Below are 144,179 nucleotides of genomic sequence, written 5' to 3'. Positions count from 1 at the left end.
GTCCTTCACCATCTCCCAGAGTTTGCTCAAATTCATGTCCACTGAGTTGGTGATGCTATCTAACCATCTCATCCTCTGCCTCCCCCTTCTCCTTCGTTTGCAAAAGTTCTCCACATCAGAGTTCCTGCTCCCTGCTTTATTTGATTCTTAAGCCCTGATTCTGGCATCCAAGGCCATCAATACCTCAACCCCACTCTCTACCCAATCACAGAATTTGTCCTCTCCACAGCATACCTGAAACTGTCTCCCATCCAAGGCTTTTGCACACACTGTTTACCTGGAGACCCTCACCTGTGAACCTGTCTTCAGGATCCTCCTGAGTCTCCTCCTGACTCCTCCTGCTGCCCACAGCAACATGAGCCTTCACTAGCCAGCCTTCCCTAACTCAAGGGAGCAGAACCAGCAGCCACAGAAAGCCTGGGGTTGGGGATTAGAAGCTCAGATTCCTGACTCCACACTCAAAGGGTTAAGCTCAAAGTGTGCCTGCTCCTTGCATCAAAGGGTAGAAAACTGAATCGTGTTACTCTGCAAATCAACAATAAATGGGGTTGTATGTGTGTGTTTGGGAAAGATGAGAAAGGATATAATACAAGCTGTCAACATCTTTGACACAGAAGTATGCACAAAGAAAACCAAAAAACAGTAGCGGAAGGAGAGAAAGAGAAATAAATGTCAAAAGAAAGGAAGAAGAATCTGTAACTATATAAGGTAATAGATGTTAACTAAACTTACTGCGGTAGTCATTTCACAATATATGCGGACATAAACCGAGCCGTCACGTTGCACCTTGAACTAATACGATGTTATAAGTCTACTAAATCTCAATTTTAAAAATTGGGGAAATTAGATGATGATGATGGTTGCAGAACTCTGGTTATATACTAAAATCATTAAACTGACTTTGTTTGGCTGTAGGACATGGGGGATTTCAGTTCCCCGACCAGGGATCGAACCCATGCCCCTTGCATTGGAAGCATGGAGTCTTAACCACTGGATGGCCAGGGAAGTCCCTGAGCTGACATTTTAAGTGGATGAGTTATATATATGAATTATATATCAATAAAGATCTTAAGAAAACAAGAAAGGAAGCCTGAATAAAATGCTGCATGTATAATAAAGTGACTGGGTGTACATACGTGCGTCAGTATAAAACACAGTGTGTGTGTGTGTGTGTGTGTGTGTGTGTGTGCAGACAAGAATACTGGAGTGGATTGCCATTCCCTTCTCCAGAGGAACTTCCCCACCCAGGGATCAAACCCTGGTCTCCTGCATCACAGGCAGATTCTTTACCGTTTGAGCTACAGGGAAGTCCCTAAAACACAGTGCGTCATGTGGAAAGATGGACTTCAAAGGTACATTTGCAAACATTGCTAGGTGGTTAGACTTCAGGGCTTCCCTGATAGCTCAGACAGTAAAGCATCTGCTTACAATGCGGGAGACCCAGGTTCGATCCCTGGGTCGGGAAGATCCCCTGGAGAAGGAAATGGCAACCCACTCCAGTACTCTTGCTTGGAAAATCCCATGGACTGAGGAGCCTGGTAGGCTACAGTCCATGGGGTCGCAAAGAGTCGGACACGACTGAGCGACTTCACTTCACTTCTTCACTTAGACTTCAGGTGATTTTTACTTTCTTGTTTATCCTTTTCTGTATTATTCAAATAGTTTAGCATGAATATTTATTTTCATAGATATAAAATAGAAAAACAATAAAGGCACTTTTATTTGGGTGGTACCTCCTCTCCAAACCCCACCCCAGGTTCACGAGATGCTCAGAGTTTGGTCCCGCATCTTATGTGTCTGTCCCTGGACCCCCACCAAGCTATAAGCTACAGATGTAAGAACTATGGTATGTCTATTCCTGGGCGCCAAGGGCTCCCAAGTACTGATACCTACATTCGTGAAGCTCCAAACACAGCGCATGCTCAAGAGATACTTGCCGGATGGAGCCCCGTCCACTGCTTCTGAATGAGCTTCTCATGATTTCCTGAAGATGTCTTATGAATTCAATTCGATTGTAAATTCTGCGAGAACAAGGAGAACCTTGACCTTCCTTTTACTCGCCTTTGCCCCTGCCCAGCTCTGATCTGAGCACACAGTGACCCTGAAGGGTAGAAGAAAAATCGAGGCAGGACAAACACCTGCTAAAGGAAGGGGCCCGACAACTCCGCAATGGCTGCGTCCGTTTTACTGTCATCCTCTTTACCGATAGCAGAGGGCGCTCTTATTCCACACAGCAGAAATTTCCAACCCTGTCTTTTCTTTAGAACTCCGGGTCAGGGGAGCAGGGGAAAAAAAAAAAAAGACCCAGAAATCCAAGGTCCCGCCCGCATTGTTCCTGAATCAGACTTGCTAGCAAGCCTGCCAGGGAATCCCTCCTTTGAACAAACACCTCAGGAAATTTTCCCTGGATCATGCAAGTGCAAAAACACAGCCCTCCTGGACCTCCCTGCTAGCTCAGCCGGTAAAGAATCTCCTGCAATGCAGGAGACCCGGGTTTGATTCCTGGATCCGGAAGATCTGCTGGAGAAGGGATAGGCTACCCACTACTGTATTCTTGGGCTTCCCTGATGGCTCAGATGGTAACGTATCTGCCTGCAATGAGGGAGACCTGGGTTCAATCCCTGGGTTGGGAAGATCCCCTGGAGAAAGGAATGGCTCAGATCAGATCAGTCGCTCAGTCGTGTCCGACTCTTTGCAACCCCATGAATCGCAGCACACCAGGCCTCCCTGTCCATCACCAACTCCAGGAGTTCACTCAGACTCACGTCCATCGAGTCAGTGATGCCATCCAGCCATCTCATCCTCTGTCGTCCCCTTCTCTTGCCCCCAATCCCTCCCAGCATCAGAGTCTTTTCCAATGAGTCAACTCTTCATATGAGGTGGCCAAAGTACTGGAGTTTCAGCTTTAGCATCATTCCTTCCAAAGAAATCCCAGGGCTGATCTCCTTTAGGATGGACTGGTTGGATCTCCTTGCAGTCCAAGGGACTCTCAAGAGTCTTCTCCAACACCACAGTTCAAAAGCATCAATTCTTCGGCGCTCAGCCTTCTTCACAGTCCAACTCTCACATCCATACATGACCGCAGGAAAAACCATAGCCTTGACTAGGGAAAAGGAGTACGTCAAGGCTGTATATTGTCACCCTGCTTATTTAACTTATATGCAGAGTACATTATGAGAAACACTGGACTGGAAGAAACACAAGCTGGAATCAAGATTGCAAGGAGAAATATCAATAACCGCAGATATGCAGATGACACCACCCTTATGGCAGAAAGCAAAGAGGAATTAAAAAGCCTCTTGATGAAAGTGAAAGTGGAGAGTGAAAAAGTTGGCTTAAAGCTCAACATTCAGAAAACAAAGATCATGGCATCCGGTCCCATCACTTCATGGGAAATAGATGGGGAAACAGTGGAAACAGTGTCAGACTTTATTTTTCTGGGCTCCAAAATCACTGCAGATGGTGAGTGCAGCCATGAAATTAAAAGACGCTTACTCCTTGGAAGGAAAGTTATGACCAACCTAGATAGCATATTGAAAAGCAGAGACATTACTTTGCCAACAAAGGAATGGCTACCCACTCCAATATTCTGGCCTGGAGAATTCTGCAAAGAGTGGGACAGGACTGAGCCACTTTCATTTTCTTCATATAGCCCTCCAGGTGTTTACAAGGTAACTAACCATGATTCCTACAAGCAAACAGCCCAGAAAGACCTTCAGTGGTGTGAATTAAAATGAGGAAACAAATTCTTTAGCCAGGTTGTCACACTTCAGCCCCAGGGCTATGTGGTGGCGTTGCCCAGAGGGCAGGCTATTACAAGCTTTCAGTTCAGTTCAGTTGCTCAGTTGTGTCCAACTCATTGTAACACTGTGGACTGAAGCACGCCAGGCTTCCTTGTTCATCGCCAGCTCCCAGAGCTTGCTCAAACTCATGTCCATCAGTCAGTGATGCCATCCAACCACCTCACCCTCTGTTGTCCCCTTCTCCTTCCACCTTCAATCTTTCCCAGCATCAGGGTCTTTTCCAATGAGTCATTTCTTAGCATTAGGTGGCCAAAGTATTGGAGCTTCAGTTTCAGCATCAGTCCTTCTAATGAATATTCAAGATTGATTTCCTTTAGGATTGACTGGTTTGATCTCCTTGCAGTCTGAGGGACTCTCAAAGTCTTCTTCAACACCACAGTTCAAAAGCATCAATTCTTCTGCAGCTCAGCTTTCTTTATGATCCAACTCTCACATCCATACATGGGAAAACCATAGCTTTGACTATAGGGACCTTTGTCGGTAAAATAATGTCTCTTCCTTTTAATACGCTGTCTAGGTTGGTCATAGCTTTTCTTCCAAGGAGCAAGCATCTTTTAATTTCATGGTTGCACTCGCCATTTGCAGTGATTTTGGAGCCCAAGAAAAGAAAGTCTGTCACTGTTTCTATTGTTTCCCCATCTATTTGCCATGAACTGATGGGACTGGATGCCATGATCTTTGTTTTTTGAATGTTGAGCTTTAAGCCAGCCTTTTCATACTCCCCTTTCACTTTCATCAAGGGTTCTGTAGTTCCTCTTCGCTTTCTGCCATTAGGGTGGTGTCATCTGCATATTTGAGGTTATTGATATTTCTCCTGGCAATCTTGATTCCAGCTTGTGCTTCATCCAGCCCGGCATTTTGCATGACGTACTCTGCATATAAGTTAAATAAGGAGGGTGACAATATACAGCTTTGACGTACTCCTTTCCCAATTTGGAACTAGTCCATTGTTCCATGTCCAGTTTTAACTGATGCTTCTTAACCTGCATACAGATTTCTCAGGAGGCAGGTCAGGTGGTCTGGCATTCCCATCTCTTTAAGAATTTTCCACAGTTTGTTGTGATCCACACAGTCAAAGGCTTTAGAGTACTCAGTGAAGCAGACGTAAATGTCCTTCTGTAACTCTCTTGTTTTTCTATGATCCAACTGATGTTGGCAATTTGATCTCTGGTTCCTCTACCTTTTCTAAATCCAGCTTGAATATCTGGAAGTTCTTGGTTCACGTACTGTTGAAGCCTAGCTTGGAGAATTTTGAGCATTACTTTGCCAGCCTGTGGGATAAGTGCAATTGTGCAGTAGATTGAACATTTTTTGGCATTGTCCTTTTGGGGATTGGAATGAAAACTGACCTTTTCCAGTCCTGTGGTCACTGCTGAATTTTCCAATTTGCTGGCATATTGAGTGCAGCACTTTCACAGCATCATCTTTTAGGATTTGAAATAGCTCAGCTGGAATTCCATCACCTCCACTAGCTTTGTTCCTAAGGATGCTTCCTAAGGCCCACTGGACTTCGCACTCCAGGATGTCTGGCTCTTGGTGAGTGATCACACAATCATGGTTATCCGGGTCATTAAGATCTTTTTTGTACAGTTTTTCTGTGTATTCTTGCCACCTCTTAATATCTTCTGCTTCTGTCAGGTCCATATCATTTCTGTCCATCATTGTGCCCATTTTGCATGATATGTTCCCTTGGTATCTCTAATTTTCTTGAAGAGATTTCTAGTCTTTCCCATTTTGTTTTCCTCTATTTCTTTGCACTGATCACTGAGGAAGGCTTTCTTATCTCTCCTTGCTATTTTTTGGAACTCTGAATTCAGATGGATATCTCTCCTTTTCTCCTTTGCCTTTAGCTTCTCTTCTTTTCTCAGCTATTTGTAAGGCCTCCTCAGACAACCGTTTCGCATTTCTTATACTTGGGATGGTTTTAATCCCTGCCTCCTGTACAATGTCGTGAACCTCCATCCATAGTTCTTCAGGCACTCGTCTATCAGATCGAATCCCTTGAATCTATTTGTCACTTTCACTACACAATTGTAAGGGATTTGATTCAGGTCATATGCGAATGGTCTAGTGGTTTTCCCTACTTTCTTTAAGTCTGAATTCTGCAATAAGGAGTTCATGATTTGAGCCACAGTCAGCTCCTGGTCTTGTTTTTGCTGACAGTATACAGCTTCTCCATCCTTGGCTGCAAAGAATATAATCAGTCTGATTTCAGTATTGACCATCTGGTGATATCCATGTGTAGAGTCGTCTCTTGTGTTTTTAGAAGAGGGTGTTTGTTATGACCAGTGCATTCTGTTGGCAAAACTCTGTTAGCCTTTGCCCTGCTTCATTTTGTGCCTAAGGCCAAACTTGCCTGTTATTCCAGGTATCTCTTGACTTCCTACTTTTACATTCCAGTCCCCTATGATGAAAAGGACATCTTGTTGGGGTGTTACTTCTAGAAGGTCTTGTAGGTCTTCATAGAACTGTTCAACTTCAGCTTCTTCGGCATTAGTGGTTGGGGCATAGACTTGGATTACTGTGATATTGAATGGTTTGCCTTGGAAACAAACAGAGATCATTCTGTTCTTTTTGAGATTCTACTCAAGTACTGCATTTTGTATTCTTTTGTTGACTATGAGGGCTATTACAAGCTTTGCCTTGTACTAACTGTTGATCTGAACATTCCCATAATCTTTAAACTTGTTTCCTCATTTGTAAAGTAGGGACGAGGTGGACCTGAGAGACTGCCATGAGAATTCAGTGAGATAAACGGCAATTGTATTTATACAGCAAGTAGGCATTTGGTTAAACGTCAGTTGTCATCCTTCTAAAATTGGCTGATTTTTGAGCACCTACTACCAGCCAAGCCCTGCTTCACATTTTACATTCAAACGATGTCCATTTATCTTCTCCTTTTTGTTTTGCCGTGCAGTATGTGGCATCTGGAGAGTCCCTTAAACAGCCAAGAAATCAAACCAGTCAATCAACCCTGGTTGATTCAGGGGAAATCAAGCCTGAATATTCATTGGAAGGACTGATGCTGAAGCTGAAGCTCCAATATTTGGCCACCTGATGCAAAGAGCCAACTCATTGGAAAAGACCCTGATGCTGGGCAAGATTGAGGGCAAGAGGAGAAGAGGGTGACAGAGGATGAGATAGTTGAATGGCATAATCGACTCAACAGACATAAGTCTGAGCCAACTCCAGGAGATGGTGAAGGACAGGGAAGCCTGGCGTGCTGCAGTCTATGGGGTCACAAAGAGTTGGACACAACTCAGCAGCAATGTGGGATCTAGTTCTACCACCAGAGATAGAACCTGTGCCCCCTGCCTTGGACTCACAGAGTCTTAACCACTGGACGGCTAGGGAAGCCCCTTATTTGCTCCTTTAAGCCTCGAAACAGCCCTATGAGGTAAGTTCTGTTTTTCTCCCTATTTCACAGATAAGAAAACTGAGGCAAGGAGGTTAAGCAACTGGCCCACTGTTTCCCAGGTAGGAAGTGGCAGAACTGGAATTTGAATTCAAGAAATGTGGCTCCAAGCCCCAGGAGGAACTGACCCCATGGGAACAAAACTAAAACATCATTTAGGAATCCTAATAATTGGGACTTCTCTGATGGTGTAGTGGTTGATTCTGGGCTTCCAGTGCAGGGGCCCAGGTTCGGTCCCTGGTCTGGGAGTTAAATCCCACATACCCCTGTCACAACTGAAATCCTGCATGACCCGGGGTAGCCAAAAAAAAAAAAGTTGCCCTTGGTTTCTTTGGGGAAAAGTATACCACTCAGGTGAGGGAGTCCAAAAATGAGTTGAGGGGCCAAATGCAGGCTGCCAGCCAGGATTCCTCGTCCTAACTAGTTTTCCCAAATTGACTCTTACACACCTGAATTACCAGGAAGGGCTTAGGGTATTGCTAAAGCTGGTTCCTGTTGGCCCACCTGCCTTGGACTAATGTCCGTTAGTTGCAATCTCAACATCACTTCAGTTCAGTTCAGTCGCTTAGTCGTGTCCAACTCTTTGCGACCCCATGAATCGCAGCACGCTAGGCCTCCCTGTCCATCACCAACTACCGGAGTTCACCCAAACTCATGTCCATTGAGTCGGTGATGCCATCCAGCCATCTCATCCTCTGTCATCCCCTTCTCCTCCTGCCCTCAATCCCTCCCAGCATCAGAGTCTTTTCCAGTGAATCAACTCTTCGCATGAGGTGGCCAAAGTACTGGAGTTTCAGCTTTAGTTCTTTGTTCCTTCCAAAGAACACCCAGGGCTGATCTCCTTTAGGATGGACTGGTTGGATCTCCTTGCAGTCCAAGGGACTCTCAAGAGTCTTCTCCAACACCACAGTTCAAAAGCATCAATTCTTCAGCGCTCAGCTTTCTTCACAGTCCAACTTTCACATCCATACATGACCACTGGAAAAACCATAGCCTTGACTGGACGAACCTTTGTTGGCAAAGTAATGTCTCTGCTTTTGAATATGCTATCTAGGTTGGTCATAACTTTCCTTCCAAGGAGTAAGCGTCTTTTAATTTCATGGCTGCAGTCACCATCTGCAGTGATTTTGGAGCCCAGAAAAATAAAGTCTGATACTGTTTCCACTGTTTCTCCATCTATTTGCCATGAAGTGATGGGACCGGATGCCATGATCTTTGTTTTCTGAATGTTGAGCTTTAAGCCAACTTTTTCAGTCTCCTCTTTCACTTTCATCAATAGGCTTTTTAGTTCCTCTTCACTTTCTGCCGTAAGGGTGGTGTCATCTGCATACCTGAGGTTATTGATATTTCTCCTGGCAATCTTGATTCCAGCTTGTGCTTCTTCCAGCCCAGCGTTTCTCATGATGTACTCTGCATAGAAGTTAAATAAGCAGGGTGACAATATACAGCCTTGATGTACTCCTTTTCCTATTTGGAACCAGTCTGTTGTTCCATGTCCAGTTCTAACTGTTGCTTCCTGACCTGCATACAGGTTTCTCAAGAGGCAGGTCAGATGTTCTGGTATTCCCATCTCTTTCAGAATCTCAACATAGGACCTGGTTAATTCCAGAAAGCCCTGGTCTGGACTCCGCCCACTGGAAGCAAGGCCTTTGTGTGGACACAAAGGGGCAAGAGGGAAATCGCACTGAACCAGTGTCCTCCCCACATAGCGCTGGGGTCATGTCCACTCACGGGCCTGGCTTGACTCACAAGTTATTGATAATCCCAAACAAGCCAACAGAAACCTCGCAGTCACATTTCTGGATGGAGAGATGCAATGGAGCCTGGGAACACTGTTTCCTGGGGGAGGGGAACCCAGAGTCCGGAGGACAGGGTGGGACAAAGATTTTGCTTTTGTGCAGCTTTCAGTTTTACACCCAGAGCGAGGTGGTCAGGGTCCTGGCAGGACACAGCTGGCACTTTCTCAAGTGTGTGCATGCGTGCTCAGTCACTTCAGTTATGTCCCACTCTTTACAACCCCAATGGACTGTAGCCTGCCAGGCTCCTCTCTCCAGGGGATTCTCCAGGCAAGAATACTGGAGTGCCATGCCCTCCTCCAGGGGATCTTCCCGATCCAGTGAGATGATGCAAACAGGCTTTCCTGCCCAGGATCTTTACCAAAGTGGGAGCAGATGTAGGCAGGCCTAGGGATGGCGTGTCCAGGGGTGGGGCTGGGGCAGGTAACAGTGGGGAGCTGTTGGCAGGTCTGGGCCTGGCTGGGTGGAGGGGCTGGGAATGGCTACCAGTGCCATGGGAAGGGCTGTGCTGGGAGGACTGGTGACTCAAAGCCCAGAGGTGGGGAGAAGCAATAAATACCTCCACCTCGCTTCAGTGCTGCCCTCCAGCCTTTTTTTTTTTTTTCCCAAATATTTATTTATTTGGGTGTGCCAGTTCTTAGTTGTGGCATGCAGGTTATTTAGCTGTCGCACGAGGGATCTCTGACCAGGGCTTGACCCCGAGCCCCTGGCATTAGGCGCTGGGAGCCTCAGCCAGTGCACCACCAGGGAAGTCCCTGCCCTCCGGTCTGCTGCTGGCCGCTCCACTTGCTGAAATCAACCACCAGACAGAGATGGGGAGACTCCGAGGGGCGCAGAGCAGGGTGGAGGCATTCAGAGACCACCTGTGCGGAGCAGACGAGACCCCCGCACTGCAGGCATGGTTATGGAGATCTGGTGGTGTCAGAAGATGTGTGTGTTTGGTCTCCATCCCAGGTTCCTGGCACAGAGCTTGTAAACCCTTGTAAAACTGAGCGATGGGGTGATCAGAACGTCTTTTGTTACACTGTTTGATGTTAGTCCCCATTCCTGACGTAGAGCTTCTGAGACCTTTGTACCTCCAAAGTAACCGAGTGTCTTTCTGTATGTAAAGGAGATGATTGATGACTGGGAACTACACGGTGAAGGGGTGGGTGGCCTTCATCTGGACTGGAAAGACCTGGGCATGGTTAGAGGGTTAAACTTTTCAGCCCCATCCCCACCCGTGACCTCTGGGGGTGGGATTAGAGATGGAGGTAATCACCTGAATGGGTGATTCATTCATGCTTATCTAAGGAAGGAAATCTCCATGAAAATCCTAAATGAAAGGGTTGGCTTTGTTTGTGCTTGGGGATATTTTCATGAGCCTGGAGGGTGGGACACTTGTGTCCTTTGTAACATCCTTTATGCGTGCTGGGCATGCTTAGTCCAGTCCGATTTTTTGCAACCCTATGGGCTGTCACCCACCGGGCTCTTTTATCCATGCAATTTTCCAGGCAAGAATCCTGGAGTGGCTTGCCATTTGCTACTCCAGGGGATCTTCCTGAGTCAGGGATCAAACCCGAGTCTCTTGTGTCTCCTACATTGTCAGGTCCATTCTTTACCACTAGCACCTCTTGGGAAACCCAAATATCCTTTATAATAAGTCAGTAATTGGGACTTGCTTGGCGGTCCAGTGGCTAAGACTCCATTTGCTTCCACTGCAGAGGGAGCAGGTTTGATCCGTGATCGGGGAACTAAGATCCCCCATGTCCCATGGTGCAGCCAGAACAGTAACAATAAAGCGGTAAGGTGGTGCTGGTGGTAAAAGATCCGCCTGCCAATGCAGGAGATGCAAGAGATGTGGGTTTGATCCCTGGGTCGAGAAGATCCCCTGGAGGAGGAAATGCCAACCCACTCCAGGATTCTTGCCTGGGAAATCCCATAGACAGAGGAGCCTGGAGGGCTACATTCCATGGGGTCACAAAGAGTCGGACACGGCTGAGCATGTACAAACACTTGCAATAGTATGTAAAGTGTTTCTCTGAGCTCTGTGAGCTGTTATAGCAGGTCATCCAATCTGAGGAGGAGGTCACGGAAGCCCCTGATTTTGTAGCCAAGTCGAGTAGAACCATGGATGCCCCAATACTTATGAATCCAATATTTGTGACTGGTGTCTGGGGTGGGGCTATCTTGTGATATAAAACCCTTAACATGTTGGATCTGCATGGACCCCGGGTGGTTAGTTTTAGAATTGAATTAAAGAATTAATTAATTAATTAAATTAGTTAATTGAGGTTAAAAATAACCTTTAATTAAATCGAATTAAAAGTTGAGTCCTCTAAAAGTCTCATGCAGGGTTTGGTGGTCCAGTGTTTAACAGCTTTCACTTCTGTGGCCCAGGTTCAATCCCTGGTCGGGGAACGAAGATTCCACAAGCTGAGTGAGTGGTGTGGTCAAAAAAAAAAAAGTCTCCTGCAGTATTTCTGCCTGTGATTCACTGAACAAAACGCAAAATCACACGACCACACCTTGGTGTGAGAGAGGCTGAAAAGTATCTTTATTGTAGTCAATGAGACCAGGATTCTATTACTAAAGAAAAAAGTGAGGAGAATGTATATTAGGTATGTAACTAGCTACAAAGGATAACCATAGCATCTCCATTTATTGAGCACTTACTGTGCAGGAAACACAGTGCAGAGCACTTAATCAGTGTGGTCTGGTCAAACAAGATCGCCCTCTGGTAGCCAGGAAAACACACACAAACACACAGAGAGAAGCCTTTTAGACTCGGCCTGTTCACTGGGAGCCATTGATGTGGAAAGTCTCTGTAACGTGATCCAGCGGGAGGGAGGGGGTGAGGTCCCCTTAGCATAATAAGGTCAGGATTACTGAAATCAAATCAAAATCTGTAACCAGGAGGAAATATGAGTATCCCGTGCAGAAGGTAAGGGGGAGGGATGTTTTCAAAAGGAAATTAATCTTTGTGGTTTGTGACATGTTTGATTTTAAGTACCTTGAGAGAAAAGCAGCCACTACCTGACCGTGGAAACCCCCGCTGTTCCAGCCAACCCCATCCTCCCCACTCCTGCCCCCAGAGGAGTCAACAAACGATGGGGACCAAAGTCCCTCTGTCCCCCCTCTGCGAGTCAGCAGAAACTCGGAGAAGAAAGACTTTTAACAGTCAGCAGACTCTGCGAACTGTGTACTTAGCAATTTACAAAGAGGGGCTTCACCAGGGACTTTGACATTTTTACAGAGAAGGGTGATGTTTCATGAGTTGTGAAAAGGTTGGAGACAGAAGTAGGCGGTTCAGAGAGAAAGGGAGCATCTCAAGGCTGCCGTTTCACACAACCCCAGGGTCATGCCCACCCACAGAGAAGAGAGGATGACTCCGGCTCTAAAGACTCAGGACACAGGGGATTGGAATGGGAGGAGAGGGAAGGGGGTGGAAGAACTGTTGGAGGGCTAAAGGCTGAAGCAGTGGGAGATGCCCTGGGAATGGAGACCGGCTTGGGGGTTCCCAAGTATCTGGGGAGGCTGCATCTGAAATACAAGCAGCCAGTCTGAACAAAGACCCCTGAGCCAACACTTGGCACAGAGACAGAGATGTTGCCAGTGTTCAGGGGCTCCGTAGGACTAATCAAAGGGCACGTGAGGGTCACCGGTGTAGACCAAAGAACAGCTGACCCAACTTTGTCACATAATTCCATCTGGCTTTGCTAGCTAGTCTGGCCTGAACAGGTGGACCAATGAGATGCAAGGAGGGCCGTGGTCTGAGCTAAGGCCAGAAGGCTTCCCCCAAACTGTTTTGCCTGGATAGGAATCCCACCACTCCCGTACAAGACAAGAGATAGGAAGCCCTGAGTTACGATTAAGCGTGCATGTGTGCATGCTAGGTCGCTTCAGTCGTGTCCGACTCTGCAGTCCCATGGACTGTAGCCCGCCAGGCTCCTCTGTCCATGGGTTTCCCCAGACAAGAATACAGAAGTGGGTTGCCACGCCCTCCTCCAAAGGATCTTCCCAACCCAAGGATGGAACCCGCGTCTCCTGAGGCTCCTGCATTGTCAGGCAGACTCTTTACAGCTGAGCCACAGCCTAAGCCTACATACTGACTTCCCTAACACGTGGTAGTCTTGGGTCAGGAGTAAGTTGATTTCAGAACGCTTAAGTGATGTTCCCAGATTCCAGTCACCATCACCATCATCCCAAAGCTGAGAGGGTTTGATATCATTCAGTTCAGTTCAGTTCAGTCGCTCAGTCCTGTCCGACTCTTGGCGACCCCATGAATCGCAGCACACCAGGCCTCCCTGTCCATCACCAACTCCCGGAGTTCACTCAGACTCACATCCATCGAGTCAGTGATGCCATCCAGCCATCTCATCCTCTGTCATCCCCTTCTCCTCTTGCCCCCAATCCCTCCCAGTATCAGAGTCTTTTCCAATGAGTCAACTCTTCGCATGAGGTGGCCAAAGTACTGGAGTTTCAGCTTCAGCATCATTCTTTCCAAAGAAATCCCAGGGCTGATCTCTTTCAGAATGGACTGGTTGGATCTCCTTGCAGTCCAAGGGACTCTCAAGAGTCTTCTCCAACAACACAGTTCAAAAGCATCAATTCTTTGGCGCTCAGCCTTCTTCACAGTCCCCAACTCTCATATCCATACATGACCACAGGAAAAACGATAGCCTTGACTAGACGGACCTTTGTTGGCAAAATAATGTCTCTGCTTTTGAATATGCTATCTAGGTTGGTCATAACCTTCCTTCCAAGGACTAAGCATCTTTTAATTTCATGGCTGCAGTCACCATCTGCAGTGATTTGGGAGCCCAAAAAAATAAAGTCTGACACTGTTTCCACTGTTTCCCCAACTATTTGCCATGAAGAGATGGGACCAGATGCCATGATCTTCGTTTTCTGATTCTCTTCATCTTCCCTCTCAGCAGTCCACAGCATCAGCTTCCCAGAAGGTCAACTGCCCAGATGGTCGCAAAGTGGCTGCCGCTACTCACTGAGGCACCTTGGTTTCGCAGAGGGTTGGGGAAGGAAAGGGAGGGGCTGCTCACACCCCTTAGCTCAGACCGCGCCCCTCCTTGCATCTCATTGGTCCACCTGCTCAGGCCAGACTCTGAATCCATCACTACCAAAGCCAGACGGAATTATGTGACAAAGTTGGGTCAGCTGTTCTCAGTATGGTCCCAAGACCAGCAACATGCACATCGCCTGAGAACTTGTTAGAGATGCAGATCCTTCAGCCTCATCTCACACCTGCCCAATCACAAACCCTAGGGGTGGGACCCAGCGGGCTGGATTTTCATGAGCTCTCCAGGGATTCTGATCCAGGAACCCCTGCTTTAGGTAAAGGTCTTCTGGAACTGCTCTCAAGGTCTAGTCGTGGGGATGACTTTGGAGGAAGATAGCAGGGCCGTTTGAGGGTGGGGGAGGGGAAGAATACCCTCTTCAGTGGGCATTGCAGAGCCTGCTGTGGACAGCAAGATGCCAGGGACAGTGCGGACTCAGGAGTCTGCATCTGCAGTAAGGAGACAGCAAGACTAAAGTCTCCTCTTAGGACCAACCCGCCGACCCCCACCCCAGAGGAAAAGGATAAGCCAAACGGACAGGAGGGAAAAAAAACAATACACACATACTATGTCATTTGACCTCACAGCTTTCCTCTAGAAGGGATGTTATTAAATTCTCAGTTCTTAGTGATGAGGAAATCGAGGTTCAGAGAAGTCGCTGCTGCAAGGCTACACACAGCCGCCTGTTGCCTGTGCATCTCTTCCAGCTTCGTGTCCACGTGATGTACCAGTGGCAGGGGCAGTGGGAGTCGTGGGCATCAAAGGGGTGCATTCGGTGTAGACAACTTTACAACTGTAATAAAGCAGGCTAAAAGTCCTTCATTGTGAAAGTGTAACAGCAATTTTTAATGATCAAAATGCAATAGCAATTCTAATTATTTCTCAAAAAAACTGGGGAAAAATAATAAAAGAAAAAAATGTAATAGCAATTCTAAATAAGGTCAGAGGCAAGATTCTCTCCCCTGAGTTGATTTTGGGTTCTAAACAATCTCTGTGGTTAACTGTTGAATTTTAATAATAGAAATGATGATATAGGGAATTCTCTGGCCGCCCAGTGGATAGGACTCTGTGCTGTCACTGCCGAGGGCCTGGGTTCAATCTCTGGTCAGGGAACTAAGATTTCACAAGCCCTGTGGCATGGCAAAAAAAATAAAAAAAGACAAAATTAAAGTTAAAATATGACACAAATAATATAAATTAAAAACAAGCACTTTTAAATAACTCCTCCTTTAACAAACCGGAGAAGGCAATGGCACCCCACTCCAGTACTCTTGCCTGGAAAATCCCATGGACGGAGGAGCCTGGTAGGCTGCAGTCCATGGGGTCGCTAAGAGTCGGACACAACTGAGCGACTTCACTTTCACTTTTCACTTTCATGCATTGGAGAAGGAAATGGCAACCCACTCCAGTGTTCTTGCCTGGAGAATCCCAGGGATGGGGGAGCCTGGTGGGCTGCCGTCTGTGGGGCTGCACAGAGTTGGACACGACTGAAGAGACTTAGCAGCAGCAGCAGCTTTTAACAAACATTGTAGTCTCTGCTAAGTCACTTCAGTTGTATACAACTCTCTGTGACTCCATGAACTGTAGCCTGCCAGGCTCCTCTGTCCATGGGATTCTCCAGGCAAGAACACTGGAGTAGGTTTCCATATGCCCCTCCAGGGGATCTTCCCAACTCAGGGACTGAACCCACATCTCTTTTGTCTCCTGCATTGGCAGGTGGGTTCTTTACCACTAAGCTACCAGGGAAGCCCTCCATGTAGGGAGCTAATTCAGAGAATTCTCAGTTATACAGCTGATCCCTGACACAGTTGGTCTCAGCCATCTTGGTTTCAAAAGAAAGTTTATAATAATACAAAATTACAGGGCATGGTTTATCACTTCCAGCCCCTTTGGTACTATATCGCCCTCATTTAAGCAGTAGATTAAAAAAAAAAAATAGTACAGTGATTTCCAAGATGAAGAAACAGAACCTAGCCTGCTTCATTTCTGTCAATCTATATGGCCACTTGGAGTTTTTATTTGTGTTTAAAATTTAAAATAGTGAAATAGCAGGTAAATGACAAGGTGGAATGCTTTCATTCAGTCAGTGTTAATTGTAGTTCATGCATGAAATAGTTTCAGTTCAGTTCAGTTCAGTCGCTCAGTCGTGTCCAACTCTTTGCAACCCCATGAATCGCAGCACGCCAGGCCTCCCTGTCCATCACCAACTCCCAGAGTTCACTCAAACTCACGTCCATCGAGTCGGTGATGCCATCCAGCCATCTCATCCTCTGTCGTCCCCTTCTCCTCCTGCCCCCAATCCCTCCCAGCATCAGAGTCTTTTCCAATGAGTCAACTCTTCGCATGAGAGTTTCAGCTTTAGCATCATTCCTTCCAAGGAACACCCAGGGCCGATCTCCTTTAGAATGGACTGGTTGGATCTCCTTGCAGTCCAAGGGACTCTCAAGAGTCTTCTCCAACACCACAGTTCAAAAGCATCAATTCTTAGGTGCTCAGCTTTCTTCACAGTCCAACTTTCACATCCATACATGACCACTGGAAAAACCATAGCCTTGACTAGACAGACCTTTGTTGGCAAAGTAATGTCTCTGCTTTTCAATATGCTATCTAGCTTGGTCATAACTTTTATTCCAAGGAGTAAGTGTCTTTTAATTTCCTGGCTGCACTCACCATCTGCAGTGATTTTGGAGCCCCCAAAAATAAAGTACTGTTTCCCCATCTATTTGCCATGAAGTGATGGGACCAGATGCCATGATCTTCGTTTTCTGAATGTTGAGCTTTAAGCCAATTTTTTCAGTCTCCTCTTTCACTTTCATCAAGAGGCTTTTTAGTTCCTCTTCACTTTCTGCCATAAGGGTGGTGTCATCTGCATATCTGAGGTTATTATCCATATTTCTCCTGGCAATCTTGATTCCAGCTTGTGCTTCTTCCAGCCCAGCGTTTCTCATGATGTACTCTGCATAGAAGTTAAATAAGCAGGGTGATAATATACAGCCTTGATGTACTCCTTTTCCTATTTGGAACCAGTCTGTTGTTCCATGTCCAGTTCTAACTGTTGCTTCCTGACCTGCACTGAATGTCAATAATACCTTTAAAATTGAAATGCGTTCCTACTTCCTAGTTGTTGACAGTTTTAAAATGAAAGAATGAATCAAGAAAATGATGATGATGATGATTAATAGTGAAAATATTTTTATCATCTAGATGTTACCTAAAGGTGAGGGGTCCAGCTGTTCATCTCTCAAAAGCCAATAAACAGGACAGTTTGGTGGAAAGGAAAGTTTGCTTTATTTCAGATGCCAGCAACTGGGGGCAAAGTCCGACTCCACCCCCACTGGCAACCAGTGGAGCAAGAGCCTTTATAGACAGAAGGAGGAGGCTACATGCAGAAACAGCACAGTCAGCTCTGACAGTCATCTTCAGATTGGTCATCAGTGGTCTGACCAGTGTCATCTTGGTTAAGTACAGTTCATCTTCGGTTCTGGGGTCCACTTGTTCACACTTCTTTGAGGCCAGTTCTTGGAATTGTGGCGGTGTATGTCCTGGGTACAGTCTGGTCATCGTGTAGTTAATTTCTTCACCCTGGTGTTTTAGTATCTATAAGACAGCTCACAGGATGTGGCTCAGAATATTATTGGTGGCCCTTGAGAAAGAGCTAAAGGTCTTGACTGTCCTTAATCACTACATTATTTGGTCTCGTTTGACTGACCCTTTTTTTCTGTATTTCTCATTTCTCTAATTAAACTTATTCATAGACTAAAGTTTTCCACAGGCAAAAGGCAGACAGACTCTTTGTGACCCCATGGCTTGTAGCCTGCCAGGCTCCTCTGTCCATGGGATTTTCGGGAATGTTAAAGATGATATATGCTGGGTCAAGTACAATTCTTCGAATGTCTGAAGACAATTTTATGTCATTGCTGAGAGTTCTCTCTTCCTGGCTAAATGGCTCTAATTCCTTTGTCTGCTCCTCAGCTGACACATTTCAGATGTCTGCTTGCCCAGTGTCACCTCTAGAGCCTAGTGGAGGCCTTCTAGGACTGTGGCATCCAGAGAGGAGAATTCTGCAGGAGAGGAGAGCCAACACAAGCTTTAGAATCGGGTGTGCCTGGCTGCAAATCCAGGATGTGGCTATGTGAGCTTGGGCAGGTCATTTTCTCACTGAACATGTTCCATCATCTCTACAATTTGGTTAAGGATGTTTATCATCTCTTAGGGTTAATATGAGGATTGGATGAGCTAATTTATTGTTTACTGAGGTGTGGTTATTCACATCCTTTTTCCGTCCCCACCTTCTAAGCGGAGAGGATTCTTGCCAACTCAGCTCCATGATACCTTGCCTTTATTATGCAGGACCCTAGTCCTGGGTTATATCTTGGGAGAGAAGGGGTCGGGCAGTTTTGAGATCTGAGAGTGTGTCTAGGGACTGCCTTCTCTAGGGAGAGCTCTCTGTAAGGGAAGAAGAAATGTTTTGAAGAAGTCATACTCTGCATTGAAAATAAGCTCCTTCCAAATCTAAATCCATACCTATTAGAATGGCTACAAGGAAAAAGACCGACCTAATCAAGTGCTGGTGAGCATGTGGAGCAAATGCAACTCTCATGCCCTGCTGTTAGAAGCGTCAAGTGGGAGGATTTCCTGGTGGTTCAGTGGTTAGAACTTCATGCTTCCACTGCCGGGGCACAGGTTCAGTCCTGCAACACACACACACACACACACACACACACACACACAAGAAATGTAAAGCGATGCCAATACTTTGTAGTTCGTAGTTCTGGTTTTTTGTGGGGGCTTTTTGCTTTTGTTTTTTGGCCACAGGGCAGGCAGGATCTTTTTCCCAGCCAGGGATCAAATCTGTGTTCCCTACACTTCAGAGAACACTAGAGTACTAGAGTACTAACCGCTGGATTGCCAGGGAATTCCCAGTTTGCAGTTTCTTAAAAAGCTGAATGTATAACTACCATCTGATCTAACTGTTTCACTTTTAGGTATCCACCCTTAAGACACGAAAACATGTGCAGAAGCAAACTTGTACCACTAATGTGCCTAGCAGCTTTATTTGTGAAAGTGAGAAGGGGTTTAGTCCCTCAGTCCTGTCTGATTCTTTGCGACCTCATGGACTGGAGCCTGCCAGGCCCTTCGAGCCATGGAATTCTCCAGGCAAGAATACCGGAGTAGGTAGCCATTCCTTTCTCCAGGGGATCTTCCCAACCCAGAGATTGAACCTGGGTCTCCCCACATTGCGGGCAGACTCTTTATCGTCTGAGCCACCAGGGAAGCCCAGTTGGAAGCAACCCAGTGACCATCAACCAGTGAATGGATAAACACAGGGTATTCCATCCATACCATTGACTGGGACTCGGCAACAAAGTGAAAGGAGTTAATTATACATAAAACTACGTGAGCAAATCTCAAGATAATTACACGGAGCGAAAGAAGACAGGCGAAAATGAGAATTACTGTGTGATTTCACTTAGATAAAAGTCCAGAAAATACAGAGTCATCTGCAGTGACAGAAGGCAGTCCAGTGGTTACTGGGTACGGTGGGAGGGCAGGAGAGGCAGGAGGAAACCCTTGGAGGTTACAGGTGTATTCATTATCTTGATTGTGGTGATAGTTTCACAGGTGGACTTCTGTCAAAACTTGTCAAATTATACACTTTAAACATGTGCAGCTTATTGTATGTCAATTACACTGCAACAGAGCCTTTGTTAAAAATGTACTCACCCATTTGCATTCTTTTGAGAGACTGGGAAAGGGTCTTAAGTACTTTCATTTTTCCTGACAAATAAGTCACCATGCAGCGACAAGGCCACCAGAAGCCCTGGGTATATTCAGTTTACATATATTACGCAGACAGCTTGGTGGCTGGCTCAATGAAAAGCAGTGATTGGGATTATTAATGCAGCATTCCAGGTACCATCTGAATGAATTCTCTATTTAGACCAGAGGCTGAAAATTCAGAGAACTTTAGGGGCCAGGCAGGTGAAATAAAGCAACAGTGAGACAGGAATGTATAATAGGTAATGGTAGAGACTGGGCTTCTCTGGCAGTTCAGACGGTAAAGAATCTGCCTGCAGTGCAGGAGACCCGGGTTCGATCCCTGGGTCGGGAAGATCCCCTGGAGAAGGGAACAACTACCCAATCCAGTATTCTTGCCTGGGAAATGCCTGGTGGGCCATAGTCCATGGGATTGCAAAGAGTTGGGCAGGACTGAGCTACTAACACACACACAGTGGCAGAGACTATGGCAAAAATAATTTATGTCCGGTCCAAATGCATTCAGGTTCTAAGTGTTAAACAGCACACATGGGTGGCCTGAATTGGACAAATTTTGGGGTGGGGGATGGCATGGCAGTCCCTGCACTATCCCTATGACAGAATACATCAGGTCAAGCAGGTCCTTGAAACTTAGTGATTTGATAGCAACAGCTGACATTTTTGTTGTTTTTATATATAAAAAAATCTTGACCACACCCCCATGACATGTGGGATCTTAGTTCCCCGACCAGGGATCGAACCCTCACTCCGTGCATTGGAAGGCAGAGTCTTAACCACTGGACTGCTGGGGAATTGCAGCATCAACTGACATTTCACAACATGCTTTTAGTCGGTCCTCCTGACAACACCGTATGCTTGATAGGATTATCCCCATTTTCTAGATGAGAAAATGGATGTTCACCAGGACTCCCAGGGCCAGTGAAACTAAGACTCTGCCTTTCTGCTTCTCATCCTGGCTTGAGTTTTTCCCCATCCAGCTGCACCTGTGATTGTATTAGCTTTGTTTACTCTGGTGGAGAAAACTCAGCTATCTCTCCATTCTCACAGTGGTCACCTCTGAGACCGAGGGTGTTCTGGAAGGAGAAAGAGCTCAAGAAGCCCCCTGGTGGACATTCCAGGGAAAAAAAGGAGTTGGAAACGCTGCCTGTTACGACTCTGATTTTTTTTTAAATAAATTCCCTTTGTAAGGAGTTCATCTGTGTCTGAACATCCTAGGATATAATGCAGGTAAGGTCACTTTAAGGAAGCTATTATATATGGTCAGTAATTATGTAATATCTTTATACGGTGTCAGATGGTAACCAGACTTATCATCGTGATTGTTTTGAAATGTATAGACATACTGAATCACTGTGTTGTGTAACAGGGACTAACGTAGTACTGTGGATCAATTACACTTCAAAAAACAAACTGGGGGACTTCCCTGGTGTCCAGTGACTGAGAATCTGCGCTCCCAATGCAGGGGGCCCGGGTTCAGTCCCTGGTCGGGGACTTAGGTCCCACTTGCCACAAATAAGAGTTGGCATGCCACAACTAAAGATTCTGAATGCCAAAACTAAGACCCCTAACAGACAAATAAATCAATATTAAAAAAAAGAAAAAAACAAACTCATAGAAAAAGAGAACATATTTGTGGTTATCAGAGGTGGGGGCAGGGGGAGGAGGAATTGGACGAAGGTAGTCAAAAGGCACAGCCCTCAGGGAATTCCCTGGAGATCCAGTGATTAGGACTGCACACTTCCACTGCTGAGGATCCCTGGTATGGGGACGAGGATCCTGAAAGTTGTGGGGCGTGGACAAAAACAGAAGTTATAAAATCTCAGTTACTAGGGGTGTAATGTACAACATGATAAATATGATTAACACTGATGTATGTTACTTATGAAAGTTAAGAGGGTACGTCCCAAGGGTTATTCTCATCAGAAATAAAAATTTTTTTTTCTATTTCTTTAATGTTGTATCTATGGCTTCCCATGTGATTCAGTGGTAAAGAATGTGCCTGCCAAGGCAGGAGATGTGGGTTTGATTCCTGGGTCAGGAAGATCCCCTGGAGGAGGAAATGGCAACCCACTCCAGTATTCTTGCCTGGGACATCCCATGGACAGGGGAGCCTACGGGGCTACAGGCCATGGGGTCGCAAAGAGTCACGACAGCGACTGAACAGCAACAACAACGTTGACAGATGATGAATGTTCACTAAACTTATTGTGGTCACCGTCTCGTGATGTTTGTAAGTCGAATCATTGTGCTAATCAAATAAAAAGCAGTCAAATAAATAAATAACTTTAAAAATTCTATCATCTCCATAGAGGAAAAGCGGGGTGGGCAGGAGTTATTCAGGCCTAGAGAAGTGGAACCCGTTCTGGTTTGGGAAGTCAGAGAAAGGGACTTTCCTGAGGAAGTGCTGGTGAACAAAGCGGGGAGGTGGAGTGACAGGCAGACTGGAAAACCTTGAGACAGATGGGAGAAGAAATGTGGACGTGATGCAGAAAGCCAGTGGAGAACCCAACAGAGGACAGTGGTCGAATTGGGGGTGTATTGTGAAGATCGCTGACTAAGAGGGACAGAGGGGAGCAGGGGGTGTCCCTGCCAAGTCCCGGCTTCCCCTCGCATGATTATTAGGAGAAAGGCAGAAGCGAGGGCAACTGTGAAGCCTGTAGCAGAGTCGCTGGCTCCCAATGTGAGCGTCTCAGGGCAGTGGAGAGACCACGCAGCCCTGGGACTCAGACTTTGAGACCTCCCCTCGATGGCTTATTGGGCTTCCCAGGGGGCGCAATGGTAAAGAACGCACCTGCCAAGGCAGGAGATGCAAGAGACGTGGTGGATTCGATTCCTGGGTAGGGAAGATCTCCTTCAGTAGGAAATGGCACCCCACTCCAGTACTCTTGTCTGGAGAATCCCATGGACAGAGGAGCCTGGTGGGCTACAGTCCCTGGGGTTGCAAAGAGTTGGACACAACTGAGCACACGTGCACACACACACACACACACACTCAATGGCTTATCGGCTGGGTATCCTTCTGCAAATAGTTTGCCCTCTCTGGGCCTCTGGGGGCTCTGGATGGACTGGGGGAGGTGAGGCTGTGAGGCTCTGAGCTGCCTTCTCAGCGTTTCTCAGCACGTTGTACTCTGACCAGCCTCGGGCTGTGCTGACAACTGCTGGAGTCCCCACGCCACCGCCTCCTACGCATGGCTTCAGAGTCTCTAGGTAAATTCCAGGCCCCGCCCGGCCAAGCCTCAGCTCTTAAATGACAGAGCGTTGCGTTAGGAGAGCGTGTCCCCACTCCAGGACCGCACCTCTCTTCCATGGTTTCTTGAGCCCAGGCTTGTCCCCAGCCGGCCTCCAGGGGCGGGGAACAGGCTCTCTGAACCCCAGTTTCACCATCTGCATCACGAGGATTTGTGAGGATTCAAGGAGATTTCTCGGCACACAAAGTGTTCAACCCACAATGTGGTACGCAGTGACTTCCAATAACACTTTTCATTTTTAAAAAATATTTATTTATTTGGCTGTGCTGGGTCTTCGTTGTGGCACGCAGGATCCTCAATCTTCACTGGGGCATGTGGGATCTCTAGTCGCAACGTGAGCAATCTAGTTCCCTGATCAGGGATCAAACCAGGGCCCCTTGTATTGGGAGCTTGGCATCTTAGCCACTGGACCACCAGGGAAGTCCCTAACTTTTTTATTTTTTAAAAGACATTTTATTACATAATAGTCAACACATACCCTGTGACATATTTATTCTAAAAACATTGATGAAGGACCTGCTGGGTACCAGAACCCACGGTAGATACTGGGGATACAGCAGGGACTAAGATCTCATTGCTGTCTCTGTAGAACTTACCCTGTAGAAAGAGTGATGGGTGCGTGAGTGCATGTGAAGTCATGTCCGACTCTTTGTGAGTCTATGGACTGTAGCCCACCAGGCTCCTCTGTCCATGGGATTCTCCAGGCAAGAATTCTGGAGTGTATTGCCATGCCCGCCTCCAGGGGATCTTCCCAACCCAGGGATCAAACCCACATCTCTTACATTTCCTGCGGGTTCTTTACCACTACCACCACCTGGGAAGCCCCCAACAAAGCAATGGCTGTCATATTATTATTTACATTTCTCTATTACAGCCTACCCCAGTTTTAGCCATCTTAAGAGATCCCCCCTGGACTTCCTTGGCGATCCAGTGGTTAAGACTGAGGACTTCCACTGTAGGGGGTGTGGGTTCAATCCCTGGTCAGGGAACTAAGATCCCACACACCACAGGGGGCATGGCCAAAAATAAAGAAGCGGTCCTTCAGTCTTTCTCCATCCTCCTCCATCAAGAGGGCTTCCTGTTTGCCACACCTCACATTTGTCTCCTTACTGATGAGTCCTGAAGCGCTTTACAGCTCAGTTAGAAAACCTGAGTCAGGAGTCCTGGGTTCAACGTGTTGCTTAAACACAGGCTCTCTCTGTGACCTTGAGCGAGTCATTGGTCTGCTCTGTACCTCAGTTTCTCCATCCTGAAACCGAAAGATAAGAGCCTCTTCAAGACCCCTTCCAGCTTAGACCATGGATTGGACTGTCTATGTTTGTATGTGTGTGTGTGTGTGTCTTTCCAGTCCCAACTCTCATTCCTGTAGTTTGGAGGATCCACCTTGTAGATCAGATATCAGATTTTGTATGGAACAAAAATATCAAATACTTGTTCTCACCAGGCTGGATCATTTGGATGGAATCCCTTGAAGCACAGACAGAAGGCTCCATGGGAGGAGAGGTGGCCTGGACTTCGGGTGGCCACCAGTGTCCCTTGGAGGCAGCAGGCTCTTTGTGGCAAAATCCTTAGCTGTGGTTTCAGTCATCTAGTTCCGCTCCCCAGGGTTTCTGCCAATTTTCAGACCTGTCTCACTCGCCAATTCTCTAAGCTTACAGGTATCCTTCCAACAACCTCCTTTCTGCTAAAGTTACCTAGATTCTATTGGCAACCCTTGGGCTCAGACCTTCAAGTGGTCCCCTGTGACATAACCACAGGTCTTGCCTTTTTTTTTTTATTCTTAACTTTTTTTGTTATGTCTTGTCTTTTCTGAAAACAATATTTATTTTATTTATGGCCTTGCTGGCTCCCTGTGGCTGCACGTGGTTTTCTCTAGTAGCATCTAGTGGGGGCCAGCTTCTATTTGCGGTGCTTGGCTTCTCATTGCGGTGGTTTCTCTTGTTGCTGAGCACAGGCTCCAGGCACGAGGGCTTCAGTGGTTGCAGCACGTGGGCTCTAGAGCACAGGCTCAATAGTTGCAGCACACAGGCCCAGCTGCTCTGTGGCATGTGGGATCTCCCTGCATTGGGGATGGAACCTGTGTCTCTTGCATTGGCGGATGAATTCTTTACCACTGAGTCACCAGGGAAGCCCTAGTTGTTTTGTTTTGTTTTTTTAACATGTGTGGGATCTTAGTTCCCTGACCAGGGATCAAACCCTCAGCCCCTGCGCTGGAAGCATGGAATCTTGCCCACTGGACAGCCATGGCATTCCCCCTATGTGTCTTTCCTTAAGTGTGTCTTGCCTTTCGGATGCGTGTGACTTATGTCTCCTCACCCTTAACCTCCCCTCCCTAGAGAGAGGGGTATCTTGAGGGCTCCAAAGCAGTGCAAAAAATCAAAACCAGGTGTTTCATAGAAATGGAATCCTTCCAAAGTTCATGGAGCATCTTCTAGAGGGTCAAATTGTCAGCCTGATATAGCCAGGCTATATCAGAATTCCATGGAATGTATAGTCCATAGGGTCGCAAAGAATCAGACATGACTGAACAACTTTGACTTTCAAGAGGCACTTGAATTTGCATCTCTTGTTTCGGTGGGTAGAATGCTGCAGTTTCTGCCTTATTGTCCTTGTGAGCGTGCACACTCAGTCATGTCCGACTCTTTGCGACCCCATGGACTGTAGCCTACGAGGCTCCTCTGTCCATGGCATTTTCTAGGCAAGGAAAATTGGATTTTCCAATTTTTCAGTATTGGAGTGGTTGCCACTTCCTACTCCAGGGGCTCTTGCCGACCCAGGAATTGAACCTGTGTCTCCGGCATCAGTCGGTGGGTTTTTTACCTCTGTCGCCACCTGGGAAGCCCCTGTTGTCCTTGAATGTCCTTGAATGTCTTTTAAGGCCATGACTGGGATAGGGGTGGCAGAGGGAGATGAGCACGGACTTTGGAGTCATTCACTAGCTGTATAACCCATGGAAAGTCCCTTAACCTCTCTGACCCTCAGTCTCTTCACCTCTCAAATGGAAATAATAGTTTGCAAGAATGTTGTGAAAAAGATCAGCCGGACACTGAGGAGGTATTCATTAAATGTTTATGAAAGACGGGATTCTGAGATCTTAAATTTGGAAGGGCACAGCAGGAGTCTTGGCTCAGAGTGGGTGCTTTGAAAATGGGCTTTCTCTTCCCTCAGCTTTTTTTTTTTTTTGAAGTAATCTCTCTCTCTCTCTCTTTTTTTTACTTTTAATTTCATATTGGTATATAGCCAATTAACAATGTAGTGATAGTTTCAGGTGGACAGCAGACGGGACTCAGTCACATGTATCCATTCTCCCCCAAACTCACCTCCCATCCAGGCTGCCACAACTTTAAGCAGAGTTCCCTGTGCTATACAGAAGGATGAAATAATCTTTTTTGATTGAAATACAGTTGCTTTAAATATTGTATTAGGTTTAGATGTACAGCAAAGTGAAAAAAAAAATATATACACACACACACACACTTTTAATCTCTTTTTCCCATTATAGGTTACTATGAGATATTGAATATAGCTCCTTGTGCTATACAGTAAATCCTTGTTCCCCCAGCTTTTTGATGGCTGGGCGGAGTTCCTGGGTAAGGATGTTTTGGCTGAGCTAGATTTGGGCACTCAGGCCACAATGCCCTCCAGTGAGGCCCTGTGGGTTAGAAACAGACGAGTCCCCAAATGGCTTGGGGAGCATAGGTATAAGGTACAGCCTGTGGGCTTCTTGGAAACGAATTGATATCCTGTCCAGGCAGGTGAACCTGGAATTCAGACAGGCTCAAACCAGCCCAGCAGGCTTGGAGGGGCAGAAAGAAGCCGGATAGAGGGAGGAATAGGGCCCTGAGGCAAAAATCATAGGAGGAAGGCAACTGGCAGAGAGGGCAGGCTTGACAGAGGACGGGGCTGAGATGGGAGAGAACGGGTGTGCTGGGAACAATCGGAGACTGTGTGTGCCCACGTGGTCCTTGCTGGCTGTGGGTGGAGAAGCCTGTGGTGAGAAGGCTAAAAGGGACTCGCGTGGAGCTCTGGCAAGGGCCCCCCTCCTCCCTGCAGAAGGCCCACGGGAAACACGGCAGGGGTCAGCAAATAGCCTCCCTGGTCAACAGGCAGGGGGACAGGGCCTGAGACGCACCCCTTCCACCCCACCCTCCAGACAGCAGACAGCAGCCCAAGCTCTCCTGAAGTAACTGCTCTCTTCTGGGACCTCACAAAGTGCCACAGCACTTGTCAGAACCCACAGCATCACGAGGATATTCAGTGAAGGGGACGGTGTCCAGGACAGGACCTGCGTGCCCACCATGCGGTGAGGACGGGGCACGAGCGGTTATGGAGGCCTTGGAGCACCAAGACCGTCAGCGTAGACCTGGCTGTGGCCGTGGTCCCTGCTGTACTCGAGGCCCAACTGCAACTGTTTGTTTGCCAGCTCTATGCCAAGCTCCACCCCAGATGTACAGTGGGAGCAACAGGGAGGAGCTTCAAGGCAGCAGGGGAGATAAGAAGCAAGTGATCAGGCGATCAGGTGAGTCACTGGTCTTTTGGGGTAGATTAGCTGGGTGGGGCTGAGCGCCCAGGGCAGACTCGGTCCTTTGTGTCACTGTGGGAAGAGTGAGAGAGGGGCAGAGGGGCCACTGCTCTTTCCCCACCAGGATTTGCCTTGTGGGGGTGCCTGGCCCACCTGAGAAGTCAGGTTGGCGGAATGGCCTGCCCAGGAGGGCAGGTCAGCCCGGTAGCCCCTCAGCAAGGCCACCTGGGCCTTCTCATCTTAGGAATGAGGCCAAGTGGGTGAGCATGCTCAGAACCACTGGTGGGGTTGGCACTGTGCTTCTGCCTGTCCAGGCTCCAGGGCTGGGGCGTCACCTGTGACTCATCCCAGGTGGTGCTGGGGAGCAGCCTGCCATGCCCCACCCCCACCAAACACGCCACACACACACACACACACACACGCACACACACCCCGGCTCTGGACTTCTAGGAGAGGACCTGATCAGTGGTGTTTATGGCAGTGGGGGCTTATGATCACTGGGGCAGCAGCCCAAACCCTCCCCTTTGCAGGCCCCACGGTGGCCGTGACGAAATTCAAGGCTCCTTTCCACCCCTTCCTGTGGGCAGGGGGTGTGGTTTTGGGGGACATTATATCAGCGTTTCTTAGGGCAGGGGCCTGGGCTGTCTTGTCACATCCAGAACACTTGCTCTAGGAGGCGACCAGCTGGCTGTCCCCCCCATCCCCACCCCCTTTGCTTCCTCTCCCTCAAAAGTGCTTGCTTCAAAGTCCACTCTGTTTCTGCCTTTGCACCCCCATCGCATTTGTTTAAACTGGGACACCCCGCCCTTTTGCTTCCCAGGTCGTCACCTTTCTCTGGATTCAAAGCCTGGTCCCCATCCATTTATTACCTCTGTATTTTCAGTTTCGCTATTCGTAAACTAGGAACAGTCTAGCCTCATAGGGCAGTTATCAGATTTTTCATCCAGCAAGTACTGTGTGAGTTAAGAGACCCAAAGCCCTTTGAAAAGTGCCTGGCATATAATAAGCACTCAATAAATGGTAGCTATTTCACTATTACTGTAATTAAATATTTACCGAGTGTCTATTCTGCTAGGCCCTGTGGATTCAGTGGTGAGGAAAACAGACAATATTACAATGGATGAGGTCAGATAAAGGATGTGCGGCATCTGACACCCAATAAGTAAGGGGGTCCTCCTGCCTTTCTCCCTAGGAGTATTCCCAGCTCAGAGACCCCTCTGGTTCTATGTTCATCAAACCTATAGGCCTGACCTGAGATGGAGGTTGTGAGATGCTTTTGGCTGGCGGTAGAGCCCCCAGAGTGTCTAGTCACCTTGGGGTGGGCCATGTGCCACCTAGGAAAATTTCCCTGGGGAGGAGTCCTGGGGAGAAGTCTAGCAGATGGGGGGGAGCAACTTCGAGGGTGGTGGTGAGTCCTTTCTCGTATCCCAGCCAGCTTCTAGAAATGGGGTGTCAGGAGTTTGCCTTCCATGAGTCCTCTTGGTTGGGCCCAGGTTCCCCTTAGGACACTGACTCAGGCCTGACTCTCAGCAACAAAGTTGGTTTGTCTCAAAGGTTTAAGTCTGGTTTTGCAACTTTCACATCTCATTCTGGAATGCAGACTTGCCACTCAGGGCTTCACGTGAGGGTGTGGCCTGGTGGTCGTGGTGGTTTAGTTGCTCGGTTGTGTCTGACTCTTAGCGACCCCACGGACTGTAGCCCATCAGGCTCCTCTGTCCATGGCATTTTCCAGGTAAGAATACTGGAGTGGGTGGCCATTTCCTTCTCCAGGGGATCTTCCTGACCCAGGGATCAAACCCAAGTCTCCTGCATTGGCAGATGGATTCTTTACCACCATGCACGCAGAGGGCATGGCCTAGGAGGTCCCAATCATAGGCAAGAAAGAGCACAGGCTGAGGCGGAGGGTATCTGAGTCCGTTCTAAGAAGCACTTCCAGGCTCTGGGCTCAATTTAAAATGCTTTTTGGGCCTTCCCTGGTGGCCCAATGGTTAAGAATCCGTCTTCCAATGCAGGGGAAGTGGGTTCAATCCCTGGTTGGGGAGCCAAGATCACACATGCCTCGGGGCAACTTCATTTTGCTCACCAAAATGAAGACCTGGAAGAATTTTTTTAAAAAAAACCTTCTTGCTCCAGAGCAGAGGGACATCAGTGGGGATGGATCAGTTGCAAAGATAGAGGCTGGGTTAACTTTATGGAGAGAGGGATTTTGAAATACCTTAGAAGTTATAGATATGGTTTAACTCTGGAAGTTGGATTTAGGTAGGAGACAGGACAGAGCTCCAGGCAGCAGAAAAGCTGAGGATGTTTATCATAATAGCTACTCTCCATGGAGTGTTTACAGGTGTCAGGTGCTGTGCAAAATACATCATATGCATTATCTCATGGAATCTTTACAACAGCCTCATGAGGTTGCTGCTGTTATCATCTGCACTGAAGAGGAAAGAAGGCAAAAGGCTCAGAGAGGTCAGGTCAGCCGCCCAAGGCCACTTAGCTAACAGGTGACGGAGCCAGGACGTGGGCCCAGTGCCACTGTCACTACCTGGGCAAAGCATGATGCCAAAGTCAGAGTCTTGAGCTACAGAAGAAAAGGAATACTGGTGGGAGGTGCTTTGCCTTTATTAGAGGGATTTTTTATTTGACTGCGTGGCCTGAGGGCTCTCAGTTCCCCCACCAGCAACTGAAGCCAGGCCACAGCCATGAAAGCGCCAAGTCCTAAGCATTGGACCACCAAGGAATTCCCATACCACAGGGATTTTTAACACTGGCTAGGCACTAGACTCATAAGGAAACAGGGACTTCCCTGGCATTTCAGAGGTTAGCACTCTCACTTCCACTGCAGGAGGCTCAGGTTCAATCTCCGATCTCCCGATCTCTCCAGTTGGGGAACAAGATCCCACAAGCCTCGCGGCACCGCTGGAAAAACAACAACAACAACCAGGAAACAGTATAAAATGTAGATTCTTAGTCCCTGCTGCCGGAGATACTAATCCAGTAAATGGAGCCTAGCGTCCTTATTTTTCAGTTTTGTAAATGATTCTGTTGATTTGGGTTGAAAACTATTGCCCTACCCTGAATGGGGGTTTTCAGGGAGCTGACCTCTTCCCAATTCCAGTGGGCTTTAGGCTGGAATCCAAATCATCCTGAAGATGTTTGGGAATGGGTGTGAAGTGGATCGAGGATATGGTTATGTCATTTGGTTGGTTTCAAATTGTGACTCTGCCGTGAACTAGGTATGTCACCTTGAACAAATGGGTTCACTTTTTTCAAAGCCTCAATTTAATAAAGGGGGCTAATTATACTGACTGTAAGGGGACATCCTGATTAATAAAAGGGTTAAGGAATGTAAGGGGTGGCAATGGCCAAGTAGTTTCATCAGAATATTTTTGTGTGTGTGGCCTCAGTCGTGTCTGACTCTTAGTGACCTCATGGATTGTAGCCTGCCAGGCTCTTCTGTTCATGCAATTTTCCAGGCACGAATAACTGGAATGTGTTGCCATTTCCTCCTCCAGGGGAACTTCTAGACAGTGGGATCAAACTCGCATCTCTTGCATTTCCTGAATTGGCAGGTGAATTCTTTTACTGCTGCACCACCTGAATGACTGTCTCTTAACCAGAGAATAAAATTAGCAGTCTTGAGAGAAACAACAGAATCCAGGGTCTGTACAATAACCAGCACACAAAAATCAAGTGCTAGACATAGGAAGAAATAGAAAACGGACTCAATCTCAAAGAGAAAAAGTGATGACCCAGATGTCAGAATTAGCATCAAGAACTTTAAAGCAACTCATAAATATTTTCAAACTCCGCCCCCCCCCCAAATATAGTCATAATGAAGGAACAGATGAGGAACTTCAGCAGAGAACTGGAACTATTAAAACAAAATCAAATGGAAATTCCAGAAGTAAAAAGTACAGTAACTGAAATGAAGAATTAACTTGATAGGTTCAGTAGCAGAATGAACATGACAAAGGAAAGAGTGAATCTGCAGATAGATCAACACAAATTATTCACCCTTAAGACCAGGGAGAAAAAGATGTCATTGGAAAAAATTATACAGAGTTTCATGGACCTGTGGGACAACATTCAAAGATCTACATACCACATGTCATTCAAATTTTAGAAAAAGAAAAAAGAATGGGGCATAAAAATATTCAGAGAGAGGGAGTCCCCTGGTGACCTAGTGGTTAGGACTCCAAGCTTTCACTTCTGTGGCCTGGGTTCAATCCTGGTCAGAGAATTGAGATCCTGAAAGCCATGGGGTGCGACCAAAAGAAAAATATTTGAAGATATAGTTCCTGATGATTTCTCAAATTTAATAGATACATTTATAGATTCATGGGGAAATAAATGGCAACCCTCTCCAGTATTCTTGCCTGGAAAATCCCATAGACAGAGGAGCCTGGCGAGCTATATAGTCCATGGAGTCGCAAAGAGGTGGACACAGCTTAGCAACTGAGCATGCACATGAATGATAATAGTGACATTAAGGATCTCTGCATGGATGTGTTTAACATCTTTATGTCTTCTTTGGAAAAATATCATTTGAGTCTTTAGTCCATTTTTAATTGGATTGGGTTTTTCTGATATTATTGTATAAGCTGTTTATACATTTTGGATATTAATCCCTCACTGGTCATATCATTTGCAGATATTTTCTCCCATCCAGTTGGTTGTCTTTTTGTATTGTCAATGGTTTCCTTTGCTGTCCAAAAGCTTTTAAGTTTAATTAGATCCCATTTGACTTATTTTTGCCTAGGTCTCCTTTATCTTAGGAGATATATATATATATATATATATATATATATAACTACAATTTATGTCAAAGAATGTCCTGCCTATATTTTCCTCTAGGAGTTTTATGGTTTCCAGTCTTGTATTTAAGCATTAACCACTTTGACTTTATTTTTGTATGTTATGTGACAAAATGTTCTAATATCATGTAACTGTGCAGTTTTTCCAGAACCACTGATTGAAGAAACTGTTTTTTTCATCATGTATATTCTTGCCTCTTTTGCCATAAATTAATTGAACATAAAAAATGTATAGATTCCAAAATCTCTGTGAATATTCACCAAAATAAGTCAAAGGCTGAGCCATAAACAAGCTTTAACAAATCCCAGAAGGTTGAAGCCTTACAGAGGATGTGCTTTGACCACAGCAGAATTAAATCAGCAATTAATAACCATAGGATAGCTAGGAAAGCCCCACATATTTAGAAATTAAACAGCAGACATCTAAAAATCCCATGGTATTCCAAAAACCTGCACAAGGATATTTATTCTATTTTATTCATACTTGCCAAAACCTGAAAGCATCCTAGATGTCCTTCAGTAGGTGAATGGATAAGCAAACTCTGGTACATTCATACAACGGAATATAATTCAGTGATTAAAAAAAGAAAAGTTATCAAACCATGAAAAGACAGAGAAGACTTAGCATATTGCTAGGTGGAAAGAAAAAAAAAAGGCCCAACTGAAAAGTTTACATACTGTATGATTCCAACTATATGACATTCTAGAAAAGGCAAGTCTATGGAGACAATGAAAAGATTGGTGGTTGCCAAGGATTTAGTGAGTGGGGGGCGGGGGGAGTGGGAGGGTGGGAGAGAGGGAGAGAAGGATGAACACAAGGGAATTTTAGGGCAATGAAAGTATTCTCTATAATGGTGAATACATATTATACATTTGTCAAAACAGAATCTACAACACTGAGAGTGAACCCTAATGTAAACTATGGACTTTAGTTAATAAGGATGTACCGTTAGTGGTTCATCAACTGTACTGAATGTACCACGCTAATGCAAGATATAAATCATAAGGGAAAACTTGTTGGGGAAGAAGGGGTGTGTGGGAACTCTGAACTTTCCCATCAATTTTTCTGTAAACCTAAAATTGGTCTTAAAAAGTTAAAAAAAATTTTTTTAAAGGAACTCATGATCAAAGACTGAAAGTGACCTGACACCTAATAAGATCAGCATGATGTCCCTTCCCTCCAATCCTCTGTCTTACCCATGTCCCTAAGAGAGATTTCTCTTCCCTTAAGGCTTCTCTTTCTCAAAGAGGAGGTCGTGGGGAACAGGGAGGGATGCTGAATTCGAGATCATGGGAGTCATGGGACTATCAGGTAGGACCAGTTGTTTTGAAACCTGGTTTGCCTTTTCGCTCACTCAAGCATTCATTCCATGAACTTTGAGCTTCTTTGCGCTGAGTTCTGCACCGGGATCTGAAGGTGTAACTGGCCACAGTCCCTTCCCATAAGGCGTGCACAGCCCAAGGGAGAGGATGACAAGTCAACAGGCAGTGACAGTTCACTGTGCTAAGTTAAAGGACACGGGGGCAACTCAGGGGTCTGTGGGAAGGCGGGAGAGGAGTGTTTAACTCAGCCTGGATTTGCTCAAGTGAGACTTTCTGAAGGAGGGGACATAGAACTTAGTCATTTCTGACTCTTACAACCCCACGACTGCAGCTTCCAGGCTCCTTTGTCTGTAGGATTCTCCAGGCAAAAATACTGGAGTGGATTGCCATTTCCTCCTCCATGGGATCCAGGGATTGAACCTGTGTCTCCTGCATGCGCAGGCGGATTCGTTACCACTGAGCCACCAGGGAATCCCAGGGAGATAGAAACCAAACCTCAAGTTTACGAGCAGCTGTTAAGAAGCAGAAAGCACAGCCCATTGGAAGCTGCAAGCGGTTCACTCTGTGTGTGTGTGTGTGTGTGTGTGTGCGCGCGCGCGCGCGCGCGCGCGTCTGTGTGTGTGTGTATGTGTGTATTGGAAGGGAGTGTTGGAAAGAGGTGATAAGGTGATAAGTGGGCTGGAGAGGCAGGCAGGGACTGGTCAGACCTGAGCCCTTAACCCTCTCAGAAGCAGCGCCTACGCAGCCCAGTCAAACCTGGCAACGCCTGCTCCCTGGAGTCTGCACCTGAGGCGGGTGACGCGTCATGGGGAGACTCACCAAGTCTCTTTTGAACACACTGGGTAGGAGGAGCAACCCTATAATTACTGTGGTGATAATTAGAGGAACTTCCCTTGCCTCTTTCAACATAAATTTCACAAGCTGTGGCCCTCTCACCTGTGCAGCGGTGGAGGGTGGGGTGTGGGGAGCCGGGCACCCCTCCTGTGGGGAGCCAGTGCCTGCGTCTCCTGCCAGGCACACCTGACTCCCCGGCTGAGGCCCAGAGGTGCCACGGATACCACCTGGGACCGCTCCAGCTTGGAGCTGAGTGCTGCTGGCAGAAGGACTGAAAGTGACTCCCCAGGTGCCCCAGGCTGGGCAGCCTCCAGCTGATGCACAGACTTGAGATTTACTCTGGCCTGGCCTTCTCCGGGAGGCTTCAAGCCTGCAGCAGTCCTGACCGGCACCTGGAGGTGCCTTCTCCATCTGGGCAACCTTAGCCTGACATACTCCAGCTACCAGTTTTTGGGCGCACACTCTATCTGCCGGGACCACATACACAGGCTTCCATGGCCTGGGTGTCCTCTGGCCCTGCCCAGTGCTATTTGGCTTCCTATAATGGTTCGCGTTCACGTGTTTTCCCAAGAGACACTTGGAGGGGCCTCTAGTTTACATGGAAGAGAAGGAAACCTTTCTTCTCATTTCTCACCCCATACTTTCTCCCAGAACCCTTCTCGCCCCTTTCTTTCAGTGGAATCCAGGGCCCAAGATTCTCAGGGTCCAGAAGGGTCCCTTTGCTTCTGGGAAGGCCTTGACCTTCTTTCATCAGCACCTCCTGTTCCATTCCTCCAAAACTTGAGTTTTCTCTTGGCTTTGCGTCCTGTGACTCACCGGGAATGAAAGCCCAGGTGAACTGCCCAGGGGTGCAGTGTGTCTTTTTGTTTTGTTAGTGACATGTCTGATCTGTTTTGTTCTCAGTTCTCCAGGGAAGGAGCTTCCTCACCTCCCAAAGCCATTTGTGCCAGTAGCTTCTAGCCTTTTCCAGGGCCCCGATGTTTCACGTTTTGGAGACTCAGAATGACTACGTGTCACATTCAAGGGTACACTTGGCATTCTGTAAGAGCATCTGGAAAAGTAGTAAGGGCTAAATGAACATCAAAAATTTAGGCTCTTTGCTTTTCCATCTCCCCATTATATCCCCACATCCAGCGCCATTTAGAGCTGGGTAGGTATTTGCAGGGAGAAGGCAATGGCAACCCACTCCAGTACTCTTGCCTGGAAAATCCCATGGGCGGAGGAGCCTGGTGGGCCGCAGTCCATGGGGTCGCAAAGAGTCGGAGACAACTGAGCGACTTCACTTTCACTTTTCACTTTCATGCATTGGAGAAGGAAATGGCAACCCACTCCAGTGTTCTTGGCTGGAGAATCCCAGGGACGGGGGAGCCTGGTGGGCTGCCATCTATGGCGTTTCGCAGAGTCGGACATGACTGAAGCGACTTAGCAGCAGCAGCAGCAGGTATTTGCAGGTTGGTATCTTTCTGTGAAAGGTCAGAGGAAGGGCCCTTGGTGGTCTGGTATATTCTTGGGGTCCTGCCTCCAAATGTCTGGGGTGAACCTGATCTTATCATCTGGCCCTCTCCCAAGACTCACTAGTGGAGCTTCAGGAAACACATTGAACCCAACTGGTCCTGGTCGCCAGCAGTGGGGGAAGGAGGAAGGAGAGATTGCTTCTGAAGGAAAAGTACATTTGGCTTTCTCATGAAAGGGTTCCCCTTGGGGAACAGGCAAGCAGCAGATGTATGGGCAATGGCCAACTGATCCATTTGAAGATAGATTCAGGGCGTGGTGTTCCCCCGTAAGGCTGGGCAGGCCCTGGGAAACTGGAGCAGCGCTTGATCCCGGCCTGAAATTGGGCCAGCTACAGAGGATCTTGAGAATACTGGTTTTGGGTGTGCCAGCTCCGCTCCCTGTGGAGACTACGGGTCTGAGAAGTCTACTGTGTCTGTTGCCCAGGCATGCTTCTAAAGCCTGGAGCTGCACTGATCATTTTCATTCATGAACATAGTAAGTGGCCAGGAGGCTTAGCTAGGCCCTTCACAGTTTAGCCTCAGAGCAGTTTTTCAGTCTTTTCTCTGAACGCTCTGAAGCAGGAATCATCCATCTCATTCCTGGATCCAAGCTCACTCCAAGCCTTCACATCGTTGGGACTTGCCTCATGTCATTCTCTTTCTAAAGAGTGTCTTTTCTCCTAGTAACAGGCTCACTCTTTCAGACTGTTTCATCAACTCCTGGCAAAGCATTCCCCAGTGCCCCGGGGTTCAGTTCATCTCTCCCTTCTCTCTCCTCCTAAGCCCCAGATTCACTCTGTGAATCTGGTCTGCTGCTGCTGCTAAGTCGCTTCAGTCGTGTCCGACTCTGTGAGACCCCATAGACAGCAACCCACCAGGATCCCCCGTTCCTGGGATTCTCCAGGCAAGAACACTGGAGTGGGTTGCCATTTCCTTCTCCGATGTGCCAAAGTGAAAAGTGAAAGTGAAGTTGCTCAATCGTGTCCGACTGTTAAGCGACCTATGGACTGCAGCCTTCCAGGCTCCTCCGTCCATGGGATTTTCCAGGCACGAATACTGGAGTGGGTTGCCATTGCCTTCTCCGTGAATCTGGTCTAGCCCCATTAAATTTACTTCTATGTCTGCCTCCAGATGGACTGTTCCCTGAGCTTTGCTCTTGCGTGGTCAGCTCCTTCTCATCCTTCAGGTGTCGGCTGTCATCTTCTCTGCCAGGCCTTTCTTCACCATGGAAACTAGGCTGCACCTACTCACGCTGTGTCCCATTACTTTGTGTTATCATCTTCATAAAACTTAGCAGCATCTGCAAGCACCTTCACTTATTTGTCGGCTTGGGCTACCTGTAAGTCTTTTCCTCTAGAATGTAAGCGCTCAGAGGGCAGACCCAGCAGAATGAATTGATACATGGTTGGCACCCAATAAATATCTGTTGATGGATCACATGAAGGCCAGTACGGGGTATTCGACTTGGCCCCTCGAGGACTTGGCACAGAGCCTGGGCGCAATAAAAGCTGGCTGCGTGGAGTTATTTGCTAAACGAATGAACGAAACAACGAGCAGACCAACTAAGCGAAGCAGCGTCCCGCCTGCTGACTGACGGGTTGACTGACACTTGGGAGCCCGTGGCCAGAAGACTCTTAATGGATGGGTGACAGCTGAGCGGCAGTCAACAGACGCGCACGGGGTTCCTGACTGGCTGGCCGCAGCAGCCCCTCGGAAAGGGTAAGGGAAGAGGGACCCCCCGAGGCGACCGCCCCGCGTGGGGAGGGGGCGGCACCAAGCGGCGGGAGGCGGTGCAACCGCCAGAAGCCGAGCAAGCAACAGACGCCTCGAACCGAGGAACCGACGTCTCCGCGCATGGGCCCGGCGCGAGGGGCGGGGCGCGCGCGTCACGTGAGCGTGTTTTGGGCACGTGACCCGCGCAGGGCCAAGGCTCGCCCCCCCGCCCCCTCCTCGCCTCCCCTTGGCGGCTGTGAGCCGAGCGGCCTCGCCTCACCGCCTAGCGCCCCCCTCAGTCGCCGCCGCCTCCGCCTCCGCCCGCCGGCCATGTCCCCGGGCCGCCGCCGCCGCCGCACGAGCGCGGCGCCCCTGCGGCCCAGCGCGCAGTGAGCGCGGGGCCCTCTTGCCGTTCGCCCGCCCCGGGGCCCCCTTGTTCTCAGTGCCGCCGCCGCCGCCGCCATGTTGGGTTTAGAGCCGCAGCGGAGCCGCCGCCGCCGCCGCCGGTGAGGGAGGCCGAGAGCGGAGCCCGCCCCGCCCCGGGGCCCAGGGAGCGGGTCCGCCTCGGAGCCGGCCTCTCCCCGCCAGTCACTTTCCCGGCCCGCCCGCCCGCGGTGTGAGCGAGCGAGCGAGCGAGCGAGCGCCGGGCCGCGGCCGCGCCTTCCGCTCCCGGCCCGAGCGAGCCCGCCGCGCGTTTGTTCCCCTGCCGCCGGGCCCGGCCCGGCCCGAGCCTGCAGCAGAGCCCTCGAGAGTCAGCGCCATGGCGGAGCAGACCTACTCCTGGTGAGTGCGGGGCTCGGGGAGGCCGGGGCGCGGCGAGGGTGGGGGTCGGGACGCCGGCGGGGCCGGCCGGGGAGGAAGAGGAGGAACAGGTGCGCTTCGGGGGTGGAGGGGGGCTGGGGACCGCGGCATAGGGGTGCACGCCCCCCTCGCCCCCTGCCGGAGGGGGCGGCTGGCGCTCGCGGAAGGCGGTGAGCGGCCGGGGGCCCGGCGTCCGAGGAGTGGCTTGGAGGAGGCGGCGGCCGCGGCGGATGTCATCTGGTCATGGGCGGAGCAGGTGATGGAGAAAGGGGAGCTTGACCCCGAGGTGGGAAGCCCACGCGAGGGAAATGGATTCCCACGAGCACTCCGGAACCGACCCGAGGCGGGAGGCTGCTGGAAAAGAGGAATGGACACGGTGGAGAGGGGCGGGTCGGGGCAAAGGCGGGGTCCACCGGGCCGAGAGGCATCTTCTGGGAACAGGTGATACGTGGTCGAACTTGGAAGTTGTCAGGGAGGAGGAGCCACCTCCACTGGGGCTGCCCCTTACCCCTGGGATGGGGAGTGAAGGGAAGAGTTGGTGCGGTGGGCAGAGGCCCAGACGTGAGCAGAGGAAAGCCGCGGAAGGGGAGAGTCCAAGGAACCCTGGAGGCTACCCCCTGCTGAAGAGGTTGGAAAGGGAGCCTGTTTGGGTAACTAGATTTTGGAGAGGAAGTCGCTGATGACAGTGGGGCCTGGCAGAAATCTTTGTGAGGGTTGGTACCCTGTTCTGTAGAATAGGACGTAGCCTGGTGCCCGGGGGCAAGTATAGGGATGAAGGAGCTACAAGTCGTGTCCATTGTAAAGAGACTTTTTAAAAGTTGTAAAATAGCTTGCTAAGGGCTGAGAAGCGTACTGTGTAGTTCATGGAGTGAGAACTATACCTGTCCTGAGAAGGGAGGGCTGAGCTTTGGGGCGAGGGGGATGCACCTCCCTTTAGCAGGCTGAGGTGGAATATATGCTGGAGGGGGTTGAAGGAGTGACGATAATATCCATGAGGAGTGGAGTGAAGAGGAAGCGAGAAATGGGATGATGGTAGGTGCAGAGATGGGAAATCTGGTTGCAATCTAGAGTGATTGTTCGAAGATCGTTTTCTCTTGGAAGCAAATGTGGTTTTTGATAGAACTGTAGGCTTTCCCTTCTTAGAAAAGAGCATAATAGAGTGGGAAGAGCTTGGCGTTTAGAGTTGGTTTGGACGTCGGGTTCACCTCTTAACTTGCTTTATAACTCGACAAGATAGTTCTCCATTCTTTTCCTCTTACCTACAAAATAGAATTATCTTTCTCATAAGCTGTAAGGAGTAAATGAATTAAGTTTACAAACTACAGGGTAAACTGTAAGGTGCTATACCTCACTACATTATAATTATCTTAGGGGAACAGCAAAGAAATGAGTAATACCTGAAAAGAATGGCTTTGGATGAAGGCTTTAACCCAGGGGATGATTTGTGGTGGATGGGGTTATGATAAGTGAGGAACGCATTATGTCTTCTCATAGGGAAAGAGGATTGGTGATTGAAGAAGATAATTCAAAAGAGAACTTCAGTTACGTACATACAAAAAAGAAAAAAAAGAAGATAACTTAGAGAAAGCAATGCTAAAGGAAGAATGAAAATCCTAATGAACAGTTGTGACAACATATGTATTTTTTAAAAGCTGTTTAAACTTCCTTGATGATTTTGAGCAACGGTGAATTATTTTGAGCAACGGTCAACTGCCTCTCCATAGCACGTGATTCGGAACACCGGGATTAGAATTCGCACTTTCTCGTGGACAGAGTAAGAAAGCAAGTGCAGATGCCCTTGCATGCCTCATCTTGAGCTTCTTAACACGCTGGCCCCGCTCAGTGTCCTGATGGCCGCCCTGCTGTCTGTAGCGCGCTGTAGAGGGGCTGTGGATGGCTCAGAGAGTAAGCGCAGCGGCTGAGAAGTGGGGATAGTGGGAGTGTTTTACTAGGTAGGCCACACTCTTGTGTGATGTTGGACGGCTCTGCTGGGGGGAGGCGGGGAGTGTTGTAAGGCGGAGGTGTTTTGTGAAGTTTGATACTCTGTAAGATTTATCCTCCTGAATACTTGCTTCAAGCTCAGGTCCCTGAATTTGCTTTAAGGTGAAGAAAGAAGCTCCTTGAAATCAGAACGCTTAGCTCCTCATCTTTAGCACGTTTTGAGATGGAGAAAGTTTTTACATTATCTTGAGAGAGAGAGTTCGGAAACCAGGCATCATCCTGAGAAAGGGGAGAGAGGATTGGGAAACGAGGCAGCTTTCTTCCTGACTAGTTCTTCCCAAGTCAGTCGGGGGGTGATATAAAGAGCCAACCATGTGGCATTTAACATATACACTCAGTTGATTCTCACAAGTACCTGAGGCAGGTGATCTTTCTCTGTTTTATAGAGGAGGAAACTTAGGCTCAGGAGCCCGAATGATTTGTCCAAGATACTTCACCTGTGATGCTTTTTTTTTAGGACATGAATTCTCCATCATTTTATTCATGTTCATTGAACTATTAAGTTCAATGAGAACTTAATAGTCAATGAGAACTTAACTGTTGAACATATTAAGTATGGAAAAGGTAATCTCAAAGTACATGCAAACCTCTTTGGATTGTCTTGTCATATTGGAATAACTTTGTCACTGTTCCGTTGGTTTGTGTAGACAATCAAGAGTTGATTTTTTTGAAAATAGTCTTGCGGTTTATTTGTATGTGGCCTTTAGGAAAGTCAGCCTTGTGGAGACTACTGTGGTATGGATTTGTCTGAAGATGGAGTCAGTGAAAAATGTAGGAACATTCGAAAATAGGTTCCTTTAGGGTTTTTGTGAGGCAGACATGTAAATTATAAGAAAAAATTGACCTTGAGTTGATGATTGTTGAAGCTCAGTGGTGAGTGCATTTATCCTGTGTACATTTTACATGTTGAAATTTTTCATGATAGGTTTTTTTTTTTTTTTTTCATAAAGCCCCTACACATATGTTCATGCTGTTCTCTGGTTTCTTGTGCCTGCTTTTTTTCTAACAGATTTGGTCAGTTCTGTTACCCAGCTGTGATACTTTTCTGACCACCCCTACTGAAAGTGAGCTCTTTGTTTTTGACACTTGTTCTGTCTGCCTTACTTCTTCTTTTCACGTGTGAATACCTAGTCTCCTCACTGGATGGTAAGCTTTTTGATCAGCAAGGTGTTTTCACCTGCTCCATTTCCGACCTGGGCAGGTTCACCCCTCCTTAGGTAGCTTGGTGGTCCCCCACTCCTGAGAGGTCACCATATTGATGCCAAACTTAGTGCAGACACCTGATCAGCATAGTACATAACAGCCCAGAATTCCCGGGCTCAAGCCATTCTCCAGCCTCAGCCTCCGAGTAGCTGGGACTACAGGTGCACGCCACCGAGCCCAGCTAAGCTTTTTGAAGGTCTGTTGTTTAGTTGCTAAGTCTTGTCTGATTGTCTGCGACCCCTTGGACTGTAGTCCGCCAGGCTCCTCTGGCTGTGGGATTTCCCAGGCAAGGATACTGGAGTGCATTGCTATGCCCTCTTCCAGGGGATCTTCCAGATCCAGGGATCTCCATTGGCAGGCGGATTCTCTACCACTGAGCCACCAGGGAAACCCAAGCTTTTTGAGGGTTAGGATGCAATTGCACTAACTTTTGTCCTCCTCTAGCGCCCAGCACTTTGTCTTGCCTATAGCTCGTGCTTAGTAATTACTGAATGATTGAATATATAGGTTTTCAAAGGGTAGTTCATCCTTTGTTGAAAGGATAAGTGTCGGGGCAGATCCAGAACCTTTATACCAGGGTGTTTATAGGTGTTGTCCCTGAGAGAGCTTGAATTTGGATCTCAGTACTGCCACTTCCTTCCTGGGCTGAATGTCATAAAGTATCTACCTCGCTGCTCAGTTTTCCACCTTCCCTTTATCATGCAGCCAAGCCTCAGATCGTTTTTAAAATCAAAACCCAGAAAATAATCCTCTCCTGTGCACAGGTTTCCCGACTACATTCTAGAGAGAGTAGAATACATTTTCTTAATATCAGTTCAAGCCTAAACTTACATTAATCTAGCTTCCTCAACCAAAATACCAAACAGGTTATTTTGTTAATGTCACCAGTATCCTATTAACTGCCAACTTCAATAAAAATTTTTTCACACTGAAAAAAGAAAAAAATGTAAGGGGAAGCTGCAGACAGCTGAATGTTTGTGAACTTATAGTTGCAGAAGAAAGCTTCTGGTAACTTAGTTCCCTGGTGTTTCAGTGCTGTCAGAGTGAGGGTACCGTCCCTTAATAGTTTTAAATAAAAACGATTGACAGAAGTTAAAATAATTGGTAGTAACACCACAGTCTTTATCACGATCAACCGCAAGTTTCTCCTTGTCTCGTTTTTATTCATAAACACTGAGGAAATAAAATAATGCATGTGAAAACACACATTGAAGGTGCAAACTAGAGTTTCGTTAATTTGAGAAAAACACCTTGCTAATCTATATATATGAGCAGTTGTTTTAGCGTAAGGTGGGTGAGAAACATCCTTCTCTCTTGATGGAGTCACTGCAGTGCTTGTGTATAATTGCTCTTGGTAAAAATTACTTACGTTAGGGTTCATTTTGATGTAAGCAAGGGTTGGGGGGAGGAAGTGAGCCCATGTGAACCTCATTCAGATGAATTTGTTATTGAAGAATTGATAGTATATCATAATTTGTTGTGTTTTCTGTGTGCTGCGGCTTTAGAAGCATTGATCGATAAGGAAACCAAGGCTCAAGGGTATAAGTAACTTGCCCAAGTATATAAATGGAAAAATGGTTCTAAGTCTAGACTATTGGACACCAAAATTCTAACATTGACTGTGTGCTGCTTTGTCCGTAGTCACTACCCTCAGCCAACCCTCTTCTGCTTGAATCTCTTTTTAGTCTCCGCACTGGTTCCCTCCGTTCTCTGCACAATCACCATCCATTCTCCTGAGTGGTCTTCTGACAGCCTGATTCAGATCACCTCAGTCCTCTGTTCAAAACTCTTCAATGGCTTTTGGCCACATTAGAATAGAATCCAAATTCCTTAATGGGGCTCCTCACATTTTGTGTGTTTTTGAAGGATGTCAGTAAACCACAAGTTACACAGATGAAAGTCTTTCTCTTTTGGTGCTCTGTCCAGTGCCTGGCATACAATAGGTGGTTTGGCAAATATTAATATTTACCGAACCAATGAATGTGCATACCTCCCCCTGGGCTGCCTGTCTGAAGATCTGCTCTGAGGACTGCATTATATTGGGGTGATATGTTGTTGTGATAAAGGACATCGTTATGTCAGATGCTTATGAATAATGCTAAAACTGGAGAGTGAAAAACAAGGTGGATCTCTGGAGCAAATGGGAGTTACATCTGTTTTTGGATTTCTGTTATGTATCACTGTATCTGTTGTGATCATATCTGATTGTGCATTGTGATCATTGCATCTGCTGAAAGTTTTTCAGAGAGAAACTATTTACTTGAAGATGTGTGAGCAGCATTGTAGACTTTAGATTTGCTTTTATTTTTAAAACATATTTTGCCTATAGTTACAGTGCTGTAGTAGTAATGTTTTGGTGATACATGATTCAAGCTAAAATTAGCCGAAGCTAAGACTATGAATTTGTATTGAAATAATTTTCCTCAGTGTTTCTTATAAAGCCTTGGGGAGGGGGAGAGCTGAAGAGTTGGTAACCATGTCAGCCTGTAATTTATCAAGTAGTACTATGAATTAAAATGCCTATTGTTCAAGCATTTCTCAAAATACATTTCAGTAATCATTTATTTTAGAGATATAAATGCCACTGCATCGAGGTATTACGTAGTTCTCTATAATTGTATTTTACTTTAACATTAGTAACTTAGTTTTCATCATTCTTACCTGTTTCATTAAGCCATCCTGTGCAAAATCAAGGATGTCCTGAGAGCGTCTCATGAGGTACTGTTTTAGTTGGCTATGTTTAGCACCTGAAACTTTTATGTGATTGCTGTCCCTGACAGTAGAGCCATAAGTATAATTTGATTTTTCAGAATTCTGTATTTTCTGGAGTTTAACGATTCCTTCTTAGGATTTAAAGGAAAGTAGTGATTTTATTTGTTGTATGTATAAATCAAGAAACGTTAGCAACTTTGAGTTTCTATGGGTTATTTCCTAATCCTCACTTAAAGAATTAGAGGCAGAGTGCGCATCTTCTGGAATTTTTAACCCCTTGGGTATCTAGAGGAGCTCCAGGTGATCAAATTCAATTTTACAGGGAAAATCTACAGTTAGTTCCCATGATGCTCACAATGAATTACCTCTCAGATTTTGTTAATAGGTCTCATTAGAGCCGAAGCTTAAAATAAAGCAGATGCACTCATTTGCCATGATAAGACTAGATTGAGCTCCTCTGAAAAAGGTAGGTTTTTAAATACTTTTAAGGCATTAGTCTGATGAATATGCATTAGTCTAATAGAGACCTAATAGAAAATCCTATTTCTTGGTTTGTTCAGTTTACTCTATCTTGGAAAGAAAACTTGATAATCTCTGTTTTGGAGTTCCAGGTTTGGTATGATGAAGAACTGCTAAAGGATTTTTTTGAAAGGCACTAAAGTAGAGGTGTGTCTTGATTGTTTTTTACATGTTTGTAAATTATACTGAATATAAGTGATTACTCATTAAATTTTATTTGAAACCCTAAGATAGGGTCTAATTCTGTTCTGTTTTTTTTAAATTGATAAATCTTTAGTTGGAGGGTGATTTTCATCTCTGATTCAGTTCAGTTCAGTTGCTCAGTTATGTCTGACTCTTTGTGACCCCATGAACTGCAGCACACCAGGCCTCCCTGTCCATCACCAATTCCCAGAGTTAACTCAAACATGTCCATTGAGTCGGTGATGCCATCCAACCATCTCATCCTCTGTCATCCCTTTCTCCACCTGCCTTCAATCTTTCCTAGCATCAGGGTCTTTTCAAATGAGTCAGTTCTTAGCATCAGGTGGCCAAAGTATTGGGAGTTTCAGCTTCAACATCAGTCCTTCCAATGAACATTCAGGACTGATTTCCTTTAGGATGAACTGGTTGGATCTCCTTGCAGTCCGCGGGACTCTCAAGAGTCTTCCAACACCACAGTTCAAAAGCATCAATTCTTCTGTGCTCAGCTTTCTTTATAGTCCAACTCTCACATCCATACATGACTACTGGAGAAACCATAGCCTTGACTAGACGGACCTTTGTTGGCAAAGTAATGTCTCTGCTTCTTAATAAGCTGTCTAGGTTGGTCATTGGAGAAGGCAATGGCACCCCACTTCAGTACTCTTGCCTGGAAAATCCCATGGACGTGGGAGCCTGGTGGGCTGCCGTCTATCGCGTCACACGGAGTCGGACTCGACTGAGCACCTTCACTTTCATGCGTTGGAGAAGGAAATGGCAACCCACTCCAGTGTTCTTGCCTGGAGAATCCCAGGGACGGGGGAGCCTGGTGGGCTGTCGTCTATGGGGTCGCACAGAGTCGGACACGACTGAAGCGACTTAGCAGCAGCAGCAGGTTGGTCATAACTTCCCTTCCAAGAAGTCTTTTAATTTCATGGCTGCAGTCACCATCTGCAGTGATTTTGGAGCCCCCCAAAATAAAGTCTGCCACTGTTCCCATCTAGTTGCCGTGAAGTGATGGGACTGGATGCCGTGATCTTAGTTTTTTGAATGTTGAGCTTTAAGCCAACTTTTTCACTCTTCTCTTTCACTTTCATCTCTGATTAACTGGTTCAGTCCCTGGGTCAGGAAGATTCCTTGGAGGGAGGGCATGGCAACCCATTCTAGTATTCTTGCCTGGAGAATGTATGGACTGAGGAGCCAGGCAGGCTACAAATACAGTCCATAGGGTCGCATAGAGTCAGAGATGACTGAAGTGACTTGGATCAGCACACATGCACAGTCTTGTGTTAGTCCCAGGGTTGAATTTTGTACAGTGGTTATTAATGCCTGTCCTACTCCACAGGGTTATTGCCAGTATTCAGTGAGATAATACATGTGAAAAGGCTTTGAGAATTGCTGCATGCAATATAAAAGCAAGTTATTTGTTCTCTACGTTTATAGACCCAAATTGGCTCTAGGTAGAGTTCCTCACTGCAGAAAAGATTTTTTTTTTCTAAAAACCTTAAAAAAAACCAAAAAACCATGTTTTAAAATTGAAGTATAGTTGATTTACAACGTTATTGGTTTCAGCTGTACAACATAGTGATTTAATGATTTAATATTTGTATAGATTATACTCCATGTAAAGTTGTTATAAAATATTGGCTGTATTCCTTGTGCTGTACTATATATCCTTGTAGGTTATTTGTTTTATGCATTGGGCTTGTCCTTCTTCATCCCCTATCCCTTTCTTGTCCCTCCCCACAGGAAAAGATTTTTCTTGTTTCACAATTTAACCAACATTGAAACTTTGAGATGTTTATTCTGGTGAGAATTCTGTGGAGATGTTTGAATAATGCTGCATAAAAAGAACTAGAAATGTTAGTTTGTAAGTTGTCATTGATTTCAGTTGTTGCCTTTGAAATGTGTTATAAGTGAAACGCTAGCTCGTTAGTTTCTGACTCTTTGAGACACCATGGACCGTAACCCTGCCAGGCTCCTCTGTCCATGGAATTCTTCAGGCAAGAATACTGGAGTGGGTTGCCGTTTCCTTCTCCAAGGGATCTTCCCAACCCAGGGATTGAACCCAGATCTGCATTGCAGGCGGACTCTTTACCATCTAAGCCACAAGGGAGGTCTTGGTGTTACAAGGTCATCTTTTAGTAACAAGTTTCACAGTCCACTGCTACTTAACCAGAAAACAAGAAAAACTGTGACTTGAGTTTAAAGTTAAATTTTTTTGTAAGTTTAGTTTATTTTGATCTTTTTTTTTTTTTTTTCAGTGTTACAGCTCTATTTTATTTAGAAGATAGCAGGAGAGAGAGAGAGACAGACAGACAGAGACAGACAGACAGACAGAGAGAGAGAGAGCCCACGCACGCGGGAGAGAGAGTCAGTCTATTTTGATCTTTTGAAGGTAGTTTTCTTCATAATCGTGGATAATCCTCTTCTTTGCCTATTTTTTTGTTTTTGTTTGAAGTGCACAGGAAATTTTTCTACCTTAAAGTGCCTGAGGAGGGTCTGTGAGTGGTGGGTTATCTGTTTTCCTCACTCTTCAAGTCTGCCAGGCACACCCACTTCCCTCTGAAGGCCTCAGGCTTCGGCTTCACTCTTGACCTAAATAGGACATGTGTAGCCAAGTTTTGTTAATTGTTTCTTCAACCTGGTTATACACATTTGACCTAAGTATAGTGCATGACTTTTTGTTTCCTTATCTTAATTTTTGCCCAGAATAGTCTGGCTTGGCTTTCCAAACTTGACTAAATCTTCAGGCCTTGCCTGACAGTCTTAACTTTTAAACCTTTGACTGTATGCTCTGGTTTTGTAAATGCCCAGAAATTTACATTCATTTCTCAGAAGTGCTTGCAAAAATACTCCTGTTAGAAGTAAAAGCTAGTTTTAGAGAATGAATTCTCTTACCTATGCCATTGAGTAGAACAAGCACTAATATCTTAAAAATATTAAGGTTTAATACCTTAAAAACATTTTCAAGTCTGACTTCATAGGGCTCAGTTGAGTCTTACTACAGGAATACTTCCTGGGACCACAGGTGGGAGAGCTGAAGGGAGAGTACAGAGAGGAAGAATGAAAGACTCGAGTTGAGCCCTGGGATACTCAGTTGAGAAATGGAGGAAAGAGGAGTAGCCAAGGGATGCTTCATCAGAGTTAGAATAATTAGCAAAGTGTGATGGTGACAAAAGAAAAGGCTCAGAGAACCTTTAGGGGCAGTAGTGTAAAAAGCTTCCAGGTGAGCAGTTTCAAATCCTGAAAGATGATGCTGTGAAAGTGCTGCACTCAATATGCCAGCAAATTTGGAAAACTCAGCAGTGGCCACAGGACTGGAAAAGGTCAGTTTTCATTCCAATCCCAAACAAAAGCAATGCCAAAGAATGCTCAAACTACCGCACAATTGCACTCATTTCACATGCTAGTAAAGTAATGCTTAAAATTCTCCAAGCCAGGCTTCAGCAATATGTGAACCGTGAACTTCCTGATGTTCAAGCTGGTTTTAGAAAAGGCAGAGGAACCAGAGATCAAATTGCCAACATCTGCTGAATCATGGAAAAAGCAAGAGAGTTCCAGAAAAACATCTATTTCTGCTTTATTGACTATGCCAAAGCCTTTGACTGTGTGGATCACAATAAACCGTGGAAAATTCTGAAAGAGATGGGAATACCAGACCACCTGATCTGCCTCTTGAGAAATTTGTATGCAGGTCAGGAAGCAACAGTTAGAACTGAACATGGAACAACAGACTGTTTCCAAATAGGAAAAGGAGTACATCAAGGCTGTATATTGTCACCCTGCTTATTTAACTTCTATGCAGAGTAAATCATGAGAAACGCTGGACTAGAAGAAACACAAACTGGAATCAAGGTTGCCGGGAGAAATATCAATAACCTCAGATATGCAGATGACACCACCCTTATGGCAGAAAGTGAAGAGGAACTATAAAAAGCCTCTTGATGAAGGTGAAAGTCAAGAGTGAAAAAGTTGGCTTAAAGCTCAACATTCAGAAAACGAAGATCATGGCATCCGGTCCCATCACTTCATGGGAAATAGATGGAGAAACGGTGGAAACAGTATCAGACTTTATTTTTCTGGGCTCCAAAATCACTGCAGATGGTGACTGCAGCCATGAAATTAAAAGACGCTCACTCCTTGGAAGGAAAGTTATGACCAACCTAGATAGCATATTCAAAAGCAGAGACATTACTTTGCCAACAAAGGTCTGTCTAGTCAAGGCTATGGTTTTTCCAGTGGTCACGTATGGATGTGAGAGTTGGACTGTGAAGAAGGCTGAGTGCCGAAGAATTGATGCCTTTGAACTGTGGTGTTGGAGAAGACTCTTGAGAGTCCCTTGGACTGCAAGGAGATCCAACCAGTCCATTCTGAAGGAGATCAGCCCTGGGATTTCTTTGGAAGGAATGATGCTGAAGCTGAAACTCCAGTACTTTGGCCACCTCATGTGAAGAGTTGACTCATTGGAAAAGACTGATGCTGGGAGGGATTGGGGGCAGGAGGAGAAGGGGACGACAGAGGATGAGATGGCTGGATGGCATCACTGACTCGATGGACATGGGTCTGAGTGAACTCCGGGAGTTGGTGATGGACAGGGAAGCCTGGCATGCTGCAGTTCATGGGGTTGCAAAGAGTCGGACACGACTGAGCGACTGATCTGATCTGAGTGTAAAAAGCTTCAGGATTCAAAGAGAATGAAGAAAAAACGGGCTATGGAATTTGCAAAGGACGTCATTCCTGAAAGTGCACTAATAAAGATCAGAGTAGAGGGAGTGAAAACCAAATTAGGGGTGGATAATGAAGAAATAAAGGCATCCTTTGGGTACTGGCCATTTGTTTGAGAGATGAGATGTGAAAGACACAAGGAAGGATGGTTGATAGAGACAGCAGAGTCATTAGGGTCTTTTGTTTTTATTTTATGTAAGGGAGAGAATTGTGTATTTGAAGCCAAGGAGGAGAAATTGATCTTGAAAAGAATTTTTTTTTTTTTTTTTTACTGTAGTTTAGAGTTTTTTTTTTAACTCATGGATTTCAGTTAGGAGTTGTGCAGAGGACTCAGTGGAGAATGAATGCTGTGTAATGTACATACAGTCTTTGTTTCTTTTGATCTTTACTTGTCAGTTGTTTGGACTGTATTGCATTTGAATTCTTAGGGTTTTTTTTAATTGCCTACAGAGTAAAATCCAGTCTTCGGTCTGATTGTCAAAATAACCTGGCTTTTTAACCCTACTGTCCTATATCTTCTTTAAAAATTTGTTGTTTCTGCCAGGCTGGATTACTCACTGTTCCCTTTTTCTTTAAGCTGGCTGGTATACCTGGTTAGCCTTTCTCTGTCTTTCAAGGTCCAGCTGAAATGCTGTCCTCTTTACAGCCTTCTGATTGGCCCAGGAGAAATATTTTTCTGATGCCTGTACTTCTTTATCTGATCTTGTCAGATGGCTTTTACGATTTTCTGACCTTGTATTGAATGTATTTATGTGGCTCTCTTCCCACCTTGGCAGTGAACTCTGGAAAGGTAGGATCAGAGTCATTAATTTCGCGGTTTAAGGATCTGTAATACATAATAGATGATCAGGTTTTTTTTATTTTCCTCCAAAGAATGATTCCTTTAGCGGTGAAGTTTGTCAGGTGCAGGATTTTAGAATAGAATGTGTCCTTAAAAATAAAATGACAGAGCACACAGAAGAGAGAAAGTGATACTTGCCTGATGTCTCATTACTCTGAAGAAAATACAAGAGTAGAATTGTTACTGTGAAGTTGGGTCACCTGTTGTGGCCAGATGTACCTGACTTCCTAATATCCATTCAGCACGTAGAGAATGAAAGTGGCTCAGCCTGGGAACTGAACTCCTAAGGGAGACATTTACAAAGGACCACAGGCCCTTTAGAGTAGTCATCTTCGTTTATCTCCAGTCCTCAACGCCTGCACACTGACTGCTAACTATTTGTTTATAATTCTCCCAAATCAGCACTTGTTAAATATGTGACATATAGGACATGTATGACACTTATACAAGTAGAGGAGCTCTGGTATTTTGTTTTTGCAGTTAGCGAAACAGTTTTGGGGAAATTTTTTTCAAATGAAGATAGTTTGCAGGAAACTTCCTTTGAGAGCTCAAAGCTATATGGAAACTACTTTCTGAACAATTTAACATTTTCTCTCTCGTTACTATTTCAGAAATTAATATTTTTTGTGTTTAAGCTTCTGTTTTAAAAGTTAATGTTTTTAAAAATAGAAACTTACATTTCATCTTTTTCCTATTTCTAAAAGACTATTAACTTTTTTTGTTGTTTAATAATTCTTCAGAATGGCAATTAGAGTTGTAATTTTAATTTTTAAAATTTATTGGAGTATTGTTGATTTAAAATTTTGTGTTTCTGCTGTACAGCAGAGTGAATCAGTTATACATATATCCACTCTTTTGGGGGATTCTTTTCCCATATAGGTCATTACAGAGTTTTGAGAAGTTCCCTGTGCTATACAGTAGATCCTTATTGGTTATCTATTTTATATAAAATAGTGTGTCAATCCCAGTCTCCTAATTTATCCCCTCCGCCCTGATAGCCGTAAGTTTTCTATTTCTGTGACTAATTTTGTTTTGTAAATAAGTTCATTTGTACCATTTTTTTAGATTCCTTATATAATCGATATCATATGATATTTGTCAGAAAGGGCAATTTTAAAAAATCTCCTGAATTGGTGTGTGCATGTTTTAAATTTCATAGATAACAGTAGTGAGTCAATCTTAGGTCAGAATTAATTAACCTAGTCGTATGGAATAGGCATAAACCTGAAGCTGGGGAACTAGGAGCTTGTTTTTGAACCTTTGCCTTCTGTGCAATGGTGAAAAATAACCTGCGGGCCTAAGGATGATGTATTAGCTTGGCTAGCAAGTTCTGGCTTTCGTGAATAGCAGAAGTTCTAAAAGCTGAACTACAGGTTATCACGAACTTAGAAAGGAATTACAGGTAGAGAAGTTCATAGCAGTGGACAGCAGTGAATAACAGACATGATTGGACAGTGGAAGCAAAGGCAAAGGCTAGAGACTCAGGAAGCTTCCAGTAGTGAGACCAGATGGTCCAGTGCCTGCTACTAGAGGATAGGAAACTAAACCAGAGTCATTGTATACAAAGGTACACAAGGCTTCATGGAGCTCTGGAAATTCAGCTCTGTGCCTCAGTTTAGCCTTAAGTTTATAATGAGTCCGCATCTTTCATCCTGTCCCATAGCTGTTGAAAGCATCTGGTTTGAGCGTCACAGCCAGAAACCTTGAAGACATTCTTGATTTTCATCAAGCATGTCAGTAAGTCCTGATGATGGAGACATCTTTGTGCATGCGTGCCAAGTTGCTTCAGTCATGTCTGACTCTTTGCGACTCCATGGACTGTATCCCACCAGACTCCTCTGTCCATGGGATTTTCCAGGCAAGAATACTGGAGTGAGTTGCGATGCCCTCCTCCAGGGGATCTTCCCAACCCAGGAATCAAACCCTCGTCTCTCAGGTCTCCTGCATTGGCAAGTGGGTTCTTTACCGATAGTGCCACCTGGGAAGCCCTTTATAATTATATATTACATGTATATAATTTTAAACATTTGCCTCCTCTTCATTATCTTTGCTCCTGGATGACCCTTCGTGCTCTCTTAGAACACTTCATTGCCTCTTTCAGCTGTTGTTTGTTTCCTTGTTTATATCCCTGTAAAGTTTTGAGGATGTGGGTTATACTTTGTTCATATGTTTATCCCTAGTGGTTTAGTACATAGTTTATTTAAATTAGTATTATTCCATCTTTCATTTTTTTAAAATAAAAATCCTAAAATAATAAAATTAGTAAGATGAAAGAGTGTATAATATCTTAAGTTCTCAACCTTTAGTTTAAGAGGTTAAAGGGACAAGCATTAAAATTTGAGATGCATAGATCCTTCTCTTAAGCTGAGTAAATTAAACTATTTTTATTCACGGTGTTAAGCTGGACCTACCTTGATAATCACTTTCTTTCATGGAACTTCTTCAAAATACAGTGGGAGAATTGGTTACTGTGTTAGTTTAATATCACCACCATAATACCGCATACCAAAGTGCCCCAGAACTCAGTGCTTAAAATAGCCATCGATCTGCACGTTGACTTGGGCAACTTTGCCCTTGGCTTCAGATCTGTCAGTCAGCCGGGTGACTCTGCTCCGTGTGTGTTCAGTTCGGAGCTCAGGCTGCATGGGCAGCAGCTGCCCAAGGGAAGTTCTCATGACGGTGGCAGAAGCTCAGCAGGGCACATGGAAACGTGCAAGACTTCTTGACGTTCAGGAGTGGCACACTGCCATCTGTCCTTCATTCTTTCAGCCAGAACAAGTCATGTGGTGGAACCCAGAGACAAGGAGCCACAAAACTCAATCTTGACTGTTTGGTGGGAGGAGCTGCAAAATCACAGGGCTGAGGAGTAGATTTGGGAAGGAGTGAGGCATTTGGGCCGGTAATGGCAGTCGGTCATAATTGAAATTTTCTCTTTCTTTTCGTATGGCTAGCTATCATTTGTTCTCTCTATTCTAAAATGAAGCATTTCATATAGGTCCCTTTCTGGAGCATTATGGTTTTCATTCTAATGTTTTATATTTTATAATGGGTTTATTGAGATAAAATTCACGTACTATTGTTGTTCAGTCAGTAAATCGTGCCTGCAGCACACCAGGCTTCCCTGTTCTTCACCATCTCCCGGAGCTTGCTCAAACTCATGTCCATTGAGTCGCTGATGCCATCCAACCATCTCATCCTCTGTCACCATCTTCTCCTCCTGCCCCCAATCTTTCCCAGCATCAGGGTCTTTTCCAAAGAGTCAGTTCTTCACATCAGGTGGCCAAAATATTGGAGCTTCAGTATCAGTTCTTCCAACGAATACTCAGGGTTGATTTCCTTTAGGATTGACTGGTTTACTCGTCTTGCTATCCAAGGGATTCTGAAGAGTCTTCTCCAGTGCCACAATCAAGAAGGCATCAGTTCTTCGGTGCTCAGCCTTCTTTATGGTCCAACTCTCTCATCCATAACATGACTACTGGAAAAACCATAGCTTTGACTATACAGACTTTTGCTTTCAAAGTGATGTCTCTACTTTTTAATACAGTGTCTAGGTTTGTCATAGCTTTTCTTCCAAGGAGCAGGTGTCTTTTAATTTCATGGCTGCAGTCACATACTATGCTATACAATTCATTAGTTTAACGTGTACAACCCAGTGGTTTTTCGTACATTCACAGAGTTGTGCAACCATGATTACAATCAATTTTAGAGCGTTTTTTTCACCCCCAAAGAGACTCTGTACCTGTTAGCAACTCCTTCCTTCCCTTTTCCCCAGCCCTGGCAGCCTCTGACATGCTTTTGGTTTCTGTGGACTTGTCTATTTCATATAATTATGGAATAATAAAATAATGTCTTCTGACTAATTTTGCTTAGCGTAATGTCTTCAGAGTCCATTATGTTGTAGCGTGTGTTAGTGCTTCATTCTTTTTTATTGCCAAATAGCATTCAGTTGTATGTATATGCCACATTCTGTTTATACACATTATAATTGTTTGGGTTGTTTTCACCTTTTGGCTATTATGTACAATAATGTTGTTGTGAAGACACATGTTTCCGTTTCTCTTGGGTAGAATCCTAGGAGTGGAATTGCTGGCTCTTAGGGTTTGGGGGTTTTAACGTTTTGAGGAACTGCTAAACAGTTTTCCAAAATGGCTGCACCATTTTTTATTCCCTTTGCAGTGTATGTGGGTTCTGATCTCCACAATCCTCACCAGTTCTTGTCATTGTCCGTCTTTTTTTTTTTTTTTTTTCAGTATTTATTTATTTGGCTGCATCAGGTCTCAGCTGTGGCATGTGGAATGTTTGTTGCATCATGCAGGAACTTTTGTTGTGGCTCTTGGGCTTAGTTAGCCTGTGTCCTGTGGGATCTTAGTTCCCTGGCCAGAGGTGAACCTGAGTCTTCTGCATAACAAGGTGGATTCTTGAGCACTGGACCACCAGGGAGGTCCCTCACTGTCCATCTTTAATTACAGACATCCTAGTGGGTGTGAAGTGGTTTTGTGTAATTTATGTTTAAGGATTTATAGAAGAGGAAGGAAATGGTGGTTTTAGAATGTTACATCTGTTTGTTCTTAACAGTTTAGTACCAAAATTGAACCTTAGTTTTAGTCACCTAAAAATCTAGCATTGAGGGGAAAAAAAAACCATCTTTTGACTCACAGGTTTTTCTTCCCACTCCTTGTTTCTTTTACATGCTAGAATCATTTAGGAAGAAAGTAGCCTCAGGTGATTGTTAAACTAGTGACCTACCTCTGGGTTTGTGAGGGACCAGATTACTCTGGCAACCGGCTGCATTGTCAGTAGTCCTGGGACTGGTTTAATGACTGAAGTTGTTGTTGTTTGTATGGGTGGGGGTGAGGCTCCAGATCTCTTTTTGCCAGGAAAGTAATCATTGGAGGAGTTAGTTGTAAAATTCTAGGGCAGCACTGTCCAGTAGAAATATGAGGAACATATATGATTTAAACTTCAGTTGTAGCCACATTAAAAAGTAACAATCAATAGATGAAATTAACTTTAATAATATCATTTATTTATTTAATATTGTATATATCAATATATAGGACTTCCCAGGTGGCTTCAGTGTTAAAGAACCTGCCTGCCAATGAAGGAGAAGTAAGAGATGCAGGTTTGATCCCGGGGTCGAAAATTTGCTGTGGAGAAGGAAATGGCACTCCACTGCAGTATTTTTGCCTGAAAAATCCCATGGACTGAGGAGCCTGGTGGGCTACAGTCCATACATGGTTGCAGAGTCAGACATGACTAAAGCAATTTAGCACGCATAACAATATATGGTTCCTCCCTGTAGCTCAGATAATAAAGAATCTGCCTGCAATGTGGGAGACCTGAGTTCAGTCCCTGGGTTGGGAAGATCCCCTGGAGAAGGGAATGGCAACCCACTCCAGTATTCTTGCCTGGAGAATTCTATGGACAGAGGAGCCTGCTGGGCTACAGTCCATGGGATCATAGAGAGTCAGACAGGACTGAGCGACCAACACTTACTTACTTATAAATATATCAAAAGTATTTATCGAATCATTTATTGTATGTAACCAGTACAAAATTATTAGCAAGATACTTTATATTTTTAGTACAAGGTCTTTTCAATTCAGACTAGCCCCATTTCAAGAGCTCAGTAGCTACACGTGGTTAGCAGCTACCATACTGTACAACACAGTCCTGAAGGTCTAAGAGCTTTGATCTAGATTTTCTGCTCACGTGTATGATGATTGTGTATCTCTGGAGAAACAGATGAGTGCTGATCAGCCTGTATTTCTGGTTCTTAAATTTTAGTTGTTACATAAAATTTCTAACAACACATTTCAGTTTAAATTTATGTTATTTTATGCCTGACTTTTTTTGTTGTTCTATTTTAATGGGGAAGACAGTCTTTAAAGGGGTACAGAGAAGCAAACTCCTTACAGGTCAATTTTTTTATTGTGAGTAAAGATTAGCAAGAGGAAAAAACAGTTTGTCTCCTTCATTAAGGGTGTTTGAGTTTCCATTGTTCTTAGCAAATGAAAGAAATCTGTTAGATCTGCTATTGTTTGGTCCTGATTATAATTGTTCTGTATGTTTAGGGTCTGCTTTGGCCTGTTCTTTATCACTTACGCACTACTTGTACTGTTTGACCGAATAACTCACTTGGTTAGACATTAAAAGTTGTAGGTTTGATCTCTATAATTAATTAATGACTTTATGCCTGCTGGGACTCTCTCTCCTATGAGTTTGCAGTGTTGTTAGAGACTGTTTGGCATTTGCTGGGTCAAATGCCAGCAAATGTGATTAAGACAGCTTTGAGAGAAAGGAGGTGTCAAGAGTAGGTTGTGTGTCCCAATCACTTGATTACTAGGACTAAATTTGGTCAAGTGTCTTAATATTTGAGTGTCTTTACTCATAGTGTACATTTTCTGATTTGCCTCAGTCCCTAGCACTTTCTGTTCCTGTACACTGAGTCTCTACATCACTGGTTTGTGTTATTTATTTAGCCCTGAAGGCAGGTTGTGGCCTCCTGGTGTCTGATCAATTCATTGCCTCAAGGATGGGTTAAGGGGACTTCCCTGGTGGTCCGGTGGCTAAGACCCTATGCTCCCCTTGTAGGGGACCTAAGTTCAATCCCTGGTCAGAGAACTAGATCCCACATGTTGAAACGAAGATTGAAGATCTTGCATGTCACAGCTAAGACCCGGAGCAGCCAAATAAACAAAGATAAATAAAATAAATATTTTTTAAAAAAAGGATGGGGAGATAACAGATCAGTGCCCCAGTGACACTGGATATAGACACTTGCATATTGAAGGCACAAATCCTGTCACCAAATGTGACCACTGCATTCAGCATCACTCACTGACTCTTGGGTACCTTAATGTTCTAACAAATGTTCTATCAGCCGTTGTGATTTTCTGAGTGCTAAAATGCCGTTACTCTCAATGAGATTCACATGCCTTTGGACTGGGGTCCGTGAGTGGTGTCCTGACCGAGAAAACAAAGATCACGAGTTAATGCACACATGTACGTGGCACAGCCTACTGCACTCATCTTTGTGCTCTTGGCATTTTTGATAATGTGGCCCCAGGACCCGTTTTTGAGTTCATGGATTTGAAGGCCATGTGAAACCCTGTGTACTGCAGGTGCTTAGTGCACAGTTGTGGGATCAAGGAATACTATGAGTGGTACTGTGGGGTTTTTTTGGGGGGGGGTCAACAGTTTCTTTGGCTATGTTGTGTTTTTGGCACACGTTATGATTTTGATAATTTCCAAATAAAGTCTGACTCTTCGTTAACGTTTTGAAATGGGCTTGCAAGCATTCGCCTAACAGAAAAATAATGATGCTTTTTAGTGTTGAGTTTTAAATGCTTTGGTTTGTTGGTATGATGAAATATTAATTTAAGGGCTGTTTTATTAATGCCTGTTCTCAGCTGAGTGCACAGTCTGCAAGTGGCTAAGCTTAGAGTTGGTTGGGCCAGTGGAGCAGAATTGGAAGCCTTACTTCTTCTCTTGTCTTGTAAGCTAAATAATTCCATTCCTCTGGTAGTAAAATATAATTTAGAGCTCTTCTGTAGTAAAAACACAAGACTTGAACTGATGTGAAGTTAGTTATGTGACCTGTTTATTCCACTTAGTGTAACTCTTCACTTTGCTTGCAGGAATGTTTGTGGGGCTTTTTGTTTTGGTTTTTCTGCTGCAAAACTTGCAGGGTCTTAGCTCCCCAACCAGGGATTGAACCCAGGTCCCGGCAGTGAAAGTGCCAAGTCCTAACCACTGGACTGCCAGAGAATTCCCTAGAAGTTTGTTTTTAATTGCTCTGTGGATATATCTCAATATGTTTACCATTCACCAGTCAGTTGATGGACACTTTCTCCTATTTTTTTTGGTTATTATAAATAAAACTGCTATGAATATCTAAATACAAGTCTTTTTGTGGACACATGATTTTATTTCTCTTGCGTAAAACCCAAGAGCAGGAATGGGTCATGTTGTAAGTATATGTTGAATCTTAAAGAAACTGTCAAACTGTCAACTGACTGTCAGTTGAGTTAGTTGTTCTGTCTCAGTTGGTGAACTGTGAGACTGTTCTCACATAGTCTCCAAAAAGACTGTAGCATTTTGCATTCCCACCTGCAGAGTGTAAGGTCCAGTTTCTCCAGTCTCCTAGCAGACAGTTTTAGTTGCTTCATTCTGTAGCATTCTAGGTGTATAATGGCATCTCACTATTGGCTTAAATTTGTGTTTCCGTGGTGACTGATGATGTTGAGCATCTTTACACGTGTTTAGTCGAAACTAGTCTGTCTTCTTTGTTAATGTCTACTGAAATCTTTTACCCATTTTTTCCATTGGTTTTTTGTTTTATTGAGTCATAAGAATTCTAAGTATATTCTGGATACAAGTTCTTTGTCAGATATATTCTTTGCATGTTCTTAACTTGCCTTTTCATTTTCTGAACGGCATTTTTGAAGAACAGAGTTTTTTTAAATTTTGATGGTCTAATTTATCCCCCCCACTTCATTATGCATACTTTTCATGCACTAGGTGAGAAATCTTTGCCTAACCTAAGGTCATACTAGTTTTTCCCTGGGGTTTCTTCCAAAAAGTTCATGTCCTTTGTTCAGGTCTTTGATCCATTTTGTGTTAAATTTTGTGTATGGTGTGAGAGGTAAGATACTGCTTGTTTTTTATTCCCATTTCCATGTGAATATACAATTGATCCAGCACCATTTTTTAAAAACACTGTCCTTTTCACATTGAATTAGTTGCACCTTTGTCAAACAATTGACTATAAACACATGTATTTATTCGTGGTTTCTCTGTTCTGTGGATCTGTGCTTTTATCTTCACATCACTGTTACATTGTCTTAATGACTGTATCACTATAGCGGTATAGCAAGTCTTAAAATCAGAGAGCGAGGATCTTTCAGTTTTCTTCTGTTTTAAAATTGTTTGACCTATTCTGGGTCCTTCCTATTTTAGAGTCAACTTGTGGATTTCTAGTTTAAAAGTCAGATGGGATTTTGACTAGGATCCTGTTGAGTCTCAAGCTCAATTTGGGAGATTAACATCTTAAGGATATTGAGTCTTAACAGTATCTCTGCTTAGACTTTAAATTTGTCTTTAAATTTGTTACAGCAGTGCTTTGTAGTTTGCAGTACATAGTTCTTCCTCATACTTTGTTAAATGTATCTCTTTTCATATTTTTGATGCAATTGCAAATAGTGTTTGTGTTGAAATTTTAATTTTCAATTTTTCATTGATAGTATATAAAAATATAACTGTTCTAACTGCTCTTGTAGTTTGCAACCTTGCTAAATACACATTTTATAGTAATTTTTGGTGGGTTCCTTAGGATTTTGTACTTGCACAGTTATATCATTGCAAATAGAGGTACTTCTGTGTAATCCTTTTTAATTCAGATGCCTCTTCTTTTTCTTGCCTCATTGCACTGACTAGGACTTCCATCAGAATGTTGAGTTGAAATAACAAGAGTGGACATCTTGATCTTGTTGTTGATCTTAGGTAGAAAAGATTGAGCCTGTTACATTCTCTGTGATCTAGGTTTTTCTTAGATACCATTTATGTATTTGGCTGCACTGCTTGGCTTGTGGGCTTTTAGTTCCTAGACCAGGGATTGAAGCTGGACCCTTGCCACTTGAGAGCATGAAGTCCTAACCTCTGGACCATCAAGCAGTTCTTCTAGATGCCTTTTATAAGGATGAAGTTTCCTTTTATTCCAAGCTTGTCATGAGGTTTTATCAGAATGGATGTTGGATTTTGTCAGATGTTTTGTATGTGTCTGTTGAGATGATCTTATATATATATTTTTTTCTTGATATGGCAAATTACACTGATTTTAGAATGTTAAACCAATCATGCATTCCTGGGATTATGATGTATTTGTGGCAAGGTTTGGTTTGCTGAAGTTTTGTTATAGACTTTTGCATCTATATTCTTAAGATGTATTGATCTACTATTTTCTTGTAACATCTTTGGTTTTGGTAGTGCTGGCCTCATAAAATGAGTGAGAAAATGTTTCCTCCTCTTCTGCAAGAGGTTTGTGTAGACTTGGTATTATTATTGCTTCCTTTAAATGGTTGGTAGATCACCAGTGAAGCCAGCTGGGCCTGAAGTTTTCTTTATAGAAAGATTTTTTAACTATAAATTCAATTTTGTTACCAGAAACTAGGCTATTTAGGTTTTCTTACTTCTGGAGGTTGATTTAGGGTTTATGGTATATATCTTTATCGCTGTTAGTATTGCAATTGATAGTTTGTCTTCTCAGTTATTCCAGGTTATTCCAGGTTGTCTTAATTTGTTGGCATAAATTTATAATATTTTCTTAATTCTCATAATATTAGTTCTTATTTTCTCATTACCTTTTATTTTTGTGCTGTGTGTTACGATACCCCTTCTTTCATTTCTGGTATTGGTAATTTGTGTCTTCTTTTTCCTGATCAGTCTAGCTAGTTTACTAATTTTATCTTTTCAGAGTCGCTTTTGTTTTTTATTGCGGACTCTTCAGTGGGCTTTTTTAAATTTTACTTTAAATGTCTGGCCTTATGTTTATTATTTCCTTTCTTCTTATGTGGTATATTATTTGCTTTTCTTTTTCTGGTTTCTCAAGGTGAGAGCTTAGGTCATTGATTTGAAATCTTTCTTCTTTTTCAAAATAAGCATTTAAAGTGATAAATTTACCCCTCAGCACTTCTTTACCTCTAGTGCATAAACTTTAATCTGTTTTCTTTTCATTCAAATCAAAATATTTTCTATTTCTCTGACAGTCTCCTTGGACCCATGGCTTATATATTTAGAAGTATGTCTTTCTATTAATTTATAGTTTCTCTTCTAGTTAGAGAATGTGCTTTTTATTAGTTCAGTTGCTCAGTCGTGTCCGACTCTTTTCGACCCCATGGGCTGCAGCATGCCAGGCCTCCCTGTCCCTCACCAATTTTTGTTTTTCTGATTGCAAAATTTTAACTTTAAAATTCATTTATTTATTTTAAAATTTATTTTTAATTGCAGGAAGATTGCTTTACAGCGTTGTGTTGGTTTCTGAATCAGCCATAGGCATACACACGTCCCCTCCTTGACACCCTCCCGTCTCCCACGCCACCCATCTTGGCTGTCACAGGGCAGCAGGCTGAGCTCCCTGCCAGTACAGCAGCTTCCCGGTAGCTATCTGTTTGACACACGTAATGTACATATTTCACTGTTGCTCTCAGTTCCTCCCACCCTCTCCTTCCCCTGCTGTCCACAGGTCTGGTCTCTGTGTCTGAGTCTCTGTTCCTGCCCTGCAAATCGCTTCATCAGTACCATTTTTCCAGATTCCATATATATGGATTCAGTCAGTTCAGTCGCTCAGTCGTGTCCGACTCTTTGCGACCCCATGGATTGCAGCATGCTAGGCCTCCCCATCCATCACCAGCTCCTGGAGTTTACCCAAACTCATGTCCATTGAGTCAGTGATGCATCCAACCGTCTCATCCTCTGTCGTCCCCATATATGGATTAATATACAATATTTGTTTTTCTCGTTCTGACTTACTTCACTCTGTTTAACAGGCTTTAGGTCCATCTACCTCACTAGAACCTACTCAAATTCGTTCCTTTTTATGGCTGAATAATATTTCATTGTATATGTGTACTTTTTTTTTTTTTAGTGGTCCAAAATATGTTCATGTTTTAGGTAAGAACGTGATTTTGCTGTTTTTGGGTAAAACATATAAATATCTATTAGGTCAGGTTAATTGATAGTGTTCAAATCCTTGCTGATTTTTTAAAATTTTGTCAATTACTGAGAAAGATGTGTTGAAGTGTCCAATGTTAATTGCTTTGCCTGCTTCTTCTTTCAGTTCACTGAATGTTGAATTTCTGTTCAGGATGCGTGTTTAGGATTGGTATGTCCTTTTGATGATTAACCCTTCCTTTGTTATGTAATATCCCCTATTATTTCTTGTTCCACAGTCTATTTTGCTGATGTTTGTGCCACTCCAGATTAGTGCCTGCATAGTGTATATATATATTTCCATCCTTTTACGTTTAATCTAGTTGTGTCTTTGTTTTTACACTGGGTTAGTTAGCATAGGTTGGGTCTTGCTTTTCCAATCCAGTCCAATCTTTGGCTTTTAATTAGTTAATTTCATTCACATTTACTGTAAGTTGATATTCTTGTATTAAGATATTTTCTTTCTTGCTTTTTGCTTTCTATTTGTTCCATCTTTTCTTCCTCCTTTCTCATTTTTGCTGCCCCTTCTTAACATTAGCCGAGTATTTTTATGATTCCATTTTGGCTTTCTTGGCTTACTAACTTAACTTAATGTCTTTTGTTTTATAATTTTAGTGGTTGATACAAGATTTACAGTGTACATCTTTAATTTATCACCATTGCTCTTGAAATAATGTTATGCAGTTTCACCCAAAATTTAAGGAGTTTACAATGGTATACTTTACTTTTTCCTGTTTCAGTTACGTTCATGGAATAAGAAGCCACCAGTAACTTAGTACCTTAAAACTATGCTATTAGTTTTGCAAACCTTGAATGGGGCACAGTGTGGATGATTTGTGTCCGTTCTGTGATGTCTGTGGCCTCTCCTGAGGCAGCTCAGAGCTGGGGACTGAAGGTAAAATCTTATTTTTATACTCTTAGTAATACATACCACCAGCAGAGCTTTGTACTTCCTAGGCACAAAAACTATTTTATTTTATTTATTTATTTATTTTTTTACAAAAACTATTTTAAAACACGAATACTGAGGGACAGGACTAATCTGTTAGGAGATTGGATTGTTTTTTATATGTTATTTGAAGAATGTGATGTTTTAAAAATCTACCAGAGATTTGATTGTAAGTGTAATGTCAGACAGTGTTGTCCCCTGCCAGTTACACTACGATTCAGTCCTTTGCTAAAAAGTATATAAACAAGGATATTTTATCTGTGTAGTGTCATCTTAGGGCACTGAAGTTTGTTTATTATAACGAAGCAGAAGTCCACCACAGTCTGGTTCACGAATGACGAGAAACATGGCTGATGGATAGCTAAAGGAAATCTAGATCATGTGGGTAGCAGTCTCTTCAGGATTGGTTTCCAGAAATCATACTCTTTTCCAAAACCCTTCCCAAGGTTCTTTCCTTTCAGAATATTTTGTGCTTTGTCTCCTTCCTTAGCCTATTTTTCTTTAATGTTACGCTACGGGAGTCAGCAAACTATGACCTGCAAGCCGAATCTGACCCACCGCCTGTTTCTGTAGCTCAAGTCTTGTTGCAACACGACCAGACCTGTTTTGTTTGCCTGTCATCTGTGGCTTCTTTGATGCTGTAAGAGCAGAATTGAGTAGTTGCAGTAGAGACTGTATGGCTTGTAAAGCCTGAAATATTTACCATCTGGCCCTTTACTGAAGAAGTTTGCTGGCTTCTGCTTCTTAAACTATTTCTGATAAAATACCAGTTCCTCCTTCCTTCCTCCCCCCAGTTTGTCACAAACAGATTTTTGGATAAAATACACTAAACATAAATTACCAGATTAAAAAAAACCTTCCAAAATGCATGTCCCCAATTTTCATTCTCAGGGTCAACAGACATAAAATTACCAAATTGTGTAAATGCTTTTGCAACATTTATTCTTTGTTTTTAACCGTACTTTTAAATGGATCAGTAACGAATGGTTTGTGGACCAGTACCAGTGCCGAACCACACTTTGAATAGTCCTGCTCTAGTAGTCAGTGTTTGATGAGAAAACTTTGACGTTTATACAGTTTACTCATCCCTTTCTAGCCAGTATTTTGTAGACCAGGTATACTATACACTTGTGGTTAAGTGTGCCAGAAGAGGATGGAGCGCCATCCTGAAAGTGATGTGACTCTTCCGGTGGTGAGCCGCGCCCTTCCTGGATCACATGATCAGCAACTGAGGGGACTTCTGGACTCTATATATTTTCTATTGAAATTTAACAGAGCTTTCTTATTAATGGGGACAGTATGACTGTAGGCAGAAGTGTTCAAAAAATTCTTTTAAATCAGTAATTCTTTAAAAATTTCTGTTTCACGTACTGCAGTTGTTTTGGTAGGAGGGTGAAGTAACACACCACACTACTGTGTGTAGTCTGGGCACTGTACTGCCACAATTCTAACCTCAGTTACTGCTCGATAAAAGCATGCAGATTTGGCATTCTTTGTTTTATTTAGGAGGACATGTTAGCACTTAGCCTTATATTTTGTGTATAGCACACTATAAATTTACTGCATATATAAAATCTTCCTATTGGAAAATTGTTGTACTCTGCCTCCAAGAGACATAATGAGACAAAATTTAAAAAATGAAAATAAAACACTGTTCAGTTAGTAAGTAAAGGAAACACTAATAGTTTCTAAAAAGGAACTGGCTCTTAAAAAGTTAAGCAAATTTGCCATATGACTCTGCAGTTTCACTCCTCCTAGTTTGACTGCTTGTAAATTCTTGACTTATATTTGGTTTCCTCAGTGCCATGTAACATTGCTGTCAAAGACTAACAATATTCTGATAGTCTTAACATTGCAAGTGACTTTGACTTTTTGCCAGCATGCCAGGACTTCCACTTTATAAAAGATCCAGTAATTATACTATACTGTTTCTAGAGTTGGTCATTAGGGATTGGGTGATTCAATGTAGACTTTTTTGTGTGTGAAGTTTTTCTTACTTTTTTTTTTTTTAAGTATTATGCTGCTTTGCTTTGATCTTTTCTCCCCCTTTGGGGCATTAGGACATTGTTACATCATTTTGTTAAATTTTTAAAGCTTGCTTTGAAATAGCGTTTTCATGTGCTTTTAAAGGATTGTTTTTCTAGTATGCTTTCATTGTTTTAGGTATGCTATCTGTACCTCCCCCCCATTTTTTTCTTTTCCATATAATATCTTTTAGGTATAACTACACTACTATTTCTTGCTCATTTTAAAGTGAGATTAATTTTTCTAAACTATCAGAAAAAGGTGAGTCTTGAAAACTTTTCTAGCTTCATGGTTCTAGAGCTCCCTCTTAATTTTCTCATTTTCTGGCCCTTTCTCCTCCCAGTTCCGTGTCTGGGCTGCAGTCTTCCTTTACTGTTCTTGTCTCTGTTCTGCTTAATATGGATTCTGTTCCATACTAGTTTCTCCTCAGTATAAGACTCTATTCTGAAAAGAACTTCAAATGGCTAACTTTTTTTAAAGATTATTTTTTGGCTGTGCTGAGGTGTGTGTGTCTAGGGCTTGAGGGGCTCAGTAGCATGGGGGGTGGTCAGTAGACCATTCCCGGACTCTAGAGCACAGGCTCAATCGATGTGGCTCATGGGCTTAGCTGCTCCACAGCATGTGGGATCTTTCTGGACCAGGGATCAAACCTTTCCCCCCTGCATTGGCAGGCAGACACTCAACCACTGGACCACCAGGGAAGTCCCAGATGGTTAACTTTGAGTTTATAGGGCCCAGAGTACTCCTCACCCATTCTACTTATGGGTGAGACGGACTGCCAGTCTCACCCATAAGTAGAAATGTACACAACTTTCCAACTACTCTCATTTTGGCCCGCTGCACTTTCCAGTGACTATCTCTTGTCTCTTTGGGGTTTTCTTAAATTCAGGTTCATCAAATACCCTGTTGCTTTTCTCACACAGATGGTAGTTCCACATTAGCCTTTAGCGGTCAGTAGTGCCTCCCCACCTATTTGTATTTGGGGCTTTGTGAGGATACCTTCTCACTTAGTACTGTTGTGAGTGCAGTCAGTTTTGCTCTGCAGATGCTCAGTGTTTTTTATGGGAGAATTTAGGAGGATTCAGAAAAAAACTGTGCCCTGGCTGCTGGCATCATTCTAGATGTCCTGTCCCATAATTAAGTGTCTTTAAAAAAATTTTTTAGCACAGAAGTGCCAAAAATTGTGAGCAATAGTGTTTTAGCTTTGTTTTTTAACTTCAAATGTGCATATGGCCTGTTTAACACAATAAAGTAGAAAAGTTCCAGTATGATCCACTTACTTGATCCAGACAGATTTGAATTATTTCACTTAGTCTGTGTTTATATGATTAGTAAAATTCATAATGTGTTATTGGACCATTATTTGGTTTCAGATCACTTAGACAATTAAATAATATGTATTTTGTAATTGTTTAATGTAAAACTGTACAGAGGGAGGTGAATGGAGGAGAAATTAAGTTAGAAAATTTTTCTGTTTGTACTTATACCTTACTAGTTATAACTTTAAATGAGTCCTTGCATGGTAGTATATAGGTGGTTAGTTTACTATTAATGATATGTATTTACTTATGTTCCTTTAGTAGTCTGGCCTTAATATTTGCTGATGTGATTTTTTTTAGCAAAGTACTTACGACCCATTATTTAGGATAAATTCTAGAGTTTCTTTCTTTCTTTGGAATTGACATCAATATCGATATTTAAATACCCCGGTTTACTTCACTACTGTTCCAAGGAAGAGAGTTTACTTCATCCACTTTTGGTTTGTTGCTTTTGTGAATTAGTATCTCTTCAGCTGCAGTTAACCAAAAAAATCCTAATTTTGCTGACTTAAACAGTAAGAATTTGTTTAATTCTTATGGACAGGGATTTTTATCCCTTATGATCAGTACTGTATCTGTAATCAGTGCTTAGGAAATATCTGAATACATGAAAATACGTAAATCTCTTACTAGATGAAAATGTTATCTTCTCAGGAGTGGTCAGGCAGCTCACTGATGTTAGCTTCACGGGGTCGTGTTCTCTCATTCTTCTGTTCTGCTCTCTCCACCATATTTGTGTCACTGTAGGTTTGCTGCCCCACTACTGGGAAGATCGCTGCAGCATTTCCTAGACTCCACATCCTCAAGACCATATCCAAAGGCAGAGAAAAAGAGAAAAGAATTTTCTCTGCCTTGTGTGTGTGTCTCCCCACCCCCCACCCCCGCCCCATCTCCCTGGTACAAGAGGAACTTTTTCCTCCTTTCTCATTGGTCAGAATTGTGTCATAAGCCCAAGCCAGATCACTGCCAGGGGGACTGGAATCTCCAGGATTGTCCTAAATCTCTCTTGTTCAGTAAGGTAGTCACTAGCCACATGTAGTTATTTAAATTTAAAATAAAATGACAGAATCAGGTCCTCAGTCACACTCGCCACTTTTCTAGTGCTGACTTTCTGGACAGTGCAGATATAGAATGTTTTCATCATCGCAGGAAGTTCTGTTGGACAGTGCTGGCTTAGGATTATCAGGAGTCACCCTTTGGGCCTTTTAGAATCCCACTGTTGAGACTGGAGTTCTCTCGGCTGCCCTCCAGAGGTGTCTGGGTGGGGAATGTGCGCAGAGTCTGGCAGTGACACCATCCTGGTGCGGCTCTCGAGCTTCAGGCGCACCTCTGCTCCTTACAGGAGTGGCTTAGTCCATCCACATGTGGACAAGAGCAAGGCTGTCGCACTGCCAGAAAGAAGACAGCACATTTCTGAAGCAACTTATTTTCCTTGAGACCAGTAACTTTTTTTGAAATTTAAGCTTTTAAGTCATAATGCTAATTAACAGGGACCTATGATTTATTTGACAAAAATTGGTTTATTTATGTTTGCCAGTTTCTAATTGGGTAGTTGAAAAATACCATTAATCTATGTTATTTCTGTTCATTTATTGAGCTCTCTGGAAGCTCTTCCGCTGGGAAAGTCTACTTCGTAAGTTATTAGAATCAGAAGTTGAAAAGTTGTGGAGTACCCAAAAGATGCTAAGTTGTTAGGTCATAAATGCTTATTAAGTTTGGGCTTCCCTGGTGGCTCAGCAGTAAAGAATCTGCCTGCTAAGGCAGGAGACATGGATTCAATCCCCGGGTTGGGAAGATCCCCTGAAGAAAATGGCACCCCACTCCAAAATTCTTACCTGGGAAATCCCATGAACAGAAGAGCCTGGTGGGCTACAGTCCATAGGGTTGCACAGAGTCAGACACAGCTTAGCAACTAAGCAGCAGCAGCTTGTGAAGTTTGGACCAAACAAACTGTTAGGCATTTCTTTTGCCCTTGGGCGTGCCAGGAGTAAACGACATTCTGAGGGAGCAGTGACCTGGGACAGCTTAGGAACCTCTGGTGTGGTCTGGATTTTTTTTGATACTTTGCAGTTTGGGCTTTCATTATGTTAAAAAAATTGTTGAAAACAAGAGGAGAAAGGCCAGGGAATTATAAATAGCATCGTAGAGGAGAAGGCAATATGTAGCTCTGGTTTTGAGTCCTGATTCTTTGGCTGATTTTATGATGCCAGAGAAATTAGCTTTCTAGACCCACTTGATCCTTAATTTAAAAAAAGTAATGAGGGACTTCCCTGGTGGTCCAGTGGTGAAGACTGCGCTTCCTTTGCAGGGGGTGTGGTTTCCATTCCTGGTTGGGGACGTTCTGCATGCCTTGAGACGCAGTCCCCCCACCCCGAAAAAATTAATGACACCTCATAAGGTTTGAGTGAGATATTGTTGATAAGTATACTTTATAGAATTTAAAATCTCTGTACAGGTGTGTGGCAGGCTGAATAATGGCCAGCAGAGATGTCCACATCCCAATTCCTTTTGTGTGTGAAATGGTGAAAGAGACTTTGCAGATGTCATTATTTTAAGGATCGTGGATGAGAAAATTAGCCTGGGTTATACTGGTGAGCCCAATATAATCACAGGGGTCCTTAGAAAGGGGAGGTTGGAGTGGTGTGTTCAAGGGCAGGCCTCTGGAAGCTGCAAGAGGCAAGGAAACTGATTCTCCCCTCAGAACCCCCAGAAGGAACCAGTGCTCCCAGCATCTTGATCGTTAGCCCCATAAGACTCCTTGCAGGTCTGTGACCTCCAGAAGTTCTATTGTTTTAAGTCAGTCTGTGATATTTGTTGCAGGAGTAATAGAAAACTAACAGGGTATTACTCAAGTTGAAAAGGGGAAATTTTAAGAAGTCATTAGTCCATTATTCAACATTCTTTTTCCTAGTGTGAAGTCTGGGATGGCAGCAGTCGGCTTTTCAGACTTCCACCCTGTGGTATAAGCTTCCGTGGTGTGGAGGATTGCCTTTGGCTCTAGAGACTGAGTTAAGTGATTAGATTGGAAAGGGGCAATGGGGAGGACTCCTAAACCTCTGGTGCGTCTGTGATAAGAGTGTCTCCAGAAGGCTTAATTTAGTGAAGAGGGTTCTAGAACTTTCTCCTGGAAGCTTCTGGAGCTGGGTTTTGTTTGTTTGTTTGTTTTTTACTGATCATCCATCCCATTTCCAGGTTTAGTTTGGTCCAGGAACTTTCTTTAGAACTGTTTCTCCAAGCTTAGTATATTTTACGTGTGTACACCAGAGGGTAGTATTTCAGAACCTCTGAAGTGCAAACTTGGGGTTTTCCACGGCCTGGCGATTCCACCAAGGGGAGCATCTGACCAGTGCCTGCCTGAATATGTCTGTTACACCGTTAGGAATGATTGTTTTTACTGACTCCTTGTCCACATTTTTTTCAGTCTTAAATTTTCCAATAAAAATTTTCGCTAAATAGCATTTGCCCAGTCCTCGAATGCCTCGGACAAAGCCAGATCGTTTCTTGGAGATTTTCTCAGATGCCATATGCAAAAATCATACACAGAATGTTGGTCTCTCTTTTTACAGCAGTTTTGATTTTCTAGGTAAAAGTCATGATTTTTTAAACAGTTGCTGTTGTAAACAGATCACCATTTCATCTGCTTTCGTGGTGACCCATTAATCTGTCAGTAGCTAGGTAAACAGTACCTTAGGAGATGTCCTGCAGGTTGGCCACAGCTTTGTAGAAGTTGGTATAAACTACATGAGTTTTCTACCTTTAGAAAACTGACTTAGGTGGTTTATATGTGTGGTGTGTGCTCAGTCCTTTTCAGTTTTGTCTGACTTTGTGACCCTATGGACCAAATGGTCTTTTCGACCCTATGGAATCCTTGCCACCCTGTGGAAGCCTGCCAGGCTCTTCTGTCCATGGGATTCTCCAGGCAAGAATACTGGAGTGAGTTGCCATGCCCTCCTCCAGGGGATCTTCCTGGCCCAGGGATCAAACCTGCATCTCCTGTATTGCAGGTGAATTCTTTACCCACTGAGCCACCTGGGAAGCCCAAGTGGTTTGATATATTGTGCCATAAAGCTACAAACTGTGGAAAATTCCTAAAGAGATGGGAATACCAGATCACCTGTCTCCTGAGAAACCTGTATGCAGGTCAAGAAGCAACAGTTAGAACAGGACATGGAACAACTGACTGGTTCAAAATTGGGAAAGGAGAACATCGAGTCACCCATAGTGACTTGGGTCGTCACACAGGGTATATTGTCATCCTGCTTCTGCTTATTTAAATTATATCCAGAGTACATCATGCAAAATGCTGAGTGGGATGAATCATAAGCTGAAATCAAGATTGCCGGGAGAAATGTCAACAACCTCAGATATGCAGATGATATCACTCTAATAGTAGAAAGTGAGGAGGAACTAAAGGGCCTCTTGATGAGGGTGAAAGAGGAGAGTGAAAAAGCTGGCTTAAAACTTGGCATTTAAAAAATGAAGATTGTGGCATCTAATCTCATCACTTCATGGCAAAGAGATGGGGGAAAAGTGGAAACAGTGACAGATTTTATATCCTTGGTCTCCAAAATCACTGTGGATGGTGACTGTAGCGATAAAATTAAAGGACACTTGCTCCTTGGAAGGAAAGCTATGACAAACCTAGAGAGCATATTAAAAAGCAGAGACATCACTTTGCCAACAAAGGTTTGTATGGTCAAAGCTATGGTTTTTCCAGTAGTCAGCTGAACATCAAAGAATTGATGCCTTCGAATTGTGGTGCTGGAGAAGACTCTAGAGAGTCCCTTGGACTGCAAGGGGATCAAACTAGTCCATCCTAGAGGAAGTCTACCCTGAATATTCATTGAAAAGACTGATGCTGAAGCTCCAATACTTTGGGTACCTGATGCAAAGAGCGGACTTGTTGGAAAAGACTCTGATACTGGGAAAGGTGGAAGGCAGAAGGAGAAGGGGGTGACAGAGAATGAGACGGTTGGATAGCATCACTGACTGAATGGATGTGTGTTTGCGCAAACCCTGGAAGATAGTGAAGGATGGAGAAGCCTAGGATGCTGCAGTCCATGGGGTCACAAATAATTGGACTCGACTTAGCCACTGAACAGCAATGATAAAGCTGTTTAGAGTTGATGATCCCATCTGTGGTAACTTTGTTAGGGGAAGAGTACTTGTGTGGGGGATGGGGGGGGGGGTATGTGTAAGTTTAAAGTTAGTTTTACTTTCATTAATGTAAAAACATTTATATACCCTAATCAAGTTTGCATTACACCTTGGGTCCCAAAAGATGGTTAAAATAAATAACTGAATGTCTTTTGGATCATCTCTGGTGAGCTTATTTTTTGTCATTGGTGTTATAACAGAGGTGAGAAAGAATAGTTTATGCGGTTTTTTAAAATTCTTTTCCTTACTGTTCACTTCCTTCATCATTTCCTTATTCTTAGATGTAATAAGATATGCTGCAAGAGCAGTATTTTAAAATACTTGTGAAACGCCGGTCAGAATGGCTGCCATTAAAAAGTCTACAAACAATAAATGCTGGAGAGGGTGTGGAGAAAAGGGAACCCTCTTACAATGTTGGTGGGAATGCAAACTAGTGCAGCCATTATGGAGAACAGTGTGGAGATTCCTTAAAAAACTGGAAATAGAACTCCCATATGACCCAGCAATCCTACTGCTGGGCATACACACTGAGGAAACCAGAATTGAAAGAGACACATGTACCCCAGTATTCATCGCAGCACTGTTTACAGTAGCTGGGACATGGAAGCAACCTAGATGTCCATCAGCAGATGAATGGATAAGGAAGTCGGGGGACATGTATACAATGGAATATTACTCAGCTATAAAGAAGAACATTTTTGAGTCAGTTCTAATGAGGTGGATGAAACTGGACCCTATTATACAAAGCAAAGTAAGCCAGAAAGAGAAACACCAATTCAGTATATTAATGGATATGTATGGAATTTAGAAAGACGGTAACGACGACCTTTTATGCAAGACAGCAAAAGAGACACAGATGTAAAGAACAGACTTTTGAACTCTGTGGGAGAAAACGAGGGTGAGGTAATTTGAGAGAATAGCATTAAAACATGTATTTTACTATATATAAAATAGATGACCATTGCAAGTTTGATGCATGAAGCAGGGCACTCAAAGCCAGTGCTCTGGGAAAACTCAAAGGGATGGAGTAGGGAGGGAGGTTGGGGGGATGTTCAGGATGGGGGGACACATGTACACCACCACAATATTGTTAAGTAATTAGTCTCCAATTAAAGAAATTAATTTAAAAGAAAAAAATACCTGTGAAAAACCTAGCGTTTCTCTTTAGCCTAAGTTTGACTTTTGGAAATGAAACCATTAGGAAGTAGTTACAAAAATTATAGATTTGGCTTCCTTTAATCTTAAACATGTAGATTAATTTCACAGTTAATCTGTATGAGATAGGCAGATGATTAAAGTCATATAGCAATTCTAAATATGATTAAAGTAGTTTTAGTCCAGTTCAGTCACTCAGTCCTGTCTGACTCTTTGCGACCCCATGGACTGCAGTACGCCAGGCTTCCTTGTCCATCACCAACTCGCAGCGTTTATGAGTCGGTGATGCCATCCAACCATCTCATCCTCTGTCGTCCCCTTCTCCTACCTTCAATCATTCCCAGCATCAGGGTCTTTTCCAGTGAGTCAGTTCTTCACATCAGGTGGCCAAAGTATTGGAGTTTCAGCTTCAGCATCAGTCCTTCCAATGAATATTCAGGACTGATCTCCTTTAGGATGGACTGGTTGGATCTCCTTGCAGTCCAAGGGACTCTCAAGAGTCTTCTCCAACACCACAGTTCAAAAGCATCAGTTCTTCATTGTTCAGCCTTCTTTATGGTCCAACTCTCATATCTGTACGTGACTACTGGAAAAACCATAGCTTTGACTATATGGACTGTTTTTTGGTAAAGTAATATCTCTGCTTTTTAATATGCTCTTTAGGTTTATCATAGCTTTTCTTGCAAGAAGCAAGCGTCTTTTAATTTCATGGCTGCAGTCACCATCTGCAGTGATTTTGGAGCCCAAGAAAAGAAAGTCTGTCACTGTTTCTATTGTTTCCCCATCTATTTGCCATAAAGTGATGGGACTGGATGCCATGATCTTAGTTTCCTGAATGTTGAGCTTTAAGCCAACTTTTTCACTCTCCTCTTTCACTTTCATTAAGAGGATCTTTAGTTCCTCTTTTCTTTCTGCCATAAGGGTGGTGTCATCTGCATATCTGAGGTTATTGATGTTTCTCCTGGCAATCTTGATTCCAGCTTGTGATTCATCCCGCCTGGCATTTCACATGTTCATAGAAGTTAAATAAGCAGGGTGACAATATACAGCCTTGACATACTCCTTTCCCAATTTGGAACCAGTCTGTTGTTCCATGTTCAATTCTAACTGTTGCTTCTTGACCTGCATACAGGTTTTTCAGGAGGCAGGTAAGGTAGTCTGGTATTCCCATCTCTTTAAGAATTTTCCGGTTTGTCATGATCCACACAGTCAAAGGCTTTAGTATAGTCAATGAAGCAGAAGTAGATGTTTTTCTGGAATTCTCTTGCTTTTTCTATGATCCAGCGGATGTTGGCAATTTGATCTCTGGTTCCTCTGCCTTTTCTAAATCCAGCTTGAACATCTGAAAGTTCTCGGTTCATGTACTGTTGACTGGCTTGGAGAATTTTGAGCATTACTTTGCTAGCTTGTGAAATGACTGCCATTGTGTGGTAGTTTGAACTTTCTTTGGCATCGCCTTTCTTTGGGATTGGAATGAAAACTGACCTTTTCCAGTCCTGTGGCCACTGCTGAGTTTTCCAGATTTGCTGACATATTGAGTGCAGCACTTTCACAGCATCATCTTTCAGGATTTGGAATAGCTCAACTTGAATTCCATCACCTCCACTAGCTTTGTTCGTAGTGATGCTTCCTAAGGCCCACTTGACTTCACATTCCAGGATGTCTGGCTCTAGGTGAGTGATCACATCATGGTGGTTTTCTACATCATTAAGATCTTTTTTGTATAGTTTTTCTGTGTGTTCTTGCCACCTCTTCTTAGTATCTTCTGCTTCTGTTAGGTCCTTACCACTTCTGTCCTTTATGGTGCCGATCTTTGCATGAATCGTTCCTTTGTTATCTCTAATTTTCTTGAAAAGATCTCTTAATTTTTCCCACTCTATTGTTTTCCCTCTATTTGTTTGCAGTGATCACTTAGGAAGACTTTGTTATCTCTCCTTGCCATTCTTTGAAACTCTGCATTCAGATGAGTGTATCTTTCCTTTTCTCCTTTGCCTTTATCTTCTTTTCTCAGCTATTTGTAAGGCCTCCTCAGACAACCATTTTGCCTTTTTGCATTTCTTTTTTTTGGGGATGGTTTTGATCACTGCCCCCTATACAACGTCACGAACCTCCATCCGTAGTTCTTCAGGTACTCTGTCAGATCTAATCCCTTGAATCTATTTGTCACTTCCGCTATATAATTGTAAGGGATTTGATTTACGTTATACCTGAATGGTCTAGTGGTTTTCCCTACTTTCTTTCAGTCTGAATTTTGCAGTAAAGAGTTCATGATCTGAGCCACAGTCAGCTCCCGGTCTTGTTTTTGCTGACTGTATAGAGCTTCTCCATCTTTGACTGCAAAGAATATAATTAATCTGATTTTGGTATTGACTATCTGGTGATGTCCATGTGTAGAGTATTTTCTTGTGTTGTTGGAAGAGGGTGTTTGCTATGACCAGTGCATTCTGTTGGCAAAACTCTGTTAGCCTTTGCCCTGCTTCATTTTGTACTCCCAAGGCCAAACTTGATTGTTACTCTGGGTATCTTCTGGCCTCCTGCTTGTGCATTCCAGTCCCCTATGTTGAAAAGGATATCTTTTTGGTGTTGTTATTTCTAGAAGGTCTTGTAGGTCTTCATAGAACTGTTCACCTTCACCTTTTTCGGCATTAATGCTTAGGGCATAGACTTTGATCACTGTGATATTGAATGGTTTGTCTTGGAAAGGAACAGAGATCATTCTGTTGTTTTTGAGATTGCACCCAAGTACTGCATTTCAGCCTTTTTTTGACTATGAGGGGTACTCCGTTTCTTCTAAGGGGTTCTTGCCCACAGTAGTTGATATAATGGTCATCTGAATTGAATTCACCCATTCCGGTCCATACCTAGACAGTATATTAAAAAGCAGAGACATTACTTTGCCAATAAAGGTCCATCTAGTCAGAGCTGTGGTTTTTTCCAGTAGTCGTGTGTGGATGTGAGAGTTGGACTGTAAAGAAAGCTGAGCGCCAAAGAGTTGATGCTTTTGAACTGTGGTGTTGGAGAAGACTCTTGAGAGTCCCTTGGACTGCAAGGAGATCCAACCAGTCAATCCTAAAGGAAATCAGTCCTGAATATTCATTGGAAGGACTGATACTGAAGCTGAAACTCCAATACTTTGGCCACCTGATGTGAAGAACTGACTCATTGGAAAAGACCCTGATGCTGGGAAAGATTGAAGGCGGGAGGATAAGGGGACGACAGAGAATGAGATGGTTGGGTGGCTGCCGGGGTCCAGCCCCAGCTGATCCAGGGTATTCGAAGGAGAGACGGCCTAGGCGACTATTTATATGCTAATTAGAGATATAAAGAATAATAGAATGAGGATAGCTCAGTAGGAAAATTCAGTGGAGAAAAGAGGCTGAGTAGCTTGGTTTACGCGGGAGACCAATAAAACTTCAAGACAAGAAGTTTGCACCACTTAGGTAGGCCGCAGGCGCCCTCTCGAATAGCGGAAGGTGCCTCACCCTAGACATCTTCTCGAGTGGGTCTTAGAAGCCCAGGCATAATTAGTAAGCGTGGTGGGTTCTGCGCTCCAGAGGTGGCATCACGGACTCGATGGGCATGAGTTTGAGCAAGCTTCCAGGAGTTGGTAAAGGACAGGGAAGCCTGGTGTGCTGCAGTCCATGAGGTTGCAAAGAGTTGGACACGAGTGAGTGACTGAACTGAACCAAACTGATTCCCAAAATGTCATGTTTGCTCTTGCCATCTCCTGTTTCAGTTCAATTCAATCTCTCAGTCATGTCCGACTCTGCGACGCCATGCACTGCAGCACGCCAGGCTTCCATCTCCTTTACCAACTCCTGGAGCTTGCTCAAGCTCATGTCCATGTTGGACTGCTTCCAGTTTACCTTAATTCATGGCCTAACGTTCCAAGTTCCTATGCAGTATTGTTCTTTACAGCATTGGACTTACAGGTCAGAGTCCAGTCTTGTAAACACAGACCACCTCTCCATTCCACTCCAGTGCTGATGAACAAGACTAGTTTAGTTTTGTTGCAAAATGCCTTACTTCTTCTCTGTCATCAGACATTCAACTGCCTATAAAACTGACTCTACCAAATAGAGATTTTCCCATTTATCCGTAGTCAAGTTGCCTACAGGTTCACATTCACTCTGGCATTTAGAAAGTAAGGGTACACACCCAAACCGATTACGGCATGTAAGTACAGAAGAACAGGAAGACAGTGCTCTGCTGTGGAACACTAGTTATGAATATTGGCACTATTTTTTAATTAGATTAAAATTGGGTTCAAATGGCTACTTTAAAAATAAACCTAATCTGTATTTCCTGCCTTCCCAGAGGACTAACGAGATTAGGTGGGGTTTTTTTCCCCCGCTTTCTTGTTTTCTTTCTCTCAGGTTAGTGTTGAAATCAGTGTTAAGTCTTTTGTGTGTGCGTGTGAAGGGGTCTCCTTTGTTTGAATCTCCTTTTTCCTGATGCTTCGTCCTGTGCATAGTGAAGCTCCAGGCTGTTGGTTCGGGTGTTCAGTGACATAAAACTTCCATTTATTGATGTTTTTAAATCAGAATCCTGTCTCACTTCTTCCCGAGCCTGAGGGGAGATCTCAGAAAAGTCCATTGAGATTTAAGTTATAAACACACCACTTAATTAGTGCACAGGATTAACCACAGAATTTGCTGTCACAATATAAATACCCAGATGAAAGCTGGGGAGAAGCCTCCACACTCCACCACCATGAACTCTCTGGCTTTCCTGATCCTGCCCTCTGTCTTGCAAACAAAAATATGAAATCCGTTCCAAGAGGTTCTGTGAAACAGGTTTAAAAACCTTATAAATTACTCCACTGAGTGCTCAAAACTCTGCCTCTCTTCTGTTTTGCCAGCTTTTTCCAAGCCTTTTTTTTTTTTTTTTAGTTTAAAAGAAATGGTTATTATTCTTGAAAACTTACTGTATTTCACCTACTTTGCTGCACGTTTTTTAAACTCCAGTTGTAAACCTCGTTTCTCTTTCAAGTCTTATGTAGCATAAAGTAAATAAGCAAAACATCCTTGGCCCACTAGTTTATTCTCCAAAGCCTTCATAGGATAAAACATTCTCAGGCTTTAGGATTCTCATACGACTATTTTAAAGTGAAATCACAGCTGTGGGAGTAAACCACAAACTAGTATGGTTCATGTTTCATCAATTTAAAACAGTCAAATTGTGCCTTTACAATTAAAAATCTTATTTGAAGAGCTCGACATACACCATTGATGAAATGGGGACACACTAAACAAATACGCCATGCCCTGCGTGCGTTTGAAATGGTTTTATGAAATTTGAAGGCTTTGTTTTCACTTCAGTATTTAAAAAATTTTTGTTAGAGTGTAGTTGATGTACAAAGCTTTTGTTAGAGTATTGCATAGGTTTCTGCTGTACAGCAAAGAGTATTGGTTACACAGACACCTATATCCACTCTTCTTTAGATTCCTTTCCCCTGTAGTCATTACAGAGTCTTGAGGAGAGTTCCCTGGGCTATGCAGTACATATTAGTTATCTTTTTTATATATAGTAGTGTATATAGGTCAGTCCCAGTCTCCCGATTTTATCCCCTCGCCCCTTTCGCTTTTCTTCCTGGTCACCATAAAAGTTTGTTTTCTACATCTGTGACTCCATTTCTGTTCTGAAAATAAGTTAATTTGTACCACTTTTTTTTGAGACTCCACATATAAGCAGTATATGATATTTGTCATTCTCTGACTTAATTCACTCAGTATGACAGTCTCTGGATTCATCGATGTTTCTGCAAATGGCATTATGAAATGAGAAAAGTATTGGATCAGTCCCTGTAGCATGTCCCTACTTTTCAGTTACGTAGAATGTTTTCAGAACTCTGGGTGTGTGCGAGGCGCTCCTGTAGGTGGTAGGGATGCAGCAGTGGTCACAGTGTCAAAGGCCCTGCTCCAGGGGAGCTTCCCTGCTCATGGGAAGCAGTGAACTAGTGTAAGAAAGGTACCAAGAAGGAATTCTAAGCAGAGAATGAATAAAGAACGCCATCTAGTGATGGGGATGGCCCCAAAATGGGGTGGGGAAGAAGTGCCTGGCTGAGAAGGTGACATTTAAGCTGATGTCTAACGAGCCAACCATGCCATGATCAGAGGCAGCATGTTCTAAGCAGAGGGCCTAGTATCTTCGGTGGGAATGAGTCAGATATTCAAAACAGAAAGGTGGGCAGTGAGGCTGATAGTGTTTGTGTTGGTATAGTATGGAGTGAGGGAGGGGATGTTTTAGGGAATAAGGGTAAGTTTGAGGTCAGGTAGGCAGACAGGAGTGAGGATTTTATTGAGACAGTGGCATGCCACGGGGGGATATTTAACAGAGGCATAAAGAATTGGTTGTGTGGGTTGGGAGAAGGAGAATGGAAGACAAACCAGTTTGGAGCTATTACAGTAGTTTAGGGTAGACATAGTGGGGACTTGAATTAGGATGCTTACACTGGAGATTAAAGTGGAAGGATTTGGGATAGGTCTTTGGAGGTATGGTTGATTCACTTGTGTTGCAGATTTTGATTTGAGTATCAGGGTGCCTGCTGCCCTTTACTTGATATGGTAAAACTGGGGGAAGAGCAGCTTTGGAGAAAAATCAAGTGTTTCTGTTTTGTCTGTTTTAAGCTCAAGATATCTGTTACTGGATAGTCAACTGGAGATCTCAAAATAGCAATTGGGTGTATGTCTCTGGAGTCCCCAGGAGAGGCCAGGTCTGTGAGTGCACATTTAGGACTAAGCATTAGAAAACAAGTGCTGTGTCAAAGTACTGGCCTTTATAGGGTCATTAGAGAAGTTGTAGATTGAGGAAGGAAGACCTAATACTGCTGACTGAAAACGCTGCCCAGTGTGAGCCTTAACAAATTAAATTTTATTGGGGCCAGATTGAGGACTGTAGCCTGGGAGACAGCATTTCAGATAGCTCTGAAAAACTGCTTGGAGGTAGGAGGGAAGGTCAGTATATATGTGATTTTGCTGAAGGGGGAGTACATGCAATCAGGTACATATTTTTGGAAAAAGTTTCTGCTGGTTACTAGGCTTGGACTTCACCAAGAAGGATTTTAGTGTTTTTCAAGATAGAAGGAGATGCAAGAATTGCACTCATAAATAAAGTCATCTCTTGAAAATGTCTATGTGAAGACCTTTTCTGCCAGTTTTTCCCAGAGTCCAGGGGGCCTCATTTCTGATCTCCACCCTGAGCTCATTTCAGGGGGTGTTGAGGGTCAGCAGCTGCAGTGGTTCATCATTTTATCCTTGTAGAGGTTAATTGTTATAGCTCAGTTGTGTCTGACTCTCTTGCGTCCTCATGGACTGTAGCCCGCCCGGCTCCTCTGTTGCCTGGCGTTTCCAGGCAAGAATACTGGAGTGGGTTACCATTTTCTTCTCCAGAGAATCTTCCCAACCCAGGGATCAAACCTGCATCTCCTGCATTGGCAGGTGGACTCTTTACCACCGAGCCACCAGGGAAGCCCTGTGGAGGTAAATGGCAAATGCCAGTTTGTAGGTGACAGAACCCTGAGGACTCCAAGAGAAAGAGCCAGCAAAGGTGACTGAAGAAGAATGACCATTGACGTGGGAGGAAGCCAGTGGATTGTGGCCTCAGAGAAACCAAAGTGGAAAGTTTCAAGAAGGAGGGGTAGAAATCAACATGCTGCTCACAGATCAAGTTAAATAAGGATGACATTGACACTGGTTTTGAGAGTCACACGTGATCTTGACGAGAGCATTCTCGGTGGTTAGGGATTAGAAGTGAGGAAGGAGACAGCGGTTATACAAACTCTTGAATCAAAAAGTGTTATATCAAGAATAGATAGAACAGGTAATTAATGCTTTCTGAGAGAGAACAGGTATACCAAACATACTTTGTTCCTAATACAAGTCAAGAAAAATGTCCCTATGTAATTTATATAATATATATATCTGCCACCTGGGGACCCAGACATATATTAGTAGAACTGTGAGCCCTCATGGTGTGAATGCTCTTGAATGGAGCACAGGCTCAGTGGTCCTTCATGTAGCTGCACTCCTGCCAATGGGCTCAGGAATTCACTCTACTAGTTTGAGGCTATAGTTTAATATATTTCAAGCTAGAAATAGTGCAAAATGTGTAGTTGTGTGTCTGTGTGTACTGCGTCTTGGAGCTTCCAGATCATTGATCAGCTCCTATTCTTTTGCATTAAAAAGAAAAAATGCCTTGGTGTTTTTTTCCATTAACTGAACGTTAGCACTCTGTCTTTAATACTGTATTTTTTTCCTTTTCTCTATTTTTGAAAAATAATCTGTTCGGAAACATTTTTCACAGGAACGTCTTCTAAGCTATTGGTGAGGTTCCGCCCGCCCTCTGTAATTTGGAGTGTAATATAATGTTTTGTCCTGTCGAGAAACAAAAGTTTTCTGATATTTGTTTGTATTGATAGATGTCCTTAACTTTGTGGTATGCGTTGGCATTGTTACTTTTATCAGTCAGATAGACCATCAGACAACCTTAATGACTATTTTCTCTTACTACTCTACCTAAGGATCAACTTCCTGTGTGTGCTTCTGACCCACTATCTCAAAAATCAAGTTGTACCCTTCTTTTTGCCACCACAGCTTAACGCTGCACTTTCTTTTCTCTCTGTACTGCTACATTCCAGTAGAAGAGATTCAAGACAGTCTCTGGTGGTGATCAAAATAAATCCAGGCTGCAGATCCTTAACTTTGCCATTCCAGATAGTAAGCTAGTACTGTGGTGTGGTAGAAGCTTAGGATGTCATAGTTACTGTGTCATGCTTTCCTTAAATGCCTAATAGTACTGGTGCATATTTAAATATGCAAGCCAGTAGTTCTGTGATTCAGGCTATTTATTGATAAGCAGTCAGAGGAGAAAGAGAACTTACATTGATGCTTATTTTGCTTTGAAGAAAGAAGTTGTAATTGTGAGGCAGTTAGATACTGAGACTGCAACCCAAGGAAAATTCAGTTATCACTCTGTGTCTGACCTTTCACTTTCCCAACTCAGAAACTGAATAGATTTAGATAACAAGGGGTAGTTGTTTTTAGATAACATTGGGCTAATTGTATAAAGCACAGACTGGGACTTGCCCAATTAACACATTTTGTTTCATATTCCAGAACTTCTGACTTGCACAGTCAAGTAATTTAACCTAATTCACATGAAGGAACAAATGAGGCAGTTTCTGTTTTCACTCTTTTATGGAAAATATGTAATGTGGCCTTTTATTTATCCTCTTGCAACAAGGTTTCAGGAATATATAATAATAAAAAACTGAGTTGCAGGAAGGAGACAGCCCAGATGTTTTCCATGTAAGTAATCTTTTTATTTAAAAGTGCATAGCCAAGAAAACCAGTGAATAATAAAGATATGAACAGTTCAAAGCTTTTATTGTTTTTTAAAATAACAGCTTTATTGAGATGTAATTAACATAAAATTCAGCCTTTCATCATGGATAGTGCTCTGGTTTTTAGTTATGCCACTATCATGATCTAATTTTTATTCCTCCCATAAGAACTCTCACATGTACAGTCACTCCATTCTCCTATCCCCCACCCTAGCCCTAAGAAGCCACTAATCTACTCTCAGTCTCTGTTGATTTGCCTCTTCTGACATGTCATATGATTGAAATTATGCAATATGTGGCCTTATGTACCTAACTTTTTTCACTTAGCGTAGTGTTTTCAGGATTCATCCAGGTAGTAGCATATGTCAGTACTTCATCCCTTTTTATGATTCATGTTAGCCCATAGCATGGATATACCACAATTTGTTTATCCATTCCTGAGTGGTTATGAATTATCTGTGTACATGTTCTTTCTGTGCGTGAACATGTTTTTTCAGTTTTCTTGAGTATATACCTGCAGATAGTGATTGCAGCCATGAAATTAAAAGACGCTTACTCCTTGGAAGGAAAGTTATGACCAACCTAGGTAGCATATTCAAAAGCAGAGACATTACTTTGCCAACAAAGGTCCGTCTAGTCAAGGCTATGGTTTTTCCAGTGGTCACATATGGATGTGAGAGTTGGACTGTGAAGAAGGCTGAGTGCCGAAGAATTGATGCCTTTGAACTGTGGTGTTGGAGAAGACTCTTGAGAGTCCCTTGGACTGCAAGGAGATCCAACCAGTCCATTCTGAAGGAGATCAGCCCTGGGATTTCTTTGGAAGGAATGATGCTGAAGCTGAAACTCCAGTACTTTGGCCACCTCACGCGAAGAGCTGACTCATTGAAAAAGACTCTGATGCTGGGAGGGATTGAGGGCAAGAGGAGAAGGGGACGACAGAGGATGAGATGGCTGGATGGCATCACCGACTCGATGGACATGAGTCTGGGTGAACTCCGGGATTCGGTGATGGACAGGGAGGCCTGGCGTGCTGCGATTCATGGGGTCACGAAGAGTCGGACACGACTGAGCGACTGAACTGAGAAAGTAGTCATGGTGGTACCATGTTCAATTCCTCACCTCAGGGTCTGGAGACCTTTACTAAACTGCTTCTGTTGTTGTTTAGTCTCTCAGTTGTGTCTGGCTCTGCGACACCGTGGACTGTAGCCCTCCAGGCTCCTCTTGCCAAGGGATTTCCCAAGCAAGAATACTAGAGTGGGTTGCCATTTCTTTCTCTAGGAACTTCCCAACCCAGGGATCGAACCTGTGCCTCATGTGTTGATTGGCAGGCAGATTCTTTACTACTGAACCACCAGGGAAGCCCCAGTTTATATTAATACATCATTTGTTATAAGACTTTCGTAACTGCTAGAATATAGAATCAATGAAAAAATGGGGCATTTAAAATTATATTTAGAAACATCCAGGTCATCTAAGGAACATTTCAGAAATGTCATATGTTCCCATGGAGAGAATTATAAAATTGTTTTTGTCTTTTTTGAGAGTTTCCAATTCCAGTGCTGGCAGAGGAGTGACTTTTGTAGACTTGGAGAAATCTAGATTTTAATAGCTAGAACAGTATTTTCCCTCCTAACTGAACTATGGAACCCTTTTCCACAAGAAAGGGTTATTTTGAAAAACTATGATTCCAGGAGATACATTTTGGATTATACTGTTGTAGACCATATTTATGTAATATATGTTTACCTATATGTAAGAAGTATAAGTAATATGTAATAAGACCCCTGGTCTTCCCAGTGGTCATGTACATTTGTGAAAGCTGGACCGTAAAGAAGGCAGAACACCAAAGAATTTATGCCTTCCTCTTGTGGTGCTGGAGAAGACTCCTGAAAGTCCCTTGGACAGTGAGGAGATCAAACGAGTCAACCTTAAGGGAGATCAACCCTGAATGTTCACTGGAAGGACTGATGCTGTCTCATGCAAACAGACGACTCATTAGAAAAGTCCCTGATCCTGGGGAAGATCAAGGGCAGAAGGAGAAAGGGGTATCAGAGGATGAGATGGCTGGACAGCATCACTGATGCAATGAACATGAACTTGGGCAAACTCCAGGAAATGGTGAGGGACAGGGAGGCCTGATGTGCTGCAGTTGAGGGGGTTGCAAAGAGTCAGTCACAACTGGGCCACTGAACAACATATGTAATAAAAACTCAAGATAATAGTGACTTAGAAACAGGAAACAGCTATAAAAAACACAAATGTTTTGTGTTTAAAATGCAGCTAAATACATATTTGAACTTTAAAAAAGCTCATATTTTAATGTATTTCAGCTAACCTCAGACTGCTAATTTAAAATGACCCCATTATGTTTGTGCCACTAAAAACAGAAAAAAGGAGGAGGGGGGACTTCCCATGGTGATTCAGTGGTTAAGACTTTGAGCTCCCAACGCAGGGGGCCAAGTTTCGATCCTTGATAAGGGAACTACATCCCACATCCCCCAACTAAAGATCCCGCATGCCACGACTGAGACCTGGAGCAGCCAGATAAATAAATATTTTTAAAAACTGTCAATTTTTAAACACTTCAACTTCAGAGATGTTAAAATGTGGGGAAAGTGTGTTATTGACAGTATTCAACATTTTCATGTGTGACTTTTGTCTCTTCCCATGTCTCTTTAACCAGTTGGAGGGAACATTTCTGAGTGTAATTGAGAGCTGTTTGGGCAAAGGCAAATAAACTAATGCACTATACTGCTACTACTAATAGCACTTGGTAACGTTAGTTTTATATCCAATAAATCTCTTGGGGCTTCCCCGATGACATTGGTAAAGAATCCACCTGCCAGTGCAGGAGATGAGGGTTTGATCCCTGGGTTGACAAGATCCCATGGAGAAGGAAATGGCAAGAGGAGGAGCCTGGCAGGCTATAGTCCATAGGCTCACTAAGAGTTGAAAGTTGCAAAGAGTCAGACACAACTGAGCACACCCTTAAGTTTTCTCTTATAAAGCTGAGCTGTTAGTTATTTTAAAGTTTACTGCTCTGTGTCACTTATCTATTACTGTATAACCACTTCCAAATCTCATAGCTTAAAATAACTGTTTTTAATCGGCATTAAATTTGAGATAATTGTAGATTCACATACAGTTGTTAAAAAAAAATTTTTTTTTAAATAATGTAGAGAGATCCCATGTCTTCTTTTCCCAGTTTCTCCCATTGGTAAGTTTTGCAAAACTGTAGTGTAGTTTCACAGTCAGGATATTGGCATTGATACAATCCACTGATCTTACTCAGATGTTATCAATTTTATCTGCACAGGTATGTGTGCACATGTATATGTGTTAAGGTCTACACGGTTTTATCAGCTGTGTCTGTATAGCCACCACCAAGCCCAGGTTCTGAGCAGGACTGATACTAAAGAAGTACGCCTGGGGACGCCCCTGGTGTACCAGTGGCTAACACCATGAGCTCAGGGGTTTGACCCCTGGTTAGGGAACTATAGATCCCCCATGTAGCAACTGAAGATCTTGCATGCCGCAACTAAGATCTGAAGCAACCACATAAATAAATAAATATTTTTAAAATAGTTTATTTTTTTAAATAGTTTAAAAAATAAAAAAGCGCCCCTCATGTTGTCCTTTTATGAGCATACCCCACACCCACCTCCTCCTTGAGGCTGACCTGCTACCCTCGCTTCCATTCCTAACCACTGGCAACCACTGTCCACCGTTTCTAAATTCTGACCTTTCAGAAAGAGTATGTTTGCTCTGTGGATTTGCAGTTAGGGCTGGTCTCAGTTGAGTTGGTTTGTCTTTGCTCCGTGTGGTATCTGCTGGCCTCTGCCGGCACTGGAGAATCCAGAGTGGGCTTAGCCACATGCCTGGGGCCTCGGTGCTGGCTTTCCATTAAGGTGTCTAATGCTCCTCCCTACAGCCTCTCGTGTGGTCTGTTCTGCTACAGGGCCTCTCTCCACATGGCCTCTTGCTTCTAGCAGTAGAGCCTGGACTTCTTTACTTGCCAGCTTTGGGCTCCAAGAGAGCAGAAATGGAAGCTGCCAAGTCTGTTTTGAGCTAGGCCCCAAACTGGCACAGCCTTACTTCTGTAGCAGTCTGTCGGTGGAGCGATTACAGGGGTAAGCAGGACTCCAGGGCAGGGGAAATCTACTCTGCCTCTTAATGGGAGGAACTGCCAGCTTGTGCGGAGACGAGCAGCATTGCTGGTGGCCAGCTTTGCGTGCTCAAGACAAGACAGTTGCCTTATAGAAGTGATGGCACATGTGTCTGCTTGGGTCTGTTGTAAACGTTGTCTTCATTTTGAGTCGTGAATTAATTTTAATTGCATAAAAAGTGCAAAGAATATGATAAGGTTACATAATGCTCTTCCATTAATGCCTGTTTCAAATAGAACAGTTCCTTTGCAAGACAGGTTGCTAAGTTCAAGTTACCAACCAGATCTAAGAATTCCCAGGGGGCCTGTGGTATTTTCAGAACAAGTGGTTGCTTGAAGTGGCTGTTAAGATGTTAGGGATGGTTCACCTCTCTTTATTTTCCCAGGCTAGCTGTTTTCCTTTGATCTTACAATACCAGGGCCTTTTTGTATACATCGTTCCAGCTTTCTGTATTACTAACTTTAAGAGACCATACAGAATTTTGTTTTTTCATTAGGCTTTTTGGGTAGGATGTAAGGATATTGTTTGTATTTTTTCCAAGGTATTTCCAACTTAATATAAAAGATCTTTTAAGGGAGAATAGTACGCTTGCCTGGCAAATCCCATGGATGGAGGAGCCTGGTAGGCTGTCGTCCATGGGGTCCTAGGAGTCGGACATGACTGAGCGACTTCACTTTCACTTTTCACTTTCATGCGTTGGAGAAGGAAATGGCAACCCACTCCAGTGTTCTTGCCTGGAGAATCCCAGGGACGGCGGAGCCTGGTGGGCTGCCGTCTCTGGGGTCGCACAGAGTCGGACACGACTGAAGCGACTTAGCAGCAGCAGCAGTATTATATAGAAGGAAAGAGACCCTCGTTTCAGCAAAGGATTTGAAACCAGAAAAGCGTTTTCTCTGAAGATTTTTTTTTTGACTGTCAAATGTTACGCTTCCTTTTTTTGTTGTGAGAGTGGCAGCCGAGTAAGTTAAAGGTTAGAGATTCTGGACTTTGCTGGAAGAATTCTCGATCATCTATTCAACTGTAAGGAATAAGCTTTCATAGAATTTGTGAAATGAGAGATAACCAGAGCTACTGCTCAGTGAGGACTACATGGTTAGCCTTTGTGAATCAGGAGGATGGTTAAATACAGTGTGGTTGCCATTATAGAAAGGAGTTTTTCACTCTGAGCTTTAGAACAATATGTTATTTGGCTGAGAGTTTCCTTCCTTCCTTTCTTCCTGAGTGGTGACTGATTTCACACACATTTACTATGCACTCTGTACTTCCCTGGTGGCTCAGACGGTAAAGTGTCTGCCTATAATGTGGGAGACCTGGGTTTGATCCCTGGGTCAGGAAGATCCCCTGGAGAAGGAAATGGCAACCCACTCCAGTACTCTTGCCTGGAAAATCCCATGGATGGAGGAGCGTGGTAGGTTACAGTCCATGGGGTCGCAAAGAGTCGGACATGACTGAGCGACTTCACTTCCACTTTCTTTCTGTATGCATAGGACACTCTGTTGGATATCATTAAAAGGAAATTAGAACAGGGTCCCTATTTTCCAGGATATTGTGGTCCAACAGAACAGAAAAGATGTTCACTAATAGCTGGTATGTAACACCCCTATGGTGATAACGTTGAAGTTCAAAACCAGGAGAAAACATTAAAGCAACAAGCTAAGTAAGCTGTCTGAACTTTATTTTTCATGGCTATAAAATAATTGTAGACCAGTTCTCTTCCATCTCTAAAGTACTGTAATTCTGAAATGTATGTTTCAATTATTGGAGGCTTGTACTTTTTTTTAAAGACATATCAGATTCCATGTGATGACGTGGAAGATTTATTACCGTGTATTTTTGGCACGTTTTACTCAGTACACAGATGAATAGTTTTATTATTCATTAATGAAACACAGAATTATGGAAAGGGAGACCCAAAAGGGTGTTTTTATCTTTGGTTAAACCAGAGCAGTGTAAGACCATCATTTAGTGCTTTTCATACCATTCATGATGGTGAGAATAGTACAACTGATCCCTGTTCACTCTAGTAGGAAAGGAGAATTCTAAAATTGCAGAAGGCAGTGTCACATAGGCCCTTTGTTGTAGTAGGCTGCCAACTGCTCCGTCTGTGGCAACACCCGTGGTCCTCTTTGGCTGCCCGCCCCCTGAACGTTAGGTGTCCAGGTGGGTACTGTCGTGGCCCCGCCACGGATCTTTTCCACAGTGTCTTAAAGGTACTGCAGAGGGCGGCGTCCTGTCGCCCCCGCCGCTCACCACCGCTGTAGGAGGTCACCAAGCCGACTTCTGGACCGCTGAGCCCCTCTCACTACTGCGGCCCCCTTATTAACCATGGGTGGCACACTTGGCTTGAAATTGGGTAGCGCGTGTAACGGTACTAAAGAGATCAGCGAGCTTGGAGGAATAAAAATGAACTAAAAGATTCTCATATACTAGCTTGTGTGCCTGTTATGAACTGAACGCTTTTAAAACTCAGCCTGGTGAGGTTTGCTTTGTTTCTGCATTCCAGACTCGGGGAAACATAAGCGTTCTAACTGTGAACTCACAAGCTAGGAAGAATTGATAGGCCAAGTACTAAAATCTCAGGAGCTAGTGATAAGTAATCTTGTGAGATAAGTATCATCTCATTAGGATTAAAGAAGAATGCAAGTGAAAGTGTCTAATCCTTGACACACATTTATTCTGAGTCTACAAAGGTTGTTGTTGTTTTTAGTTGCTGAGTCACATCTGACTCTTTGCAACCCCAGGGACTGCAGCACTCCAGGCTTCGCTGTCCTCCACTGCATCCTGGAGTTGGCCCACATTCATGTCCATTGAGTCGGTGATGCTCTCTAACCATCACATCCTTCGTAGGTCAGGGCTCTGCAAATTTACAATCCCCTTTCATATGTGTATGTTAAGATGAATCTCAATTTTGAGCTCTAGCCCCACATTGGCAGCCCACTTGAGTTATATAAAACAAACAGAAGTGGATCTCTCCACTTCCATAGCTGTCACCTGAAGCTCAGTATATAAGGAAAAACTCTTTTCCCTGTCCTTCTCGCATGCATCTGTTTCTCCTCCTTTGCTTCATGCTTATCTTTGTTACTGTACTACCACCCTCTTACTTACCTGCTTTGCTCCTGTTTCTCTCTTACTGCACTGTATCAAGTCAGCTGCCAAGTGCTGGCCATTCTGCCTGTCTTCTACCTCTTAAAATGATTGAAATAGTCTTTCCTGTCTAGGTGGTCTCCTGGTCACTGCCCCTTTTTTCAGGCCTGTTGCCTGTCTGCCCACAGCCTACCCGGTCTTGTTTTCCTCTGTTTCGCCTCTGGTCCTTGTGCTCCGGTTACCTCCAAGTACTTAGCACACCCCACACTTCCTTGTCGTTTTGCCACATTCCTCTTGTAGCCTTTGCTTCTGAATGTTCTTCTGCCTCTTCACAAGAGGCTAAGTTAACTCTGGTCAGAAGCAGCCTCTTCCTCCTCTCCTGTCACTCGTGTGTTGCTCCTTTTACTGGACTTTAGCTCTCTTGCTGGGTCACTTAGAGTTGTTTGTGTGTGTTTTCTCTTCCCACCTAGATGGTAGTCTTGAGGTCACGAGCTGAGAGTTATCACCATATTGCCACAGGGCTGATGTAGTGCATGAAGTACCCCTTATACTTTGGAAGGGCTCAGTAAAATATCTGTCCCAAGCCCCTGTTTTTTGAAGAGTCTTCTTGCAGTCAGATCTCTTATATTAAGCAACAGTGTGCAAACAAGATGCCTGTACAGTATAGTGAGCCCTGAACTGCTGTGAGAGCAACTTGACATTTTCAAACAACCCGTTTTCTCTAAGAGGGGGCATACCTCTGTTTTTCTTTTTTCTTTCAAACATTAGAGCCAGGAAATAATAGTCTAAGGCAGTGTTAGATCTTTAATGATCCTTTGGGGATTAATTAAATGCCATACTCTACTCCTTAGTATATGGCCTAAATATTGGACATTCAAACCAAATTTTAAGTACTTGATGCTTATTTTATTTCTAAGGTTGACGTAATACCTCCTGTTTTTATGAATGTTACTGTGAATTGAAGGCTAATGTGGCACGTGTAAAATAGGATTAACAGTAATGATAACTTCGTCACAGAATTATTTTGAGTGTCATGTGGACTGATTTATTTAAAACACACAGCACAGCACCCTACACGTACTAAATGGTCAGTGACCCCAAGCAGCTGTAGTTACGATCAGCAGTTTACAGTCTGAGAGCTAAGATTGTTGACGGTATAAAGGCGAGTGTCCTGCTGGTTTTTATGGATTGAACTGTGCCAAGTAGTTTCCTAGGAATGAGATTAGCCTGGAAATGTTATGTCAGCTGAGGATTTTGGTTTCTGGGTGACAGTGCTACCATCAGAGACAGGACTGGCATCCCTTCAGAGGAGAAACCTTTCAGCAGGAATCTATAGTAGCTTTTTCTGTCTTTTCAACTCTCAGGTTAAAATGATAGTCAATGTAAAGGAGAAAATAGAGAGCCCCTGCAGAAAGGATTGGGAGCTACACAACTTCAGAGGAACTGCTAAGAGATAGCAGAAATGAGAAGCTGTTTTTGTTTCGATTAAGCATGCACTTTATTAGTGGAAATGAAAAACTGCATGATAGGAAGGAGAAGCTGTATGAGAATTATAAGTGATTCAGATATGAACTCCCGAAGGATACAACCTCTCCTCCACATAAACTGGTGGGGTAAACATTTAACATAAGGAGTGAAATACAGAAATAGGAACATGGAGGAATTTCTTGTACAGGGGTATGAGTGGAACCTGATTAAAGGGGCCAAAGGTCGTGAACCCATTTTGCCCTTTTGTAAGAGAAGCAGGCTTAACTTGGGGAGAGAATGGGTAAATTCTTCCAGCTGCAGTGAGCAGAACTGTGTGGTGGCTGGGCTTCCCTCTAGAGTCACAACAAAGTCTACATAGTAGGACTTCCGACTGAAATGGAGAGCGCAGTGGTGTTTACAGAAAAAAACAAACCATGAGTTTAATAATGGCATTATGTATTTTTATAGCAGACTAGAACTTAGAACTGAGTTCCTGACCCCGCTCCCAACCCCCTTGCCTACCTCCACGGACACACATTGTTCCATCTGTAGCCTTCCCATCTGCCTTAAAAAAACAAACCATGAGTTTAATAATGGCATTATGTATTTTTATAGCAGACTAGAACTTAGAACTGAGTTCCTGACCCCGCTCCCAACCCCCTTGCTTACCTCCACGGACACACATTGTTCCATCTGTAGCCTTCCCATCTGCCTTGATGGTGGCTCCATCTTTCCACTTGACCGGGCTGAAACCATAGTAATCAAATCCTTTGCTCCTCTTTCTCTCCTGGTCCATGCTCTCTCTTACCAGGAAATTCGGCAGAGCTTGTCTTCAATATAGAACCGGAATCAGATCACTTCTCATCACTACCATGACTTTCCCCTGTGCCAGCCACCTTCTGTCGCCTCGTGCCTGGATTACCACAGTAGCCCATTTTCTCTGCTTCTGCCTTACCCCACTAGAATCTGTTCCCCCAGTCTCCAGGTTAATATGTATTTTATTTTCGTATAGTTGATATACAAATTTATGTAAGTTTTAGGTGTACAACATAGTGATTCACAGTTCTGAAGGTTACATTCCACTTGTAATTACTGTAAATTGACTGTATTCCCTGGGTTGCACTGTGTAGCCTTGGAGCTTATTTACTTTACACATAGTAGTTTGTACCTCATAATCCTCTACCATCTTCTCCTTCCCCCGTCCCTCTCCCTCCTGTTAACCACTAGTTTGTTCTCTGTATCTGTGCTTCTTTTTTCTTATATTTTATTCACTAGCTGTATTTTTTTGATTCCACATATGCACTTACATATCATTACAGTATTTATCTTTCTCTGTCTGACTTACTGCACTTAGCATAATACAGGTCCATTCATGTTGTTCTTACAAATGACAAAATTTCATTCTGTGTTTGAGCAGTCATTTTGTTTATATTTTTTTATATAAAATATATATTTTCCACATTTTCTTTATCCATTCATCTGTTGACGAACCCTTAGATTTTTTCTGTAATCTATTCTTGATACATCGACCAGTCCCTTTTCCCCCTACTTTCCTTAAAGTCAGATTTCTTAAGGTACAATTTACAAACAGTAAAATTCACTTTTTTGTAGCTGTAGAGTTCTGTGGATTTTCACAACACACACTCTTGGCCCAACCATCATAGTCAAGAAATAGAATGTTTCCATTGCCCCCAAAAGTTCCCTTATGCCCTTGTAATCATCCCTTCCTCCCAGCCCCTGGAAGTTAGTCTCTTTTCTCCCATGAGATTTTTTTCTAGAATGTCATATAAATGGGGTATATTTGTACTTTGAGTCTGGATTCTTTCACTAAACACAATGCATTAGAGATTGATCCATAGTGGATCGCTCAAGAGTTGGTGGCTTTTCATTGCCGAGTACTTCTCCACTGTATAAAGTGGTTTCTGCTTTCACTAGTTGATGGTGTCTGGATTGTTTCCAGTTTTTGTCAGTTTTGGATAAAGCTGCTGTAAACATGCGCATATAATTCACTCTGCTGTGAAGAAATTTAAAAGATCAGCTTGGAAAACTGTTACAGGAAGAAGCATGCTGAAGACCAATATATCACATAATCCTCCTTTTGTTAAAAATGGGACTCAATATTTCACATTTCTTTATTATTTGAATTTTTAAAATAACACTAAGTTTTTTTTAAATTGTGTTTAAATTTTAAACATTGTGGTGTACATGTTAAGAAAAGGACAAAGAAGTTTTTGTCATTTCTTATTTGGCTATACTTTTTTATTTTTAACCAAATGCTAGAAGCTTATATTTTATGATTAAATATAACATTCCTGTATAGTAGAATTTTATTTCAAAGAGCCACAATTAAAGATGAAGTTTTTCTAAAACTAAGTATCAACAACATTGCAGTTACATATATATATTTTAAAATTTATTTAGTCACATCACATCAATTGAGAATCTTGATTCAGCACTAAACACTGTTGCAGGTAAATGCTGCTATTCTGGTTACTAATACTGCTTTTCACATAGGAAACAGCAGCTAACTTCCATACCTTAATTCATCTGAAAGGACAGCTAAAAAAATACAGATCATATTTGAATTCCAATCTCCCCAAACCCCATCCCACCCTCTTTTGGAAACTTTGCAAGTTTCTCTGTTAAATGTTACATTCTTCCACCTTGCCTTGTTCAGTGTCTCTTTACTAGATTGTAACTGTCTTAAATGACTTTCTTATTTTCTGTATCTTCAGTTCAGTTCAGTTGCATCCCACTGTTTGCGACCCCGTGCACTGCAGCATGCCGGGCTTCTCTCCAGAGTCCATCACTAACTCCCGGAGCTCACTCAGACTCATGTCCATCGAGTCAGCGATGCCAGCCATCCAACCATCTCATTCTCTGTCATCCCCTTCTCCTCCCGCCTTCAGTCTTTCCCAGCATCAGGGTCTTTTCCAGTGAGTCAGTTCTTCGCATCAGGTGGCCAAAGTATTGGAGTTTCAGCTTCAGCATCAGTCCTTCCAATGAATATTCAGGACTGATTTCCTTTAGGATTGACTGGTTTGATCTCCTTGCAGTCCAAGGGACTCTGAACTGTCTCCAACACTACTGTTCAAAAGCATCAATTCTTTGGTGCTCAGCTTTCTTTATAGTCCAAGTGTCACATCCATACACAACTACTGGAAAAACCATAGCCTTGACTAGATGGACCTTTGTTGGCAAATTAGTGTCTCTGCTTTTTAATATGCTGTCCAGGTTGGTCATAGCTTTTCTTCCAAGGAGCAAGCATCTTTTAATTTCATGGCTGCAGTCACCATCTGCAGTGATTTTGGAGCCCAAGAAAATAAAGTCTGTCACTGTTTCCATTATTTCCTCATCTGTTTGTCATGAAGTGATGGGACTGGATGCCATGATCTTAGTTTTCTGAATGTTGAATTTTAAGCCAACTTTTTTTACTCTCCTCTTTCACTTTCATCAAGAGGCTCTTTAGTTCCTCTTCACTTTCTGCCATAAGGATGGTGTCATCTGCATATCTGAGGTTATTGATATTTCTCCTGGCAGTCTTGATTCCATGATTGTGCTTCATCCAGCCCAGCATTTTGCATGATGTACTCTGCTTATGAGTTAAATAAGCAGGGTGACAATATCCAACCTTCACATATGACTTTCCCTCTTTGGAACCAGTTTGTTCCGTGTCCAGTTCTAACTGTTACTTCTTAACCTGCATACAGATTTCTCAGGAGGCAGGTAAGGTGCTCTCATATCCCCGTCTCTTTAAGAATTTTCCACAATTTGTTGTGATCCACACAGTCAAAGGCTTTGGCATAATCAATAAAGCAGAAGTAGATTTTTTTTGGAACTCTCTTGCTTTTTCGATGATCCAGTGGGTTGTTGGCAATTTAATCTCTGGTTCCTCTGCCTTTTCTAAATCCAGCTTGAACATCTGGAAGTTCTTGGTTCATGTACTGTTGAAGCCTGGCTTGGAGAATTTTGAGCATTACTTTGCTAGCGTGTGAGATGAGTGCAGTTATGCAGTAGTTTGAGCGTTCTTTGGCATTGCCTTTCTTTGGGATGAAAACTGACCTTTTCCAGTCCTGTGGCCACTGCTGAGTTTTCCAGATTTGGTGGCATGTTGAGTGCAGCACTTTCACAGCATCATCTTTTGGAATTTGCAATAGCTCAACTGGAATTCCATCACGTCCACTAGTTCTTTGTTTTGTGTCTTACACATGAAGATTTGTTAAATTTCATCTGATAAGATACTTATTCCATTACTATGTTTAGAATACATGCTTGGCTTTTTTTCCCCTGAAAATAAGAAAAAAATGTGAAAGACCATTCCTGTGACCATTGTGATAGACAATATTTTAGATAAAAATACAGATTTCTGTTTCAGTGTATTTCACCGATTAGGGAAAGATTGTACCATTTCTTAGGCCTGGAATGTAAGTCATATTTTGCATATTGTATTTGAAGTTGGGCGTTTTGCAGAAACAAATCATAGCTGCCCTGCTGCCTTGTGATCTGTTACAACCGCATGTGAGAAAAAGCAGTAGTTTATATAGCCAGCAGTTCTCAGATTGTGACCAGTGGGTCATGGGGGTTTACTCAGACCATATCAGGGAATCTACAGGGTTAGACTGTTTTCATAATGCTGTTTTTTTTTTAATTTGTCTTTTTCATTTTGACTTTTTTTTTTCTTACAGTGAAAAGCAGTGGTGGGTTAAAAAAGAAAAAAAGTCACTGCGATGCTGTAACACAAATGAAGCTGAACTAGTAATCATTGTATTCTTCACCACCATGCACATACTGCTTTAAAAAAAGAAAAGTTTCACTTACGGTGAAGCAGTGAAAATTGCTTTTATTAAATCTCAGCACTTGAGCACACTTGTTTTTCTCTAATAAAATGCAAAATTTCCCCTTATTAAAAAAAATGGGCAGAGGACCTTCTTTTCCAAAAAAGATATACAGATGGTCAACAGGCACATGAGAAGATGCCCATTGAGACTGATCATCAGGAAAATATAAATCAAACCACGATGAGATACCACTCAACCCTGTCAGCATCACTGTCATCAGAAAGACAAGAAGTAACGAGAGTTGGCGAGGATGTAGAGAGAAAGGAACCCTCCAGCACTGTTGGTGGGAGTGTAGATCCATGCGGCCACCATGGAAAACAGTATGGAAGTTCCTCAAAAAATCAGAACTGCCATATGAACCAGCAGTTCCATTTCTGGCTCTTTATCCAAAGAAAACAAAAGAACTAATTTGAGAAAGTAATGCACCCTAATGCTCACAGCTCATAGCAGCCTTATTAACAACAGCCAAGATGTGGAAGTAACCTAAGTGCCCATTGATAGATGAATGGATAGAGGGGACCTGTGTGTACATACATACCCACACACTATGGGATATTACTAAACCATAAAAAGAATGGAATCTTGCCATTTGTGACAATAAGGATGGAGCTGCTAGAGGGTGTTTTGCTTAGTAAAATAAATCAGACAGAAAAAGATGAATACCATATGTGGAATATAAAGAACCAAACAAACAAATAGAACAAAACAGATACAGGAAACGAACTAGTGGTTAGCACAGGGAGAAAGAGGCAAAATCGGTGAAGGGAATTAAGAGGTACAAACCAGCAGTTAATAAGTCACAGAGCTGTAATATCCAGTGTAGGGAAGGTAGTCAGTATTTTATAACTTTGTATGATGTGTAATCTGTACAAACCTGAAACTAGTATATTGTAAGTCAACTACATACTTCAGTTTAAAGCAAAACAAACAAACAAAACCCCAAATGTTATTGTTAAGCACTTCAGCTATATAATAAAAGTACTATTAGTTCTCTTAAAAAAAAAAAAAGACAAAAAAACTTGTGTGGTCATCTAAAATGCTAGCTGAACTAGCTTCTGTTTTCTTGGGACACCATTTTTACTTGAAGAATAAATAGTAGACAAACTATGGAGTTATTCACACTTTAGTGTGTGGCTGACAGTTTCTCACAAATGAATAAAGTGAGCCTGTCACTTCAAGGAGGGAAAAAGTTATTTTTGCCAGTGATAAAATTTGCATGGAAATAAGGCATTTTGGAAATTTTGCCCCCATTATCATTAGCCTCAAGAGTGAAATTAACAAATGAGGTTTTTCAGATATTTTGTAATGAAATGTGACAACATCTGGAGGAGCTGTGCGACTTAGTGACTAGTGTGTGATGTTACATCACCCATGGATAAAAGAACCATTTGATAGCATAGTCCATGAGATTTTAATGTAATAATTTTTTTTTTTTTAATTCACAGACAAGGTTTCAGATTTCACATTTCAGGTAACCTGTAAGAAATGACGACTTGTTGAATTTTAGGGTAGTATCAAAGAAGAGTATCCTTAGTTATCTGAAAAGATTATTCCAATGTTCTTCCCTTTTCTAGCTACCCATCTCTGTGAGGCCAGATTTTTCCCCCCATAAAGTTCAACTAAAGTAACATACAGCAACAGATTGAATGCAGAAGCAATTATGAGAATCTGGCTGACTTCTTAAGTCAGACGTTAAAGAGGTTTTTGAAAACTTAAAAGGATGCCCCTCATCTAAATTTTTTGTTTTGGAAAACTGTTATATTTCCTTTAGAAATGTAATTTATGTGCTCGTGTTGTAATGGTTTTATTATATTTAAATGAAATAGTAAATAAACATTTAAAACTTTTCTCACTTTTAATTTCTAGTGGCATAAATACCAGTAGATGTAACCTGTAGGAACAGAAGTTCTCAGGGTCCTTAATTTTACGAGTGTAGATGGTCTCAAGACCAAAAAATTTGCCAAGTGCTATTCTCAGTCATTGTGCAGGGTTGGAATAGTAGTGACTTGGTTTGTTGGGTGGACAAGAATGCTTTCATTGTATAGCTGCAGGGCTGACACAGGACACGCTATAGAACAGTACACTCTGTGTCTTGGTTTGGCATGATTTTTAGCAGGATATGTGTCTAAGCACTTGCTGGTAAAGCAGCTAGAAATAGATGCTTGACTGTAGAGCAGCTACTAAAATCCAGTATGGTTCTAAAAATCTTAGGGTGTGGAATATAACCTTACATATGCGAGAACTTTCTGGTAGTTCTTTGTCTTTGTGTATTAAGGCTTGGGGGAATGCAGTTAAAAAATTAATGGTTTTTGTAATAACCATATAAAATATTGCAGCTCAACAGCTGACCAATACTCCTACCTCATCTGGCCAGTCTTTGAGTCTGTTTTTAGTACATTTGGCTAACCTGATTGCAGTGTGTCTCAAATGCATGTATTTAGTTCCTGTTTGCATTTCTGTCGGAATTCCTTTTACTTCAGAGTGTAGAGTAATTCCTGTCTTTTTAAAGTGAGTCCAGAGTTGCTGCAAACAGACACCTTGTTGGAGGGCCCGAGAAATGATACACACCTGTTGGCGCTTTGTGGGGTCTGAAGCGTAGGATAGGCTGTAAAGTAAGGTGGACCACCGGGCTTTGATTTTAATTCATGTTCTCTATTTTATAATACGTTTTGTAAAACTGCCAGAGTGGTAGGTTGAGTTGAAAGTATATGAAATTTCAAATAACACTGTGGAATAAATCATAACTTCTAATTATGTGAAATTTGGTACAGTTTGCAAAGTTGTTAAAAGTTTTTTTAAAGTTTTATTATAAATTATGCCATGAACTATATTACGAGGCAGCTTTAACCGGATTTCCTTAGGACAGATTTATTTGGAAAATAAAATGGTCCAGTATAGAAGAAAGCATTAAATGAAACCATGCATTTAGCGCTCTGGCGGGTAGTGTGCAGGGCCAGGAGATGGAGATGAGAACTGGTAGTGCTCATCAGCCTCTTCATAAGAGATTTTGCACATGGCCAAGACTTCACCTTGAAAAGTAGATTGTGAAGAACATCAGTGACTCAGTATAGTTAGTCACGCAGAGCAGAGCACAGGGGATCTGTGGAGGAGGGAAGGCTGCTTTAACAAAACTTCAACCCAGACTTATAGAAGTCTTAAGTGATGTCTCTGGAGAGTCTGTGTTTATTTGACAGTTGTAGCAAGGAAACAATAGTATCAGACTTAAGACGAGGAGTTTGGCAAGTTTACCTTTTAGGGAATGACAGTATGCTTCAGAATGTGAAGGGTACGAAAAAGTCAAGTTTCAAGTAAAACACTAGCAAAAGAAAAGTCAAGTCCTTCTCCTACACACACACACACACTCATTTCACTCGCTCACACACACACACACGCTCATTTCATGCTTTATAGACCAGGCTTTTAATCATATGAAAAGCTACTCAATCTCACTTTAATTCACTTTGAAATTAATTACATCACAAAAGTAATTAACGCAAATGAAAACCATATTGAAATATGAATCTTCATCTGTTAGATTGGCTAAAAAAAATTCAAAAGTTGGACAACACTCACTGTTGATAAGACTTTGGAAAACAGAGACGCTGGTTTGTTATGGTCATAGTGCAAAATGATAAAACCTCTCTGGTGAGCAGCTTAACCACATTTATCATGCTGCATTTCCTCCACATTTATCATGCTGCATTTCCTCCTCCATCCCACAACCTTATTTTCAGGAACTTTATTCTCTGGAGATGTGTTATTTCTTGTGTGTGACTGTGAGTATAACTTACAAAGCTCTTTATAACAGAATTGTAGCAGAATTTTTAGAAACAAAAGGGATTTTTGCTTTTTGGGAAAAAAAAAAAATATGGTATGTCCACACAGTGGAATACTATGCAGATGTTTAAAGAAAATAAAAATAAAGATCTCTGTGTACTGATAGGGGACCATCTCTAGGCTATATGGTAAAGGGGAAGGTGGAGGAGTACAGAGCAGTGTATTTAACGGCCTGTCTTGTGTGTGAAGAAATGGTAAGTAGTATGTTTATATGTTTTAGAAGGCTACTGAAGAAACTCATAAAACTGGTCATGTAAAGAGGATATGGGGAGGAGGCTAGGTGGGAGTGAGACTTGTCAGTGTGTACTATACACAGTTTTGATTCCTGTTCCCCCCGAAGGTATTTTTTAACTTCTAGAAAACACTCCCTCTAAAGAGAGGTCATTTGTTTTGAGAATTTTGAAAGATGTGTGCAAAGATTATGGCAGAGCATGAGATAACTTTAGAGTAAAGGGAAATTGAAATCCGTTTTCCTAGTATAGGAAATGTCCTATTGCAGGTATCTCTTAGTGGGTAAGCTGATAGCTGGACAGAAGCTAGCGAAGGGGCTGGAGTGGCCGTCCACTGTCTCCTGCATCTGCATCCCCTTTGCTGACTGAAATTTTAGGAAATTGTGGGTGCCCACTGTGGGACAGAACTCACGACCCAGAAAATAAATGGCTGTATTCATTCACCTCTCATGCTTTTCATTGTCTCACCTTCTCAAAGACTGCTGTAAAAAAGAGAAATTTTCCTTTTGTGTGTGTGTGTGGAGGTTTTCAGAAAATATGCAAAAGCAGAAGAGTATAAGGAACCTCCATATACCTGTCAGTCTAGTTTCAATAATTAAAAACAATTTCACCTTAAAAAAAAAAAAATCCTTCCTACCTTTTCTTATTCCTGGAATATTTTAATGCAAGCCTTATATCATTTTACCCAGAGCTACTTCAGCATATATCTTTAATAACTAAAGATGAAAGATTTGACAGTACAGGCCACAGTGTCTTACTGTGAAATTTCATTTTATGTCCTGGGTTTTTTTAGAAAGGTTAAAGGAAACTTATCCTTCTCTGTGTTCATCCGTCTTTCCTCTTCACTGGTATAATTTCCAGTCAGCATACAAGAAAGGTTGAGTATCTCCTGTCTTTAAAAATAAATTAAGACTTCCCTTACCTTACATTCATTCCCCTCTAGCTGCTGTCTCCGTTGGAACTGTACTTTTCAAAAAGCTATCTCCGTTTCCTTACCTTAACTTCTCAGCCAGTTCCAGCCTGACTCCTGTCCCCACGGCTCACTCCATTAAAACTGTTCTTGCTAAAGTCATCAGTGACTCACACATTAAATAAACCCAGTGACTCTGCAGTTTTCATCTTACTTGACAACTCAGCCACCTTCAGCACTCATGACCTCTACCTCCTAATACAAGCAGTGAACATTGAGTAATTACTGGGTTCAGCTCTGTGTGTGAATTCTCATTTCATTCTTTTTTTAAGCAATTTGTTTTACTAATGTAGAGCTTTGTCTAAATCTTAATTCTGTAAAATTTTATTTATCTATTTATTTTGGGCTGCGCAGGGTCTTGGTTGCTGTGCGGGCTTCCTCTGGTTGTGGCATGCAGAGCCTGCTCTGGGTTGTGGTGGGCGGACTTCTCATTGCAGTGGCTTCTCGTTGCAGAGCTCAGGCTCTAGGGCGCAGGGCTTCATCAGCTGTGTCTTGCAGGATCTAGAGTGCAGGCTCAGTAGTTGTGGAGCAAGCTTAATTGCCACATAGCACGTGGGATCTTCCCGGACCAGGGATCGAACCCACATCTCCTGCATGGGCAGGCGGATTCTTTACCACTGAGCCACCAGGGAAAGCCTCATTTAATCCTTTGACAGCTCTTTGAGGGAGGTGTTGTCATTATCCTCATTTTACAGGTGGGAACTAGCTAAAGCTTAGAGAGGTTAAATAACTGGTCAGCTGCGGTCAGGGGTAGAACAGTTTTAGGTTCAGGCACCATCTCATCTGATCCTGCTGCCTCTTTGCAAACACTTCACCTTGCTATCCTGGGTCTTCTTCCTGATCTTTAGATTTCTGGCTTTTCGGGCTTTCATACTGGGTCCTCCTCTCATGCAACCCGTGGCTTCAGTTTCCATGTGGAGGGTCATGAGCTCCCGGTCTGTGTCCTTAGCGTAGAGCTGCTTCTGAACTCTGGACCCAGGGAGCCAGCTGCTCCTCGGCACATTGGGAACTTCGACTCTGCTCCTTCTGTTGTTGTTGCCTTTTTTGCCAGATGGTACGGCCATCTACCAGCTGCTTAGCAGAAACCTGGGGTCCTCTCTCCTGAACAGTCACCAAATCCTGTTTTATTGAGTCTTGTGTCTCTCTCATTCATCTACCACCCTAAGGAAGCCCCCCACCCCCAGTTCAGTAGGCTCCACCTGTTACACATCTCAGGGTATCCTGTACTTGTCTTCCTCCCCTTTATAACATTTTCAGCAGTTACATTCACTTGCTTATATTAGCTTTTCGTTTTCATTCCTTTAGCCCAAACTTTAATTTTTAAATTCCTTTAGGAAGACATTAAGAGACAGGACCAAGACAACCTCATTTTTTATTCCATCCCTGGGGGCTGGCAGAGTGCCAGGCACAGAATCATCATTAAATATTTGATGAATGAAAAGAGGAAAAATTTGTTCTGGGAAAATCCCTAAGGATTCACTCGGAAGGGTGAATTTCAGAAGACAGACTTGAAAACACTGGGACTTGCCTGGCAGTCCAGTGGTTAGGACCCCGAGCTTTTACTGCAGGGCGTCCAGCTTTGACTCCTGGTCAGGGAACTAAGATCCTGCATGCCACACGGTGTGCCCCCAAATTTTTTTTTTTACTTCTGATAGTCAAGCCATAGAAGGGAGCTAAGGAATTGGCAGTAAAGTTAAGAGAAATAGGCTTTTGGTTTTTGTTATTCACTTGCTAAGTTGTGTCCAACTCTTTGTGACACCATGGACTACAGCATGCCAGGCTTCCCTGTCCTTCATTGTCTCCTGGAGTTTGCTCAAATTAATGTCCTAGGCAATATTGTTCTTTGCAGCACTGGACTTTACTTTCACCACCAGACACATGCACAACTGAGCATCGTTTGCGTTTTGGCCCAGCTGCTTCATTCTTTCTGGAGCTATTAGTAATTACCTTCTGCTCTTCCCAGTAGTATATTGGACACCTTCCGACCTGGGGGGCTCATCTTCTGGTGTCGTATCTTTTTGCCTTTTCATATAATTTTGGAGTTCTCTTGGCAAGAATACTGTGGAGTGGGTTGCCATTCCCTCCTCCAGTGGACCACGTTTTGTCGGTACTCTTTACTATGACCCGTCCATCTTGGGTGGCCCTGCATAGCATGGCTCTTAGCTTCACTGAGTTACACAAGCCCCTTCGTCACAAGGCTGTGATCCGTGAAGGGGAGGTTATTTGGGGAAGTGGAAGTTGTGGGACTTTCTGACTGTCATCATAATATGGAAAGGAAGGGAAGAGGGTGTCAAGAATGCCAAAGGAATCATGATATGCCCTGAGAGGGTCAGGTATGAAGGGAAGAGCAATGACTGTAGTTTTCAACCTGTTGACTTTCAAGAACCTTCTGTGGGATATCCACATGAAGAGAACCAATAGACAGTTAAAAAAAAAAAAATGAAACTAGAATCCAGGAGAGACATGGCTTTACTTTATTACTGAGTAAAATCACTAAGATACTACTGATAATTCACAAGTACAGAGTTGGCAGATATTTTGGTACTTGGGAGTGGAAGCACGTGTGTGTATTATTACTGAGACGGGTTTTGCATTGATACCATTGAACACCCAGTGGAGGCCAACTAATGAAAACTGTGAATCTGTACCAGATCTGTGTTTCAATTAATATTTGTTCATGCCAATTTATACTTTTTTTCCTTCTTAGATAAAAATAAAACTTAGTGGAGTTTATAGAACTCCATTAGACTGTAAACTCCATGAGTTTGCTGCCATGTGATTAAATTTTTTTCCCTCTTGTTTCTCTAGGGCCTATTCCCTGGTGGATTCCAGTCAAGTGTCTACTTTTCTGATTTCCATTCTACTTATAGTCTATGGTAGTTTCAGGTAAGATGCTCTCAAAATGGGATTGATTTCTGTTGGAGGTGGAAGACACATTGTTCTGGGTGTTGGGACCAGAATTTATTGCTTCTTTGAAGAGAAACATGACTTTGACAGGAATTGAGTTGAACAGGATACTTCTGATATTTATTCTTTGGTTGGCTGTTAAAAAACTTCTTGGTTTTGCTTATGTCTTTGGCATTTTAATGCAAATAAGTGAAAACTAATCGCTTAAATTCTGGTTCTGGGGGAAAAATGATTCACATTAAGTATACTTATTGAGAGAGTTAAGGAGAGAGTCCTTGACAGTGATTCTGCAGTGTCTCAAAGGGACAGAATGTTCTTCTTAATTAAAAAAAAAAATGCATTGACCTATGTTGACCATATATGATATTGCCAGTAGATAGTCAACTTTTTTGACATATGCATGTAATTTTATAAGGTTCAGGCTACTATTAGGAGAATTGTGCACAGTTGCATTGACCAAGTATTCTCTGTGCTAACCTTAGGAATGCTGAGACTGGATCTTCTTGAAGTTCCCATCCTAGCAGACAGCCATAGAAATACAAAGATAAGGAAGCTAGATACTCAACTCCCTTCTTTTCACTATTCTTACTTTAGAGAAATCTTAGTGGTTGTATAACTGATAGTTTTGTGGTGGATAAATTTAAAAATGAAAGCTGCCTGGAAAATTTTAAATTGAGAACTTGAAAGGGAGCAGCAGTGTTAAAGGAAATAATCAAGCTTAAGGATTTTGAATTACCCAGTACTATGTTTGGATTTTAATGAGTATTTGGTAAAATTACATACTTCCAGGCTTTATCTCAGCATTGAGTAGAACAAGTAAAATACTGTTGATAATTCCAGTATCAGTTGATAAAATGTTTTACTCATTGAGACTTCTGCTGAGAACCCTAGGTTCCTAGCCACCCTTAGGAAGCATCAGTCAAGCCAGAGCAGCTTAGAACCTCATCAGCATAATCCTATATTTTTTGTATAGACAAATTTTTGGTTTTTTCTTTTTGAGTATATAATAACATTTCAGAAGTTTTTACAATTAAAAAAAAAAAAACAAAACTTCAGACTCACAACTCTGAAACTCCTTTCGTTAGTTCAAATGACGTTTTATTTGGCATGTACTTACATACTGTGTACATTTTTATAGTTTAAATCCAGTGTCCCTAGCCTTTTTGGCACCAGGGGCCAGTTTCATAGAGGACAGTTTTCCCACAGACTTTGGCAGAGTGAGGGGGCTGAGGGTGGTTTCTGGATGATTCTCATAAGCGTGCAACCCAGATCATTCACACGCACGGTTCACAGCCCGTTTTGCACTCCGTGAGAAGCCAGTGCCGCCACTGACCTGGCAGGAGGCGGAGCTCGGGTGGTGATGGGGGTGATGACCCAGTGCAGCCAAGACAGTCCTTTTCACGGCAGCAGAAGCAAAACTGGCAGTGGCCAGTGAGTAAAGCTGCTAGAGTGACTTCCTGGGTTCTTGCCTTAATGTAAACAAGGCATAGCTGAATGAAGAACTGACCGATTACTTATTTGGACATGGATTGCTTGATGAAAATACAGGGAATTCATTAGGGCACAGCCAGCTGGTACCGTTGTTCAGTCAGTCAGTCAGTCATGTCCGACTCCGCAACCTCATGGACTTCACCATGCCAGGCTTCCCTGTCCTTCCCCATCTCCTGGAGCTTGCTTAAACTCATGTCTGTTGAGTCAGTGATGCCATCCAACCATCTCATCCTCTGTCTTCCCCTTGTCCTCCCGTCTTCGATCTTTCCCAGCATTAGGGTCTTTTCCAGTGAGTCAGTTCTTCACGTCAGGCGGCCAAAGTACTGGAGCCTCAGTTTCAGCATCAGTCCTTCTAATGAATATTCAGGACTGATTTCTTTAAAATTGACTGGTTTGATCTCCTCGCAGTCCAAGGGACTCTCCAGATTCTTCTCCAACACCACAGTTCGAAAGCATCAGTTCTTCAGCAGTCAGCCTTTCTTATGGCCCAACTCTCATGTCCATACACGACTACTGGAAAAACCATAGTCTTGACTAGATGGACTGTTGTTGGCAAAGTAATACCTCTGCTTTTTAATATGCTGTCTAGGTTGGTCATAGCTTTTCTTCCAAGGAGCAAGCATCTTTTAATTTCATGGCTGCAGTCACCATGTGCAGTGATTTTGGAGCCCAAGAAAATAAAGTCTGTCACTGTTTCCATTATTTCCCCATCTATTTGCCACGAAGTGATGGAACTGGATGCCATGATCTTAGTTTTTTGAATGTTGAGCTTTAAGCCAACTTTTTCATTCTCTTTCACTTTCATCAAGAGGCTCTTTAGTTCTTCGCTTTCTGCCGCTAGGGTGGTGTCATCTGTATATCATATTCATATTTCTCCTGGCAATCTTGATTCCAGCTTGTGGAATCATCCAGCCCAGCATTTCGCATGATGTACTCTGTATATAAGTTATACAGGCAGGGTGACAGTATGTAGCCTTGATGTACTCCTTTCCCAATTTGGAGCCAGTCCATTGTTCATGTCCAGGTCTCACTGTTGCTTCTTGACCTGCATTATAGGTTTCTGAGGAGGCAGGTCAGGTGGTCTGGTATTCCCATCTCTCTAAGAATTTTCCACTGTTTGATGTGATCCACACAATCAAAGGCTTTAGAATACTCAGTGAAGCAGAAGTAGATGTTTTTCTGGAATTCTCTTGCTTTTTCTATGATCCAGTGGATCTATGGTTCCTCTACCTTTTCTAAATCCAGCTTGAACATCTGAAAGTTCTCAGTTCATGTACTGTTGAAGCCTAGCTTGGAGAATTTTGAGTGTTACTTTGCTAGCGTGTGAAATGAGTGCCATTGTGCGGTAGTTTGAACATTCTTGGCATTGCCTTTCTTTGGGATTGGAATGAAAATTGACCTTTTTCAGTCCTGTGGCCACTGCTGAGTTTTCCAAATTTGCTGGCATAGTGAGTAGCACTTTCACATCCTTTAGGATTTGAAATAACTCAGCTGGAATTCCATCACCTCCACTAACTTTGTTCATAGTGATGCTTCCTAAGGCCCGCTTGACTTCGGACTCCAGGGTGTCTGACTCTAGGTGAGTGATCGCACAGTCGTGGTTATCTGCGTCATGCAGATCTTTTTGTATAGTTCTTCTGGGTCCCCTGGGGTGCTAAATGGTGCTGACTAGTCTATCTTGCTGTCTCGCTTCTGCTGTTGCTACCAGTTTAGATGCTTCTCAGACGTTGTGAGTGACTTCCATTTGTTACTCTGAGGGGGTTGTCTAGAGATGTATGATTGTCACTACTAGAATTTTTTTTGGTTAGATGTTGACTTTATTAAAGAAACCTGATGAAGAAAATAGCTAATGTTTTACTGAGCATTTATGTTCCACCTACAGTGGTAAATGCTTTACCTAAAGTCTCAATCTTTGTATCAATTCAACAGAATAGATACTGTTATTCCCATTTTATAAGTGAGGAAACTAGGGCCCAGAAATGTTACGTAGCTCCCCCAAGTAATAAGTGATGAAGCTGGGATTTAAACTCAGGCAGTACTCTACTGCTGCTGGCTATTGAGAACAATAACATTTCAATTGTGAAGCAAATAAATTGATCTGACAGTAAAGTCAGAAGAAATGAGAAGTTTCTTAAAAACCCCTTTTTGTGATTTTTTTGTTTTTCTTCCATAGGATTCTCCAACCATAAGAATCATCTGGGGAAGGCTGTTCGGTAGGCTTAGGATGGGAGCCCTGTACTCTAGCCTCATTGAGGTGACCTGCACACTGGATAAACTCTTTCCGTTATTGCACATTGTTGGCCCTTCATTGCTGGTGGCACTTTATGGACCCACTCATTGATATGTTTTTAACCTTTTACAATTCTATTGAAGCTCTCCTGAAGTTCTCAGAGTCTCCTTTTTTTTGCTAAGTCAAAAACATGTCTTCTCAGTCTTCATCCTTGCTGAGCCTTGGTGGTTTTATCACCACTACTTCCTGCAGATTTCTCCTCCCTTGGCCTCCGCTTTCATGTTGCCTTCCATATAGGACTTGCACGAGAAATGCCTCTTGAATTTGATTAGCCCTATCCCTATTGTCTCTCCCGATGCCCAGCCAAATGTTCTTACCTCCTCTGATTTAGGACCATAAAAAATACATTATTTGCTCATTTAAATAATACATTTTATTGAGAGAAGATCATAAAACGCAGGATGAAAGGTTTGTGCACTGTACTGGTTATTTTCCCCCAGGCTTTCACATTTCTAAGTACAGAGGGGAGAACTGTGGCAAATAAAACTAGATTTTAAAGCCCCAAACAAATCCTCAATCTAAGAGCCCTTACGTTTGCCATGCCTTGGCTGAGCTCTGCTTGCTGGATTTCCTGTGTTACTTAAAGATGACACCTGATCACCCTAATCTTTCCAGCTGCTCAGGGGGAGAAAATAGCATAATTACTCATGTAATAAGTATTTCCCCCCAGCCTTTGACAAACCAACAGGAAAACATTAATGGAGGGGCAGGGAAGGTGAAAGGGACCACTCAGATGGGCATAGGGACCCAGGAACACAGTGTGAGATGGTTTAGAATTTTTTAGGCAGCTTATTACTGTGAAGATACTTGAGTTCTGTCCCTACAGGAATCACAGACAAAAAAAAGAACAGCAGGTTTGAAGTAGGTCTAAAAGGAAATCAAAAGGAAGATATACTTTATAATTGATAAAAAGGTAATACATAAATATAATACAGATGTATCTCTTTATGTAAAGTTACTATATAAAGGAACAATGGAACTTTTATAGAGTAACTACTCTCTTTTTTTAAGGCAAGCACCTCCCTGTGCTTTCTTTAATTTTGAGGGTAGTTTATTTGCTTATACCCAAACCTACTCTAGGAAGACAGTGCAGAGATGATAAGGAATGTACTTTATATGATTCTTTTGACCTTTATACCAAATGCAGGTAACTGTAAAGTTAGACCAGGTTAACCAAAATAAGTCTTACTATGGTTCACAAACCAACTCACCCTGAGCTATGCTGTGTAGGGCCACCCAAGGTGGACAGGTCATGGTGGAGAGTTCTGACAAAACATGGTCCACTGGAGAGGGGAATGGCAAACCCCTTCAGTATTCTTGCCTTGAAAACCCCATGAACATTATGAAAAGGCAAAAAGATAGGACACTGAAAGATGAACTCCCCAGGTCATAGGTGCCCAATTATGCTACTGGAGATCAGTGGAGAAATAACTCCAGAAAGAATGAAGAGAGGGAGCCAAAGCAAAAACAACACCCAGCTGTGGATGTGACTGGTGATGGAAGTAAAGTCCGATGCTATAAAGAGCAATATTGCATAGGAACCTGGAATGTTAGGTCCATGAATCAAGGCAAATTGGAAGTGGTCAAACAGGAGATGGCAAGAGTGAACATCAACATTTGAGGAATCAACGAACTAAAATGGACTGGAATGGGTGAATTTAACTCAGATGACCATTATATCTACTACTGTGGGCAAGAATCCCTTAGAAGAAATGGAGTAGCCATCATAGTCAACAGAAGAGTCCAAAATGCAGTACTTGGGTACAATCTCAAAAATGACAGAATGATCTTTGTTCATTTCCAAGGCAAACCATTCAGTATCACAGTAATCCAAGACTATGCCCCAACCATTAATGCTGAAGAAGCTGAAGTTGAACGGTTCTATGAAGATTTACAAGACCTTCTGGAACTAACACCCAAAAAAGATATCCCTTTCATTATAGGGGACTGGAATGCAAAAGGAGGAAGTCAAGAGATACTTGGAGTAACAAGCAAGTTTGGCCTTGGGAGTACAAAATGAAGCAGGGCAAAGGCTAACAGAATTTTAGAACTCACTGGTCATAGCAAACACCCTCTTCCAACAACACAAGAGAAGACTCTACACATGGACATCACCAGATGGTCAACACCAAAATCAGATTGATTATATTCTTTGCAGCCAAAGATGGAGAAGCTCTATTCAGTCAACAAAAACAAGACTGGGAGCTGACTGTGGCTCAGATCATGAACTCCTTATTGCAGAATTCAGACTTAAATTGAAGAAAGTAGGGAAAACCACTAGACCATTCAGGTATGACCTAAATCAAATCCCTTACGATTATATAGTGGAAATGACAAACAGATTCAAGGGATTAGATGTGATAGAATGCCTGAAGAACTATAGACAGGGGTTCGTGACATTGTACAGGACGCAGGGGTCAAGACCATCCCCAGAAAAAGAAATGCAAAAAGGCAAAATGGTTGTCTGAGGAGGCCTTACAAATAGCTGAGAAGAGGAGAGAAGCAAAAGACAAAGGAAAGGAATGATATACCCATTTGAATGCAGAGATCCAAAGAATAGCAAGGAGAGATAAGAAAGCCTTCTTCAGTGGTCAGTGCAAAGAAATAGAGGAAAACAATAGAGTGGGAAAGACTAATGATCTCTTCAAGAAAATTAGAGATACCAAGGGAATATTTCATTCAAAGATGGGCACAATAAAGGACAGAAATATCATTTATTTCTAATATCCTTGATCTGCTATCAAGAAGAGGTGGTAAGAATACACAGAAGAGCTATACATAAAAAGATCTTAATGACCCAAATAATCTCGATGGTGTGATCACCCACCTAGACCCAGACATCCTGGAGTCCCAAAGTCAAGCAGGCCTTAGGAAGCATCGCTACGAACAAAGCTAGTGGAGGTGATAGAATTCCAGCTGAGCTATTTCGAATCCTAAAAGATGATACTGTGAAAGTCCTGCACTCAATATGCCAGCAAATTTGGGAAACTGAGCAGCAGCCACAGGACTGGAAAAGGTCAGTTTTCATTCCAATCCCAAAGAAAGACAATGCCAAAGAACGCTCAAACTACCACACAACTGCATTCATCTCACACGCTAGCAAAGTAATGCTCAAAATTCTCCAAGCCAGGCTTCAACAGTACGTGAACTGTTAACTTTCAGATGTTGAGGCTGGATTTAGAAAAGGCAGAGGAACCAGAGATCAAATTACCAACATCCATTGGATCACAGAAAAAGTGAGAGAATTCCAGAGAAACACCTGCTTTATTGACTGTCAAAGCATTTGACTGTGTGGATCACAACAAACTGGAAAATTCTTAAAGAGATGGGAATTCCAGACCACCTGACCTGCCTCCTGTGAAATCTGTATGCAGGTGAGAAGCAACAGTTAGAACTGGACATGGAACAACAGACTGGTTCCAAATAGGGAAAGTCGTAAGTCAAGGTTGGATATTGTCAGCCTGCTTATTTAACTCATAGGCAGAGTACATCATGCAAAATGCTGGGCTGGAAGAAGCACAAGCAGGAATCAAGATTGCTGGGAGAAATATCAATAAACCTCAGATATGCAGATGACACTACCCTTATGGCAGAAAGCGAAGAAGAACTAAAGAGCCTCTTGAGTGAAAGAGGAGAGTGAAAAAGTTGGCTTAAAGCTAAACATTCAGAAAACTAAGATCATGGCATCCAGTCTCATCACTTCATGGCAAATAGATGAGGAAACAGTGGAAACAGTGGCAGACTTTATTTTGGGGGGCTCCAAAATCACTGCAGATGGTGACTGCAGCCATGAAATTAAAAAATGCTTGCTCCTTAGAAGAAAAGTTATGATCATAGACAGCATATTAAAAAGCAGAGACATTACTTTGCCAACAAAGGTCCGTCTAGTCAAGGCTATGGTTTTTCCAGTAGTTGTGTATGGATGTGACACTTGGACTATAAAAAGAAAGCCAAGCGCCGAAGAATTGATGCTTTTGAACTGTGGTGTTAGAGAAGACTCTGGAGAGTCCCTTGGACTGCAAAGAGATCAAACCAGTCAATCCTAAAGGAAATCAGTCCTTAATATTCATTGGAAGGACTGATACTGAAGCTGCAGCTCTAATACATTGGCCACCTGATGCGAAGAACTGACTCATTTGAAAAGATCCTGATGCTGGGAAAGATTGAAGGTAGGAGAAGGGGATGACAGAGGATGAGATGGTTGGATGGCATCACCAACTCAATGGACATGAGTTTGAGTAAGCTCTGGGAATTAGTGATGGACAGGGTAGCCTGGCGTGCTGCAGTCCATGGGGTTGCAAAGAGTTGGACACGACTGAGTGACTAAACACATGTCATGATGTATTTATCACACACTAATGTGTGATGTGTTTATCTTTTGAATTGTTCTTTTGAGAGAGTCAGTTCCTAGGCAGGTTGATAGGGGGTCTAGGGGTCCCCAAGGAGAGAGGGGTCTGGAATTCTCAAGGAGGAAGAAAGGACAAACTTTTTTTCTTTCTCCACATTCCTTAGGATTATATAACAATAATGTATCCTGCCTGAGGACAGTCTCTGGATTAAGGACAGTCTTTGGATTAAACCTTCTGGCTAATTCTGTTATCTTAAAATGTAAATTATGGGAGTAGGTCTGATGAGGTCTTTACAACCTCCAGACATTCTTTGGATTCACTGGAGAGTATATAACTTCATTGTTAACACTAGCAAGCGGGTACTCTTTCTACCCCCTTCTGATACCTATGTCAGAAGCTTTCTCTGTCTCCTTTATACTTTAATAAAACTTTATTACACAAAAGCTCTGAGCGATCAAGCCTCGTCTCTGGCCCGGGATTGAATTCTTCTCCTCTGGGGGCCAAGAATCCCGGTGTATTCGTGTGATTCAACAACAACCTTTCACTTTCGCCATCTCATATCCTGTCCTATCTTAAGAAAACATTTATAGAAATCTGAATTCATCAGATAGTGTGGGGAACGGTTATGTACATTGTAATGCATATGGACAAGTTCCTTGATATATATGAGCCTCATCAGTTCCTTTTTCAAGGTTCCCTTTATAGAAACCACTGTATAATTTTTCTAGGAACACACATTTAGCTTATAGCAAAGTTCCACCATATAGTGTTTACCTTGACCAAGTGAATGCTCCCTTTCATGGTACTTCCTTCCAATATTAGAATGATCAAAAAACATGGTAGTCTTAAAATACTAAAATAAAAAATTCCATTTTGCTTTTCTTCTCCAGTATTCATAATTGTATTCCATTATCAGAATTCAAACAGGTGAACAAGTATAACTTTTCAGTAAATGTGTTTTCAGCTCCCTTTTGCTTCCTGCAATTGTCAATTGTTTATTTTCACTCTGCCCTGTTCAAAAGTATTTCAAACCATTAAGTTTTACAAGCTGTGATGAGATAAGGTAAATTAGAATGGGGCCAAAAAAAGGTATGGGTGGAGACAAAGTAGAGCCAAAAATAAGTCTAAAAATACGTACCATAGTGGCCAACACCCCTCCTGGTGGTCCACAGATACACAGTAAGCTTTCTAGCAGCCAACTTTCAGAAGAATGAAAGAAATTGAAAACTTTACAATGTCCTGAATAAAAAAAAAACAAATTGTGTAGGTGAATTGCAGTTACTCTTGCTTTTAAGATCAGACATAGGTTTATCCCAAAGACCCTCAGAAAGAGGATGCAATGTTGTATTGCATAGCATTTCATAACAGACATTGATTGTTGACTGAATTATAGTACTCTTCAATATAACCTGGTGGCGTTTCATGAAATTAGATTTCAGCAAAAGCAGTTTTGCCAAAATTGAGGAGACAAAACCAGTAGCAGAAAGTTGTGGTCTAGATTGCTAGCTTACTGTGATCTAACGTTACATTTTATAATATCTAGAGAAATCAATGCGTTATTAGTTCTTCAGCTGATTATTTCTGAATATTGATCTCTTGATAAACGTGGACAGTGGTCCAGACATGTACTGTATGGCTGGCTGAATATAGGCCTCTTTGTCTTAACAGTTCTCACGGCACATTTGCATTTTTATCACAACCTAGGAACCTGAAACAGCCTAACTATAAGCCCACATTTCCCCTTCTCCCGAGCAAGCAGTGGAAGTTCTTATGGGCCCAGGACTTTCCCAGAAAATGCCCTGTAATTCAGTCTGGTACCTACAGATACTAAAAGTTGACTTCCTTAAGTTCTATTCTTTATAGCTGAATCAGTTTTAGCCTGAAAAAACATTTAGAGCAAGTATCACTAGATCTCCACCTCCATCCCAATAAAACCTTAGTAAAGCACTCAGAGAATGTTAAACTACTTCCTGATGTAGTAATTGAATCAAACTATTGGGTTGGCAAAAAATTTGTTAGAGTTTTTCCATAAGATGTTATGGGAAAACCCAGATGAACTTTTTGGCTAACCCAATATATCAAAGTGACCCAAAAATGCACAGTGGGATTTGTACTTGTATATCAGCTTAAATTTGAAGAATGTTGATCAGTTGTCATTCTTTCTGACACTATTTTATCTGGCAGATTCAGTTGTTGGTTATACCCCACCCAGTTCAAGATCAAAACTGTATCATCCGCCTGTAAAAGGTTGCTTTTCTTACTGCTTGTCCCTAGTAAGGCAGGAATTGAGCCAAAAATGGTATCAGATCAAGTTAACTCAAGGAGAAATATTTTGGCTTTTTTAAATAGAATTATTTTTGCCTGTGCTGGGTCTTCATTGCTTTACAAGGGCTTTCTATCGTTGCAGCAAGCGGGGGCTACTGTTCATTGCTGTGCGCCGGCTTCTCGTTACAGTGGCTTTTCCTTGGCGCACAGGTTCTAGGGTGCATGGGCTCGGTAGTTGCAGCTCCTGGGCTCTAGAGCGCTGGCTCAGTAGTTGTGGCGCACGGGCTTAGTTGCTCCTTGGCATGTGGGACCTTCCCGGTCCAGGGATTGAATTCGTGTCTCCTGCATTGGCAGGTGGATTCTTATCCACTGTGCCACCAGGAAGTCCCTATTTTTTTTTTTTTTTTAAGTAAAGGAGTTGTATGTATTGATGTGGAAATATATCCTTGGCGTACTATTGAATGAAGATTAATTTGTGAAATGACAGCTGTGCAGTGTGGGTAACCATTACTGGACCTCAGTCACAGTAGCCTGGGATCTGTTAAACCTAGGTCCATGGATCTTGTTTTAGAAAGCTGGAATACATGTATCTTCATGTTTGAGCAAATATATGGATCCTCACAGCCTCATTTAGCCAGACTTCTGTTTTGTGTGATAGTGACCAATGATAATGTTTGACAGGGCAAGGCCAAAAAAAAAAGAAAAATTGACTACAGTGATAAATACAAAAGATTTTTTTCCCTTATTTAAAATTGCTTATAAAAGATAATGGATTATATAAACAAAAGTAATAATATAACATGGAGTTCATAGTATGACATGTAAAAATAAAAGGCACGGTAATAATACTACAAGGGTTGAGAGGGAAATAAATGTAAACTGTTATCAGGTTTTATATAAGTGAACTGCTGCCGTATACCTTGTGTTGTTAAAGATGTACACTATAAACTTTACAACAGCCACTAAAATAAAAGAGCAAAGAGTTATAGCTAATAAGACAACAAAGGAAATAAAACAGAGTCATTAAAAATTACTGTGTTAATCCAAAAGAAGGCAGGTACAGGGGAGCAACAACAAAAAACATAGTCTCCAACCTAATCATAACAAAAATCACATTAAATGAAATTGGCCTAAAAACCCCAATTAGAAGACAAGTGTCAGTAGAGTGCATAAAAAAGTAAGATCCAATTACATGATACTTACAGAAAGTACACAATAAAGCCAGAAAAAGGATTTAGGGTAAAAGGTTGGGAAAAGATAAAACTTATACTCATCAAAAGAAAGCTGGAGTGGCTATACTGATGTCAGACAAAGCAACTTTGAGAGCAGGTAATATTACCACAGACAGAAACCCTTCTTTCATAATGATAAAAGGGGTCAGTTAAGCAACAAGACATAATAATCCCTAATGTTTATGCATCTAACAGGAGATTTTCAAAATACATGAAGCAAAAGCTGATACAACTTCAAGGAAGAATAAAACAAATGCACAGATGTAGATAAAGATTCCAGTACCTCTCTCTTAATAATCGAAAGAACAAAGCAGAAAATCAGTAAGGTTATAGTCGCTTAAGTAATGTTCTCAACCAGGTCAAGCTGGCATTTATTGAACACTTCAGCAGTGTAATAATACACGTTCCTCAAGTATATGTGAAATATGTACCAGGATAGGATGTATTTGGGGACATTAAAAAAAAGTCTCAGTAAAAGGATTCAAGGCATACAAAGTATGAACGCTGATCTCTGTTAGTCAGCTGGGGTTGCCATAACAAAATACCACAGACTGGGTAACTTAAACAACAGAAATTTTTCTCATAGTTCTGGAGGATGGAAATCCAAGGTCAAAAAAAAAAAAAAGGAAATCCAAGGTCAGAGTGCCACCACAGTTGGGTTCTGGTGAGCTATGTCTCCCTGGCTTGCAGATGGACACCTTCTTACAAGGCGCTCATGTGCATGGTCTTTCTTGGGCGTATGCTTGCTCTGGAAGGGAGAGAGGGAAACAAGGAGAGAAGGGGAGAGAGAGATCTGTTAGAAGGATACACTTCTATTGGGAGGGCCCCACCCTCAAGACCTTAGGAAAATTACCTCCCAAAGGCACCATCACCAAATACCATCCACCACATTGAGGGTTAGGGCTTCCACAAATGAATCTTGTCCGGGACCCAAACATTTGGTTCCTAACAAATCACAACTGGATTGAGCAGAGAAAGCTCTGGAGAATCCCCAGATGTTTGGAAACAAAAAGTAACACTCTTCCATGTATCAACCAAGACATCAAGAAGAAATTGGAAAATATTATGAATTAAAGTTGAAAACATACCAAATTTATGGACTGCTGCGAAAGCAAAGGGAATTGTAGCTCCACATACCTGGATTAGAATAAAGAAAAAGTTATCATTGATTTAAACCTTTTACCATTTCTGACTAAACCAGGAAAATGGAGCAAATGAAACTGTATTCAGTAGACAGAAGGAAAGAATAAAGATCAAAGCCAAAGTAAATCAAATAGATTTTCTCTGTGGAGAAAAACGGCTGAAACTAAAAGCTGATTAAAAAAAAAATCAATAAAGTTGGTACCCCTCTAGCCAGACTACCCTTGGGATAAAAAGAAGACACAGACTTCATATCAGGGACAAGAGGTGATACTACTAGAGTGCACAGATATTAAAAGGCTAATAAGGGATGACCGTAAACAACTTTATGCCAATAAATTTGATGACTTAGATGAAATGGGTAAATTTTTTGATGTATCTATAAATCACAATCCATGCCCAAGGTCACTCAAGAGAAACAGGTAGCCTGAGTGGCCTGCACTCACTAAAGAAACTGAAAACGCCCCAGGGTTTTCCGCAAAGGCTGCAGCAGTTGGCAGCCCCGCCTGCAGTGTGTGATGCCTCACAGGCTTGCTGACCCTTGGTGGTTATCCGACGCTTTGCTCACAGCCCTCCTAATTGGTATTAGTGGTACCTCATTGTGATTTGGACTTATATTTCCCTGATGACTAGTGTTGTTAAAGAACTTTTCATGTTCTCACTGGCCATTTGCTTATCTTCTTTGGTGAGAGATTATTCACTGCCCACTTTTTATTTGGGTTGTCTATTATTGAATTGGAGGAGTTCTTTCTATATTCTAAACGTTCTCAGATACATGAGAGCACATATTTTATCCCATCTTTTGCGGTTGTCTCTTTTTTTTTTGAAAGTGTTCCTTGGTGCTCACAAGGTTTTTAATTTTGTTGAAGTCCAATTTATCAATTATTTAGTTGTGTTTTTTGGTGTCATAGGTAAGAATCCACTGCCAAATTCAAGGTCACAAAGGTTTTGTCCCAAGTTTTCTCGTTTTAGCTCTCAAATTATTTAAATTTAGATTAATTAAAATGAAATGGAATGCAGAATTCAGTCCTTCAGTTGCACTCGCACGTTTCAAGTGTTAATGGGCTCATGTCTACCAAGTAGGTCAGTGCAGGCTACAGGGCATTTCCACCATCACAGGAAGTTGTTTTGGACACACAGACACTTTAAATGAAGGCGGCAGTAGAAAATGAGCTAAGGACTTGAACGGTTCAAAGAGAAAGAAATGGTCAAGGTCAGTACATAAAATTGTTTAGTGGTTAAAGGATTCCAAATTAGGACATGCACAGCATTTTTAGTCCCCCAGATTGAATGTGTCTACTTTCTTCAGGTCTTGACTCAGAAATAGTACCGATGAGCCCTGCATGCCCCATTTAAAGTTTCATATCTACCCTCTCCATTTCCTGCCTTTTTCCTTAGCTGTTACCATTAACATACCACATACAATATTTAATTTTTCTTGTTTATTGTCAGTCTCCCTGGTCCTCAAATATAAAATCCATGAGAGCCTTTTTTTCTCTCCACTTGTTTCTCTCCAGTATCTAAAACACTCTCGGATACAGCAGTAACTCAATACATGTTGCTGTTGAGGGAGAGCTGATTTGGTGAAGAGAAACAAGTGCTCTTGATAGCTGATGGTGTACGATGTTGAATTTGTGATCTCCAAAGAAGATTTAGCTTTGGGACCAGGGACTAGGCTTGATCATTCAAGACCTTTTGTGTAGCAGAGTTTTATTAAAGTGAAAAAGGGACAGAGAAATCTTCTGACACAGACCTCAGAAGGGGGACGGAGAGTGCCCTGTCCGTAGTCTTAGCAAGGCCTTACATACTTTCTACCAGACCTACTCCTACAACATACATCTTAAGTTAACAAGATTAGAACTGACAATAGAAAGGTCTTACCAAACCCACTCTCACAGTGTACAAGTTTTAAAATAACAAGATGAGTCAGAAGGTTCTTGTTAAGGAGAAACAAATTCTTGAGCAAGATATGTTGTTGTTATATAGTCATTGGTGCAGAATTTAAGGGAAAACATACATCCTTGAGCAAGATGAGTTGTTTTGTTGTGCAATCATCAGCTCTGGGCTTAAAGGAAAAAAAATGTTTGTCCTTTTCTCCTCCTTGAGAACTCCAGACCCCTGTCTCCTCCTCAAGAGCCTCAGACCCCTTTCTCCTCCTCGGGGACCCCAGACTTCTTATCCACCTGCCTAGGAATTGACTCTCACTCTCATGCAATGCTCTGAGAGTAAATTGGTCCACCCTTTTTGGAAGCAGTTGTGTGGTATGTAAAAGTTTCAAAATTGTGCTTGTCCTTTGACCCAGTATTTCTCCTTCTAGGTATTTCTCATACGGAAGTAATTAAAGATGTGCAGAGATATGGCTGGAATATCCAGCCACAGTGGAATGCTTTTTTCTGCTGTCAGGAAAACTCTTGAACTAGCATGGAGAACTTTGCAGAGCTGTTCAAAAGAAATCCTCCTTTCTTCCCTAGTGCTTTAACATTTAAAACTATGTCTCATTACTGACTTTGCTGATCTACTTCTTTCTTGAAACTAAAACTTACCTATACAATTTTCCCCACAGGTCCCTTAATATGGACTTTGAAAACCAAGATAAAGAGAAAGACAGTAACAGTTCTTCTGGGTCTTTCAATGGCAACAGCACCAATAATAGTAAGGCATTTTTTGACAATTAACTGTCTACATGTAGTGGTCTTAATTTGATTCTTTCTATAACCCCAATTGATAATTTACTAGGTTTAAGGATTACAGTTGGTATAATAATACAGTTGAATCTGTATGGTATAGTTTGTTAAAGTTTTATGTTCTGAATCTGAGCTACAGATTTCTTGTGAATTCCTTTTAACTGTGCCTCAAAGCTTGCAGCCAAGATTCTTTATATTCTTAAAGACAAGCAAGATAGATGGGTATCTGTCTGCTTGTAGCTTCATTTAGGTCCTTTGGTGAGATTGATAATTTTGTAGGTGTTGATCATAAATTCATTTAGTGACTCTTAAAGATAGCTACTTGTAGTACTTGTAGAACTGTTGTATCTCCTCTGGTACTTCAGATTTTAAAGGATGTTTGCTTTGAAGAAACATAAGTATGCTATATGGCAAGTGTTCAGCAGCATTATTCCTAATAGCCAAAAAGTAGAAGCAACTCAAAGATCAATAGACTAGTTAATGGGATAACAGCGTACAGTATGTCCACACGATGGAGTACTGTTCAGTATTAAAAAGAATGAATTACTGAAACACGCTCCAACATGGATGCACATCAAAACATTGTTAAGTACAAAAGGCCAGATAGAAAAACTACGTATTTTAAGAATCCAGTTATATGAAATTTCCAAAAAGACAAATAGAGACAGAAAATAGATTAGTGGTTTCCTGGGTCAAGAGATGGGAAGAATTAACAGTTAACTGGCATGAGGGATCTTCTTGAGATGAGGATATTCTAAAACTAGATTATAGTGAACCTTTCACAGTTGGTGCATGCTAAGTCACTTCAGTCATGTCCAACTCTTTGTGACCTTTTGGACTGTAGCCTGCCAGGCTCCTCCGTCAATGGGATTCTCCAGGCAAGAATACTGGAGTGGGTTTCTGTTTCCTCCTCCAGGGGATCTTCCGGACCCAGGAATCAAACCGCGGTCTCTTATGTCTCCTGCATTTGCAGGCGGATTCTTTATCACTAGTGCCACCTGGGTAGCTTCACACTTGATAAACTTAACAAAAAAATACTGAATTACTTAATACTGGTAAATTTCATGGTATGTGAATTGTACTAGAAAGTTGGTAATGCTTGTCATAGAAAGTACTAATTTAGAAATAAGGAGACTTGATAATATTAAGAGATTGATATTGGGTACCTACCATTCACCAGGACTTCCCTGGTGGCTCAGATGGTAAAGTGTCTGTCTACAATGCGGGAGACCTGGGTTCAGTCCCTGGGTCTGGAAGATTCCCTGGAGAAAGAAATGGCAACCCACTCCAGTACTCTTGCCTAGAAAATCCCATGGCCAGAGGAGCCTGGTGCAGGCTACTGTCCATGGGGTGGCAAAGAGTTGGACATGACTGAGCGACTTCACTTTCACTTTTCTTTCACCATTCACTTGATATTTATTAGATATTTTGAAAGTTGCAAAAAGAGTTGGTACCCAAGCTGTCGCATAGGCAGTGTGGCCAGAATACCCACAAGGTGTTAATAAAGTGCTGAGACAGCAAATACCACTTTCCACCCTATACCTCGAGCAGGTGCTTTTTCCTATGGGCCTTTACCATAGCCTCAGAGTCCCTTCTGAACCAGCATCTGCTGGCAGTAGGTCAGAGTAAGCACCAGTGGTGAAGTCATTTTGACCTCCATGTACAAAGAGACTAGAGAGAAAGACGAGCCAAGATGGGCAACAGTGGGTCAAGTTAGTAACGGGTTCTCCTGGAGAAGGTGAATTTGAGATGAAACAGTGATATTGGACCACTGGAAGAGCATAGCATACGGGCGCAGAGCAGGAGACGAGCGCCTGCTATCGTGAAGGCGCTACGGGGACAGCAGGGGGTACATAGTCGCGTTTCCTGGGAGAGAATCCGAGGGCCTCGGTGTTCTGTATCGTGTGTACTAATCCCTAGAGCTGTCTGCATCTTGATGAGTTAATGTATTTCAGTCCATGGGCGCAGAGCCTGTTACGTAAGCTGTTACTATGCTCCTTTCTCTTTCAGGTATCCAGACCATTGACTCTACCCAGGCCCTGTTCCTTCCGATTGGAGCATCTGTCTCTCTCCTAGTAATGTTCTTCTTCTTTGACTCAGTTCAAGTAGTTTTTACAATATGTACAGCAGGTAAATGAGTTCTGCTATCTAGTCTTAAGCTTAAAAGGAAATTTTTTAACGTTTTTAAAAATCACCATTCAAAAATTAAGATTTATACACCACTCTTTTGCAAGTTTTTCTTCCTAAGTCTTCTTTGTCCCCAAGTCTGCCTTTCCGCCCTCCTCCCCACCCCTCCCTGAACCACTTGATAGCTCTGTCATCAGTTCTGACTTGCCAACTCAGTCTGGATGAAAGGCTAGGGTTTAAAAACTCAAGAACTTTGTGGCACCAGAGCAGAATTGCTTTGGCTTTGACTCCTTGTCTGATAAGTTACCAGAAGGTCCAGTTTGGTAGAGTCATTGTTGGCAACCCTTACCCATGTATGTTTCTGCAGATAGAAACACTGAGAGCTAATCACAGTAATTCGACTGTCAGCTAGCTGATCAGTTTTCAAGATGATTGATGGTGGACGTGTATCAATGTAAAACATTAAAATGCTAGCCTTCAATATTGTAATTAGCCTCCAATTAAAATAAATTAATTTTAAAAATGCCAGCCTTGTTAGATCATACTCTGGCCTGCCATTTATCGTTTGTTGTTGAGATAGACGAGAAAGAGAAAACCTGCCAGTGCTACCCCTACCTCAAACCAGGAGTGCAAAGCGGTTATCTGTGCGCAGCTAAAGACAGACACTGTTCTTTTCTCTAGTTAATTAATATTATTGTATGCACTTGTGGAGGAAGGTATTGTAGGCAATAATTATTTCTGTAAGTCATGCCATTTTTCTTATGATTAGTAAAACATTAAACAACAAAAAAATTAACCATACATTTTCTTTCTCTAGTTCTTGCAACGATAGCTTTTGCTTTTCTTCTTCTCCCGATGTGCCAGTATTTAACAAGGCCTTGTTCACCTCAGAACAAGTAAGGACTTGGGATATTCCTCTAAACTATAAGTGTATGTTTTTTTCTTCGTACTTGATAGCAATATTAAGAGTACATTTTCTGATATTGACTGAAGCACAAAAATGCCAGAAGACTAGAAAATGAGATGTTTGATTTTTTAAAACTGGAAAGTGATACTTCTTTTTGCACCTTCACATAGCAGGAAATCTAAACAAATCTTAGGAAGTCAGAGTCATTGCAGTATGCTTCCTTGCTTAGATTATTTAAAGATGAGCAGTTTTTTTATCCCTTTACTAGTTAATAGAATATGAAAATCGTGCTTGACTCAGACATTCTTTCCCTTTTGTCTCTGATGACCTAGATATATACTAGCTGCTTAGGTTTAATTCTAGTGTTCACACCTTAACTCCTAAAGCTGTTGCTTCATGGAAACAAAATGCTATGCTAATGGAGATGCTCTTAAGTTCTTAGGAAATCAGTCGCTTGGGGTGGCTGATTTTCCCAGGAATTAGTGATAACCAAATAGATGGACTATCTTAATTTTATTCACCTTTGGTTAATGAATTGAATTGTTGACTTTCCTCATTTTATTTTCCTCATAAGAATTAGAAATTTCTCTGTATTTAATTTTTCAAATATTGATATTATCACTTTAAACTTCTCAATATCCATGTTGGTATCTGGGATAAAAGGTACATTATCTAATGGGTGCAGAAATGTAATCCTTCTGAACTTTCTGTAGTTTCTTCCAAAGAAATTTGGGTATTTTGGATTTCTGGGTATCTCGGTATTGCCTCCTATTTCACTCTGGCCATCTCAGATTCTGAACATGAAGAACCAAAGGAGAGTTTGCTTGCTGAACGTGATTTACTGTCTGTTAGTCCAGTCAGTGTTGTCTGTTCCCAGGATTTCCTTTGGTTGCTGTGGACGTTTCACTGCTGCTGAGTTACTGTCGTTCTCTCTGTCTGTCATGCTCGTCCTCATCTGGGTTCTCACTGGCCATTGGCTTCTCATGGATGGTAAGTAACTACTGGGTGACAAGCGGAAATTGTAATATCAGTTATGGTTAAATTTGTCCTCTCTTCCTCTACTTTCTGTGTTTTAGTAGTATACTACTTCTGATTACCATGAATTTTTAGGTGTCCAGAGATGGTGTTTTGTATCAGTTTTTACCCACACTCTTAAGATACTTTCTAATAACAGCTTTTTTGAGATGTAATTCACATATCATACAATTGATATACTTGAAGTGTACAATTCAGTCGTTTTTAGTATGTTCAGAGTTGGGCAGCCACCACTTGAGAGCATTTTAACACCTACCCTCCAAAACCCACACCCATCAGCAGTCACTGCCCGTCCCCTCCCCAGCCCCAGATGTACCCTGGTCTACTTTGTGTTTCCGTGAACGTGTCTCTTACAGACATTTTGCAGAAATGACATCACATATGACCTTTTTTGTCTCTTCTTTCACTTGGCATGCTGTTTTCAAGGTTCATCCATGTTGTACCATACATCAGTACTCCTCTGTTCCTTTTTATGGCCAGATATTGTTTAATTTTATAGATGCATCAGTTTTATTTATCCATTCATTAGTTGTTTTCACTATTTTGACTGTTGTGAATAATGCTACTGTGAGAAATGGAGTACAAATTTTCTGTACTTTGTTAATATACATGGGATTATACTATAATATGAGGAATATATAATAGTGTATTGATATAAATACATGTCTATATCATTATATACAGGGTAATAATAGCTAACATTGAGCTGCTGAGTGTTTTACATGGATTTTTTCATGAAATCCTGAAAACAACTCTTTGAAGTAGGTACTGTTGTTGTTGTTCTTATTTTACAGAAGAGGAAGTAATTTCAGAGAAGTGACTTTTAGTCTCTTCTTGATTTAAGACCCTGTAACCATCTTCACCTCCTTTTTCATTCATTTCTTCTCTTGTCTTCACAGTTCACTTTACTAATCTCATAAGATTTTATCTAACTGCCTTGCCCCACGAAGTCTGTTCACCCTTTTCTTTCTTTTGATGTTTCAGAAGGGAAGGAAGTTGAAATACTACAGTCAGTTTTATGCTGTTTTAGCTCATCCATGTTGTAATGTGTATCAGCACTATCTAAGGAATTTTTTAAAGTGGGAAATTTGGAAAGCAGAGATATGGGTATGGGCGGCACTTCTTCCTCTAACCCATTCCAGCAACCACAAGGCTAATCCAGGCCTTAGGACAGAGCTTTTTGAAGGCACTGCCAGGTCTGAGGGCTCCTCTTCTTGCCAGGCTCCGTGTCCTGCAGCTTGGAGGATGGCACGCCTGCAGCGGAGCTGTCACTCGGTGCTGTCTCAGCACAGAGCAGGGTGTGACCGTGAAGGCACGGCACAGGGCTTCTGTGGGGCGACACACTGCTCTCTGCTGAGTGTGGGGGTCACTCTACACGTCTCTACACATGTTCACATCCACAGAACTGCATGTCTGAAGCCAGACTGCTGTTTCTGCCGGTGATAATCTGTGAAACGTTAAATATACGTACTTACGATTTTATATAATTTGTTTGTATACATTTGCGGCTGTCCAGGTGCGGGTCGGAAAAGAATTTCCAGACACAGAGCATCTCAGAAGGGAAGGAGTTTATTAAGACAAAGAGCAGAGATACTGTGGGCACTGTGAGCACAGTGGGCAGACCTCTGGACAGACCAGGGAGAGTTGACAGTATTTGTGAGTTAATAGCCAATTTTTATAGCCTGAAGACAAAGTACCTTCCCGCCAGAAGGTTGGCATTAGGTGTCAGGCTGGGGCGCCACAGGGTGTTTACCGGAGTGGGCATCTTTGCCTGATTGGGAGTCAGGAAGCCTGATAGTGATGGTCAGGGGCTTATGTCAACGGTTACAAAGGGGATCAATTAGCTTTGGAGGTGACCTTGGTTCTGGGCTCTGCTTCTGTGGCCGTGGTACAAGGCCTCACACCTGCGGCCTGGGTTATGACTCTGCATACTTGCTGTCATACTTGTTGAGTGCCTTTTTTTTTTAAGTGCCTACCATAGACCAAGTATGGGAACTCAAAAGCAGTTGCTTGAGGTTGCAGATCAAGTTACCGTTTAGACTTACACACAGACCTTTAAGTGACTCAGTAGGAGGTCAGGGTCTCAGTCATCAGGCCCAGTCTGTAGTGGCGGACTGAGCTCTTGACAGGCGTGGTCTCTTGTGGTAGTGCCATAGATTGCCTGATTAAAAAAAAAATTAACTATGATCATTTGCTTCAGTACTTGAATACCCACTGTGCATATAAATATGCATTCTGAAGTGCAGTGTTTAGAATTTTTAAGTGGTTTATCGAACTGCTAAATTTCCCAGATTCAAGTATCTGTGCTTTCAGTATCCTTGTGGATTGGTGGTTGATAACTTAAGTGCTTCTGAAGGTTGATAAAGAATAAGTTGAGAAGAAGAAATTCCATCCAAAGTCACAGCAGGGCTTGGCCAGATTATAGCAGAAGGGTAAGAACTGTTTTATAGATACTAGAAGTTAGTAGTCGTAATGTAGCCATTAACCTGCATTTGACTTTTCCTAACATTAACTCCTGATTCCTTCCAAGGGCTGATTTGTAAACCAAAAGCAGTATTGAAATTGAGCATGTAGGTGATTTTGAAAGACTTGAATAGAACCTAATTGCTCCTTAAAATATGTATTGTAGAAAATTAAGAAGTGTTGGTCCTGTTAATGATTAGAGTAGTGTCAGTCAGTCAGTCTCACAGCTGCTTTTGTGATTATAGCCCTTTAATCTCATCCAGTCCAGTGCTTCCTGATGAGGAAGCAGACAGACATTTCTCCTCTACTACTTCTGAACAAAAACTTGATATAAAGGTTGGTTAGTTGGTTAAAATCTAAACTGAATTATTTCAGTCCCATATAAATTGACAGTTTGGATGATTGTTAGCTACATATTAAGAGAAAATGTTCTATGATGTCCTTAAATGACAGAGCCCTTTCCCGTAAATGGCACCCCTAAGTTCATGTACACAGAGGAAAGCTCCAAGCACTACAGTTTCACCTAGACCTCTGGAAACCACAGTCACCTACCTGGGACTGGTTAGTCTCCATCCTGACACTCAGAGCTGACGTGGTGATGGTGATGCTTAAACAACCTTGGAGCTTCTAGCCCCTGGGTAGTCTGAGGCTCTCTGTAATCCCACTCCATACTGTCGGTGGCTCTGCTACAGGCTCTGTAATCCCACTCATACTGTCGGTGGAACTGGGGCTTCCCAGGTGGCTCAGTGGTAAAGAATCCACCTGCCAGCACAGGAGACGTGAGTTCAATCCCTGGGTTGGGAAGATCCCCTGGAGAAGGAAATGGCAGCCCACTCCTGTATTGTTGCCTAGGAAATCCCATGGACAGAGGAGCCTGGCAGGCTGCAGTCCATGGGGCCACAAAGGAGTCAGACACGACTGAGCAACTAAACAACAGCTGGACACACATAATGCTGTTTACAGGTTTTGCTAAGGATTTGAAGTTTACTAAGCTGCTGACCCAGTTTTTAAAAGATTAGGTTCCTCTCAAAACAGCAAGCAGTGTGTCCTTCATACTCCATTCTCTCCTCTCCTCGAGCATTACGTAGGACCAGAAAATACCAAAGTAGTGTGCCTCTAAAAAAGAAGAGGTTGGCATGAGGGAAGGTGACGTTCTTTTCCAGATAAATTGATTTGCATAGCCCTCTGAAGCTCAGTTTTGAGGGCAGTCAGCTGAATGGTCTTCACTGCACGGCTGCAGGTAGGGTGGGAAGAGCCCTGTTAGACTCTGTAGGGAAGCAGGGGCAGCAGCTCCCCACACGCTGTTGTACAGGGACGGGGCCATCTCGCCACGGGAGTCTTGCCTCTGGACTAGAGTCAGTACAAATGGGCCATAAAGGACAAGCTTTATTTTCCCAGAGACCAGGATCAGAAACAAATTTCCATTGTGAAAGGTACCTAATAGTTGAAATTTTTTTGAGTGTTCATCTAGGCTCCCCAAACCCTTAGTGGCCCTAACTTGTAAACTTACATCATTTTCTATCATTTTTGCTACTTCCCCAAATGATAAGGATCTCTTACTGGTTATACTGGTTAAATTGTCCTTGTGACCAAGTTTACAGTTTTCCCTAAAAAGAGAGAGAGCCTTTGAGCTTTTAGTTGTTTGTTTCTCATATATATCATTGTCTGATGTGTTTGTGACTTGTTTTCTGCTGTTACAGAAAAGCTAGCTTGCTAGCCACACATCTGTAACATTCTGAAATATGTTCTCCCCTGACATGCAAACTGTCTTTCCAGACTTCTGTGCAGAATCAGGTATCATTTTGTAGGTAATGATAATGTGGATTTCTTTTAAATGAGTGTTTTTTCAATTAAATCCTGTTCTTTGAAGTTAATTTACAGTGAAAACAGAATGATAAATATGGTTATTTTAAAGGGTGAGGCTTAAAGCTTGTTTTCAGAGTTATTCTGAGAAGCAGTAATATTAAGAAGGTACTTTATAGAGTTTTCTTGAACTAAATCTATAGCTTCTTTTTTACCTACTCAGTTTCCTACTCTTAACAAATTAACCTTTTAAATTTGGAAGGACTTGAAAGAATTTGACCAGTAAGTGGTGTGGTATGTTACAAAGGCTGATGAATCTTGTACACACATTCCTCATGTTCAAGGACCATTGAGCCACGTTCATACTCTACTTCCCCTGAGCAGTTCAGGGCCTAGAAGAGCCCTGACAGATAGATGTCTCATTTTATAGCTCTTGCTATTTGCCTAGGATTAGAAAATGGTCAATCCCAGAAATCTAGCAATTGATCTTTTTTTTTTTTGGTTTGGTTTGGTTTTAAAATGCTAGACCCTGGCGCTTGGTCCACAACCAGATTGGCTTTGCGGAAGCCTTTGTCTTAGATGTGAGCACTGCTTAAGGCCTTCCAGGTTACACGATCCTTTTAGAGAACATTGCATCTCGGCTTGGTGTCCTTTTCTTTGTTCCTGGCCCTCCTGGTTGAGAAGGAGAAAGTGATAGAGATTCTATCAATAGTATATTAAAAATAATTATAACTAAATGGCAGAGATTAATAATTTACCTCTCTAACATTTTTGATTAATTTACATTTAACCAGAAGTTAAGTCTGTTGGTAAATCTATTAGGGAAAGTCTTGGGTTTTCTCAGGCAGCATGCAGTGAGGGAAAGTTGTCACCTCTGTTCCTTAGAAGAACCCAGAAGAGGAGGTAAGATTTTTTAAGGATGACTTGAATGAAAGAATGAAGAAAAAGAAAGGCCAACTGGATGAATACTTGAGAGTGTGTTTTGGGGCTGTGACCGGCTGGTGGCGCTGTTTGGTTGGTGGGCATTGAACTTACTTGTCATTGAACTTACTTGTGCTGAGAACCTTCTCTGAAGTAGTCAGACGGGATGCACGCTGCCTTTTCAAACATGGAACTTGGGAGTCTGGTGGGGAGACTTGGTTGGCATGGTTGGAAAGAGGTTATTGCTCAACTCAGATGGAGAGGAGGAGTCAGTGGAGGAGTAGGAACACGAGAGGAAACTTGGGGCCAGGCCCCTGCGGCATTGCCTGTGTGTGAGTCGTGCCTCCTCAGTCAGAAGTAATCCATCACAGAGAAGGGGACCTCATGACTTGAGGCAGGGGATGATTTTTGACAAGGGCAGTGAAGAGTGTAAGCGGGGGAGAGAGAAAACAGGAAAGGATACACACAGCAAAGCAGGAAGTGTGGGGAATCCGGACCAAGATGTGCAGTGGTGGTAAAGAGGAGCACCCCAGATGGTAGCAGCAGCCTGTGCACGCATGAGGAAGGTTGTGTTAAGTTGAAAAGGAACGCAGGGTTTCTTGCTTTGAAGATGAGCAATAAGATGACACTGTGTGGAGTCATGAGAAACCCTGTCATTGAGCAGTTCTGTCTTGTCCCCTTTACTATAGACCCAGGTGGAGAGGATGAGCATAAAGGAGTGACTTGACTGGAACAGTGTCCTTAAGGAAGTGAAGAAGATGTGCTCTGGGGTGTGGCTTTAAAGGAGTAAGGGCAATGCAGTGAAGTAGTGGGGGAGGCAGGAGACAGAGCTGGGAGAGCTGGGCTTGGCCTCGAGCTTTATCATTCAAAACAGCCCAGGGGGTCTTAGTTGACCACCATCGCCAGCATGGGGCAAGGGGTTTTCCCAAATACCAGGAGGTCAGAATGGGCTGAGGTGGGCACATTGCACTCGTGGAGTGTAAGCACCTCACCTGGGGCGTAGGGCTGAGGGACCTACAAACTCTGTTAGGTTTCCAAGCTGAATAGCGTGTGGAGGGTGGCTGTGCGTGTGCTCCACTCTGACCTCTGTCTCCTCCCCAGCCCTGGCCATGGGTCTCTGTGTCGCCATGATCGCCTTCGTCCGCCTGCCCAGCCTCAAGGTCTCCTGCCTGCTTCTCTCAGGGCTTCTCATCTACGATGTCTTTTGGGTGAGTGTCCCCCCGGAGCTGCTGCTCTCCTTCGGGTCTGACTAGAACATTCACTCCTGAAAATGTACTCGGTACCCTAAGTCTGCTGGCCAGGGTACCTCCTGTCCAAGACCACTCCTTCGGGCCAGCACTACACCTGTTGGAAGATGAGCGGGCCTGTGTGCATGGAGACTTGTCAGAGTAGAGAGTCCGCGGGTGACTCTTGGGTGAGGAGGGAGCACAAGGCTCTCTGCCCTGGAGAGAAGCAAGGCTCTCAACCCTGGAGCATGGCCAGCTGTGCGCTTAGGGCTCCCTCTCTGGGTGTGGAGAGAACAAATCTGCAACACGTACAAGAGCAGAGCTCTTCTCGTTCCTCAAAGTGTGCAGTCTGAAAAGCCTGATGCTGCAGTCCTGAGACTCTGCTTTCAGAAACAAAGAGGGCTGGTGCTGAGGTCGGGGTGCCTCCAGCTCCCTCTGGTAAAGGTGACTCTCCCCTGGCAGGTGTTTTTCTCCGCCTACATCTTTAATAGCAACGTCATGGTGAAGGTGGCCACGCAGCCGGCTGACAATCCCCTTGACGTCCTATCCCGGAAACTCCACCTGGGGCCCAACGTTGGGCGCGATGTCCCGCGCCTATCTCTGCCTGGAAAACTGGTCTTCCCTAGGTAGGACTGGGCCTCGTCTCGGGAGGGTGAGGACCCCACCCTCCTTTGCCCCTTCGTCCCCGCTTGGTTGTCATTGTCATCAGCATTCTGATGGGGACCAGGAAAGGGTTGTGAATCGTCTCCATCTTACAGATGACAGGACAGGAGTACTGACAACTTCCAGAGATGGGTCATCAAGTGATGCGGATGCAGCTTTTTAATAATTGATTAATGTTATCAAACAGCCATACATTACTGCTGTGCTGCAAGTTGGCTAGAGGGAATTAACAGGAGCATCTGGGTCTTTTTTTTTACTTTTCAGACATTTGTAAAAATGTGCTAATGCTAAAATTAGAGTCCCTGGAACTATAATCTTGGAAAAATTAAGGTGCTGCTTTCATCTCCCATGTCTGGTAGTAGTCGGGGGCTTACTGGACATCTCAGCAGTGAGTGTGTGACACGTGGTGAGTTGACAGCTCTAGAGGCGGCGGCACTAGGCGGGAGCTGCCGCAGCCGCTTGGGTGGCGCTGCCCCACAGCGCTGGCCGCTGCAGGCCCTTCTTCCAGCGCTCTGGTGGCGTCAGTCTCCACGCTCCTCTAACAGCTCGTGCTGTTAGACCAGTAGCGGTTGCCATCAGCCGTCAGATAAATTCTTTTTGGCTTCTTAAAAAGCGAACAGACCTCGAGCAGGAGGAGGAGTGGGGTTGTAGAGGGTGAAACCCCTGACGTGTGACACTGCATTCCAGCTCCACGGGCAGCCACTTCTCTATGTTGGGCATCGGAGACATCGTGATGCCTGGACTCCTGTTGTGCTTTGTCCTGCGTTATGACAACTACAAGAAGCAAGCCAGCGGTGACTCCTGCGGTGCCTCCGGACCCGCCAACATCTCCGGGCGCATGCAGAAGGTTTCCTACTTTCATTGCACCCTCATTGGATACTTTGTAGGTAAGAGGACCTGGGAGGCTGCATGCGATCCCCTCCCTGACTATCTTCCAAGCCCTGGAGTTAACCCAGATCTTGCAGCTACAGATGCTGGAGGAAGAAGAGCAGTCACTCTAGTCGTTGCTATAAACAACCACAAAGGGGAAGGAAACTCCTGACCCTGAGATGAGGCCAGCAGCCTCGTTCCCTATCCAATAATAGTGTGTTTGAAGGACATTGTAGGAAAAGTGTGGTCGGGCCTCAGAGCTGAGAACACCTACCCCACGGTGATGGAGCAGTGTGTGTGCTTAATTACATCTTCAGCGTGAGTTTAATGGATGTCATGTTTATTTCCTCTGCTGTTTGACAGATATTTCCCTTCATCTGCTCTAACATTTCCATCACCTCTGACCTGGACTCTCCTTGGCTAGTGTTTCTCTAGCCAGCTCTGTTTTGGCTGGACAGGGAGAGACGGTTGTATATCTGCCCTGCGTGAGCTGTGACAGCGAGGGGAGAGGAGCACCTTGCTCACCTCAGTGCCTCCTGCTGAGGGAGCCCTGCACAGTTCCATGGCGCTTTCCTAGGCCTGCGCTCATTTCCACTCCAGCAGCTCCCAGTGGGCAAGGCCACTGCCCTGCGGCTTGAGATGTGCAAGGCCACATGGCTGTCATAAGCAGCAGGGCTAGAACTTGAACCCAGGTCTTTTGCTTCCAAGTCTGTCCTCATCCAGCTTCCCAGTGGCACTAGTGGTAAAGAGCCCACCTCCTGCCAATTCAGGAGACACTAGAGATGCGGGTTCCACCCTGGGTCGGGAAGCTCCCCTGGAGGAGGGCATGGCAGCCCACTCCAGTATTCTCACCTGGAGAATCCCATGGACAGAGGAGCCTGGCGGGCTACAGTCCATGGGGTCACAAAGAGTCGGACACGGCTGATGCAGCTTAGCACGTCCACACGCCTGTCATCATCATATATATAGGAGACGGGGAGACCAGGCACATTTGGGGCCAAAATGAGGTCTGGAACCAGGGCCTTGGGCCACTTACAGGCCCTTGGAATTCTGAGTTTTGAAAAAGCTGTGCTGCTCCCTGTTTCTTTCCCTGCTCAAGCTAGGCATGTCACTCCCTACCTCTGGAGGGGGTGTCACGTTAGAGCTGCACAGTCTCAGGGCCATGCTGCGAAGCCGTCAGGTGACAGAGGTCTCCTCCCTCGGGCTGGCTGCTTGGAGTTACTCACCAGCGTTTCTCTCCCTGCAGGTCTGCTCACTGCGACTGTGGCGTCTCGAATTCACCGAGCAGCCCAGCCTGCCCTTCTCTATTTGGTGCCATTTACCTTATTGCCACTCCTCACGATGGCCTATTTAAAGGTGAGAAAGGCAGGTATAAGCCAGTGGAAACGATAAAATGACATTGACCCTGGACTTGGCTAGGTATTCCCCTTGCTTGAGGTATTCCCCTAAGCTCTTCATCTTGGGATCTCTGTGTGTGTTTGTGTGTTTTTGCTAACCTGCTACTAGCAACCTCTTCCAGATTTTTAACAGCCATTGGCTGAAAATACTAATGAGTTAGACCCCTCACCACCTAGTCATGGATTAGTTAACTGAAATCCCTAAAACCCTGCTGCAGAGACTTCCTGTTTCTCTTAAAAGCAGCATGCTATTACCACCTAATAGCTCTTTTAGTACTCTGCATTAAAGATTGGAAATAAGAAATGTAAAACCTGAGGGCCCTGATTCACAAGGTTTATACTGTCACTCACATTTTACAGACTAGGAAGCAGACACAGAGGTTAAGTATGAGCCTGGATCATTTGACTCACAAGTGGTTGAACTGCCCCCAGGACCGAGTCAGAGCCCTTTCCTGCTCGGGGTGCCAGGAGCCCTTCTAGCAAGTTCTTCAAAGAACTGGGAGGTTACTTTTCAATGAGTAAAATGTGAATGTTCTTTGATTCTGCACAGAATCAATCTGCTCTGAGGTCAGGAGTCAGGAAGGGCTTGTACATAGATAGGTGTGCCTCGATCTGAAACATGTGGCTGAAGTCGTGTCTTTCCCAGGGTGACCTACGGCGAATGTGGTCTGAGCCATTCCACTCCAAGTCCAGCAGCTCCAGATTCCTGGAAGTATGATGGATCACAGCGGGCGACCAGAATGGCCTCTCAGTCCTTCTCTGTCAACGTGTGGCTTGTTTCCTCTTAGAGCTGGCCTGGTACTCGGAGATGCACCTGTGTAAGGACTGCCGTGTGCCCAGATTTTGCATTTTCGGGAGCGAGGTGCTGGAGCCTGCGTGGTTCCTTCTCTTCCTGCCGCCGGAGAGGTGGAGCCCCTCCTGGAGTGACAGGTCCTCCCCCACCCCCCAGCGCGCCTCCCTCCCCCGTTTTTATGGATCTGCACCAGACTGTTACCTGCGGGGGACGGAGATGCGACTGTTGACACTGACAACGGCAAGGAGTCGTTCTGTACCTTTGAACACTAAAAGGATGGAAACCTTAGCAAACTGGTTTCTTCAGTGAACCCTCAAGAACTTTGGGACCAGTTTCCTATGGGGGACTCAGTTTCAGAGAACTGAGACAGAAGCTCTTCTGTCGTTATATTCTTCTTTCCTTTTTTTGGATTTATTAAATATTTTCTGTGGTGTGAAGTGACTTATTAAATCCACAGACATTGAGTGACTTCTTACAACATACACATAAGAATTTGTTGTAATGAGTTCATGTCCACCCAGACGTTGTGTTGGCAGTGAACGAGGGCACGGTTTTTATACGTACATACACACCCACATGCACATAGATATATATGAATAAACAGAAATTAAAACCCGCTAAGCTCATGCTGTGTAGCGGACAGGGGCTTGCTGTAATTTCTAGCATGTAGAGCAGTTCACGCTGGCTTCCTTGTATACAGACAAGCTGCTGTCTCTCCCTCCACGACTGAACGTGCAGTTAAAAACCAGTATAGTATTTGTACTGATAGACTCATGGACTGTAGGGGACCCTCATTTGGTTTTGATCAGTGTAGCAAATTAGGGATGAAAAGTTAAACCTTTCTGGCCCGTTTTTTTGTTTTGTTTTGACAGGCTTCTTCCCTGCAGGGTTTTCAGTAGTTTCTTGAACCAATGCATGTATTATGGCAGCAGGTGTCTGTGCTTCTGATCATAGTAATGTACTACTTGTAAATACATTTTTCTATTTTCTATTTTTTTTGTATTTTTTTTTTTTTGGCCTTTTGTTTCATTGGTGTGCTGTATTTTCCATGCCCTCACTCCTTTAAGAAAAAAAAAGGAAAAAAGCAACACGAGCCTGTCCTTGCTGTTGTGATTGCAGTCTTGGTTTCCCTGTGGTGACAGCTGGGCACTGGGGACAAATGTCAAACACCCCCCAAAGACGGGCCCTCCGTTGCAGGAGTCGCAGCTCGAGCTTGCAGCTACAGCCTCGACTGGGGGCCAGCGTCCAGGCGGTGGCTAATGTGAGTGGCAACTGGGGGGCCAGCGTCCAGGCAGTGACTAATGTGAGTGGCAACTGGGGGGCCAGCGTCCAGGCGGTGGCTAATGTGAGTGCCAACTGGGGGCCAGCGTCCAGGCGGTGGGTAATGTGAGTGCCAACTGGGGGCCAGCGTCCAGGCGGTGGCTAATGTGAGTGGCAACTGAGGGCCAGCGTCCAGGCAGTGGCTAATGTGAGTGGCAACTGGGGGCCAGCGTCCAGGCGGTGGCTAATGTGAGTGGCATCTGTGGACTGACGGGGGAGTCGCCTGTCGTCTGGATCAAGAGAAGCCGGGGATGGGCCTGTACACCTGGGAGCACAGGCTGCAGAGGGGCCTGCTGTCCTGGACTCTCCCTGAGACAGGTGACCTGTGTAGAAACCGGGGGCACTGGGGGCCCTGTGGCTGGAGGTCGCGGTGTGCGGCATTCACAGGCGGGCGGTGCACGTGGCCGTCAGCGTACTGCATTCCTCCATGTCTTCAGGTCCCACTGAAGGCTGTTTGGTTGTTTTGTTGGTTTTTGTTTACTGTTTTTAATAAGTGCCTCCTTTCTAGCCTTTGTTACCTCACCTTCACTTTTGGGTGTTGGTACCAAGTGGAGCTCCCGTCACCACCTACCTGCTCAGCCTGTCCAGGAGACCAGCGGCATCCCCTGCAGCTGTGGTTCATGCTGCACACGTCCCAGGACGGAGGCTTCCGCTGTCCACACAGCTCCCAGCAGTCTCTGGGTTCAGCGGAGACGGGGAGTACACGGTGCGACCCCTGCTGAGGAGCCAGCCCTCTTAAGCCCTCAAGGATGCCGATGGCTAACTAAGGGGCGGGGCGAGAGGTGGGGGGACTCTTCCACAATGACCCTGATTAAGGGCAAGTGCCGACCATAGTCAAAAATAACCTCTTGGCAGTTAGTCATTTTCATTTTTCTGACTTTTCATTATAAAACAATTCCAGACAGAAGGTAAATTTCTGTCATCACTCCTATGCAGGTTTAGTAGGGGGAATACCCATACAGGACTCCTGAATGTAATCGGGATTCCAGCTGTAGTCTGCAGGGCACTTGAAACTTTGGCAGAGTGACCACAGATGTTCCTTTTGTTTTAAATTAAGCCCAGGAGCTGCGCCAGAACGTGCCCGGTTCTGGAGGTGGTGTGGTCTTCTGACAGGGAAGGGTGGGGTGCAGTTACACTGCGTGCTTGCTTCCAGTTTCTCCTTCCAGCCTCTCAGCCTTGCTTGATACACTTAGGTCCTGGTCTGTCTTTTACTGGTTTCTCAGATATTCTTTGAATTTTGGGGTTTTCTAAGAAGTCTCTTGCATTAATTAGGCAAGGGATGTTGGCAACGTTCCATCATGGACTGCCCCCCACACCCCCAGTCTGGGGATCTTTTTCGTGCAACAAGTCTGCATGTTGGAACTCCCACTAACTTGCAGTCACTTTCTTCTAATTTGAACGAATGGAGACACGACAGCAGTTTATGCAAAGCCTAGCACGTCACATTACTATTATCACCACTTAGCCTTTCTGAATAAGACAGCTGCACAGTTCCCTGTGTAGGAGCAGTTCAGACTGGGGCACTGCAGGGCTGCGGCAGGCTGCTGTGTGAACGGCCTTTGTAGCATGCCAGCACAGGCCTTGGCGAAGCAGGTAAGTTACGTTAGCCGCAAGAAAGGGAAAAGGGCTAGTTCTCTGTGAGGGTGGAGGGAAGGGAGCTCTGTTTCGCCAATAAAGTGTTAAAAATAGAATCTGCCATGCCTGCATAGCAGTGCTCACAGTACCACCAGCTCCAGCGTTGTTCGCAGATGTGTGTTTTGTAACGTCTGACGTGTGTCACAGCCTCAGAATGTAGCAGTCTGGTACATACGTGAGTGTCCACTGTGGAGCTCTCCTCCTCCACAGAGGCCAGCCTGACAGGCTGAGAAGGAGACCAGCCCGCTCGGCTCCTGGTCCTCCAGTGCGTAGGGGCCTGGACAGCCTCCCGCCTTCACTCAGTCCCATTGCTTTGGCAGTTGCCAGTGATGGAATCACTTCAGGAACCAGGGCTCCTAACACCAGTGTCAACCTTGCCACGGAAGTTTGTACTGAAGAGCTGTGACTTAGAATCAGAACCCAGGCCCTCCGCTCTTCTTGGAGGTATAAGCCAGGTAAGAGACTTTTGTTTGTTTTTTAATCCAGAAATTCTGTTCCCACGCAGTTTACACACTGCTTTCCACTTGTGAGGTCTTCTCCAGGTTTGGAATCCAGCTTCTGGTGTATGGAGCTCTCCCAGGACTGTGTCAGCTATGACTTGTTTCCTCCCCAACCTTTTCCTTGGAATTCAAAGCCCTTTGCCTCCGTTTGAAGTATTTCAGTTATGTTTCAGTTTAAGCTGTGTCAGTCACTAAGTGCTCCTTGAACAGAACCAGACACCCTGATCCCACCCTCGTGGTCTAACGCCAGCCTTGCTTCAGCTCACCTGGCGTGTGAGGCAGGTGGGGTGCCGGGCATCCCCCTGTGAGGCGGGTGTGCAGCAGTAGCTCTCAGTGCACGACTGGGGGCCTAGCCGGGAATGCTGACCCACAGGGCTGTGTGTGCTGGCCAGGAGGAGGTTGGGAGCAGGGTGGGGAGTGCTCCTCTGTCCCGATGGACAGAGGCCAGCACTGGGCCAAGGGTCTCTGCCCGCTGAATGCAGCACCAAGCCCAGTTTGGATGTCTTACCGCTCAGAGCCGGCGGTCAGCAGGGGTCTCACCTCAGTGCCTCGTGGCCCGCTGTGGAAATCTCACTCAGTGCAGTGCTCTTCAGTGGTGACCCTTGGCTGTGCAGTGGTGCTCTTAGATACCCGAGTTAGTGGAGATGGACCTGGAGGACTCCAGCTGAGAGATGGATTCTGCCTGGTCAGTTTCTTAAGATCCAGGAAGTCCACCCCCTGTTGCGTAGAACCTGTGAAGCCTGCCGCTGGTTCCCAGATGAACAGAGGCTCTGAGGGTCCTGAGATAGGGGGGCGGGGTGCCCGGGCTTCCTCCAGTGCCCATTGGAGCCCAGGAAGACAGAGGAATGGGGAGGCTGAGGGGAGCGAAGAGGTCTGCCAGGCAATGGGCACAGACTTCTGTCTTGTGAGGAATGAGAGGCAGGAAGTGAGTGTCCAGGAGACAAAGGCAGAAGGCAGCAGGGGGCAGGGGGCCCCCCTAGCCAGCATTCCAGCCCCGGGGTTCTGGGGTCCTCGCCCCGGGCAGGTTACGCGTCAGCCTTCCAAGGAGAGTTCACTGGATCCTCCTGGGCCTGGCGAGCTCATGCGCTGACTTGTGGCGGTCGCTCCTTTTCTGTCGGAGGCAGTGGATTTCTCACACTTTGGGTCAGCACTGTGGCTTGTTTTCAGTTCCCCCGCCCCGCCCCGAGTGTAGGGTAGCTGTGCCCAGCTGTGCAGGCTCACAGGGGAGGGCAGAAACCTGGCGTCAGTAGAGGAGATGGAGGACTCAGTCATATGGGAGGAGCGGCCCTGGCCTCTGAGCTGATGGCGCGGCGAGTCACGGCCTCGCCAGCTGCGCGACGGCGGGAACAGTGTTGCCTCCCCAGCGCCGTCCACGGGGGCCGCGGCCCCGCCACCCTGGCCACCGGTGCGTTCGTGTCTGCATCGTTCAGTGTCACCTGCTGGGTCTCCCTGCCTCTCTCTGTCCTTCACTGAGCTCTTCTGCTAATAGGCCTTCCCGTGAGAGCTGACCTGGGCTCTTGGAGTGGGAAGGACAGACAGAACTTGGTGCAACGGTGGATGCAGAGGGTGGGGGCTAGATGACGACTCTGGCTTCTGATCTGAAAACAATTAATTGCCAAATCTAAGATAAGGAAAAGATAGGGAGTCCTGGTCTAGTTAGTAGAGTAACTAAAGCTCAAAGATTGGGATGAAAGCATGTTGTTGTTCAGTCACTCAGTTGTATCCAACTCTGTGACCCCGTGAACTGAAGCCCACCAGGCTTCCCTGTCCCTCATCACCTCCCGGAGGTTCCTCAAACTCATGTCCATTGAGTTGGTGATGCATCCTCTGCCACCCTCTTCTCCTGTTGCCTTCGCTCTTTCCCAGTGTCAGGATGAAAGCTTAGAAGTGGTATTCAAAGCCTTGGGGGATATATTTATACAAGCTGTACTCAACAGTGACAGGTCAGAGAATCGCTCCCACAAGGTTCTGTGTGTCAAGGTACCTGGAAGCACGTGGCCCTCACGGCCACACAGGACCTTCCTCGATGACAGAGCTCTTCGGAGCCTTAGTTTCTCAGTCTGGAGTGGGAATAGAGGGGCCTTATTTGAAGTATCGCAAGAATACTAGGCACCATTCAGGTTTATTGAGTTTTTCGTGTACTCCACAGACAATTTGCCAGTCTTCACAGAGTTAAAATACACTTAAAAAAAATCAGATTTAAACAGACACACTTCCATTATCCAGATGACCACAGCTTTGGTAATACAGCTCGTCACTGAGGAGGCTTCCCCTGTTGAGGGGTGAAAGCCCCGCCTTCCTCGTCTCAGCTTTCGGATCTCGGCAGTGGCTGGGTTGCAGCAGGGCCGCTGCCGTTAGCCCAGGCCAGTCCAGGGTCTGGACACGCTGGAGGACTTGGTGCAGGGAGGGGCTGAGTCAGCCTGAGTACAGGTGCCGCACACCCATATGTCCTGGGGTGCCTGCGCGCGTGTCCGCTGCCACAGCTTCTCTGGGAAAGGGCCCAGGGGCCACCTGGGCAGGTTTGAGGCGCACCCCTGAGGGCTTCCTAGAGCCTTTCCTTAAGAGGCCACCTCAGGCCTTAATCATCTCGCAGCCATGTGTGAGCAGATTGCTCACAGCAGAAGCAGGAAGTGTCCTCACGACAGGACCCGGGGGGCCTGTGAGGGGTCCTGGACTTGCCCTGACAGGAGCTCACCTGGGGGCTGGTCTGCCGAATGGATCCTTCACATTGTGGGGCTTAAAGCCAAGCATTTCGGCCTCTGACCAGGTTCTGCAAACAAACCAATATTGACATATTTTTGCCCAATGTTGACATTTTTATTTTTCTATCCTTTTGATTAGCTTTTTCATAATAAATGCTATCTATGCCCTCTTTGTTGTACTTTAGAAATCTGCCTATTTTGAGGGAAAAGGTAATTGTTCCACTGTAAAGCTCCCTGTCCATCATCATGGGCCTTAAATCTGAAAGCTTTTCTTAAACACCCTTTGTAACAGAAGACTCAATGGACCAAACTCCCAGCCTGTTTGCAAATAAAGAGCAGTGTCATCATAAGCCTCTTGTCTCAAGTCAGTCCACAGATGGGGAAAAAACAGAGACCAGGCTAGGTGGAGGTTGCAGTCTACTGTCTTTTAATAATAACTTTTGTTGGAGTGCAGTTGCTTTACAGTGCCATCAGTTTCTGCTGTATGGCAAACTGAATCAGTTACACGTGTGTATATACGTGTATCCGCTCTTCCTTGGCTTTCCTTCCGGTTTAGGTCACTACAGAGCATTGAGTAGAGGTCCCTGTGCTGTACAGTCTGTTCTGGTTAGTTGTCTGTTTTATACAGAGTAGTGTAAGTAGGTCAGTCGTAATCGACCAGCTCGTCCGCCTCTCCTTCCCCCTTGATAACTTCAGTTTGTTCTCTACACCTGTGACTCTGCTTCGCCAATAAGTTCATTTGTACCATTCTTCTAGATTCCACATACAAGCAGTATCACACCTTACCCTTCTGACTTCCTTCAGTCTGTATGACTCTCTAGGTCCATCCATAGCGCTGCGGATGGCGTTATTTCGTTCCTTTTTATGGCTGAGTGATGCTCTGTTGTATAGCTGTAGCACATCTTTATCCATTCATCTGTCAGTGGCCACCTGGGTGGCTTCCATGTCTTGGCTATTGTAAATAGCGCTGTAATGTACATTGAGGTACGTGCATCCATTGAGATTATGGTTTTCTCCAGAGAATACCCCAGGAGCGTGCTTACTGGGTCACACAGTGGCTCTGCTTTTAGTGTCCTGAGGAACCTCCAGTTCCCCGTAGTGCCTGTACCAATTTACTTTTCCCACCAGTAGTGTGGGAGGCTTCCCTTTTCTCCTCACCCTCTCCAGCACTGTATTGTTTGTAGACTTTTGATGATGGCCATTCTGACTGGTGTGAGGTGATAACCTTGTTATAGTTTTGATTTGCATTTCTGTAAGAATCAGTGACATTGAGCATCTTTTTGTGTCTTTTGGCCCATCGAAATGTCTTCTTTGGAGAAATGTCTATTTAGATCTGCCCATTTTTGAATTTTTTTTTTTTTTTTTATATTGAGCTGCACAAGCTGTTTGTATATTTTGGAATTACACCCTTGTCGGTTGCTTTGTTTGTAAATAATTTTCTCCTATTTGAGGGCTGTTTTTGTTTTGTTTAGGATTTTAGTTGCTGTGCAAAAGCTTTTAAGTTTAGTTAGGTCCTTTTTAATTTTGTTTTTATTTTCATTGCTTTTGGCAGTAGATCGAAAAAGATCTTGGCTGTAATTTATGTCACAGAGTATGTTTTCCTCTAACGATTTTATAGTATCTGACCTTACATTTAGGTCTTTAATCCATTTGGAGTTTGTTTTTGGGTCTGGTGTTAGGAAGTGTTCTGATTTCATTCTTCCACTCGTAGCTGCCCAGTTTTCCCAGCACCTCTATTGAATAAGGCTGTCTTTTCTCAAGAAGTCCACTCTTAATAAAAGATGTCAACAAAGCATTTGCAAGAGTCTCTATCCTCTAGGTTAAGGTGGGGAAGTAGGGGCATCCAGAGTATCATTGACGAAGCAGATTAAATAACTAGTTGAATGGTCCTGTTATCCCAAAGGTTCTCGCCTTTGTCCCCAGCCCTGCCCACACGTCTCTTGAGAATGTGGCTGCAGACACAGCTTAGCAAATTTGGGTCAGATCAGACACAGGGGAGTCTGGTGTTGAGCGCCACACTCTGAGGCGGCGACAGCGCCCAGGGCCCCTGCGGCGGGCGCTGCTGTCACCAGCGCACAGAGGACTCCTGCGGCCAGCGCCTGCGAAGTGGCAGCGGGAACACAGGCCTGGGGCCTTGCCCACTGTCCTTCCTCCCCCCGCGGAATCCCTCACAGCCCCCACCCTCAGGAAATACAGAGAAGTCAGTACACACTCGGCTGGCTCAGTGGCCTACTCCCTGCTCGCAAACGTTTTCAGTCCAACCACTGCCCGTAGGAATCAAGGACTGTCACAGCCACCTCTGTCCTCATCTTCCCAAATCCAAATCCAGTGTGTATTCCACACCGTGGGCCAGAGTGGTGGTCAGACATCTCAGACTTGTAGTAAAATCTCATGATACAGTGTAGGCAGGGCAAATTTTGTTACCCACGTTATAACAGACGAGGAGGTTCATGGTCAGCTAATTTGCCCCAGATCTTCCTGCCTCCAGAGCCTGAGCTCATTATCAGAAGACAGTCACACCCACGTTTTGTTTGGCTTAAAGTTTCTGTCAACAGGGAAGGACCGTGCCAACAACTTCCTACTAGAAGTGGGGGAACCACTGACCATCTTAGGCGAGGAGGAGCTGGGGTCTGGTTGCCTGAGCGTTGAGCTGACGCAGCTGCTGCCCACAGGGTGCGCAGGCCTGCCTCCCTCCCCGGAAGGCTGTAGCAAGGTGAGTGCTAAGTGACTGCTAAGCTAGGGCACTCACGGCCTCACACAGGGACCAGCACACATGCCTCCTGGCAAGCCACATCCGGACCTTAGTGTCCCTCGTCGCTGTCATTAAAACAGCAAACCATAAAAATAAACGAAAACAACTGTCAGCTGCTGTTCCAATCGCCAGTAATGGTGGGCTGTAATTCAGACCAACCCTCCTGCTAAAAATAAGATGAAATACCGAAAATATCTTTTGAAAAGCAATGGAGAAGCTTCTGCTTCTGCTAATGATGGGAGAAGAACTCCTGTTTCATCCAACCCTGCCACAAATGACAGCTATACATTCTCAACAAAATACAGAAGCAACCTTAAGGCCGCATAGGACAACCAAACTCAGGAGAAACTGGAGGGGAGCTGACAGTTGGAAGGGAGTGGCACCAAGTTAGTGCCCACTTTTATGGCTTTTTGCCTGAAGACAGGCCCCAAGGGGCACTGTGTGGGGTAGTTAAAACTCTGGCCCCACAGCCTGTGTACAAACTCCGCCCGACGCTATGGCTTGTAAATACACACCCACAGAGCAGACTCCAAGCAGCGGCTAAAAGAACTAAAGGGAAGTTCTCAGCGGCTGCCCGCCGCAGAAGAGCCAGAGTTTGAAGTATGAGTTCAGCCCAGTTGACTGCCTACTTTAAAAGTGTTCTTCAGGGGAGGCGGGTAGGAGCGGGAGGTTCAGGAGGGAGGGGACATACATATACACACCTATGGCTGATTCGTGTTGAAAAAATACATGGAAATAGAGTTTCTACAGTGTATTATTAACAATAGCCAGGCTGTAATTCAGAATCACTGTACATATGAAAAGACAAGAGAAAGATCCATACTCCAGGGAAAAGGCTATTAGTGGAAACTGAGATGACCCAGATGTTAACATTAACACTCAGAGTTTTAAATCAACTATTACCATTCATTTGCAGCAACATGGACGGACCTAGAGGTTATCATACTGAGTAAAGCAAGCCAGAGAAGGATAAATATCATATGTCACTGATAGGGGGAATCTTAACAAAGGGTACAAATGAACTTACTTACAAAACAGAAATAGTCGCAGATATAGAAAACTTATGGTGCCAGGGTTGGGGGAGGGTAAAATTGGGAGATTGGGATTGATGTATACACACTGCTGCTGCTAAGTCGCTTCAGTGTTGTCTGACTGTGCGACTGCATAGACAGCAGCCCACCAGGCTCCTCTGTCCACAGGATTCTCCAGGCAAAAATACTGGAGTGGGTTGCCATTTCCTTCTCCCCATATACACACTATTGGATATGAAATAGATAATAAGGACCTACTGTTACAGCACAGGGAACTCAGTACTCTGTGGTGACCTATAGGGGAAGGAAATCTTTTTAAAAAGTGGACATAATGTATAAGTGATTCACTTTGCTGTACAGCAGAAAGTAATACAACATGGTAAAACAACGACAATTTTAAAAAAATTAATGAGAGAAAAAAGATTGTAAACATTGATCTAACATAAACATCTAACATCAGTCTAAAGTGAGAGTGTTATTTGCTCATATGTGTCCAACTCTTTGCTACCCTTTGGACTGTAGCCTGCCAGGCAAGAATACTGGAGTGGGTTGCCATTCCCTTCTCCAGGGGATCTTCCCGACCTAAGCATCGAACCCGCGTTTCCTGCGTTGTAGGCAGATTCTTTACCAACTGAGCCACCAGGGAAGCCCA

The 144,179-nt window shown here is 43.6% G+C and overlaps 1 protein-coding gene, 2 long non-coding RNA genes, 1 other non-coding gene and 1 pseudogene across 21 annotated transcripts; 2 read left to right on the top strand and 3 right to left on the bottom strand.

Moving 5' to 3' along the window:
* The first annotated feature begins 26,983 nt into the window (after nt 1–26,983).
* Nucleotides 26,984–134,578, top strand: SPPL3 (signal peptide peptidase like 3). Of its 17 annotated transcripts, XM_086348308.1 has the most exons (13): nt 38,449–38,573; nt 40,086–40,365; nt 103,833–103,910; nt 107,596–107,676; nt 119,262–119,350; nt 121,393–121,512; nt 122,327–122,405; nt 123,294–123,406; nt 129,740–129,846; nt 130,327–130,490; nt 131,215–131,414; nt 132,644–132,753; nt 133,441–134,578. In XM_086348308.1, exons 5-13 carry the CDS (start codon nt 119,272–119,274, stop codon nt 133,510–133,512), a joined length of 1,044 nt encoding a protein of 347 aa, XP_086204434.1. In that variant the 5' UTR covers nt 38,449–38,573; nt 40,086–40,365; nt 103,833–103,910; nt 107,596–107,676; nt 119,262–119,271; the 3' UTR covers nt 133,513–134,578. The 17 variants fall into 17 exon arrangements, with proteins under 17 accessions (XP_086204428.1, XP_086204437.1, XP_086204423.1 ...); XM_086348297.1 differs by lacking the exons at nt 38,449–38,573; nt 40,086–40,365 and adding an exon at nt 27,075–27,613 and having other exon boundaries at nt 107,596–107,635; XM_086348296.1 differs by lacking the exon at nt 40,086–40,365 and having other exon boundaries at nt 38,030–38,573; nt 107,596–107,635.
* LOC147355609 (uncharacterized) lies at nt 37,139–38,254 on the bottom strand (annotated as a pseudogene). The gene has a single exon (XR_015144660.1). The product of XR_015144660.1 is annotated as an uncharacterized LOC147355609 (transcript).
* Nucleotides 41,692–41,977, bottom strand: LOC147355608 (signal recognition particle RNA). The gene has a single exon (XR_015144917.1).
* Nucleotides 63,243–96,010, top strand: LOC147355607 (uncharacterized). Its single transcript, XR_015144662.1, has 2 exons — nt 63,243–63,379; nt 95,835–96,010. It is a non-coding gene; the product is annotated as an uncharacterized LOC147355607 (long non-coding RNA).
* On the bottom strand, nt 93,378–101,126 carry LOC147355606 (uncharacterized). The gene is made up of 2 exons (XR_015144661.1): nt 101,051–101,126; nt 93,378–95,436 (listed from the first exon to the last, which is right to left on the bottom strand). It is a non-coding gene; the product is annotated as an uncharacterized LOC147355606 (long non-coding RNA).
* Nucleotides 134,579–144,179: the final 9,601 nt, after the last annotated feature.

The sequence above is a fragment of the Bos grunniens genome, chromosome 17 (genome assembly GCF_055505025.1).
Source record: "Bos grunniens cultivar Pamir isolate PY7600 chromosome 17, Bosgru_T2T1.0, whole genome shotgun sequence".
In the NCBI taxonomy this organism is placed as follows: Eukaryota; Metazoa; Chordata; class Mammalia; order Artiodactyla; family Bovidae; genus Bos; species Bos grunniens.
This window is presented reverse-complemented; position numbering and strand designations above follow the sequence as displayed.

Coding starts and splice junctions, on each gene's coding strand:
- SPPL3 (XM_086348295.1), top strand. CDS start 38,551: ATGGCGGAGCAGACCTACTCCTG. Junction 121,513..122,326: donor TTTTACAATATGTACAGCAG/GTAAATGAGTTC, acceptor TTCTTTCTCTAG/TTCTTGCAACGATAGCTTTT. Junction 122,406..123,293: donor CCTTGTTCACCTCAGAACAA/GTAAGGACTTGG, acceptor GTCTGTTCCCAG/GATTTCCTTTGGTTGCTGTG.